Here is a 144,179-nt window from a genome sequence, read left to right as displayed (position 1 = left end):
CCATTGATCCATCCTTCCTCCATTAAAGCTCTTGTGTTGTGTCCTGCGCAAGTGGCCTGGGTCCTTGGACAAAGGATGAAAGACCCCAGCCACCTGGCCGTCCTTCGGAAGGGGAAAGAACATTTGAGACAGAAGAAAACATGGTAGCTTCAGTGTCACCATGTCTGGAGTGGCTCACAACTGAGCGTGCCAATCTCAGGTCAGACTATCAGAAAACAGGGCACACACCCCAGTCTGGTGGTATGTTCTAGTGTTAGATTTCACCAAGCCAGTAACAAATGTGTGCTTCTGGACTACTATATTAGTCTCACCATGGAGCCACAGACAGTCACCTTAGGGGACTCCAGCCAAGCTTGCCATCCAGACAAACTGGACTTAATGATATTGGTCACAGAAACCAAATATCACATTGTACCAGCCAGTCACTTATCCCAGGTCAAGGTATATTTCAGATCTCACCAAAAACAATGCTGCAGTCAATGCTTTAGTAAACTAAACTAAAGATTTATTAGATAAGAAAAGAGTTTTTAAAGCATGTAAAATACATTACAGGTGAATCAGAGTTTGTAAATCCAGTATAATGGCAAAGATGTAGTAATCTGTTAGTTTTCCATAAGTCTCTCAGGGCTTCCCAAATTGGCTCTGAGGATTGTGTTTGGTATGCCTCCTGACTACATCCAGATAGATCAGAGATGCAGAACTTCTTCCAAGATTCCTTCTTATCGTTGAAAACAGTCTGACATGTTTTTGGCACAGCGTGGCTCCGTAGACTTCACAATGTTGATCACTCGATGACCCTTGCTTTGAAGTTAACATTCTACTTCCTATGCATACACAAGTAATTCAGTTACAGTGATTTACGTAATGCAATTGCCAGCCATTCAGATGATTGTATATATTAAACAAATTCTCATCCAAATGCTAGCACAGCTTTTGATCTAGGGTTATCTAATCATAGGGCATACATAATACATACAGAATCAACAAGTTACAGACAATAGCACCACCATTAGCTTTTCACTAGTTTTCAAGAATTTAGGGCAAATGCCATGTACATGTAATGTGATAACATCGGCTCTTTGTTCTATTCTGACAGGTGAATGGGCCTGTGCCTTTGATTTGAGATGGCTCCTGGGTAGGCAGAGTCATATTCTGGAATTAATTTTTTTTAAAGAAATTTCTCAAGAACTTTTCCTCCCAGAAGGTAATTTTGCCTTTGGAATTCTCTGCTCCAGGTGGCTGACAGATTCCACCATACTGGAATCCAACAAGAAAAGGACTGACAGTTACTTGGATCTCAGTGGGAACGTAAATGGTATTTGATCCCTCCCTGTAGGATACAGATGGATGAATCAGGTTGGGTTAAACGAGAACAACCACTACACCCCATTCCCAGCCAGAATTTAGTTCATCCCTTGAGTTGGACACTTTAAGCTTTGGACAGTGCTCGCGTGATGCTGCAGCACCCTTTTCCCCACGGCTCCTGGAAGGGAGAAAATCTGAAGATGCTTCTCCTACAGCCTCTTACCAGTTTACTTCTCCAATTTCTTACCTGCCATGGCAGGTCTGCTTCAGATAAAGGGAGACAGTGGGACTCCTATCTGCCCCCGGCACTGGGGATGTGAAAGGTCTGTTGTCCCCATCTGCTGATTCCAGGGTGCTGATAGCCAGACACACTCTTTGCCCTCTTCTGACAGCTATTCCACTCTGGGGACAATGCCTGCAGGCAACTTGGCACCTTGACAAAGCCTCTTCTGCAAGAGCCCCCTGCTCTGCTTCCTTCATACGTAACAGGCAACTGCTCCTCCGGACTGAGGACACCACCAAGAACTCCTTGCTCCCCATTCATGCCACCACTTTGTCTTGCACAGACCTGATCCTACGTGAGCAGGGGGGCCTAGAAATTTGGCAGCATTGGTAGCTGTGGCAAGTTCCCCCAATCCATGTCCTAGAGGTGGTTGAAATATGGAGTGTGGGCTTCAGGCAGGAGTGGGAATTTCATGCAAACTTTGTTGATTTTTTTCTCATTTTTGAGAGAAAGTTTGAAATTTTGATAAATTTTAATTAAAAAAAAAGAATCAAGATTTGAAAAATGTCATCCAGTTCTACCTTGGCTTCAGAGACTCTGCCACGTAAAGCCTCACGGGTATTCAGCACCGTCCTTCAGGAGGGACCCTACTCACTCACATATAGGAAGACAACAATGAACAAACCTTTTCCCCAGCTTCCAGCAGTGCTCAGGTGCAAGGTAATGCAGTTCAATAGACGTCTCAGCATTCAATACTTCAGATAACACTATCATCAGCAAGAAACAGAGAGGCTTAGTGACAGGACACTAATACAAACATACTGCAAGGCCAAAAGCTTGGCAAGATAGAAACTCCATTTGCCAGTGCCAGTGACTTGGTGGAATTTAACTAAATGGATACAGATGACCCAGAAAACAACTTGGATGACCCAGAATAGGGGCTGCAAAAAAAAACAAACAAAAAACGCCACACAACCTTTACTCATCGTGCATTAGCAAGATCTATAAATCATGAACTTCCAAGACCTCCAAATGGGGGAGTGGAGCAGTAAATACTAGGATCCCAGTATATGAAGTGCATTGGGAATCTATAGAATAAAAAGCATTATAAGATAATCATTTGTACTGCAGTAGGCCCTAAAGGCCCCAATTGAGACATGCTAGGCACTGGACATACACCTAGTAAGAGACTAAGTTCTTTGGGGCAGGCACGCTCTAACAAATGCAACAGACAAGGAAATAGATCAGGGGTTTGAGCATTGGCCTGCTAAACCCAGGATTGTGAGTTTGCTCCTTGAGGAGACCACTTAGGGATCTGGGCAGGGGCGGCTCCAGGCCCCAGCATGCCAAGTGCGTGCTTGGGGTGGCAAGCCGTGGGGGGTGCTCTGCTGGCGCTGCAAGGGCGGCAGGCAGGCTGTCTGCGGAGAGTCCGCTGGTCCCGCGGCTTCGGTGGACCTCCCGCAGGCGTGCCTGCAGGAGGTCCACTGAAGCCGCAGGACCAGCGGACTCTCCGAAGCCAGCCTGCCTGCCATGCTTGGGGTGGCAAAATGTCTAGAGCCGCCCCTGGATCTGGGGCAAAATCAGTACTTGGTCCTGCTAGTGAAGGCAGGGGGCTGGACTTGATAACCCTTTAGGGTTCCTTCCAGTTCTATGAGATAGGAAATACGTCCCACAGAATGGGAACAGAGGCACAGAAGGATTAAGTGGCATTCCAAGACATGCAGGTTGCTTTGTGGCAGAACCAATAATTGTATGCAGATCTTCCCAGGCCACTGATTCACCACAGCTAATGGATAAATTTTATTTTGCTTTTTATTGCTACCGTCAAACAAGTTGGACAGGCCTTCACCAAAAACCATGGTGGCCATTTAAAAAAATTAACCCAACGAACATGAATTGTATGTTCCTTGTCAGGCTTTATGACTTCAGTGAATCATAGGTAGCGTGCCCCTGGAAAGAGAACAGGTTAAGAACTTGAGGCAGGATTTAGACAGCTCTAAGAATATAGCATGTGACATCATTCTCCTGATTCCTGCCAGGAACACGAGAAGCTCTTGCGATGTGACCCAGGCTTGCCGGGGTCAGCTGACTTGGGCTTGTGGGGCTCAGACTACATGGCTATCAAACTGCAGTGTAAATGTTCAGGCCCAAGCCCAGGCCCATGGGCGTTTTATTGCAGTGTAGACATAACTTTATACGCACACTAATCTATGGAAACAATTTGGAGCCATATAATTTCTCTGAACAGTAATCTAAATTTATTGTCAATAAGAAAAAACCGTATCAAGAAATATAAGAAAGAAAGCAGAGAAATAAATAAATGTCTAAATCTAAAACAGTTTATATGGGCCCTATTACTGAGCATCTCCCAGCCTTTAACATATGTGTTCTCACCACCACCCCTGTGATATAGGGATTATCCTTATTTTACAGATGGAAAACTGAGGGAGAGAGCGAGTCCAAGTGATTTCCTGATGGTCACAGAAGTCTGTGGCAGAACAGAACTGAACCAAAGCTAGACTAGTACCCCAACCACTGGCCCAGCTTTCCTGGAAAGTCACAAGAATCCCAGTATGTCAGGTCAGTACAAGTTGTCTTCAAGCTCCGAAGTATTGTCTTCAGTCTTTGGGGAGGGCATGGGTTGTGACACAAAAACCTTTTAACCACATACGTTTTCTCCCACTCACCCCCAAGGCAGTAAGTGTGCAGTTATGTACCTATCACATTTCCCAAATCTAGATTGTTACTTTGTATTCAATTAAAATATATATTTAAATGATCTAAGACACAGATAAAACTATAAAAAGCTGCAACATTTGGAAGGAAGAGGAAGCTGCAGAAAGGTAACAGTGAGCCCCAAGATAGAGCAAGAGGTTTGTGTGAGCGGTGTAGCATGGGGTGACGGGGCAGAGATGCCTGTAAGTGGCCTTTCTGTTTAGGAAAAGGGGACTTTGCAGTGATTAACGAGGCATGTCTAAGGCCTATCCAGCAGCTATGAGAGTAATGTAACTATTAGCCAGAGCCATCTGAACTGCTAAACAGCTTTCACTGCCTGAACTAGCTTGACCTGTGGTGAATCAGCATGAACTGATAAACACCAGGAGGGAGAGCCCTCAACCAAAGGTTTGCAGGAAACAAATACAGACTGATTAAAAAGAGATAATGACTGAAAATAGAGAACAGACTTTAGTGAACTAAACACAACGGTCACATGATTAATAAGAGCTGTCTAAATCAGTCACCTAGTTATAAAGTTATATAAATTAAGCTGAGTGGAATCAGACAGTTTTCTGTTTTATACGTATATTGATTTATAAAGGCAGGCAGTCACTCTGCAGGGGCCCATCCTCCACTCTGGATGCTCTTAAATCTGTTGTCCCAATCTAATATAAATGTAATTGTAGCTTATAACCCCATGATGTTCCCAATAGAACTCTGAAAAAATGATACAAATTACTCCTTTCCACCATCCCCAAACAGTCTTCTCCTCAAATTCCTGCTAGAAAAACTGGGCCTTGCAGCATGTCTTGAAAGTTAAAGAAAGGCTCTGGGGGGGTCCAAATCCCAGGGCTAATGGGGCCTCAGAGATGCCAGCCACGCTGTCCCATAGAATCACAGAAATGCAAGGCTGGAAGGGCCGTGGAGGGGTCTTCAAGTCCAGCGCTGTGCACTGAGGCAGGCCAGGTGACCTGTCAGGGATGGTCTAGGTGTTTGTCTAACTCATTCTTAAAATACTCTGGGGATGGGGATTCCACAACCTCCCTCAGAAGCCAATTCCAGATCTTAACTATCCTTGTAGTTACAAAGATTTTCCTAATACCTGAGCTAAATCGCCCTTGCTGCATATTTAGCCCATTATTTCTTGTCCTACCTTCAGTGGACATAGGAACAATTGGTGCCTGTCCTCTTTATAACAGCCCTTAACATATTTGAAGACAGTTGTCAGATCCCCAGTTAGTCTCCAAAGCTATATGTAAGCGGGGCAATGGTCCCGCTATTGTGGGGAACTTTCCTGGCTACTTTACCCCAGTGAAGTGGGCTAGCGAAAGGATCCGAGTCCTCGCTCCCACTTCTTTTACCCAGAGGCCTCCCGGCCCTTGAGAACTCCCCTTCCACTCTCCTGTTGTTGGGGACTTTAACCCCGACAGCGAAATTCGTTGTCTGTTCAGCTAGAGAGACAGTCAACACCAGCAAGGTCCGTTCAAAAGCCTTTTTTTTGCAGCAACGCATCATCAAAAAAAGGCCGCCTGCCTCAGAAGTGAGAACTTTTTTTTTTAGCCAGCAGCTAGCTAGATAGTATTATTTTTCATACATCACTCACTCACACAAAACCCACCCCCCCCCTTTGTTTAACAACTTAAAACACTTTTAACATACACACATGCACACATATGTTTTACTTTATAATTATATTATATTATTTAATAAACTCCTAAAAACACCCAAAAAACACAATAGTTTTTTTTTTTAAACAAACCTCAACAAAAAGTTAGAATCTGAAGTTGTGAACCGATGCTTATCTTCCTCTCCTGTCTTGCAGAGTCCTCGTAACCCCAACAAGGCTGGGCCCAGGATTCCTGGGGGGCTCGACCTCCCAACCCTGCTGTGGTCACCCAGGACAGGGGCTAGGGTGTCCCCACTCTGGGGTACTCTCTCTGCACTGGGCACCTCCCTGACCCACTGATCATTTCATACAATTTAAAGCAAATACAAGTTGTTTAATTAACAATTAATTTAAAAAAAAGAATAAGGAAAAATGGGAAAGGTTAAAGGAAAACACATCACCCCGCTCTGTGGCAGGGAACATCACAAACAGTGTCTCTGGGATGTCAGGGCTGTTCACAGTCTGTTCCTTGTAGGTCCCAGGCCTCCTTCTCAGGCCCTGGCTGTGCTGCAGGGATGCTGCGGGTTGGACACTTGCTCTGGCGGTGGTCACAGGCTCTCAGGCTCTAGGTGGCAGGACCCTTCTTCCCCGCGTTGCCCCCACCCTGTCAGGGTTACGATCCCCCTCCAGGTCCGGCCTGCAGAGCCTCTTAGTTGAGGCGTCTCACTGTGCTGGGTCCACTGCTCTCCCCAGCTGTTCACCATACCCGGCTCCGGACTGCTCCAGCTCCAGCTCCACACTGCCTCAGCACAGCTGCTGCTGCTGCTCTGCCATCAGCTCCCTGGGTTTCTTCTCTGGCTCTGGTTGCTGCAGCTCTGCTCCCAGGGCAGGTCTGCTTTGCAGGCTGCTTCTGTGACTCTGCTCCCAGCTCTGACCTGCTTCCTGGGCTGTTTGTCTGGCCCCTTTGACTCTGGTTGCTGCCGATCTGCTTCCAGCAGCTCAGCTTGGGCCCCTGCTCTCTCCTTAGCTCGGCCCCACTCCATCTGACTCAGGCAATTCTGGCTCACACGGTGGATGGGACCCCCCTGGCCTCCTGACTCCCTGATTAGCCTGCCTTCCCTGTCAATCAGACTGATCTGGAGCATTGGCCTCTCCGCATTGTTCCTGGGGGCTGTTAGTCTCAGGCCCCTGATTTCCCATCGACCCTTCCTCATTTAGTGCTGGGAGCTAGCCAACCAAAACACCCCCGTTGAATGTTAGTAAGGGGGCGACAGTCCCCTTACATATACATGCCCAGTTTTCCTAACCTGTCCTCACAGGTCAGGTTTCAAAAGCGTTTTTGCAGCACTTCTCTGGACTCTCTCATTCATGCAGAGTACTGAAGTACTGGGTGCCACATTTTAAGAAGGATGTGGACAAATCAGAAAGTGTTTCAGCTCAAGAGCCTCCACTGATCTCAACTAGGAAGTGTGGCTCCCAGATAACTAGGCCTTAAACCATCCAGGGCTTTGATGAGCAAAACCAGCACCTTGATTTCCATTTAGCCCAGATTCTGAAGCACTGGTGTAATATCCTTTTGGGGCTGGTTTGGAAAGGGAATACATAAAGGAATAAAGACAGGAAAGGCAAACACAGTAAATATACAAATAAAGGTTCACAGGAGTTCATTCCTAGCTTGATAATGTCAGGTAACCTTTGCTTCTCAGGAGTTAATCTTGTTTATCTCAATGAACTGAGAACTGCTATTTGCCATTTGCCTGTGCCCCTTTTTTGCACTGTATTCTGGATTCTGAACCACAAAATAAATTCTGTGCCAGAACCCAGAATATAACCTCTGGGTTCTAACAACTGTTTTCCTGGTGGTTTGTCTCTCTGCCTTCTTTTCTTTTCAGCATGGAGAAAGATGTTTGGAAATGGGAAGCTGCCACCAGGCCCTGTCACTCTTCCCATCCTAGGGAACCTGCTGCACCTGACTACTAAGAACTTGCCCCCAAAGTATAGAGAAGATAAGCCGTAAGAGTCCTTCTTAGTTATTTTGTCGTAGGTGGGCATAAAATTGAGTCTGATGCAAGTAGAACTGAGACATTTCCAGTGTTCGCACAGTGGCAATCCCGGATAGTCCAGCTCATCGTATTTCAGGCTTTAAAAAAAACAAAACGGTTTTCACAAACATCCTTCATCTTGACTAAATAAACTGTTAATGCTAATATAATATTTGTATTACAAAAACAAATGAGGAGTCCGGTGGCACCTTAAAGACTAACAGATTATTTTGGGCATAAGCTTTCATGGGTAAAAAACCCACGTCTTCAGATGCATAGAGTGAAAATTACAGATACAGGCATAAATATACTGGCACATGAAGAGAAGGGAGTTACTAACATGGCTACCCCCTGATATTTTATATTTTATTCATGTTTAGCCCAGAATACACCCTCTTAGCTTTGCTCCAGAGTCTAAGACCTTATCTACACACAAAGTTACACTGATTTACCTAGAAGTGGACTTTTCTTTTTAAACTGATTTAAGCTGGTGGAAAACCTGGAAGATAGAGCTCTATGGAGGGCCTGGGCCCAATTCCCTGTTGCATTCAAGCTGCTTTACACCCCCCGGAGTAGCATCAAGGGGGCCATAAAGGCAGCATGAACCCTTTGCATTGCCACAAGGCTGTTAAGCACCCTTAGTAGTGAGTCAGGCACCTAATGTCTGTGTGCACCCAGCAGTCCTCAGTAAAGGATCCCTTTTGTGTTTATTAGCCATCAACAGGTTTAGGCTTGAAATTAGATGAAAGTTTCTAGCCATCAGAGGAGTGAAGTTCTGGAACAGCCTCCCAAGGGGACCAGTGGGGGCAAAAAAACACCTAACTGGCTTCAAGACTGAGCTTGATAAGTTTATGGAGGAGATGGTACGATTGGACTGCTACAGTGGCATGTAGCCAATCTGTGACTGCTAGCAGCAAATATCTCCAATGGGGAGGACTCTGAAGTATTACAGAGAATTCTTTCCCCGGCTGGTGAGTCTTGCCTACATGCTTAGGGTTTAACTGATCATCATATTTGGGGTCAGGAAGGAATTTTCCCCCTGGTGAGATTGGCAGAGACCCTGGGTTTTTTTTGCCTTCATCTGCAGTGTGGGGCACAGGTCACTTGCAGGTTTAAACTAGTGTAAATGGTGGATTCTCTGTAACTTGAAGTCTTTAAACCATGATGTGAGGCCTTCAGTAACTCAGCCAGAGGCCAGGGGTCTATTACAGAATTAGGTGGGTGAGGTTCTGTGGTCTGCGATGTGCAGGAGGTCAAACTAGATGATCATAATGGTCCCTTCTGGCCTTAAAGTCTATGGCCTGGTCTACACTAAGGCGGGGGGGTCGAACTAAGGTACGCGACTTCAGCTACGCAAATAGCGTAGCTGAAGTCGAAGTACCTTAGTTCGGGCTACTCACCCGTCCAGACGCCACGGGAACGAAGTCCACGGCTCCCCCGTTGACTTCGCCACCGCCGTTCGCGGTGGTGGAGTTCCGGAGTCGACGGGAGCGCGTCCGGAGTTCGAATTATCACGTCTAGATTAGATGCGATAGTTCGAACTCCGAGAAGTCGAACACCGCCCGTCGACCCGGCAGGTAAGTGTAGACCTACCCTATGAGTCTTATTACACTTGAGCCTTGTCTTTTCTTCACAGCAAGGAACACTGCACTTCCTAGCTTCTACATCAATAACAATAGTAACAGTTCTGCCAACCCTAGTGGGTCCTCAGCAACACCTGTACGAATTCCTTCTTCTTCTAGTTGTGCCTTGTGCAACCCCAGTGCTGTCCATGGAAAAGCACAAGTCACTCCATGTAGCTCAGTAGACAACTCTTGCTCATAATGTTATTTGGAACAGACTGTCACTTAGGGTACATCTACACTACAGACCCTACAACTGCAGCTAAGTTGCTGTAGCAGAGACCCTGGGTATGTCTTAATTGCTTTGTAAACCTAGGTCTGTGGGACCCAGACATGTGGACCTGGTGTTTCTACACCCACACTTGAGTGTCCACATTAAATGTAAACCTGGGCTTCCACCACTAGGCTCAGGGTCTCTCAGCCATGCTAACATGTCCCTACTGAGCTCCGCAGACCTTACAACTCAAGACTTATGGCTTGACCTGTGTCAGCAACTCCAGTCAGAGTAACTGAGAACCTTCTGGTGTTCAGTCCTTTTGCAAATCAGGTCTCTTATTTATGTGCCTGAATGATGCACCAGTACTGGGGCTCCCCTACTACAAGCTGAAATCACTAAAAGAGCTAAATTTACTGAGCTGAGTGCTGTGTTAACTAGTGGGGGAGCCTGAAGATATATCACTAAGCGACTGGCAGAGCAGAGCAGTTTGCAGGATGGTGGGAGTGGCCCACGGAACAGGGAGTGGAGCTGAGCGGAGTGGAGCTGAGCAGTTTGCAGGATGGTTGGAGCGGCCCACAGAACAGTGAGTGGAGCGGAGCTGAGCAGGTTGTGGGATGGCTGGAGAAGCCCACGGAAGAGCAAGCGGAGCAGAGCGGTTTGCGGGTAAGGCTGGAGGAGCAGAGCGGCTGGTGGAGTTGAGCCATTCATGGTGAAGGCTGCAGCAGAACTCCACGGAGAGGCAGGGCAGTCAGCCTCGGACCGTGTAAGGTGCCCCTTAACACCCTGTGTGCCCCCCCATTGCCACCCAGGCTGGGGGGGTAAAACTCTGCAGATAAACTTTTGAACTCTGGGGTGGCACTGACCAGGGACAGAGACTTTTGGGTTGTTGGACTTTGGGGTGATTGGACTTAAGACCCTAAGGGGAAAAGGACACTGCCAAAACTTACTTGGTGGGTCTTTTGCTCATGGTTTATGTTATGAATCCTGTTTGTGGTGTTTCCCCAATATGATGCCACATTGTTTCCCTCCTTTATTAAAAGGATTTTGCTACACTCAGACTCTGTGCTTGCGAGAGGGGTGCATCCTAGATGCATCTGGGGTGGGGGTGGTATGTAATTGTCCCAGGTCATTGGGTGGGGGCTCGAGCCGGTTTTGCATTGCGTCATTGAAACGGAACCCCTGGATACTGAACCCGGCCCTTGTTGCTGCCAACTCAGAAGGGCAGAAGGGTTACACTTGGACAGAGAGAGGAGCTATTGTGGGGTGCAGAACCACTTCAAACTGGCTGGTTGGTTGATTTTTTTTGGGAGATCTGAAATTGTTTTGGGTGCATGTCAGACTTTTTTTGGAGGGCTACTGGAGATATATTTCTGGATTCTATATATATCTAATTGCTAGCTCCAGCCCCATCATTTATTCTAAAAGCAGCAAAGAGTCCTTTGGCACCTTATAGACTAACAGACGTATTGTAGCATGAGCTTTCGTGGGTGAATACCCACTTCGTCGGATGCATGAGACAAAGTGGGTATTCACCCTCGAAAGCTCATGCTCCAATACATCTGTTAGGGCTTGGCTACACTTACAAGTTGCAGTGCTGGGAGTTACAGCGCTGGTCATGCAGCTGTGTAGGGCCAGCGCTGGAGTGTGGCCACACTGACAGCTACCAGCGCTGCAGTGTGGCCACACTTGCAGCACTTTCCAGCGCTGTATTGAGAGGTGCATTGTGGGCAGCTATCCCACAGAGCACCTCGTCCCATTTTGGCGCTGAGTATTGTGGGAAGGGGAAGGAAGTGTGTGGGTCATTCCGCTTCCTGTGCCAATGCCCCGTGGTGCATCGCTTCACATCCCAGCATTCACTCTTTCCGGCAATGTTTGGCGCCATTGTGAGTGTCTTTCTGTTTTACTCTCTGTGTGTGAATCACGATTTCTGTGGGAAATGGAGCCCGAGCTGCTGAGGACTGTGCTGATGAGTGTCGCCAGCACAACACGTTTGGCAGTCGAGCTATTCCTTCAGCTCCAAAGTGACAGTGAGGAGTCCGACGATGATATCGATATGGATTTGCCTGCCGCGTGTGACACTACAGTGCTTGTGGCATTCACGGAAATGCTCAGCACCGTTGAACGCCGCTTTTGGGCTCGGGAAACAAGCACTGACTGGTGGGATCACATCGTCATGGAAGTCTGGGATGATGAGCAGTGGCTACAGAACTTTCGTATGAGAAAAGCCACTTTCATGGGACTGTGTGCTGAGCTCGCCCCCACTCTGCGGCGCAAGGACACAAGATTGAGAGCTGCCCTGACGGTGGAAAAGCGGGTGGCTATTGCAATCTGGAAGCTGGCAACTCCAGACAGCTACCGGTCGGTCGGGAACCAGTTTGGAGTGGGAAAGTCGACCGTTGGAATCGTGTTGATGCAAGTTTGCAAGGCAATTAATCGCATCCTGCTAAGAAAGACCGTGACTCTGGGGAACGTGCAGGACATTGTGGATGGCTTTGCACAAATGGGTTTCCCTAACTGTGGAGGGGCGCTAGATGGGACGCATATTCCTATTCTGCCCCCCCCCACCTGGCATCAGAGTACGTTAATCGTAAGGGGCATTTCTCTATGGTTCTCCAGGCGCTTGTGGATCACCGTGGGCGTTTCATTGACATTTACACAGGCTGGCCTGGAAAGGTGCATGATGTACGCATCTTTCGGAACAGTGGCCTGTTCAGGAAGCTGCAGGCAGGGACTTTTTTCCCAGACAGGAAGATCACAGTAGGAGACATCGAAATGCCCATTGTGATCCTTGGAGACCCCGCTTACCCGTTACTGCCTTGGCTCATGAAACCCTATACAGGGAAGCTTGACAGGAGCAAGGACCGGTTCAACTACAGGCTGAGCCGGTGCCAAATGACTGTGGAGTGTGCTTTTGGCCGTTTAAAAGCGCGCTGGAGATCCTTGTATGGGAAGCTAGACTTGGGGGAAAGCAGCATCCCCGCGGTTATATCCGCTTGCTGTACCCTCCATAATATTTGTGAAGGGAAGGGTGAAACATTCAGTCAGGCATGGACCACCGAGGTTCAAGTCCTGGAGGCTGAATATGCACAGCCAGAGAGCAGGGCTAATAGAGAGGCCCAGCACAAGGCTTCAAGGATTAGGGATGCCTTGAGGGAAGAATTTGAGGCTGAAAGCCAACAGTAATGTTTGCTGCCTTGCATGGGAGTGAAGTGGAGTTTTTACACTGTTATTCTATTATCCCTAAAATGATTTGCAGTGCCTGTTTCTTTACTGGGCTAAGGTATCTTTCACTATCTGCTATAATAAAGACTGTTTTCAAAGCCAAGAATTGTTTTATTGAAAAGAAAAAAACTTCCTTGACAGACAGACAGACACACACAACATTTCATGAACACAAGAGGGCAGGGGTGTGGGTTGGTGAACTGCACAGTCACAAGTTTGCATATGTCCTGTCTGGAGTGCTGTGCAATGAATCCTGCACTTCAGGGTGCATAAACTGCATGGTGATGGGGGTTGAGTGCAGAGGGTAAGGGTTGTAGTTATCAGGGCTGGTTGGTGAACGTACAGGTGTTGGAGGCAGCTGGTGGTGGTAAGAACCTGGATGCTGGGGAAGGGGGGTTTGAGCTGACATTGGGGCACAAGGCAAAAAGCTTTGGGACGGGGGTGGTGGTGGAGTAGCACGGTAGTGCTCTGCTTGCATGGCAACGAGTGACTCGATAGAGTCCGCTTGGCGCGACAGGATGCTTAGCAGCTGCTCTGTGCTTTTCCTCTTGGCCACTGCATTTCTCTTGCGGATCCTGCTTTCCTTTTCTCTCCACTCCTGCAAGTTTTTACTCTCTCTAGCAGAGTGAGCAATAACAGTTTTTAGCATGTCCTCCTTGCTCTTTCGTGGATTTTTCCTCAAATTCTGCAGCTTCTGTGCTGTGGTACATCTGGTCAGTCCAGCAGTCAAGGTCACTTTAGAAAGGCAGAAATGACAACATTTAACAGGGTAGCATTGTTTTCATTATCTCATCCAGACAGTAATTCCCACACACTGAAGGAGTTCTTAGTCCTCACTTTAGCATTCTTTTACCACATACATAACACAACAGAAGACACGAAATGGTGAGTGAGGGGTGCTGCATAGAGGGAGAAGTGGGGCTTGAGCGATAGAGGGGTGCTGGTTGCTTCGGGGAAGTGCACCGAACAGCTGCAGTGATAGAGGGGTTGAGTGAAGATGCAGCTGCAGGGGTGATCTTCACTATCTCCCTATCTCTATCACTATCTTCACTAAAGAGTCTCCCAACATTTTTCACAGGAGTTACTCCTGGAAGATATCTCCCTGCTGCGGGTCACTAGGGAAGAGCGGGAGGCTCTTCTACAGCAATGTGGATTCCGCCCTGGACCCTATGCAGCTTGCCTGTGTTCAGCAATGGTCCCCCCACCCCTCGCGGCACAGTGGCGCGGACGCGTTAGCCTGACTGGGACAAGGACCACAGTGGCTCTGCCTATAAACCTGCGCAGGCATATTGCCCACGCTCTGGCTGAAACTTTTGAGGAGATTACTGCAGCCGATTACCGCAACGTGATAGACCACATCAATGGGCTATTCCACATCTAGGCTGGCATGCATGCAGCCCTAACCCCCCTTCCTCTCCAGAAACATTTCCACCCAGAAAATAAAAGCTGCTTACCGGTAACCCGCTGCTCTGCTTGTCCTTCTGCAACTGCTGGCTGCTGCGATTGGGTACTTTCATCCTGGCTTGAGAAGAGCTCCTGGCTGCATGCCTCCTGGGAGTCTGGGGTGTCTTCTCCCATCCCAGTAGCTTCACTCGCGTTTTCCTCCCCACCCTGCCGCCTCCGCCTCCGCCTCCACCTCCTCCTCCTCCTGTCCACCACCCTGCTCAGAAGTGTCCATCGTGGTCCTGGGATTGGCAGTGGGGTCACCCCCAAGTATCGCGTCCATCTCCCTGTAAAAACGGCAGGTCGTGGGGGCAGCTCCGGATCGGCGATTGCCCTCGCGGGCTTTGTAATAGGCACTCCGCAGCTCTTTAACTTTAACCCTGCATTGTAGTGCATCCTGATCATGGCCCCTATCCAGCATGGACCTTGATACCTGCTCAAAGATATCGTAATTCCTACAGCTGGAGCGCAGCTGGGACTGCACAGCTTCCTCCCCCCAAACACTAATGAGGTCCTGCAATTCGCCAGTGCTCCATGCTGGGGCTCGTTTGCCGCATGGAGGCATGGTCACCTGTAAAGATTAACTGATTGCACTCCACACACACCTGGCTGCAGCAAACAGGAAGGAGATTTTTAAATTTCCCGGGGCATTTAAAGGGCGGGTCACCTGAGGCCAGAGCAGTAGAGTGCAAACTGATGAGCAGAGTGGCTGAACAGGAATTCTGGGATAACTCCTTATTCCCTGGAGGACAATTAAAGCGCTGGTGAGTGTCCACACCTGATGAGCAGCGCTGGATCACCAGCGCTGCATTCCTTATACCCCAACCCGAACGAGGTCCTTGCATGGACACCATGGTACATGAGATTGAGGTTCATCTCTGTTGCCCCCCTGAACGTTCCACGTGCTGCAGTGAGAAACACCCAGTTCAGACAATACGTTATCCCCAAGGTCAGCTCTTCTTATTCTGGTAGTACCTAGGCACCTGTCATGGGTCAGGGCCCCATTGTGCTAGGTGCTGTACAATCATATAACAAAGAGAAGCAGCTGGCTGAGAAGGATTTACAATCTGAATGTCTACACTAGAGAGTCAATGTGGGCATAGCTATATTAGCAGAGTTCCTGATGGAGACACAGCGTATACTGACTGAAGGAATTCTTCTGCCACCAGAGTTGTATCTACACTGCATGAGATTAGCTAAACCAGCATAGTTGCATCTGCACAGGAAGTTTTGCCGACATCACTGTGCCAACTAGGTGTCGGAGAAAAACTCAGTTCTCGCTTTTTGTTTGGGTGCAGCAAAATCAAATACTTTATTATTTCTCCAGTAATTACAATGGAGGGAGAGAGTGCCATAGGACACAGGGTCGCCCCAGTCCTGGACAGGTCTCTCAACTGGTAAACAATTACAGCAAGCCTTTATACCTTTGTTACAGACAATTTCTAGCAATAATACAGACGGTAAAAAGCAACAAATACATTTTGTTTATACATAAGCCTTTCTGCTATCTTATTTGTCTCACTACTAGAAAAAGACGCCAGCCTGCATATTTGCAAAGTCATAATAACTTTTTACACAGTTCGTTCATCTGTCCCACACTATCTTTGCTTCTACAAGTCTCACGTCATTAGGGTTACAGCTAGGCTAACTCTTGCTAACTGACTGACATGCATTAAAATCCCCTTCAAATCCTTATTAATTCTTTCCCTGCTTCCACATAGGGCATGTGATTTTTTCACATCTGGCCGACATAGCTATACCAGCAAAATTTTGTAGCGTAGACAAGTCTCAATCTCACTGGGTGGGAAGGGGACCTACCCCCCACACTCACACACAGCAGCCCAGCCACGGCAGGTAGCATGGGAGGGCAGGGGGACTCCCCCACAGCAGCCCAGCCATGGTGGGTGGCAAAGGACCCTGCAACAGCCCAGCCATGGCAGGGCGGGGACAGAGGGATCCCCCCCCACAGCAGCCCAGTCATGGCATGTGGCAGGAGCCCCCCACCAACAGCCCAGCCATGGTGGGCAGTGGGGGAGGGCAGAGGGATCCCCCCGCAATAACCCAGCCACAGCTAGTGATCCCATCCAGCAGCCCAGCCATGGCAGGTGGCAGGGGGACCCCCTGCAGCAGCTCTGTCACAGTGGGTGGTGGGGGAGGGCAGGGGCACCCCACAGCAGCCTAGCTGCTGGACCCTCCTCCCTCCCCATTCTGTCAAGGATATTTTTAGTGAAAATCACGGACAGGTCATGGACTTCTGTGAATTTTTGTTGATTGCCCATGACCTGTCCGTGATTTTTATTAAAAATATCTGAGCTTTAGTTATCAGTGGTTCACATTCAAACTGGAAGGGCATATCCAGTGGGGTCCAATTCTGTTCAATATCTTCATCAATGATTTAGATAATGGCATAGAGAGTACACTTATAAAGTTTGCTGATGATGCCAAGCTGGGAGGGGTTGCGAGTGCTTTGGAGGATAGGATTATAATTCAAAATGACCCGGTGTGACGCAGTAGGGAGTGGGGTGGATTGACCTGGCAATGTTGTTTAGTTTTACTGGAACTGTCTGCATGGGGGATGGGAGAGCAGGGGATGACTTTAGGTGAGGGACAATACCTGAGCCTGTAACCTGAGCCAGAAGGAGGTGTAGTAAGAGGAGGCCCTAAGATATAAACCTTGGTATCAGAGGCCCGATATGAGGCCTGAGGCCTGAACTAAAGTAATGGTCAAGACTTTGCTAACATAAAACAAAGTTAAGCTGTGAGCCAGAGGCAGGCCCTGCTCACAGAAGCTGGCAAGGAAAGGGCTGATGCTGCAAGAAGATACGTACCTAAAAGGTAATGAACACTAGATATCAGAACATTCACATACTTGCACATTCCACACAGATAACAAAGAACAGGCTGGCCCATCCCAATGACAGGGGCAAAAGGGTAAAATGATGGATAGAGTTGTTTTGATCGAACCAACATGTACAAGGTGAGAGGCGGCACCTTACTACGTAGAGAGGTTGAACCTTGCTGTGTAGAGGGGTTGCACCTCAATACGTCAGGTGTGATGTGTAACTTGTTTGTATCTGTGTATAAGAATGCATCCCTGGGAGGGTGTCTTTGTCCGGCCAAGGGGGCAGTGGAAAGTCCCGCCACTGACTGAGCCAGGTCCATTGCCAAGAGGCACTCTGTCGTAGTATGCCCGGTAGACTAAGTAATCTACGGGGACCCTGCAAGGGTGTCCAAGATCACAATAAACCTGATCGACGTGCCTTCGTACCTTACTAGACTCTGTGGTTATTGGGGGTTCTCTTAGGGTCTGCTGTGTCAGCTATCTGCGCAGAGCTGGGGCAGCACACAGAGGGAACACACGCACGCAGCCGAGTAATATCAACATTGAAGAAAGCAGAGCACCATACCAGTAGCACTCTGACAACACACTTCTGGCAACAGGAGGGTGGGGCCAGGTGACACCTTGGCCTGGGAAACTGGACAAAGGGAGAGGAGGAGCCGGGGGGAGGGGAGTGAGTCAGCTGGAGGGGGTTTTGTTTTCAGTTTAAGCTGGCTGGGAAGAAGCAAGGAACTCCACGTCTAGGGTCTAAGCTCCCTGCCCCAGAGGTACCTGGCTGAGTGGTCCTGGCTGTACCTACAAGCCCTGCTTGGGACCGTGTTCCTGTCATCTAATAAAACTTCTGCTTTACTGGGTGGCTGAGAGTCACAGTGAATCACAGGAAGCTGGGGGTGCAGGGCCTGGTCTCCCCCACACTCCATGACACCTGGACAAACTGGTGAAATGGTCTGAAGCAAACATGATGAAATTCAATAAGGACAAATGCAAAGTAATCCACTTAGGAAGGAACAATCTGCACACATACAAAATGGGAAATGACTGCCTAGGAAAGAGTACAGTGGAAAAGGATGTGGGGATCATAGTGGATCACAAGCTAAATATGAGCCAACAGTGTAACAGTGCAAAAAAAGCAAACAACATTCTGGGATGTATTAGCAGGAGTGTCGTAAGCAAGACACGAGAAGTAATTCTTCTGCTCTACGCTGCGCTGATTAGGCCGCAACTGGAGTTTTGTGTCCAGTTCTGGGCGCCACATTTCAGGAAAGTTGTGGACAAACTGAAGTAAGTCCAGAGATGGGCCAGAGAAAAGCAACAACAATGATTAAAGGTCTAGAAAACATGATTTATGAGGAAAGATTGAAAAAAATTGGGTTTGTTTAGCCTGGAGAAGAGAAGACTAAGGGGGGACATGATAATAGTTTTCAAGTACAAGGAGGAGGGAGAAAAATTGTTCTCTTTAACCTCTGAGGATAGGACAAGAAGCAATGGGGTCCTGCAAAGGTAAGTTGCTCAGGTTTTGGCTTCAGCCCCAGATGGCAGGACTTCAGATTTCTGCCCTGGGTCCCAGCGAGTCTAACACTGGCCCTGCTTGGTGGCCACCTTGATGCCTGCTCATGGCCCCCTAGAGGGCCACGGACCTCTGTTTGAGAACCACTAACCTATCAGAAAATAGCCTGTGCATACAGAAATAGATAGAGAGATGTTTTTTATTTAGAGGGTTATATTTAGTTAAGTATAGTTAGTAGTAAGTTATAGTGTGTGTATTTGAATCTTTTTTTTTTTTTTAGTATATATATTCTTCATATATTTAATGTGTAAGCAGGGTCTGAATGAATTCTTCCCTGACAGCGAGCTGGAAGGGGGAGAGACTTAAGGAGTAAACTGTATTTACATGACCATATCTACTCTGCTCAGATATTCAGTAGATAGAGTGGTGTTGTTCAAAGTAATCAACTTTGGCTGGCATTGGTTTACAAATTACTTTGGTACTGAATGCAATGGAAGTGAAATGCTGTTACAAATGTTATTATTGTATGAATAAAGGGGAGCAGAATTGTGCTTAACCTGTCCCAAATGAGTGGGTCACCCTCAGCTGAAAGAACCTCGTTAAGCCAAGGGTTAAAGTAAAAGGGTGGGGATAGGTGCCCCGGCCAGCAAATGTGGACTCTCCCCAAGGGTCTGTGGTCTAGGTTTAACTTGTTTCTCCTCATTGTTCAAAGACAGAGCTAAATAGGCTTCATTTAGGAGCCACTTTGTTATTTTAAAAGCAGCAAAGAGTCTTGTGGCATCTTATAGACTAACAGACATATTGGAGCATGAGCTTTCATGGGTGAATACCCACTTTGTCAGAGGCATGTTATTTTAAATGCTCAATTAGAGCTGAAATCAGCTGCAGTGGGACTATGTGTCTGCCCAGCCTGCTAAGAGCTAAAAATCATGAACAGACTGACCTGCAAAGGTCACAGCCAAGATGAAAGTGACTGACAGGTCAGTGGGAGCAGCAGGCAGCCAACAGGAGCAGCAAGCCAGCAGAGTGACAAGCTGGCAGCCTGGGCAAACACTCAGATAGCAGAGCAAGCAAGGTGGCTTCTTCCCTGGGTGGGAGGTGAACTCACAGAGATGTACCTCTGAACCCTGGGTCCTCACTGACCAAGGACAACCCACTGTGAGTGGGGTCTATTGAGGGAGCAGAAATGGGTACAGTAAAGGAACTTTTGGTTGTAGGATTCAAGAACATGAGGCAGAAGGCACTGCTCCACACACTCTGGGATGAGTGTCCTGCTTACAGTTTTATGTTTATGAATCCTGCTTGTGACACTTTCCCTAATTAATGTTGGGTGACTTCTCTCCTTTCATTAAAAGTTTCTTTTCTACACCCAGACTCTGTGCTTATGAGTAGGGAAGTATTGCCTCTCAGAGGCACCCAGGAATGATGTGTAATTTTTCTAGGTTACTGGGTGGGGACTCAAACCAATTTTGTGTTGTATTGTTGAAAAGAAACCCCTAGATATTGAACTTGGCCCTGGTTACTGCTGGCTCCACCTGGCAGAAGGATTAAAACATTATTCTAAGTAGGTGGAATTCAGTTCTCTTTGTTCCGGTTTAAAAAGAATCCCTGTTATATTATTCTTTTTTACAACCAGTTCTACTATCTTGCCTATCATTAAACAACCTTTTATCACAGTGTAACCCCCTCCTCCCAGTTCTCGCCTGCTGAGTAAATTATACCACCTCTGTGATGGACCATTGCTAAATCTTAGTCAGTGGTCTGGGGATAGGGTGCCCCTTGGATGTATTTCAAACTATAACGAGAAACCTACTCAGAGGTCAGTTTACACAAGGTGGGGGTGTTGGTGTCAGCACCCCCTGTACTGGGAGGAGCAGGCACAAGCTAAGGGGCATGAGCTGTTGAGTGGGGGCAGCAGGGGCTCTTGGGGAGAGAATGAGGGGTTAATTGAGGCAGGAGGGGCTCTTGGGAAAGCAGAAGTTGAAATGTGGAGTTAGGCTTGGGCCAGGGACTGAATTTAGAGGGTTGAGGTGCTGGAGGGGGCAGGCCCAGGCTATAGGGGTTGATTGGGGGAGGCTAACAGGAAGCAGAACAATAGGGGAGACTCCCCCAGACCCCACTCACCTCCAGGCTTCCCTGGGCCAGTTTTAGGGCAGGTGAACAAAGTGGTTGCCCTGGGCACCAATTTATGGGGGTGGCAGCATCATACCTCTGTGCTGTTCATCTGTTTTTCCCCCCCAACTACCACAGCTGCTCTGAGTAGGGTTACCAGACATCCCGATTTCATCGGGACTGTCCTGATATTAGTCCCATCTTCCCACACCCTCTGTGTGTATGTAAGAGGGGTTCTTTCCTTGCATTAATCTTGTCAAAAGGGGTCCACTTTATGAATCATCTCCCTCCAAGGTGCTCTGTTCAGTGCCATATCCTCTATTACACCACATGCTAACATGCCTTCCTTTAGGACATCCCATTACTTCTTCTTGGGTCAGCTTCCTCTCTTTTCCCTTCAATCGTGATCTCTTGGACTGTCTTACCCACATAGTTGTCAGGACAAACCCATCTGAGCCTGAACTCTCTCATTTTTTTCATTCATAGATGTTACTTTGAGCATGTCTAACATGCACATTCCTCAGGTGGTCTTTCTCACTTAGACCACTCGTCCAGCTCAACATTTACATTTCGGGGGAATGGATCTTTTGCTCATGTTTTGTCTTTGTTGCCCAACAGTCACTGCCATACAGTAAAAGTCGACGAACCAGTTTTATAGACCTTCTCTTTTAATCTTGCTGGTATCTTCCAATTGCATATGATGCCCCTTATCTCTCTCCATTTGAGTTCTATATGTCGTAAAACTGGGTTAAATAGTGACATTAATTAAATACTAGCAGCTGAAAGTCTGTGCTGTCGCACAGGTATAATTTCTAATGTCAAGTGTGCAAAAAAGCCAAAAAAGTCTGAGAACTTAAAAACTGCACTGAAAGTAGAGATACTCTAATCATCAAGAGCTCTCAGCCATGCTTGTAGCTGTTTCCTTCGCTTCACACTGACTCTACAGACATTCTTGGCTTGGATGTGATGTTTGGGGTTATTGTGTATGCTGGTTGTGCTGCTGTGTTGATTTGTGTGTGGTTGTGTTGTGTTGGGAGAGCTGTGTGGATTTGCACAGGGGGCATCTGGGCCTATGGGTGTGGCAGCTGGTCCAAGTAATCCACCCTCTATGCAGTCTTCCTCATACAACCAATGAATTTGTTGCATGCAAGTTAGCTGTAGAATAAAGGTGGGGACTGCTTGAGTTTCCCTGGACATCACAATGGTCTAGGACTCTTGGCAGGGCCTAAATACATGCCTTACTGTACCTGTGGGAGTAATTCATCAATTCAAAATGGCTGAGAACTTAAAAACTGGATAGTAACAAACTACAAAACCTAATGATTATTCCACTGGGTGATATTCTGAACAAAAGGAGCTCAGCCATGCTTGTAGTCACTTCCCTCCCTTCCCACTGACTCAGCAGACATTTTAGGTTTCAGAGTGACACACAGAATGACATTCTTGGAATCTTATTTTATAGAAAGAATCTGTATGAAGAGTAAAAGATTAATCCTACTGAATTTATCTGAATCTGCCTGGGTAAAGTGGGGAGTGGGAATGCCAGTTCAGTCCCCTGCCACATAAACTCTCCCCACCAAAGCAGAAGGTCATTGTCGCAATTCACTATCATTGGCTGAACAGACCTAAAATGCTGGACATTGTTACTAGCTCCTTGTGAACAGAGCAGCCTTTACAGCTGTCAAGGAAGCTTTCACGTTTGTCAACTACACCACAAATGAACTGAAAACAAACCCAGCTTATGCTGAGAATAGATTCATACCTGAGCCCATTTGAGAACACTGCAGGATTATTGTACATGCCATATAGTTATTTAACTGTACAGTTAAATAACCAATACAGTTATTTTATGGTATAACACTTAATTTTGTTAAATCCTATTTACTTAAAAAGTTGACTAATTTTTCTGCATTTCATGGCAATTAGTTAATTTCTGTCACTGTATTAAGGAGTTCAAGATCACAGACAATCAAATTAATCACCTCAGGAAATGGAGGTGACTTTTCAAGGTATTTACCGAGGAATAACAATGAGCTGGTAGGACATTGGGGCATTTGGGGTTAAAGTCATTGGAGTTATATCAATATCCTTGTGGTCAATAAGAGGCTTCAAGGTAAAGTTCTGCAAAATCGTTGTCAGTAGCAAAAATAGCTGCATCCGAGCCAGAGCCTCTCCCACGCAACTCCGTTTCCCTGCAATGAAAAAGGAATATTGAAGAGATGCTGGAGATCTTTCTTTGCAGCATTTTACATGCTGTTTCTATGGATGGAGGATAATGGAAGTCACTCCGAGTTCAGGATGGTAGGAAAGCATTTGAGGCTTAAGAAGACATTCAAAAAAATTTTAAGGTTTGAGTTCCATAACTAAAGTGGTCTTTTAAAATCCAGTTTGGGGAAAGAGTTGGGAATATGTGGGTTTTGAGGAATAGCTTATGCGCTTCCCAAGTTAGCTAATAAGTGTTAAGGGGGAAGTAATGTGGTGGCCAGGGGCGGCTCTAGGCACCAGCGGCTAGCGGCATCCTGGGAGGGCGGCATTTGGCCCGGTGGAGCTCCGCGGCATGCCTGCGGCAGGTCCACGACCTGCCGCGGTCATGCCTGCGGCGGGTCCCGTCTTCCCGGCTCGGTTGAGCTCCCGCAGGCATGACTGCGACAGGTCCGACCTGCCGCAGGCATGCCGCGGAGCCAAATGCCGCCCTCCCCAGGATGCCGGAGCCGCGGGAAGAGGGGACCCGCCGCGGGACTGGGGAAGGGCGGCGCAGCGCTCCGCGCTGCTTGGGGCAGCCTACTTTGTAGAGCCGCCCCTGGTGGTGGCTATTGAGTAACAAGTAAGGAAGTGCAGGCAGGATCATGAATAGGTGGATGAAGGAATAATTGATCACAGATTCATTTACACCAGACAGACACCAGAAAAGCATGAAGTTGCCAAGCAGAGCAAAGAGAGGAGTATGTGGAGTGCATCCGAAAAGTCACTTCAGACAGCAAGTAGGAAGTAACACGGTTTAAAGACTAATAGATGTTTTACTAGAGTGAGAGATTCTGCTTCATGGACCACCTGAAAACCCTCTGCAGACAGCGTGAGCCAGCAGAATCATCGAGGCAAAGCTAGAAGACAGTCTGGGATCTGAAATAAACATGGATAACTTTACCTATAGAAAAAGGCATGAAGAAGTCACTCTTCTTGAAGGCACCATTTTCATCCAAGAAATGCCCGGGGTTAAATTGCTCTGGGTTTGGAAATTCCTTGCTGTCATATAGGACTGACTGCAGTACAGGGAATATAGTGGTGCCCTAAATTAGTAAACATATAAACAGAGTTAAAGTGGATACTATCCAAAGCAGAGAAACCTTCAAAATTCAGAGCTGGACAGTGGGACCCATCTTGATTTTTCTTTATTTCCTTGCAGTTCCTGAACTTCATGTTTTCAACCAGAAGTAGAAATACTAAAATTCCATGAGAAGAGCTAATCCCACTGAAGTCCCATCCACAGGGAAATCCTCTTCAGAGAGGTTGTTCCTATCTGATCACTATTCTGAATTCAACATCTAATAGTTTGGGGAGAGTTTGGCTAAGATCCAGAAGTTTCACTTGCACTTTTGAGCTGATGCTCTGAAGCATTTGAGGTTTCCTGGTCAAGATACTGTATTCATCACACCAACAGTTTCCCCATAATTCATAATTAAGCTAAAAGCCCCATGCAATTTTACAGTGAAACTCAGTCAGCAGCCCCTGAGTATGGTGAGTTCTGGTACATTTTAAGAGCTCAACAGGTGCAGAGTTTGGTGGAGATTAGAACTGGGAAAAATTTATCCACCAGAAATGCCGTTTCAGATGATCCAAAACTATTTTCAAATTTGACCCAATTAGTTTTATCTGGGAAAAAGTTATTCACTTCAGAAAACACATATGAGCTGGGGTGTGTGTCTCCTTATTACTTCTAGGCCAGAGGCTAAGGTACTTGGCATGTGAGAGATGTAAGTTGGAATCCCCAATTTGGAGCAGCAATTTGAACTCAGATCTTCCTCGCATCCAAAATGAGAATTTTAACTGCCAAGCTCTCAGATATTCCAGGACAGGCTCCTTTCAATCTGTCCTTATGAAGCTGTTCCACTTTTTATTAACATTTAAATATCCACTGAGCCAGTGAGAATGACTCTATAGCCTGGTGAGAAAGACACTAATCTGGAAGGCAGGAGCTGTGGATTCAAATCCCTTCTCTGAATCACGCAGAGGGAAGATTTCAATCCATATTTCTTACCTCCCAGGTTTTTGGCCTAATGAAAATACAAAGTGGAACAGCTTGACCAGGAGGACTTGAGAATAGAATAACCTAAATGCTGGTGATTAGGGCACTCAGCTGGGAGGGGGAAGAACTGAGCTTGAGTCCCTCCTTCACTGAATATTTAAGTATTGATACAAAACAGAATAGCTTCAGCAAGAGAGATTGAGGACTCACCCCAGCATAGTCTATAGCCTGGTGCTTAGGCTATTCACTGGGGAAATCTGAGTTCAAGTCCTGGCTCCAGAGTGGAGGTACAAATCCCTAACCTGCAGACTATGAAAGTCAGCTTCATACAGGGGCTTGGAATGTTTCAATATAATTGGTACATTCCTGGCAATTATTTAAAACTCCCACCACACAAAAACTGGCCAAACTATTTCTATTGTGAACAACTCAAAATTAAAAAGAGAAACAGGCAGAAGAACTGGCCCTTTCACAGAAACACCGAGAACTGACCTCGGGGATAATGTATTCTCTGAAACAAGTGTCTCTAGTCACAGCACGTGGGATACCAAGAGGGGCAAGAGAGATGAATCTCTGCGTCTCATGGACCACAGCATCTGTGTAGGGCATCTGGATTCGGTCTGCCATACAGGGTCTTCGGCTTCGGCCGATCACACGGTCAATCTCTTCATGAACCTTCTCTGTCATCAAATTAATGAGATTTAACAACAAGACTAAAAACAGAATTCCCATAGATTTGCCCAAAAGTCTGTCGCTTTGCCCGCAAAACAAGTCTTAGCAGATGGACATTGGGAATATAACAAAACAGGTGAGATTTTGTGTTACAGAAACTACTGTACTTCGCAGCTATGACAAAGGGCCAACAATGTAATTACAGGGCAGTGATATTGTTCATACCTGGTTCTGTTACTAACTAGAGCACAATGTAAAATTATCACCAATGCATCTAAATATCTACCAAGCAAGAGACTCCCAAAGCATCTCCCCCCTTCCCCGCCCTCTGGCCATTTGCTAATATGAAGTTGGAATTAGCACTGTATACAGCTGTTTTTTTAGCACTGGCAGAGCTTTGATTTAAGCCCTTACATGATCCTGTCCTCTACAGGCCATTAACTCCAAAGGCAAAACAACTTTGCCTTCATTCAGGGGGAAAGGGCCCATTTGACAGCCCCGGAATGTGAAAGCATCTGTTACCCACAGAACAGACACAGCCTGGTCAGTGGCAGGGCAGGCTTCTCTTTTACAAACACTGCAATTAAACACCCATGGCTGGCCATGTCAGCTGACTCAGGCTCGCAGGACTCAGGCTACGGGGCTGTTTAGAGGTTGGGGCTCAGGCTGGAGCCAAGGCTCAGGGACCCCAGGAAGAGGGAGGGTCCCAGAGCCCAGGCTCCAGTCCAAGCCAAAACACCTACACAGCAGTTAAACAGTCCCGTAGCCCAACCTCTATGAGCCAGACCCAGCTGACCTGGGCCAGCCACGGATGTTTAATTGTAGTGTAGACATACACATGTACTTCCCTTATCAGAGAACCTGAACACTGATCCGGATTTGAGAGAGGAATTCAATCACAACAGCCCCATTTAGCCTTTGGATCCTTTCCTCAGATGGCCAATATGGGGACAAGTAATGCCCACTGTACTGGTGCTTTTTGGATGAGAACTTCAGCCTGCAGGGAACTGAAGTAAGAAAGTCCCCCAACACATCTTCAACTCACTTCACATGAACCAAAGAACATCCACCACATGGCAGTCATGCAGGTCACTGACAACCCAGGCCAGATGTGATCTGGTGATTTAACGGGGGAGGCTCTGCTTACATTCACTGATCTATAGAGCCAGGCACTCCTCACATCTCCCCAAGACTTAACATTTTGTGTGTGTGTGTCACCGTTACCTTCGATTTCTGGGTATTTCATAAGAAGCTTGAGTCCATGTTTCAGGGTGTCACTGGTTGTCCCTGTTCCAGCAAAGAATAAGTCTAATGTTCTTCTTAACAAGCTCTCAGTGGTAAATTCTGACTGGCTGTTATGTTGCTCCTGCAAAAAGGTTTGGTACAGATGGTTGATGATTGATTGTAAAAGCATCGGATCTATTGTCACAAGCCAAAGAAGTCTCATTTTCTACCCAAAATGTGACCCACCTGGCACCGCTTTACAAATCCTACAGAAATGGGCTATAGTCCTGGAGATTACAGCAGAATTATTGCAGTGCTTTGGGCCATTTCTGTTCACTAAGGTGCTTTTACATGAGTGAGGTGAATATTATATATTATATTATAATTTCCTTGTCTCCCTTTAGGAGCTTCTGAAAGGCCACATACTCTGTTGTTCCTTTACAAATAAATAGCACTGATATGTATAACCCACTCCCCAGTAAAGGGGAAGGGCTGCGGCTATCACCTACCTGTTTTACTTTGATGAGGAAAGCATCGATGAAGCCTCGAGGGCAGCTGGGCTCCAGGGACTCTCTGTGCATCTCCACTCTCTCCAGAACAAACTTTCTGAACTCCTCAAAGTGTTTAAAGATTCTCTGGTGAGGCCCAGGGATGTAATGCATGAGAGTCGGGAAAAAATTGTACAGCTGTAAAGATTGAAAGAAAAACACATCTTGGTTTTCCTGGGCAGAGAAGCTTCCTTCATAATATTTATTCAAATGACTTAACTACAGCAGCACAGACTCTTCTGTGACATCTTATTTTCTAAATGGATTCTGAAGAACTTTGAAAACTTTACCAACTCATATTACCCAATGCATATATATTCCACACAAAAACTTCAGGGACATTAAGTTACATTAGCTAAAAGACTCTATTATTTTCAAAATAAAACCATCCACAATAGACATATCCTGTTCTTGACTCTGAACACAGATTTTCTTGGCAAGTGGTAGCACATTATAGATTTTCAAAAGGAAATTTACTTTAGTCGTGCTGAGGTTGAATTTAAGAGACTCACATACTCTGCCAATGTAACACCATTGATTTTGAATGAGTTATGCCAGCAGACAGTTTGGCCCTTCATTTGGTACATTTAGTGAGGTTTTCAGGAAGGGGGCATGGAGGTAAGTGGCTGTGAGTTGGAAGTGAAAAGGAGTTTATTATGGAGGTGAGGAATATGATCACATTCACTATCATGTTGCTTATGTGATAAGGCATGTGACATGTGATTGGTGTGGATGTTAACATTTTAACTTGGCAACTTCCTTGATTTTTACCGATAATGTTGACAGTGAATATCCTTTAAGCAAATTTAATTCTGAGCTAATGACGTGTTTTGTGTGGGAATTTAAACAATACTTAGAAACAAGTTTGAGACTGGGTTTAATAGTAGCTGCAGCCTAACGAGGAGACCATTATGGGAATGTGAAATAATGCTTGTTTATGGAAAATTAATAGTTAAAGAAAGAAATTACTGTCCCCTCCCCCAATAGAAAGGAGAAGAATAGACTAAACCCCTGAACATGCCTCTGTCCAGGGAGAGCGCTGGATCTTTCTACTTTCCATTATGAGATTTATTAAAGTCACAAATTTCTCACCTTCATAGTCAAACCGGTCCCCAAAGACAATGGACAAGATGACATTGGAGACGGCATGGGTGAGGAAGAGGGTGGGGTCAAAGGGCCGTCCTGGAGCAAAACAAAACGATAAAGAGTCCGTTTGAATTCAGTGTCTTGACCCTCAGCATCAAAGTCACTGGCAGCACGGGGATGTTGTGGATCTCCAACCACAGGGAAAGACTCAAGGTAGGGCTGACAGCAGTATTTCCTGGGGAGGGTGGGTAAGGGTTGGCCCAATCCCCCACTCTTACTTCTCAAATGCTAAATTAAACACTTGCCACTTTTTTTCTTGGCAATCAGTTTTCACTCTGTCTGCTCTGCTGCTCTCTGCCTGGCACACTCTGATCTGAGTGATACCTGCCTGTCTGACTTGGGGCCTATTTCACAGTACGGATCCCAATGCTTTCACAACAGGATCCTGCTCAGAGGGCTCTGCAAGATGTTTCCTGCATGTCTGCAAGAATGGCATCCATATAGTCCCCTGCTTAGCAGATCCATCACACTTCCTTCCTCCATTTTTTATTTTTCATGTCTATTTCAGATGTATGCTGCTTGCAGTACAGAACAGTCCTTCCTATCTGTTACTATTAGCATACACACAATACAGCCCCAATCTTGTACTCACTACTGGAATATAAATAGCAATAATTAGTGGGTCACTTATAAAGCATTGTCCATTTACATGGTGGTTTCCAATAATTCCTGTGGGAGCCCATCATTATAGAATGTAGGTGCCAAATTTGTATCAGACGTGTAGCACAGATGAAAATGAGAATAAGCAACTCTAGGCATGGGTGTCTCATTAACGCAGCAGACTGAAGATAAATGGATCCACTCTTACCTGGTTCACTGTCTTAGCTTCTGCCAACTCTAGACAAACCTTTTCCATTTGCTCACTGGCCATAGATCAGTGAGTAGAAAACATGGGTGTGAGCAGAGTCAGGATGAGCTCTACTCTGACATCTGGTGGTGAATTATGGAAAAGAATTTCAGGGGCTGGTCTTGTTTGCATAGGCACACCCACACCACCTAGCCAGAGTCCACAGCAGCCCAAAATGGTCACTTTGACAGCTGTGGAATCCCCAATTTCTCTGTTATTAGGGCAGGAGGAATAACGTGTTGTTACCCTGATTATGTGAATGAAGGACTATGAAACTGTTTTATGACAGAGGATCTCACCATCAACTATGTAGCACTTGCGAGACAAGGGACATGGGTTCCAAAACCCAGTGAACTGAGAGAGGTGGGGGACTGGTATGTGTGCCTGATGAGATGCACCCCAACCCCGGGAACACCAATTGCACCTCTTCCTCCTCTCTCCACTGTTGAAGAACAGATCTAATTTTGATTCCATTAGGAGTCCATCTAGAGGCTGCTGAGCTGAATTCACTTTGGGCCAATGGTGCACCAGCACTGGGGCTCCCCTACTACAAGCTGAAATCACTAAAAGAGCTAAACTTACTGAGCTGAGTGCTGTGTTAACTAGTGGGGGAGCCTGAAGCTCTATTGCTAAGCAGCTGGCAGAGCAGTTTTCAGCACGGCCGGAGCACCACGCAGAACAGAGAGTGGAGCTGAGCAGCTTGTGGGATGGTTGGAATGGCCCACGGAACAGTGAGCAGAGCGGAGCTGAGTGGTTTGTGGGACAGTTGGAGAGGTCCACAGAACAGCGAGCGGAGTAGTTTGTGGGGACGGCTGGAGGGTCTTTTGCTCCTGGTTTATGTTATGAATCCTGTTTGTGGTGTTTCCCCAATATGATGCCACATTGTTTCCCTCCTTTATTAAAAGGATTTTGCTACACTCAGACTCTGTGCTTGCGAGCGGGGAAGTATTGCCTCCTAGAGGCACCCGGGGTGGTGGTATGTAGTTGTCCCAGGTCACTGGGTCGGGGCTCCAGCTGGTTTTGTATTGCGTCATTGAAACAGAACCCCTGGATACTGAACCTGGCCCTTGTTGCTGCCAACTCAGAGGGGCAGAAGGGTTACATGGGGAACAATAGCCAGAAAAGGTCATCTTTAGACCTTTGCCTACAAACATTTATATTATATTAACATAATTAGTTATATCTGCAGCTAAAGGTTTTAGTTAGATGTTTGAACCAATATCATTATCTGAGCCACTGCTCAATATTTAATATCATGTAAAGCAGAAAGACTTTAACTGACTCTTCAATTCTAATTTCCAACCAAGATAAAGTTGATCCTCACTGTGAGTGTTTTTGAACCTTTCCACCAGGAAATGGGCTTCCTCCAGGATTCGCTCTTCAGAGCTCTTTTTCCCCATCCCAAAATCCCTCAAGGTGGTGAGGGTAAATTGGCGTAGCTGCTTCCACGGCTTCCCGCTGCCCATAGAAACACCTGAAAAAGGGAAGAGAAGGGGAAAAAAGGAGGGAGGGGCCAGACTTTCAAACCCACCCAAACATTGTTTATTCAAAGTTTCATAGGAACATAAGATTGGAAAGGACCTTCTAGGTCACTGAGTCCCGTCCCCTGCTATAGCAGTCAACCCTGTCATATAATCCTGTTCATAAACTTTTAAGTTTATGACCTTGAACTCAAATTTTATTTGTATCTGTTTTCTGCTTGGGAGACTGTTACACGGTCATCACTCAGTACTTTATCTGTTTGATATGTTTATTTACCACAATATCCTACACATTAAACTCATTGCAGTTTCAGAGCAATTCTGAGGAAGAAAAATAATTCAATTCATTACTTTAATGAGGTGCAGCTGGGCCCCTCTAGCTTCTGCTCCTGCTGCACCCACAAACCAGCCAGAGACCTCTGCCTTGGTGTAATCACGGGTGCTCTTTATTTACAGTTTACTTTCCCACCACCTTGTAGCTACAAACAGCTTCAGTCTTGCAGCCAGCAGCGATGAGTTCCCCTTCCCTCTATTCTCTGGCTCCTCCCCTTCTCTTCTCCCTTTGGCTTCCTTCCTGCCAGCCTTTATGTAGCCCCTAGCTAACGAGGCCAGCCAGGCCTGGGCTTACTCAGCCAGTTCCACTTCCCCTTTCTTGACTGGAGTGGATATGACAGAGGCCTGGCTCAGAGTTTCTTAGCCAGCACCCTGCCACAATTAACATGTCCAATACCTGTAGTTTGTTCTCTAACAGAGCTTGGCCCACCACAGCAATGAGAATTCTTCCAGTCACAGTAATTAGAGCAAAGTATATGTACTGGCACAAACTAAAAATTAGAAGTAAACTGGGAAACACATTAGTTTGCCAAATTGTAACCATTTGGGCTAAAAAATTTCTGTCTGTGTGCCTCAGGTTGAACATTTTTTGAATATTTCAGCCAGAGTGTTCATTTCCACGAACAAGGTTAGGGAAAAATATGTTGTTCTGCCCATGTTAAAAAATGCTGGGACCTTTTCTTTGAGAAACTCTAACTACCATTTGTCAGAGCTGGGATTTGAAATTTGGCTGGGGCTGGCTTGTGTGTCAATGTGTGATTTTGCCATCCCCATGAAAATCTACCCAAATGTCACTAAGTTATAAGCCCTTGAAAAATCACATTTCACACATTGTCAGTAGAGACTTAGGGTATGTCTACACTATGAAATTAGTGTAACCCCCAAGTAGATGACAGATTCTTGGGACTATGTCTGCTGACAGCTCAGGGAGAGGCACTGTCCCTGGTAGGGAGAGTCTGCCCGGCAACCAATAGGGAGTGACAGGCCCTCCCAGGGAGAAGCCATTTTGTAGTGAGTCTGGGGCCAGCCAGGGGAAGGGCAGGACTGGCTGTGTGGGGAGCTGGTGAGTCCCAGGCCTGCAGGCAGGGTTCCCCCTGAGAACAGGCCTCTAGGGACCTGAGAGCAGATCCATCAGCTGGGTTTTTCCTTCTTCACTGATGATTCCCAATTGGTAGCGTTTGCTGGGAAATTTCCCCAGCCAGGCTGGGTTCGCCCTCCAGCTCCCTAGGGGAGCCCAGTCCCCACATGGTCAGCTCTGCTCTGGCTGCTAGTCCAGGGAAGCTGCCTGCAGAGTGTGTGACTGGAGGATGGGCTAGGAGGCTACAGTTGGATGTTAGTGTAGATGTATATCCTGCACCTTGAGCCCTGCACCCCTTTGGGGTGAGGGGAAATCCTGGGACCTGAGCGGTCACGATGGTGCACTCTGGGATAGCTCACGGAGGCCAATACTGTCGAATTGCATCAACACTACCCTGAATTCGACATGGCAATGTCAATTTCAGCGCTAATCCCCTCGTCGGGGAGGAGTACAGAAATTGATTTTAAGAGCCCTTTAAATCGAAAAAAGGGCTTAGTCGTGTGGACGGGTGCAGGGTTAAATCGATCTAACGCTGCTAAATTTGACCTAAATTCGTAGTGTAGACCAGGGCTTAGTGTTTAGCGGCTAAAATCTCCAAAGATACTGTCATCACTGGACATACACCAGCACCACTCAGCTCCTAGTGCTTGTCCACAAATAAAGATGACAACCTACCAGGGGCGGCTCTAGACACCAGCGCGCCAAGCAGGCGCTTGGGGCGGCCGTTTCCCGGGGGGCGGCATTTGGCTCCGGTGGAGCTCCCGCCGGCATGCCTGCGGCAGGTCCACCGGAGCCCGGGACGAGCGGACCTGCCGCAGGCATGACTGCGGCGGGTCCCGTCTTCCCGCGGCTCCGGTTGAGCTCCCGCAGGCATGACGCGCGGCAGGTCGCCGGTCCCGGCTCGTCCGACCTGCCTGCATGTGTATGGCAGGAGCTCAACCCGAGCCGCGGGAAGAGGGGACCCGCCGCAGGACCGGGGAAGGGCGGCGCAGCGCTCCGCGCTGCTTGGGGCAGCCGGATTTCTAGAGCCGCCCCTGCAACCTACTACTGTTAATGGTTACTCTATTAGCTCAAGTGGCAGAGGTCTGTGCAATGGATCTAAAGGTTCCAGCGGCATCAGCGTAACATATTATAAAAGTGGCATCCCAGCCTAGGGGTGGTAGGAGAGAGAGATGTAGCCCTTGGGAGGTGCCAGAATGATGGTTACTGGTGATGATGAGGGAGGGGATAGTGATGAGGAAGATGATGGCTAACATTTCAGGTTATTCTGCAAGGGATGGTGTGAATTCCATAGTATCTATATCTCCGTTACTGAGTTGGGGTGTTTGTGACAGGGCTAAATGTATTAATAAACAATATTTGTAAATATAAAAGAGTTCCTATTGTGTGAGTGTTGTAACTGTGCACATCAGGGTTCCCGACTGTATAATAAGTTTTATAATTCTGGGCCTGATCTTGGGGGCAAGAACCTGGCAACAGGGCCGGCTTTAGACCTGTTCCACCAATTCCCCCAAATCGGGCCCCACGCCTAAGAGGGCCCCACGCCCAGTGAGAATCCCTTCCCTGGCTAGAGGCGCCTTGTTAATTTTTACTCACCTGGCAGCGCTCCGGGTCTTCGGTGGCACTTTGGCGGCGGGTCCTTCAGTGCCGCCGAAGACCTGGAGCGAGTGAAGGACCTGCCACCGAAGTGCAACCGAAGACTCGGAGCACCGCCAGGTGAGTACAAGCCCCATGCGTTTTTTTACATGTGTTTTTTTTTTTAGTCATCCCTGCTGGGGCCCCATCGAAACTGTTCGAATTGGGCCCCGCACTTCCTAAAGCCAGCCCTGCCTGGCAACCCTCAAAATGATAACTGGGAATTCTGAAGTAATCTATATAATTAATACATAATCTAAAACTCAGGCAACAAACTGAAACAATAACAAAAATAATCCTCCACCCCTCCTGGGACGTACCTAGTCTAGTGGTGCAGTTGCCAATGCCCAGAAGTTTATGGGGGCTCAATCAGATGGAGCAGTGCTCCAGCACATCACCTAGAGCATGGGGTCGGATGGAGGAGCAGCTGGGCCAGCTCTGAGTGGCACTGCGACTGGGCATTCAGGTTTGGACTGGCTGCCCTTTGTCATGACAGAGGAGTAGCCAGCCGAAATCTAAGGGGTGATGCAACCGCACTCATCACTCCAGTTGGACTCAGGCCACATAAGTGTGGAGTGGGAGATGGGCACCACTGGGCAGCCAGGATTGGGAGGAGCAGCCCTAGCCTGGGATGGCAGTGGAGCACTGAACTGCGGGGGCACCGGTGAGTGGCCAGGAAGATCTCCAGGGCAGTAGGTGAAGGGCTGGAGGGCCAGTTGTTGAGGTGTTATAGGGCGAGTGGGGAGCAACAGTGAGCTGCAGGGTGAGGGATTGAGGGCAAGTGGGGTGAGTTGTGAGAGGTGTGGGGGGAAATAGGGGATTTGGAGGGTGATGAGGTGAGTTGTAGGCTGGGATGTTGCCGGGGAGGGAGGAAGATTGTGGGCTATGGCCTGTGATTGGAAAAAGGGGCCTCCTAATCTATTCTTGGACCAGGGCCCTCTGGGGCCATGTTACACCACTGAGCAGCGGAAGAAGGGGGTTGGCCTCTCCAGCTCCGGTCTCCTGGCTGTATTCTGGCCCTTCTGTTGTGCGATGGCCTAGTCACTGCCTCTCACTCACCTGCAGTGAGATGTTATGACCCATTCATGTCAGGGAGCAAGTGGAGTAACAGGGAATGGAACCAATCTTTGCTACTGTTCTAAATGAAACTCCAGCTGCTTCCCCTTTTATTGTCTCAGTTGTGCTCCCCACATACAGAGAATATCAGCGCTATATGCTGATGTTACTGGAAATTTACCTTTTTTGTCGGGCAACCTTTCAAATACTGGCATACGTCCTCTGTCACTGAACTCGTCCCCTTGATCAATCAGTGCTTCCTTCACAGCCTCCTGGCCATACAGCACCACAACCCGCTCTGAGCCCAAATATATTGTGAAAATCGGGCCGTACTTTTCACTGAGCTGTCAAAGTTAACACACAAAACCAGCACGTTTTAACATAAATCCACTTAATTAAGAATAAGAATGTGAGTAGATCAAATTACAAATTAATGAAAGAGCTCATATGTGGCTAAGATAATACTACTCAGAGTTAACTATTCTGACTTGGGAACTGCCTGACTTATGCTTCAGTTTCTAATCTTGATGTTTTGTTAACGCTGTGTTTTTCCTAGAGGGAAAGAGTGAGTGTGAAAGAAGGATCATTCTATCTGTGTTATATAATTATCTCATCCTGCTAGCAGTTGGAATTAATGCAGGACCTTTCATTTGTGAGCTCTAGCAATTTGCATTATTTAAGTAATGACGATTCAGTTCTACTCTCAAAAATAACTGTGTACAAATGACACTTCTAACACCACAGAACTCCTGCCTCCATTTATTCATAGTAACATCTGCTGACTTTATAATGACAAGACAGTTTTTCCTTATTCTTGTCAGCCCTGCAGAGGCAGAAAGAGAGTGGAGTGAGGGTCTGTTTCCCCTTTTACATTACCAATAGACTTACTGCCTAATTTCCAATCCATTTACACCTGTGCAAATCAACCACAATGGGGTTACATATCTCTAACTCTTTATGGTAGGATTTGATGAGAATGAGGGTGAACAGATGTAACTGGGGGCAGAGTTTCTCCTGTTTAACTTTTATTATTTGTGATGGTGAGCCAGAAGGAAAGAAACCAACTTGGCAGTCAGATCCCAGGCTGTGGATTGCCATTCGCATGTGAGATGATGGTATTTGAGATGATAATTATAGTGAAACAATAGCATGGAGCAGAACAAAGCCATTTTTTCAAAGCTGACCTGCAGTTGACACCTTACCATCCCCTTGTGAAGCAGGCAAATATCATTACAGCAATTTTACAGATGGGGAAATTGAGGCAGAGAGCGCTTAGGTGACTTACTTGGATGCACCCATGGGCTACATCTGCACTTGGGGCTACGGGTTTGATTCCCAACTTGAGCAGACCTACTCATGCCAGCTCTCATTGAGCTAGCCCACTAAGAACTGTAGCATAGCCCCAGTAGCACAGAGAGTGGCATGGCTAGCTGCCCCGAGTACATACCCAAGGGGTACAAGTTGGTTTATGCTTAGGGTGGCTAGCCCATGCTTCCTCAGCTATTACTATTTTTAGCACACTAGCTTGACAGCATAAGTCTGTCCATGTGAGCTGGGAATCAGTCCCCAAGCTCCAAGTGTAGCCGAGCCAGAGTCCGTTGCAGAGGTAGGAATAAAACCAGGTCTGACTGCCCTTTCTCAACAGAACCCACTAGACCACTCCCCCCACAGTGTGATTGTCTGTACAGCTTGCCGTGAAGCTGGGCAGATATATTCTGGATTACCTGTGATTTAGACACCTATATTAAAAGGCATAGGTTAACATGAACAGTTTATATCTAGCATTCAAGATTAATTATTTTTGTGGGTGGAAATTAAGACGGAACTATGAGGAGTTGAGTGACATGGGATTGGCACTGTATAAACGCCAGACATTTCATGGAGTTCTGCTTGAGCTAGGCTCTGCTTAACCTCCACCTACAACCAAACAATAGATGAGAAACAAATACTTTTACCTCACGCACTGATTGGGGCAAGTTCTTCATATTCAGCTGCAGTGCATTTCCTATGATGGGAAAAGCAACAGGGCCAGGTGGCAGCTTCCCACTTCCAGACATCTTTTTCCATGCTGAAAGGAAAAGAAGGCAAGAGATGCACACTGCCAGGAAAATAGTTGTTGCTCCCAGAGGCTCCATTACAGAGTGTAGCAATTATTCTGGGTTCTAGCAGGGAGTTTACTGGTATTTCAGAATCCACATTTTATATATTGTGTGGTGGAACAAAGCATGCAAGCCAATAGCCTCTCTGTTCCGCTTGGTAAACTAGATTAGTCATTGTCCAGCAAAAGAAACCTGATATCAAACTAGGAATGAGCTCCTTTGAACCTTTATTTGTATATCATGTGTGTTTGCCCGTCCAGCCTTTGTTCCCCATGTATTTGTCCAGAGAGGATAAAAGTTAATCATAAAGTGAATCTCTCTAAAGCTGTCCAGACTTCCATGGACTTCTCCAGTTTTGATAAATATTGCATGGAGGCATGCTGTTAGCTGAAATATTACATACTTAAACTGACAAAAAACTTGGTTAACACATAGTTAAGGCTGTCCCAAAGTATATTGTTGTAGGCTATGTAATATGTAGCATGTATATTTTAGATGTCGGAAAGTATGAAAAGATACCAACTTGTCTGGCAAGTAAAGAGAACAGCCAGGTGAAAAGCTGAGCTAGCAACCTGATCAGGTGACCATCTGCATCAGAAAAAAACTGAGTTAGCAAACTAATCATAGTGTTAGGCAAGAAAGTGGTTACAAATATATAATGAATAGCTTTGTAGCAATGTATGTAAGAGTAGCACCTGGAAATGGGGATGCACTTGCGTTTAATCCTCTGCTATACCCTATTTCATGGACTGGTCACTCACTGAAGCAGCAAATAAATGACATACTTTCTTCAGCTCAAGAGTTGGTCTACACACCTGTGCGGGCTGGATAGTGGGGAAAAAAACCAATGAATAATTGTGTCCTTCTAGAACACTGAGTTCAGTGAAACTTAAACTTCTCGAAAACCAGGCACTGAAGGGTTAAGGTATTTTAAATGCAAACTTGTGAAAACCAGGCAATTTAGAGTTAAGGTATCATCCACACAATGGTAACTCCCTCCCTGGGGCTGGGAATCATCTGTATTCACTCCAGCTGCATTCACTGAGGTGAGGCTAACTTTATAGAATGGTGGAAGAGTTAGTTGGAGCAGCTAGCCAGAGCAGTGATTGTGGTATGAAGTGAATGGAGGGGGGCGTGCAAGTCCCACATGGGTGTGATCAAAGCAAAGCAGTGCATGTGTACCTTGAGAGTGGCAATATGCCTCATGTTAGCACTGCCTTGTGTAGACTGTGGCCATGTCTCCACTACAAAGTTTTGCCAATGTGAGTTACATTGGTGTACAGCTGCGGGATTTAGTACATTGATTATGCATGTGCGTACTTGGCTTCCTGTGTCAGCACCGTGCATACTAGCCAAGAGTGCTTGTGCCAATGCACAGGGTGATGAACTATAGGTAGGTCTCCCACTAAGCAACCTGCCACTGTTCAGTGCACTGTTGTTTGGGTAGTTTTGGCAATGCATGGTGGGGCATAAACAAGAGGTAAGGCTGCCATCCCTAGAAAAGTACCTCCAGGGAAGTGTCATCAAGATCTCTCATGAAGATTCAAGGGACATCCCTGTGTACGTAAAGAAACTGCTCCACGTGCCCCCCCTCCCACCTCCACATAGGGAAATGAAACACAGATAACTCTACTGCTATTTGTTGTTTGTCTGCCTCTTCTAGTATGAATCAATTAATGAAAATTTGATAGCTGTGTCCTGATAAATTGGGGGAGTCATAACTGCCATGGGAAATTTATTTACAAACTTACCCAGGGTTCCTTCCCCTGCTTTGAGCTTGTCCTTGCTCGACTGCTGGGATTGGCTGGACTACGGTGAAGTAAAAAACAGATCTTGGCTCGCAGCACAGCTGGATCCCCTCCCAGGTTGCCTGTCCCCATTCCTTGTAGGCTTTCTGCTTTCTTTTAATCGCCTGTTTGAGATGCTTCCTCATCCAGCTTGTTCTGGAGCCCTTCACTCCGAATTTTTTCCCCTTGCTTGGGTTGCAGGCTTCAGATAGTTTCTGTAACGTTTACTTAAAGTAACTCCAAACCTTCTCCACATTCAAATCCTTGAGTTCTTCAGTCCAATCCACTTCCCTAACTAATTTTCTTAAGTTTTTAAAGTTAGCTCTTTTGAAATCCAGGGCCCTAGTTGCAGATCAATTTTTGTTTTTCCATCCATTTGGTTTAAGCTGAATTAGTTCATGATCACTAGAACCAAGGTTGTCCCCTACAAACAGTTGTTCCATGAGGTCCTCACTACCCCATAATACCAAATCTAAATTGGCATCATGTCTTGTTGGTTCAGTGACTATTTGGTGAATGAATCTGCACCTACCAGCTTGGTCCCAGCCCTGGAACATATATTACAAAACTACATAAATATGTAAATATATAGAAGTGTTGAGGTGAGTTGGAAAATTAATGAGGAGCAACTTTATTAACATTGTGCTTAGTTCAAATTCCATGAACAAGCAGGGGAGGGAGAACTCTAGTTCAGTCTGAAGCCACAGAAACTCTGCCTATCAAAGTAGGATATCAAGCCAAAAGCATTACATCATCACAATTTATTCTCATTGGCTGGTCAGAGAACAAGGGCTGGACACTGTTACTAACTCACTGTCAATAAAGCCTTACAGCTGCCTAAAGAAGTTTCCACAATTGTCAGCTACACCACAAATGAACTGAAAACATACCCAGCTTCTCTTCACACCTGAGCCTGTCTGAGAACAGTACACAATTATTGTACATGGCTTTTTAAGTCAACTGTATGGTTATTTTTTGATATGACACATAATTTTGTTAAATCCAAGTTACATAAAAAACTAGTAATTGATCTGTCATTTTGAAGACAATGAGTTCATTTTCTGTCACTGTGGCAATGCGTTCAGTATCAAAGACAATCAGATTAACGCACAGCACAGGTCTAAGGTATTGAGGTGATTTTTCATTGTCTTTATCGAGGAAGAACACAGAGCTGATATGATTTTGGTGCATTTGACATGAAGCTTGACTTGGGAGTTATATCAATGTCTTTGGGGTCAACAACAGGTTTCAAGGTAAAGTTCTGCAAAATCATTGTCAGTACCAAAAAGACCTCCAACAATCAATTGGTAAGTACCTAGAAGATAATAGGGTTATGAGGAATAGCCAGCATGGATTTGTCAAGAGCAAATCATGCCAAACCAACCAGATTTCCTTCTTTAACAGGGTTACTGACCTAGAGAACAGAAGGGAAGCAGTAGATGTGATATATCTTTGTTTTAATATGACTTTTGACACAGACCCACATGACATTCTCATTAGCGAACTAGGGAAATGTGGTCAAGATTAAATTACTATAAGGTGGTGTAGTGGGGCAGCCACCCCACTCCCTGAGAGAAGGGCTGGAACAGGCCTTTGAGGCTGCACAGACTAGCAGCCAATCAACAAAGGCCTGTGGAGAGCCAATCGGGGAGAGAAGGGAGCCAGCCAATCATGGCCGGGAAGGGCCCTATATAAAGGCTGCCTATCAAAGAACAGGGAAGTCTCTCCCTGACAAGCAAGGGAGGAGGACTGGCCCCTGAGCTAGGGAGCTAGCACCTTGGACAGAGCAGTGCTGGGCAGGCGTGAAGGGAGCAGAGGAGAGCTCCTGCCCAGTTACCTGCCAGGATACAGCCCCCACTAAGAAGGGCCCAGAAGGTGCAAAGGGCCAAAGGGGGAGTGGGCTAGGGATGATAGTCTAACAAGGGGAGAGAAGGAGGGCAGGGAGGCTGCTGCTAGAGGTTCCCTGGGTTGGGACCCAAAGTAGCGGGTGGGCCTGGGCCCCCCCTTCCCCTGTGTACTGCACGTGGCTGCGGAGGAGCGTGGCCTGATACAGGCTGTAGCTGGCCCCTGAGGCAAAGGGGCTAGACTTTGAGGCTGCAGTCAGCCACTAGAGCAGGTGCAGATGGAAGACTGCTGATAACTCCCCCTCCCCCCCAAAGGGGGTGAGACTTGAGTAGTGGGCACTGCCGGAGGGCAGTGTCCTGAAGCAGATGCCGCCTAGCGGGGAGCAACATGGGTCCCAAAGCAGCAGAGCAGACAATGGGCAAGATATCACGTGCAGAGGGTGCTCCATGACTGGACAGATCTAATTCCTGGACCAACCAGCGAGAGGCGCCAGCGATGGTGAGTCTTGACCCCATCACAGGTGGGTTCAGAACTGGTTGAAAAGAATGTACTCAGAGAGTAACTATCAATGGTTTGCTTTCAGACTGTGAGGGTGTGTATATAATGGAAGGGCCTTTCTTGTGTCCAGTAGTAGTCAATATTTTCATTAATGACATGGATAATGGACTGAAGAATATGCTTATAATATATGGACATTTATAATGCACAACTATAAAATGGGGAATAGCTAGCTAAGCAGTAGTACTGCTGAAAAGCATCCTGGGAGTTATAGTGGTTCACAAATTGAATATCAGTCAACCATGTGATGCAGCTGCAAAAAAGGCTAATAATATTCTGGGTTGTACTAACAGGAGTGTTCTATGTAAGACACGGAGGTAATTATCCCACTCTGCTCAGCACTGGTGAGGTCTCAGCTGAAGTACCCTGTCCAGTTCTGGGCCCCACGCTTTAGGAAAGATGTGGATAAATTAGAGAGAATGCTGAAGAGAGCAACAAAAATGATCAAAGGTTTAGAAAACCTGACTGCTGAGCAGGGCCGGCTCCAAGCACCAGCTGAGCAAGCTGGTGCTTGGGGCAGCAGATTCCAAGGGGCCGCATTCCCGCAGGTTTTTTTTCCCGCCTTTGCCACTCCAGTCGCCCTGTAGGGGGCAGCAGCACGGAGGAGGGGAGCGCCCTGCTGGGAGCGGTGACAGGTCTGTAGCAAGCCCTTCCCTTCGCCGCTCCGGCTGGTCCACAAGTTTATTTTTTGTTTGTTTTTTGCTTGGGGCAACAAAAAAGCCAGAGCCGGCCCTGCCGCTGAGGAAAAGTTAACAAAACTGGGCATGTTTAGTCTTGATAAAAGAAGATTGAGGGGGGACCTGATAACAGTCTTCAAATATGTGAAGGGCTGTTATAAAAAGAATGGGGAACAATTGTTTTCCTTGTCCACTGAAGGTAGGACAAGAAGTAATGGGCTTAATTTGGAGCAATGGAGATTTAGATTATATATTAGGAAAACTTTTTTAACAATATGGATAGTCAAACTGTGGAACAGGCTTCCAAGGGAGGTTGTGGAATCCCCATCACTGGAGGGTTTTAAGAACATGCTGGACAAATTTCTGTCATGGATGGTCTAGATTTACGTGGTCCTGCATCAGTGGAGGGGGTGGGGTGGGGCTGGATATGATGACCTGTCAAGGTCCTTCCAACCCTGCTTTTCTAGGATATCTCTCCAGATGTCTATGCAGTTGGTTTTGTCTTACTGTATGTTTGGTATTCCCTTCAATTTTAGTGTTGTCTGCACATTTGATGATGGATTAATTTATACCCAACAGACACCACATAAAGCAAGACACAAAGTTGCCAGGCAGAGCGAAGAGAAGGGAGTGTGTAGTTAGTCAAAAAACTCACTTCAGACGAGCAGGAAGTGACACTCTTTAAAGACTGGTAGATGCTTTGCTAGCACGAGAGATTCTGCTTCATAGGCCACCTGAAAACAATATGCACTAAACAGTCTGATTACCACTAGGAAGTTCAAGGCAAAGCCAGAAGACAGTCTAGGATCTGAAATAAAAACGGCTTATTTTACCTGCAGAAAAAGGCATGAAGAAATCACTCTTCTTAAAGGCATCATTTTTGTCCAAGAACTGTCCCGGGTTAAATTGCTCTGGGTTTGGAAATTCCCTGCCACCATATAGAACTGACTTCAGTGCAGGGAATATCGTGGTGCCCTGAATTAGCGAATGCAGAAGAAAAGAGTTAAAGTGGATACTATCCAAAAGAGAGAAGCCTTCAAAATTCACTGAGCTGGACAGTGGAATCCATCTTTGTTTTTCTTCATTTCCATGCATCCCTTGTGATAGACCCAGGGGCGGCTCTAGAAAATAGGCTGCCCCAGGCAGCGCGGTGTGCTGCGCCGCCCTTCCTCGGTCCCGCGGCGGGTCCCCTCTTCCCGCGGCTCCGGTTGAGCTCCCGCGGCAGGTCCACCGGAGCCCCGGGACGAGCGGACCTGCCGCAGGCAGGACTGCGGGAGCTCCACCGGAGCCGCGGGAACAGCGGACCTCCCGCGGGCACGGCTGCGGACGGTTCGCGGGTCCGGCGGCTCCGCTTGAGCTGCCGCAATCATGCCTGCGGGAGGTCCAGCCGAGCCGCGGGACAAGCGCCCCCTCCGCAGTCATGCCTGCGGCAGGTCCGGTCGTCCGCGGCTCCGGTGGACCTCCCGCAGGCATGACTGCGGCAGGTCTCACCGGCCCAGCCTGCCGCCCCCTAGATTTGGCTGCCCTAGGCAACAGCTTGGTTTGCTGGTGCCTAGAGCCGCCCCTGGATAGACCCAGGCCAGTTGGGGACAGCAGAATAGCAGAAGGCAGATATACTGGCCACTGGATTAACAGTTTTCTGTTCCCTGACTGACCAGAGCAGGGGCTGCTCCAGGCTAATGCGATCACCTGATTCTAACCTGCAAAGAGTCAAGTTAGGCCATTAAGTTAATGTGACCACCTGACTCTAATTAAGGCCCTGCTGATACTATAAAAAGGGCTCACTCCGGTCAGGCAGAGGAAAGCCAGGGAGCCAGAGGAAAGGAAGTGCGGCTGAAGGGCTGGTTACTGAAGACACCCTCAAACCATCGTTAAGGGAGCCCTAAGGTAAGGGTGAAGAAGGGAGGAGTAGGAGATCTGTGGGGAAGTGGCTCAGGGAAATGTAGCAACTCTGGCAGTGAAAGGTTGGCTGCCAACAGCTGCTACCATTAGGGTCCCTGGGCTGGAACCCGGAGTAGAGGGCGGGCCCGGGTTCCCCCCAACCCACCACTACAGGAACATCTCCTGGGAGGGGAAGTCAGGCCCCTGTCATTACAGGAGGCTAAACAGAGACTGTGGGAGTTCTCTCACCAACCTCCTTGCTGGCCTATGATGAAAAGGGCTCAGTAGACTGTAACCCTGGCCTTGAGGGAGAAGGGCTACGTGGAGGGTCACAGTGAGCCACTGAGGCTAGCATAAACTGCCTAGAAGTGCAGGACCCACGGGAACAAGGTCAGAGCTCCACCACAACTGGTGTTAAGAGTGGGATTTTGATTGTTCACAGCATGGCGGAACAAAGAGGTTTTTACTATAAAAAAAATAAATAAACCAAAACAAAACAAAACAAAGAAACTGCACTGGGGTTTTTGGTTGTGGGGGGGGGGGGGTTGTTTGTTTTTTTTGTACCACATGGAGGAGGTGGTGAGAGCTCTGGTGCAAGCCACAGCGGCCCAGCAGGAGGCAACCCGGGCTCAGGCGATGGCACAACAGGAGTCCATGAGGTTACAGCAGGAAACCAACCAATTATTAATGAGCCAGGCGACCCAAGATCGAGCCCTCCTGCGCAAGGTTGTGGACCACCTGAAGATCCTGACCACCCAGGCCTGGGGGTCCAATGAGACGTGAACCCTGAGGCCACCGGTTGTCTGCCAAAGATGATAGCAGATGATGATATAGAGGCGTATCTCCTCTCATTTGAAAGGACTGCACAGCGTGAGGTGTGGCCCATGGAGCAGTGGGCCAGCATCCTCACCCCTTTCTTGTGCGGAGAGGCCCAGAAGGCCTACTTTGATCTGCCCACTAAGGATGCTGCTGACTATTCCCAGCTGAGGGCAGAGATCCTAGCATGATCTGGGGTGACGGCAGCGGTTCGGGCCCAGAGGTTCCAGGAGTGGAAATATAGGGAGAACAAACCTCCAAGGTCCCAACTATTTGACCTCATACACCTTGCTCAGAAGTGGTTACGGCCTGAGGCATGCAGCCTGGAGGAGATTTTAGAGACTTTGGTCATGGACCATTATATGCGGGGGCTGCCGCCAGATCTCCGCAAATGGGTCTGCCAGAACAATCCGTCCACCTACGACGAAATGATCACATTGGTGGAAAGACAGATGACAGCCAGGGAATTAACCCAACTACCCAAGGAGGGCCCCTCACGAAGCAAACACTTGACCCCGACCATGGAGGGTCGGGTGGCCAAACCCCCAGGAAGTCCTAGGTGGAAGAAGAGGGAGGTTGAAAACCAGTCGGGAACCCAGAAGGAAGGGGAAGGCCTGAGTGGGGGGAACCCTGGGACTAAACCCCCTAACCCACGTGATAGGGGAGTGACTAGAAGCAATAGGTGTTATGGGTGCAGGGAGTTGGGGCACATAGCTGCCCAGTGCCCCAATGTCATAGAGCCAAGGCAGTGTAACCTGGGGAACGGGGCAGACCCATGCAGCCTACTCTATATTGTAGGGGTCACAGTCACTCCACATAAATATACAAGGCAGGTAAAGTTGAATGGGGTAGAAACCATGGCACTCGTAGACTCGGGGAGTGCTATCACCCTGATTTCGGTAAATTAGTGAAGTGCAGCCAGTTAATGCAGGCCAAGCGTACGGGGATAACCTGTGTCCATGGGACTGTTAGCTACTACCCCATCATACCAGTGAAAATTGAAATTCAGGGAAATGTCACCGGTGTGAAAGCAGGGGTAGTCCCAAACCTCCCATACCCCGTGTTCATAGGTAGAGATTTCCCTGGGTTTGGAAACTTGCTCCCACCGGAGGAATTGGAGGGAGAGGAGCTCCCTGAACTTCAGGGAGCTTCCGCGGCAGAATGTCACCTCCCATTTTTCGCAGAAATGTCCCAGGAGCTATTCCCTGTCCCAGAGAAAGGCAGGAAGACCAAAAGATAAAGAAGGGCGGCCAAGGCCTTGGGTACCCGAATACTGATACAAGGACAGAGGGTCGCCTGTGTAGGCAGACGTACACGGGCAACTGAAGAGGAGGGCCCTGAGACAGAGGAGGGGTCAGAGACCACTTCTAACCCCAACCTCACGGAGCCAGCCGAGAGGCAGAGACAGATCCCTCAGAGTTCAGGCTTTTAAGCCCAGAGGGAGAGACTTTTGGACGGGACCAGGTGGAAGACCCAAGGTACGAGAACGCCAGGAAGGAGGTGGCTGAGATAGATGGGGTACCCATAGAGGGAAAGGCCCGAGGGCCAGGACCTTATTTTGTGATCAAGAGGAATCTCCTATACCAGGTCGTGCAAAAGCAGGAGCAAGAGGTACACCAGCTCCTAGTCCCCCGGAAACACCAGAAGGCAATATTAAGCCTCGCTCACAGTCACCTTTTTGGAGGACACTTGGGAATGGAGAAAACCCAGGCACGAATCTTACGCAGGTTCTTCTGGCCGGGGGTACATGAAGACGTCCAGCGGTACTGTGCCTCTTGTCCTGAATGTCAACTGCACAGCCCTCGTCCACATCTAAGAGCTCCTCTGGTACCCCTGCTGATCATCGAAGTTCCAAGATCATCGCCATGGATCTTGTGGGGCCACTAGAGAAAATGACCCGAGGCCACCAGTATGTGCTTGTCATCCTAGACTATGCAACCAGGTACCAGAAGCTGTCCCCTTACGAAATACAGCTTCCAAGTGCATTGCCAAAGAATTAGTGACATCTTTGCCTGGGTAGGGCTACCAAAAGAAATCCTCACAGACCAGGGAACACCATTCATGTCCAAGTTGATGAAGGACTTGTGTTCCCTGCAACTGTGGACCTCGTTTACCATCCACAAACCGATGGTCTGGTGGAAAGATTTAACCAAACCCTCAAGGCCATGATAAGAAAGGTGGTAAGCAAGGATGGGAAAGATTGGGACAACCTACTACCGTACCTCATGTTCACCATCCGTGAGGTCCCCCAAGCTTCCACTGGATTCTCCCCCTTTGAGCTGTTGTATGGACACAACCCCCGAGGCATCCTGGACATAGCCAAAGAAATTTGGGAGGAAGAACCCAGTGAGGGGAAGAACGAATAGAACATGTAGTACGGATGAGGGACCGATAGCCCGGGTCACTCCCATAGTGAGGGAGCACCTAGAGAAGGCCCAAGAGGCCCAGAGAACCTACTACGACCGTCAAGCCAAGCTTCATCAGTTTCAAACCGGTGACCGAGTAATGGTACTGGTACCCATGGCCGAAAGTAAGCTGTTGGCCCAGTGGCAAAGGCCCTACGAAATAGTTGAACACGTAGGGAAAGTAAATTACAAGGTGCGACAACCAGGACGTTGAAAATTAGAGCAGATATATCATGTCAACCTTCTGAAACCATGGCATGTGTGAGAGGCATGTACAGTGATTCGAGAAGAGCTGCACACAGGGAACAAAAATCCTGAACAGGTGAGGGTGTCTCCTGATTTAACGACAGCCCAGAAGAAAGAGGTAACTGAGATGATTGCCCAATATCAAGATGTATTCTCAACAAAGCCGGGTCACACAACTGGGACATATTACCACATCATCACAAACCCTGGGGCCAGAGTAACTATGAGGTCCTACCGGGTGCCAGCATCCAAAAGGGAGGAAATAAAAGCAGAAGTCAGGAAAATGCTGGAGATGGGGGTCATCGAAGAATCCCACAGTCAGTGGTCCAGCCCAATAGTGTTGGTGCCCAAACCTGATGGCACCACAAGGTTCTGCAATGACTTCCGTCGACTAAATGAGATATCCCAGTTTGATGCCTACCCTATACCCCACATAGAAGAACTAGTGGACCGTCTGGGGAATGCCCGGTACTTGACAATCTTAGGGCATGTCCATACTCACCGCGCAGGTCAACGCAGTGAGTTCGACTTCTCCGAGTTCGAACTATCGCGTCTAATCAAGACGCGATAGTTCGAACTCCCCGCGCGCTCCGGTCGACTCCAGAACTCCACCACCGCGAACGGCGGTGGCGGAGTCGACCTTGGAGCCGCGGAGTTCGACCCCGCCGCGTCTTGACGGGTAAGTCAGTCGAACTAAGGTAGTTCGACTTCAACTACGCTATTCGCGTAGCTGAAGTCGCGTACCTTAGTTCGACCCCCCCCCCCCCGTAATGTAGATCAGGCCTTAGACTTGACAAAGGGGTACTGGCAGATTCCCCTAGCCGAAGATGCAAAGGAAAAGACAGCGTTTTCTACACCAGAGGGTCTCTTCCAATATACGGTCCTTCCTTTTGGACTACATGGGGCTCAAGCTACCTTTCAGCGCCTATGGACAAGTTATTACGCCCCCATACCACTTGGAAAAAGTGGGGATGGTCCTTGATACCTTCCGGCGAGCTGGCCTTGCGGCAAACCCTGTTAAGTGCACTGTAGGGTTCATGGAGGCCAAATATCTTGGCTACGTGGTAGGAAAAGGTCTGGTAAAACCCCAACTGAATAAGTTAGAGGCCATCCAAAATTGGCCTCGGCCAAGTTGTAAGAAGCAGGTCCGAGCATTTCTAGTAGTGGTGGGGTATTACTGGTGTTTCACCCCCCATTTTGCTACAAGGGCAAGTCCCCTAACAGACTTAGTGAAGGCCCGTGGTCCTGATCCAGTCAGATGGTCCGATGCAGCAGAGAGGGCATTCGCAGACCTACGGACTGCCCTCTGCAGTAACCCCGTATTGATAGCCCCAGATTTCAACAAGGACGTTATCCTACAGACAGATGCATCCGAGGTAGGGTTAGAGGTCGTCCTGTCGCAGATGGTTGGGGAGGAGGAACACCCAGTTCTCTACCTCAGTAGGAAACTCCTTCTGAGGGAACAAAAATATGCAGTAGTAGAGTGAGAGTGCCTCGCCATAAAATGGGCCATGGAAGCATTGCGCTACTACTTGCTCAGGCGCAGATTTGTCCTCGTGACCGACCATGCCCCTCTTCAATGGATGCAACGGAACAAGGAAAAGAACACAAGGGTAACCCGGTGGTTCTTATCCCTCCAACCTTTCCAGTTCCACATAGAGCACAGAGCAGGGAGTCATCATGGCAATGCCGATGGCTTATCACGCATACACTGTCTGGTGTCCCAAGCTGCCCAACCCCTTGGTGCTGAGCAGGGGGGAGGGCTATGTGATAGACTCAGGCCAGTTGGGTACAGCAGAATAGCAGAAGGCAGATATACTGGCCACTGGATTAACAGTTTTCTGTTCCCTGACTGACCAGAGCAGGGGCTGCTCCAGACTAATGAGAACACCTGACTCTAACCTGCAAAGAGTCAGGTGAGGCCATTAAGTTAATGTGACCACCTGACTCTAATTAAGGCCCTGCTGATACTATAAAAAGGGCTCACTCCAGTCAGGTAGAGGAAAGCCAGGGAGCCAGAGGAGAGGAAGTGCGGCTGAAAGGCTGGTTACTGAAGACACCCTCAAACCATCGTTAAGGGAGCCCTAAGGTAAGGGTGAAGAAGGGAGAAGCAGGAGATCTGTGGTGAAGTGGCCCAGGGAAATGTAGCAACTCTGGCAGTGAAAGGTTGGCTGCCAACAGCTGCTACCATTAGGGTCCCTGGGCCAGAACCTGGAGTAGAGGGCGGGCCTGGGTTCCCCCCAACCCACCACTACAGGAACATCACCTGGGAGGGGAAGTCAGGCCCCTGTCAGGACAGAGGCTTAGCAGAGACTATGGAGTTCTCTCACCAACCTCCTTGCTGGCCTATGATGAAAAGGGCTCAGTAGACTGTAACCCTGGCCCTAGAGAGAGAAGGGCTACGTGGAGAGTCACAGTGAGCTACTGAGGCTAGCATAAACCGCCTAGAAGCGCAGGACCCACAGGAACAAGGTCAGAGCTCCACCACACCCTTAAACGTCATACTTTCAACCAGAAGCAGAAATATTAAAATTTTATGAGCACAGTTATGCCCACTGAACTACAGCCCACCCTTTGTACTACTCACTGGCAGAGCTAGGATACATTGAGTGACTTTGGGCTAGCAATGGGGATAGCAATACTACCTCCTCTTGGTAAAGTGCTTTGAGATATAGGAGGTAAGTAGTATTATTCAGCATCTCAGACCCAGCAAAATACCCCTGCCAGTGAGAGAGAAGCTACATCAAAGAAATTAATTTGGGGAAATCCTATGGCCTATGTTATACAGGTCAGACTAGATGATCACAATTGTCCTTTCTGGCCTTGTAGCGCTGTCCACTAGTATCTTCGGAGGATGTTAAGCAGAAGCTACTAAAGTTAGATATTTTGAAATCAGCAGGTCCAGGTAACTTGCATTCGAGAGTTTTAAAAGAGCTGGCCAAGGCACTTGGTGGACCATTAATGTTGATTTTCAATAAGTCTTGGAGCAGTGGGGAAGTTCCAGAAGACTGGAAGAAAGCTAATGCTGTGCCAATTTTTAAAAAGGGTCAATGGGATGAGCTGGTTAATCACTGGCTTATCAGCCTGACAGCGATCCCAGGCAAGATAATGGAGTGGATATTATGGGACTAGATTAATAAAGAACTAAAGGAAGATAATGTAATTAATACAAATCAACATGGGGTTATGGAAAATAGATTCTGTCAAACTAACTTGATATCCTTTTTTGATGAGATTACAAGGTTGCTTGATAAGGGTAGTACTGACGACATAATATACTTAGGCTTCTGTAAGGCATGACTTGGTATTGCATGACGTTTTGATTAAAAACAGAACAATATAAAGTTAATATGGCACATATTAAATGGATAAAAAACTCGCTAACTCATCACAAAATTTATTTGTAAATAGGAAATAATCATTCAGCGGGACTTTTATCACTGGGGTCCTTCAGGGACTAGTTCTTGGCCCTATGCTGTCAGAGAACAGAGTTCTCACTCTCAGGTTGGGTGCAGCAAGTCAGATACTTTATTATCTCTAGCAATTGCATGGAGGGACAGAGCTAAACAGGTCTCTCTCTCTAGGTAAACAATTACAGCAAGCATTTACACCTTTTGTTACAGACAATAATGGGCAACAGCTGCATTTTGCTTATACATAAGTCATCCTGATATCTTAATTTTCTCACCTCTATTTGAACTACAGTCTACATTCCATACTTATCTAACACAAGGTCAGAACAACTTCGCACACAGTTCTTTCCCACTCGCCTCACACAATCTTTGCTTCTACAAATCTCGCGTTATTAGGGTTACAGCTAGCCTGACTCTTGCTCACATGAGGGGACTGTTTGAATATGAAATCCCCTTCAAATCCCTGTCAGTTCTTTCTCTACTTCCACACACCCCTCTTTTGTACTTCTAGCACAACTAACATTCCTAAACCTCCATTTGCATCAAGTCTTGACTGGCAGATTCTACATCAAATACTTCAGTCTAAGGGGTTGTTGATTGGATGCAATGACAATGCATGGTTAGCATGGACATGAAAGGTATTACTATTATTATGTCCTTTACAACAACAATAACATAATCCTAGACTAAACAACAGTAATAAAAGCAGTAACATTCCCATAGTAATAATATCATGGGGTTGTTGTACAATTTTAGTCACAAAGCACAATACATCATACTTAGTACATAAAGTAGACACTGTATAAGCTGTATGAAAGGCATAGTTTTCAACTTGATATATATTTTGAAGCATGTGAATTTGCCCTTGTAATTCAGAGATTCTTTGAACCTCTGGTAACAGTGAAAGCAAATTTTGAAATCAATCAGGTACTAAACTAGTTCAGTTAAAGGGTATCTGAAATCTAAGGGCTACTTGTAAAATTCTATCCGCAGGCCAGTAAATAATATGTCTGCCTGCAGCAGTAGTGAGATTAAAATGTATACCTTGCAATGTGGTGGTTTTAACATACACACAGTTATAACTAGCTTAAAAAAGTAGGTGTCCTGTCAGGGTAGTTCTTTGTCCTCTACCCTCCCAGCAAACATTGTCATGAACAGTGACAACTTCCCCTGGCTTCAGTTTACATATACACTGAAGCTGTGGGGGTTCTAACGGCCAAAATGTCCATTGACTCCCTATCCACATCCAAATGTCGGGGAGCCTTCCAGGAGCATTAACAACAAATCAGCTAGGCATTACCAGATGGTCTAATCTCCCAGATAGCATGGTGAATAATCCAGTCCCACATGCATCCTCCCCATGGACCTGGCAGGATTTGTTATGTGGGTATGTGGGAGACCACACCCCTCCAACTGGTGCGTATGCTTGGGAGGAGCACTGCAAGTATATACAACTCCCCTGAAAATCTTCAATATGTCTCCATGGCCACAAATCAGATGGCATTCCTGAAGTATCTGTAAGGGCAGTAGGCTATGCCTCATGCTTGAGATCACTCTGAATGGCCATCAGCTGATCATTCAGGAAATCTTGAATTTCTGAACATGCCAATTTCTGCAATACCTTTCCAGCCTCAGTGATATTCAATACCATCTCTGTCCACAAATCCTGGTTATTGAACTAAGGGCAGAAATAACATGTAATTCACCAACTCCAGCTTGCACCTGGGTCAGCTGTGCTCCAGTAAGAAGACCAGTGGCCTTTTCTAGTTGCCCTAATTTCTCATGTTGTTGGCCTTTAAGAATATTCCAAATTGCTGCTGCACTATTTGCACCAGCCCATAGATGTCCAGCTAAGCCTCTTTTCTTCCTAGAGGAGACCTGTACCCTTTGCTCTGCTAGCCAAATAGCAGCTCCCTTGGAGCAATTTGAATACATGAAAGTGATTTGAAAGCTGGATAGGGGCAGGGTAAATTTTATAGTCCCTAATGGGGCATTAGTTTTTGTTATTTGATGTTCTAGTACGTGTTTCTCGGGGATAACATTATACCACATCTATTATTTTAAATATTTTCAGGTACTTTAGAGAGGCATTAACATTAATAGCATTGGAAGGGGTGTATTGTAATATGGTACCGGTTAAATTATTAGTTACTGGGATCATTTCAGTACAAGTAAACTTTCCAGGGGCAGAACACACTCTTTGAGTATAAGTCTGATTATTTACTAATTGGGTAACCAAAACATTAAGGACCCTGTGGAAGCCAGTAAATAATTAACAAGGATTTGAAGAGATCTTAATGAATGTTAGTTAGCAAGAGTCAGGCCATACTGTAACCTTAATGACGTAAGACTTGTAGGAGCAAAGATAGTGCGAGGCGACAGGACAGGAACTGTGTACAAAGTTATTATGACCTTGCAATCACTAACCAAAATGCAGGCTTGCTTTTCTTAGGATTGAGACAAATAAGATAAGCCTTTTTGCTATGTATAAACAAAATGTAGTTGTTGTTTTTTACTGTCTGTATTATTGCTAGAAATTGTCTGTAAAAGGTATAAAGGCTTGCTGTGATTGTTTTACCAGTTGAGAGACCTGTCCAGGACCCTGTGTCCTATGGCACTCTCTCCCTCCATGGTAATTACTGGAGAAATAATAAAGTATTTGATTTTGCTGCATCCAAACAAAAAGTGAGAACTGAGTTTTTCTTCGACAATTTGGGGGCTCGTCCGGGATGGCAACGCCCACGGACCCACAGACAACTACTACGGATCATTCCCCTTCGAACCCCATGGCGCCACATGAGAGGTATGAGACCTTTTGAAATCTCTATTGGGGTATCGGAGGAGGATTTTCCCTGAGGACGTCTGTCTCTCTGTTGGGCTCACGCCATCTGAACTTATTGACTGTGCAGCAGGATCAGATGCAAAGTGGTATTGGGGAGAGGCCCCAATAAGGTTAGTTTATTGCAGTACTGGGAACTGCTGAGTTGGCCAAGGAAATGCATAAGGTAATGCATAAGGTAATGCATAGGTAAATGCATTAGAATGCACCGGTGCTGAGGGGTTTTTACCGCCTCAAGAGGGGTTGTCATACCGCCTCATGGTATTGGTCCGGACCAGGTAAAGATGCATCATGGTTTAAAAAAAAAAAAAAATAAAAAAAAATAAAAAAAATAAAAAAGGTTGAAAAAGGGTTAAAAAAAAAGACAGAAAAAGAAAAAGGAAGAAAAAGAGGCCTTGGTGTGTGTGTGTGTACACCAGTGTGAGTGGCTGTTACCGGGCTAGCCCAGTAACTACTGGATCTTTCGGAGATCCGACCCACGGTGGGCTGACTCAGCCTGGCATAGTCCGGCGAGGAAGCTGCCTGGGTCTAGGAGTGTGTGAACCCATCTTCCCTCCCCTTTCCTTGTGAGTCTCTCCTGTGTGAGTGGAAAATGGGTAAGGGACTGTCTAAATATTCCACCTTACCCCCTAAGGGTACCCCAGCATATTACATGTACGTACATTATGGTCCTAAAACCTGCAGGTATTTAAATGATTGGAATCTGTATACGCGTGAAAATTCATTTAAACAATGCCCATTAGAAGGTACCTTCAATCTAGATAAGATCATATATCTCAGTGGAGCTTTATTCACAAAGAAAAACCTCTGTTACAGTGTGAGCAATTTGTCTAGGAACGGGTTAATTTGAAATTCGGCTTAGCCCTGAGATAAGGGAGAAGTTGTTTTGTCTTCAAGGTCATGAATTAGTGTGGACTATGCTAAGTGCTAAGTAAAAATGCTTCAGCTCCAACTGGTTGAGGAAAAAAAAAAAAAAGGCAAACCAAAAAAGCAGTATAAGTTACAAAACTGAGATTGCATTTGCAAAGCTTAACGGTTCAGTGAGATCCAACAGTTTTTGCAACCCTGAAGCCGGACAGGCAGCTGACCTGAACTGAAAGAGACGCCGCAGGAGATTCCAGGGTGTAAAAGAACAGCCATCCCAAGAGTGGCAGCATGTTGGAAATGCTGGACAAGCTGTATACAGGATAATCTCCCGTCCACCTATTTCCCTTCTCTGAACATTATACACAGACATGCCAGTCTGGATATGTGTAAGTATTAAAGTGGTTTAAGGCTTGGGGCATTCATATTTTTCCCAAGTGATGTGGGAGCATTCCCAACACTCTCCATTGTTGTTTTATTATTTTAATGAAGCTTTAAAATTTGATTATATGCTCTGTCAGTTTGATCACCTGACATAAGGGATAATTGGTAACAGAAATTTGTCACAGTTTGGTGAGCAATAGAGAATTGGAAAGCACTGTAGAATTTACACCATCTATCTGTTTTACCCTTGTTAGTTTATGTTTGCTTTGTTTGGTACTGTTGGTGTTTTGTGTTAAGAATAGCATGATTATAGGTGAGCTCTAATAGAATAAGGAAACACTGTTTGGTTTTGGTGCACTATTTAGCTTTGGCTCTGTTTTGTTTAACCGGTTACTGATGTTTTTCTGCTCTGTTCATTTGGGCGTTAGGTGTGTGAGCGGAACTGAACTTCTCGTTCGTAATTCCTCAGAGTGGAAGCCATGTGTGCGATGAAGCTCTGAGGTTGTCCTGAAATTTTACAGTCCCGCCCCCCCCATAGCGGACAATATAATAGAAGTAGAAAAATTTGGCTTAGACTGTAATTTTCTTTGTTTTTTGTGTAATTTTCTTTTCTGTTTAAGTGTCAGCACACAAATGGGTGGGTCTCTGGGTATGCCCCCAAAGGGGTTTGGATTATGTGTTAAGTGAATGGCCATGTATTTTTGCCCAGGTGGCAAGCCTTACTAGGAAGGACTCAGGTAGTCTTGTGAGTAAAAATGTTTTGGGGACAAGACCAGAAGGGTGGGGGCTAGTTGAGTAGCCCATCCTCCTAGCTAAGAACTGGTTGTGGAACAAGCTAGTGTCCATGGACGGGACGATTCAGTGAGGAAAAAAAAAGGATCGGGCCCAGGCAGGCGGGCAACAGACAGAGAGATTTGGAAACTTTTGAGGGTGTAGTGGAAAGAAGGAGTAAGTGAATATAAGCATGAGGATTTCAAATACTCAGAAGGATATTTGGAATGGTGATTTGCATTGGTAAAGTGGCTGTTGGAAGGAGAAAGCAATTGATTTTTCAGGGAAAATGAAAAATTGACTCTGTGTTTGCTGGGGGGAACAGCACTTGAACTTTGTGAAAAAGCTGAAGAGAACAGTTTTTTGGTGTCTTTGACATGTTTGTGAATGAATTCAGGCAAAGAAATTATTAGATTGCACTCATTTGGCTATGAACAATTTTGTTAAATCAGTTGAAGAATGTATACAGTGCTATGTAATGACATTGTATTAGGCCCTACAGGCACTATAAGTGGTGATGTTTTCTTTCAGTGTTTAAAAGCAGGAGTTAAAAGAAATAAAAAGCAAGCCGGAGAGCATCTGTGTTAATGCAAATTAACTAACTGATAAGGTAGAGGCCGCTGAACCAGGGCTGTCTAAGAAGCACATACGAGAAAATATGGGGTAATTCCTCTGTTTTGCCTAGAATCAACAAGAGTATTTGTATATTTTAAGTATTTAACTGCCCCGAAGGGGTGAAACTCTGTTTTTGTCTTTCAGATAATCAAAGAACATTAATGCCAGCTACACAGCATTCAACATACTATGATTTACTGGCAGTCACAATTATGTTCTGTGTTCTGTTTTGTGGTGTTTTGCCAAAAAAATTGTTGTGTTTAATATTTTCATGAGATGGTCTGATTTGACATCAAGCGAAAATGTTGCATTGCAATGCAGATACTTGTTTTGTTCAACTTAGAGTACAAAGTGTTTAGTTATATCAGAAAAATGTGATATACTACAGTCTAATACATTTTCTTAAGTAAGAGAAAGAAACTACATTGGCCAAATCTTTTAATTGAGAATTGTTGTTAAAATTTGCATACTGACAGTCTTTGGAAGCAAGGACATGAAAAGTTAACCCACTCCCCATATTGTACAAGGGATCCTTCTGGCTACCTCAGACTTTTAGCCAGAGGGCTGGGGATGGTGGATAGCTATTGGACTAGAAGTTATATTAAGTGAACTTCTCAAAGTGGGTGTGCTTGTCCTGGCTTGTTCTTCCAAAGTTCTGTAATAAGATTATTTTAGTGAAAGGGTATATGTGGCATACATTGAATGATAATACTTCTGTACTGTATAACAGTACTGTTTATGTGTTCATGGTATGAAAAAGGTGTATAATTGAAGAGTAAAAGTTTCCTTTGTAGGTTAAATGAAGAAAAAAAAAAGCCAATTAGAGAATGTCTAACATGCGCTGGCCCCAGTGAAGGGCACCGCTTGGCGGCCTACCAAGGAAGGGGAAAACTGGTTGTTGCAGTTACACGAGATTGGTGTGCAGCGGCCAGCCCACTCTCCTCCTTGGGGAATTTTTGTGAATATTCAGATTGATTTTATTTCGATGTCTACATGTTGTGGTTCTGGATATGTATTTGTTTTAGTTGATGTATTTACCAATTGGGTTAAAGATTTTCCTGCAGGAAAGCAGGTGTCAGGACTGTTGTGACATTTTGCTTAAAGATTTTGTGCCACGTTTTGGCATCCCTGTGACTATCAACAGTGATCGTGGAATTCATTTTTACTGGACAGATTGTACAGGAGTTATGTGCAACTCACTGCCCTCACCACCCAGAATCTGCTGGGACAGTGGAACGCCAGACCGGGATTTTAAAGAATAAACTGGCCCAGATTTGTGCTGAAACGAACTTAAGGTGGCCGGATGCCCTTCTTTTGGCACTGAGGTGTATGAGAACCATTCCCAATCGAACGACTGGACTCAGCCCTCATGAAATTTGACAGGACACCCAATGCTGACTACCAACTGCACCCCACTAACCCCAGCTCAGATGGACATTCATTTGCTGGATAACATAATGCTTAAATATTGTCAGGCACTAATGAAATGTGTTAAGTCTTTTTATACACAGGTGATGGAAGCACTACCAAAGGATCCTGTGCAACCTTGCCACTCGTTGGAACCAGGAGCCTGGGTCTACATAAAGATCCATCAGCGAAAGACTGCCTTGGCTCCATGCTGCAAAGGCCCTTTCCCAGTCCTGCTGACTACCGACACCGCTGTGAAGTGCCACAAACTGACTGCTTGGACCCAGGATTCTCACTGCAAAAAGACCCCTCCACATCAGAAGAATTTTCCTATTGATGATTAGCCTATTCTTTCTTCTAGTTCTACTGTGCTTCTGGACAGCAGGGAAAGAGCTCCCTTGACCACTGACAGACCAACTGTGCCTTTAGACTTTTCTAGAAAAGAGCACAGCTATTACAGGGTGATATGTGCTGGAAACCTCTCCCCTGTAGGATGCTAAACCTCGATTGTTTTGGGAAAGAAGAAGACACACTCACTCCACTGACATTGCCAAAGTCCAGGAATTCCTGACTGACAAGGACACTGAGAACTGACCCTGGTGAAGAAACAAAGAATTACATACTGGCAGGAAGAAATTTGTGGGACCCATGCTTGGGACTGTGGTATTATTTGGATTTCGGGGTTTATTCTACAGGCTGTGCCCTGTGTTTTGGATAAATCCTTCAGTATGTATTTCCCTCCCTAATTGGATTTTACCTGACATTGCCCTTATCCAGTTTTCTACATACCCAGATTGCTCACAAGGGGCTACCATTAGATTAGCACAACAAAAAGGCCTGGGTTATTTCCTCTGGACAAAAAGGGAATTGACCAGATCCCTGTGGGCTGGGTTATTTCATCTGGCCAATAGTGTAGTAGCCATTTGGACTATTCTTCCAGGCCAAGAACGTGATAAGAAATTGGGGCAACTACAAAAGGCCACTAGTCTTATTTTTGAAGCTCAGCTATCTTCAGTACAGGCTGGAGTTGCTGAGTTCCATGTAATTTCCACCCTTAGTTCTATGACCCAGAAGTTACTGACAGAGATGGTATTGAATATCACTGAGGCTGGGAAGGCATTGCAGTGGGATCTGGACTAGACTTGGCCCACTGCCCTTACAGACGTCAGGAGTACCATCTGATCTGTGGTCATGAAGACATACTTGGACACTTTCTGGATGGAAGTGTGGACATTCACAGTGCTCCTTCCAAGCATATGGACCGGTTAGGGTGGGTGTGGGCTCCCACATACCGAATCCTGCTGGGTCCATGGGGAGGATGCCTGTGGGACTGTAATTGTTTACCGAGACATCTGGGGAAATTAGACCACCTGGTATCTCCAACTGATTTCTAGACAGTACCCCTAGAATGACACCTGACATTTTGGATGAGAATAGAGAGTCAATGGACATTTTGGCCGTTAGAACCACCACAGCTCAGTGTATCTATAAACTGAAGCTAGGGGAAGTTGTCACTGTTTATGACAATATTTGTTGAGAGGGTGGAGGTCAAGGAACTACCCTGACGGGACACCCATTTTTTTTCAACCTAATGATAGCTGTGTATGCGTTAATGCCACCACTTTACAAGATATACATATTGATCTTACCACTGCTGCAGGCAATTATATCATTTATATCATCATGTTGTTGGCCTTTAAGAATATTCCAAATTGCTGCTGCACTATTTGCACCAGCCCATAGATGTCCAGCTAAGCCTCTTTTCTTCCTAGAGGAGACCTGTACCCTTTGCTCTGCTAGCCAAATAGCAGCTCCCTTGGAGCAATTTGAATACATGAAAGTGATTTGAAAGCTGGATAGGGGCAGGGTAAATTTTATAGTCCCTAATGGGGCATTAGTTTTTGTTATTTGATGTTCTAGTACGTGTTTCTCGGGGATAACATTATACCACATCTATTATTTTAAATATTTTCAGGTACTTTAGAGAGGCATTAACATTAATAGCATTGGAAGGGGTGTATTGTAATATGGTACCGGTTAAATTATTAGTTACTGGGATCATTTCAGTACAAGTAAACTTTCCAGGGGCAGAACACACTCTTTGAGTATAAGTCTGATTATTTACTAATTGGGTAACCAAAACATTAAGGACCCTTTCCCCCTGATATACTACTGACCCCTGGAATGGCCATTTATCATAGAATCATAGAATCTCAGGGTTGGAAGGGCCCTCAGGAGGTCATCTAATCCAACCCCCTGCTCAAAGCAGGACCAACCCAACTAAATTTGTCAAGCCTGACCTTAAAAACCTCTAAGGAAGGAGATTCCACCACCTCCCTAGGTAACCCATTCCAGTTCTTCACCACCCTACTAGTGAAAAAGTTTTTCCTAATGTCCAACCTAAACCTCCCCCTCTGCAACTTGAGACCATTACTCCTTGTTCTGTCATCTTCTACCACTGAGAACAGTCTGGATCCATCCTCCTTGGAACCCCCTTTCAGGTAGTTGAAAGCAGCTATCAAATCCCCCCTCATGCTTCTCTTCTGCAGGCTAAACAATCTCAGTTCCCTCAGCCTCTCCTCATAAGTCATGTGCTCCAGCCCCCTAATCATTTTTGTTGCCCTCCGCTGGACTCTCTCCAATTTATCCACATCCTTCTTGTAGTGTGGGGCCCAAAACTGGACACAGTACTCCAAATTAGGCCTCACCAGTGCTGAATAGAGGGGAATGATCACATCCCTCGATCTGCTGGAAATGCCCCTACTTATACAACCCAAAATGCCATTAGCCTTCTTGGCAACAAGGGCACACTATTGACTCATATTCAGCTTTTCGTCCACCATAACCCCTAGGTCCTTTTCTGCAGAACTGCTGCCCAGCCATTCGGTCCCTAGTCTGTAGCAGTGCATGGGATTCTTCCGTCCTAAGTGCAGGACTCTGCACTTGTCCTTGTTGAACCTCATCATATTTCTTTTGGCCCAATCCTCTAATGTGTCTAGGTCCCTCTGTATCCTATCCCTACCCTCCAGCGTATCAACCACTCCTCCCAGTTTAGTGTCATCTGCAAACTTGCTAAGGGTGCAGTCCACACCATCCTCCAGATCGTTAATGAAGATATTGAACAAAACCGGCCCCAGCACCGACCCTTGGGGCACTCCACTTGATACTGGCTGCCAACTAGACATGGAACCATTGATCACTACCCGTTGAGCCCGACCATCTAGCCAGTTTTCTATCCACCTTACCATCCATTCATCCAGCCCACACTTCTTTAACTTGCTGGCAAGAATACTGTGGGAGACTGTATCAAAAGCTTTGCTAAAGTCCAGAAATAGCACATCCACTGCTTTCCCCTCATCCACACAGCCGGTTATCTCATCATAGAAGGCAATTAGGTTAGTCAGGCATGACTTGCCCTTGGTGAATCCATGCTGACTGTTCCTGATCACTTTCCCCTCCTTTAAGTGGTTCAGAATTGATTCCTTGAGGACCTGTTCCATGATTTTTCCAGGGACTGAGGTGAGACTGACTGGCCTGTAGTTCCCTGGATCTTCCTTCTTCCCTTTTTTAAAGATGGGCACTACATTAGCTTTTTTCCAGTCATCCGGGACCTCCCCCGATCGCCATGATTTTATTTATATTAACTCCATTATAAAACCTTAATTTCAAAGTCTTGAAGCTCATTTGTAGTGATATTATATACTTTTATCTCCTCTGACCAGTCTTTTTTCACTCAATTGTTCGCTTATATGGGATATCTTGAACCTTAAAAATAATTTTTTTCAAACAATATTTAAATAAATCATTAAAGTGTAAAGGCCTTGGCCATTGGTTTTATCAGATATATGGCATTGTCTGTATTTGGATGTATTACAGGGGTAATAGTGTAATAGAGGAGATGGCAGGGGCAGTGGCAGCAGGGTGCCTTTGGTATTTATCATTTAAAATCCAATTAGGGAGGGCAATACAAGCTGAAGGACTTATCCAAAACCACAGGGCACAGACTGTAGAATAAACCCCAAAATCCAATCAATACCACAACATCCCCAAGCATGGGTCCCACAAGTTTCTTCCTGACTGTATAATTCTTTGTTTCTTCACCAGGGTCAGTTCTTAATGTCTTTTGTAGTCAGGAATCCCTGGACTTTGGTGGGTTTAGTGGAACGAGTGTTCCTTCTTCTCTTTTCCTGAAACAGTCATGGTTCAGCATGGTACAGGGGAAAGGTTACTAGCGCATCACCCTATAATGGTTTGATTCTTCTAGAAAAATCCAAAGGCACAGTAGGTCTGTCAGTGGACAAGGGAGAGGTTACTAGCACTGAGGGCCAGCTCCAGGCACCAGCCTACCAAGCACGTGCTTGGGGCGGCACCTTGGGAGGGGGCGGCGATCGGGGGTTGTTTTTGTTGTTTTTGGTTTGGCCAGGCGGTGCTGGGGAGGGAGGGGACTTGGGCGGCCCCACACGATGCTTGGGGGGGGCGGGGACTTTGGCGGAGCGACGCAGCGCTGGGGGGGCAGGGACTTGGGCATTGCAACGTGGCACTGGGGGCAGGGACTTGGGCAGCCCCACACGACGCTTGGGGCGGGGATTGGGTGGCCCCACACGATGCTCGAGGGGCGGGGACTTGGGCGGTGCGACGCGGCGCTGGGGGAGTGGGGACTTGGGCAGTGTGACATGGCGCGGGGGGGCAGGGACTTGGGCGGCGTGATGCGACGCTCAGGGAGGGGTTGGGCAGCGCTCACGGGGGCAGGGCGGTGCTCTTTTTTTTTTTTTTTTTGCTTGGGGCGGCAAAAATGTTAGAGCCGGCCTGCTAGCACTTCACCTTGTCCTTTTTCTCTGCTGTCCAGAAGGCACAGCAGAGCTAGAAGGAGAAATAGGCTGATCATCAGTCGGAGAGTCATCTCCAGATGGAAGGGTCTTTTTTTGCAGTGAGAAGCATGGGTCCAGGTAGGTAGGCCTTGGCACTTCATAGTGGTGGTGGTGGTGGTTAACAGGACTTGGAAAGGGCCTTTCCAGCGTGGAGCCAAAGCAGTCTTTCGTTGGTGGACCTTTACATAGGGTATGTCTACACTACGGAATTAGGTCGAATTTATAGAAGTCAGTTTTTTAGAAATCGTTTTTATATAGGCAATTGTGTGTGTCCTCACAGAAAATGCTCTAAGTGCATTAAGTCGCCAGACTGCATCCACAGTACCAAGGCTAGTGGTGACTTCCGGAGCGTTGCACTGTGGGTAGTTATCCCACAGTCTCCACCGCCCATTGGAATTCTGGGTTGAGATCCCAATGCCTGATGGGGCAAAAACAGTGTCGCAGGTGGCTCTGGGTACATCATCAGCCCCCCCTCCCCCACTCGGTGAAAGCAACGGCAGACAATCGTTTCACGCTTTTTTTCCTGGGTTACCTGTGCAGACGCCATACCACAGTAAGCATGGATCCCACTCAGCTCACCATCACCGTACAACTCCTGGGTGCTGGCAGACGTGGGACTGCATTGCTACATAGCAGCAGCTCATTGCCTTTTGGCAGTAGATGGTGCATTATGATTGGTATCCATCATTGTCATACTCCTAGATGCTCTTTTAGCCGACCTCGGTGAGGTCAGTCAGGGGCACCTGGGCAGACATGGGAGTGACTCAGCCAGGTCATTCCCATCTTCTGCCAAGCACCCAGGAGATGACGATGGCTAGCTCTCTTACTGCACCATCTGCTGGCAGCCTAAGATGTAAAGGATAGATGGAGTGGATCAAAACAAGAAATAGACCCGATTTGTTTTGTATTCATTTGCTTCCCCCCTCCCTCCGTTAAACCAACAGCCTGCTAAACCCAGGGTTTTGAGTTCAATCCTTCAGGGGGCCATTCTGTGTGACAGTTGTTTGGGTTTCTCCTTGATGCAAAGCCACCCCCCTTTGTTGATTTTAATTCCCTGTAAGCCGTGTCATCAGTTGCCCCTCCCTCCATCAGAGCAATGGCAGACAATCGTCTCACGCCTTTTTTCAGTGCAGATGCCATAGCACTGGGATCATGGAGCCCGCAATGGGATCACTCCAGCAATTATGAGCACTGTAAACATTACGCACATTAACCTGGAGTATATGAAGAACCAGAACATGCAAAAGCAAAACCAGGCAAGGAGGTGATGGCAGCATGGCTATGAGAGTGATGAGGTCATAGACATGGACACAGACTTCTCACAAAGTACAGACCCTGGCAGTGTGCACATCATAATGTTAATGGGGAGGTTCATGCCGTGGACTGCCTATTCTGGGCCTGGGAAACAAGCACAGACTGCTGGGACTGCATAGTGTTGCAGGTCTGGGACTATTCCCAGTGGCTGCGAAACTTCCGCATGCGTAAGGGCACTTTCATAGAACTTTGTGACTTGCTTTCCCCTGCCCTGAAGTGCCAGAATACCAAGATGAGAGCAGCCCTCACAGTAGAGAAGCGAGTGGCGATAGCCCTGTGGAAGCTTGCAACGCCAGACAGCTACCGGTCAGGCATCACTCTGGGAAAAGTGCAGGTCATAGTGGATGGCTTTGTTGCAATGGGATTCCCTAACTGTGATAGGGCGATAGATGGAACCTATGTCCCTATCTTGGCACCGGAGCACCAAGCCAGCGAGTACATAAACCGAAAGGGGTACTTTTCAATGGTGCTGCAAGTACTGGTGGATCACAAGGGACATTTCACAAACATCAACGTGGGATGGCCAGGAAAAGTACATGATGCTCACATCTTCAGGAACTCTGGTCTGTTTCAAAAGCTGCGGGAAGGGACTTTCTTCCCAGACCAGAAAATAACCACTGGGGATGTTGAAATGCCTATAGTTATCCTTAGGGACCCAGCCTATTCCTTAATGCCATGGCTCATGAAGCCATACACAGGCAGCCTGGACAGTAGTCAGGAGCTGTTCAACTATAAGCTGAGCAAGTGCAGAATGGTGGTAGAATGTGTGTTTGGACACTTAAAAGCTCGCTGGCTCAGTTTACTGACTTAGATAGACCTCAGCGAAACCAATACTCCCATTGTTATTACTGCTTGCTGTGTGTGCCACAATATCTGTGAGAGTAAGGGGAAAGACGTTTATGGCGGGGTGGGAAGTTGAGGCAAATCGCCTGGCTGCTGATTACACACAGCCAGACACCAGGGCGGTTAGAAGAGTACAGGAGGGTGCGGTGCGCATCAGAGAAGCTTCGAAAACCAGTTTCATGACTGGCCAGGCTACGGTGCGAAAGTTCTGTTTGTTTCTCCTTGATGACCCCCGCCCCTTAATTCACTCTACTTCCCTGTAAGCCAGCCACCCTCCCCTCCCCACTTCGATCACCACTTGCAGAGGCAATAAAGTAATTGTTGCTTCACATTCATGCATTCTTTATTAATTCATCACACAAATAGGGGGATAACTGCCAAGGTAGCCTGAGAGGGGTGGGGGAGGAGGGAAGGACAAGGCCACACGGTACTCTAAAACTTATTGAATACCAGCCTTCTGTTGCTTGGGCAATCTTCTGAGGTGGAGTGGCTGGGTGGCCAGAGGCCCTTCCCCCCCCCCCCATGTTCTTGGGCATCTGGGTGAGGAGGCTATGAAACTTGGGGAGGAGGGTGGTTGGTTACACAGGGGCTGTAGCGGCGGTCTGTGCTCCTGCTTCCTTTCCTGCAGCTCAATCGTACACTGGAGCATATGAGTTTGATCTTCCATCAGCCTGAGCATCGACTCTTGCCTTCTGTTAGCAAGCTGACGCCACCTATCATCTTCAGCCCGCCACTTACTTTCTTCAGCCCACCACCTCTCCTCACGTTCATATTGTGCTTTCCTGCACTCTGACATTATCTGCCTCCACGCATTCTGCTGTGCTCTGTCAGTGTGGGAGGACAGCATGAGCTCAGAGAACATTTCATCCCGAGTGTGTTTTTTTCGCCTTCTAATCTTCACTAGCCTCTGGGAAGGAGAAACATATGTAGCTGGTCGTGGAAAAAAAAAGGGAGAGTGGTCGTTAAAAAGACACATTTCAGAGAACAATGGGTACACTCTTTCACGGTAAACCTTGCTGTTAACATTACATAGCACATGTGCTTTCGTTACAAGGTCACATTTTGCCTCTTACTGAGGGACAGCCTGCCGGTTTGAGAGATCACTCACGCTTCACCCCTCCCCCCACCATGTGGCTAACAGCGGGGAACATTTCTGTTCAGCCACAGCCAAACAGCTGAGCAGGAACAGGCACCTCTGAATAACCCCTTAATAAAAGCACCCTATTTCAACCAGGTGACCATGAATGATATCACTGTCCTGAGGATAACACAGTGAGAAAGAACAGATGTTGTTTGAATGCCAGCAAACACCGGGACCATACACTGCCATGCTTTGTTATGCAATTATTTCCGACTACGTGCTACTGGCCTGGCGTGGTAAAGTGTCCTACCATGGTGGATGGAATAAGGCTGCCCTCCCCAGAAACCTTTTTGCAAAGGCTTTGGGAGTACATCCAGGAGAGCTTCATGGAGATGTCCCTGGAGGATTTCCACTCCATCCCCATACACGTTAACAGACTTTTCCAGTAGCTGTACTGGCCGAGAATGCCAGGGCAAATTAATCATTAAACATGCTTGCTTTTAAACCATGTTTAATATTTACAAAGGTACACTCACCAGAGGTCCCTTCTCCATCTTCAGGGTCCGGGAGCACGCCTTGGGTAGATTTGGGGGTTACTGGCGCCAGGTCTAGGGTGAAAAGCATATCTTGGCTGTTGGGGAAACTGGTTTCTCCGCTTCCTTGCTGTGAGCTATCTTCTTCATCCCCAAAACCCGCTTCTGTGTTGCATGATTCTCCATTGATGGAGTCAAAACACAGGGTTGGGGTAGTGGTGGCTGCACCCCCTAGCATGGCATGCAGCTCATCGTAGAAATGGCATGTTCGGGGCTCTGATCCAGAGCGGCTGTTTACCTCTCTGGTTTTTACATAGGCTTGCCTTAGCTCCTTAATTTTCACGCGGCACTGCTGTGCGTCCCTGTTATGGCCTCTGTCTTTCATGCCCTCTGAGACTTTTTCTAACGTTTTGGCATTTTGTTTACTGGAACGGAGTTCAGCTAGCACAGATTCTCTCCCCATATGGTGAGCAGATCCTGTACCTCCCGTTTGGTCCATGCTGGGGCTCTTTTGCGATCCTGGGACTCCATGGTCACCTCTGCTGATGAGATCTGCACTCACCTGCACCTTGCCACGCTGGCCAAACAGCAAATGAGATTCAAAAGTTTGTGGGCCTTTTCTTGTCTACCTGGGCCAGTGCATCTGAGTTGAGAGTGCTGTCAGGGAGCAGTCACAATGGAGCACTCTGGGATAGCTCCCGAAGGCCAATACCGTCGAATTGCATCCACACTACCCCAAATTCAACCCGGCAAGGCCAATTTCAGCACTAATCCCCTTGTCAGATATGGAGTAAAGAAATCGATTTAAAGAGCCCTTTAAGTCGAAAAAAAGGGCTTTGTCGTGTGGATGGGTCCAGGCTTAAATCGAGGTAATGCTGCTAAATTCGACCTAAAATTGTAGTGTAGATCAGGCCTTAGTGGCACAAACCTGCCATACATTTGGCTAACCTCATCACTGGCTAGCATGGGGAAAAGGAGGAGAATAATCCCCCGCAGTCTCTGCTGGCCCACCTAATGGGTTGGGGGACAGGCCAGAGACCTTCCCCTGTGATGAGACCCACAGTCCAGATCAACTCCTCTTATATCAAATAGGGAGTTGGAGGGATGGGGGGAACCCGGGCCCGCCCTCTACTCCAGGTTTCAGCCCAGTGCCCTGTGGATTGCAGCTGTCTTTAGTGTCTCATGTAACACCTGCATGACAGCTACAACTCCCTGGGTTACTTCCCCATGGCCTCCTCCCAACACCTTCTTTGTCCTCACCACTGGACCTTCCTCCTGATGTCTGATAACACTTGTACTTCTCAGTCCTCCAGCAGTACACCTACTCACGCTCAGCTTCTTGCACACCTCTTGCTCCCAGCTCCTCGTCCTCCCCTCACTGCTGGCAGTGAGGTCCTTTTTAAAACCAGATGCCCTGATTATCTTGCCTGTCTTAATGGATTCTAGCAGTTTCTTAATTGGCTCCAGGTGTCCTAATTAGCCTGCCTGCCTTAATTGGTTCCAGCAAGTTCCTGATTGTTCTGGAACCACCCCTGTTACCTTACCCAGGAAAAAGGGACCTGCTTAATCTGAGGCTAATATATCTGCCTTCTATCACTCTCCTGTAGCCATCTGGCCTGACACTGTCACATGCCTAGGAAGGAGTACTGCGGAAAGGGATCTGGGGGTCATAGTGGATCACAAGCTAAATATGAGTCAACAGTGTAACACTGTTGCAAAAAAAGCAAACAACATTCTGGGATGTATTAGCAGGAGTGCTGTAAGCAAGACATGAGAAGTAATTCTTCCACTCTACTCTGCGCTGATTAGACCACAACTGGAGTATTGTGTCCAGTCAGGGCCAGTGCAAGAATGTTTCGCGCCCTAGGTGAAACTTCCACCTTGTGCCCTCTACCATCCCCGAGCCCTGCAGCAGCTCCCTGCCCCCCACTGCCCTGAGGCGCTCCCCCCCCCGCAGCAGCTCCCCCCTTCCGCCCTGAGGCACCCCCCCACAGCAGCTCTCCTCCCAGGGAGCCATGCTGCAGCTCCCCGCCCCAGCTCACCCCAGCGCTGCCACCGCCCCAAGCCTGCTGCCACGGCTTCACTTCTCTCACCTCCCAGGCGTGCGGTGCCGAACATGCAGCAGGCGGTCCTCCCTGCCCCCCTGCCCCAGCTCCTCCGCCTAAATGCCGGCCGCAACCGGGGCAAACGGAGAACCTGATGCCACAGAAGAAAATGCCGCCCCCCCAAATCCTAGCGCCCTGTGTCCAGTTCTGGGTGTCACATTTCAGGAAAGTTGTGGACAAATTGAAGAAAGTCCAGAGATGGTCCAGAGAAAAACAACAAAAATGATTAAATGTCTAGAAAACATGATTTATGAGGGAAGACTGAAAAAAAATGGGTTTGTTTAGTCTGGAGAAGACTGGGGGGTGGGGGGGACATGATCATAGTTTTCAAGTACATAAAAGGTTTTTATATTGAGGAGGGAGAAAAATTGTTCTCCTTAACCTCTGAGGATAGGACAAGAAGCAATGGGGTCCCTGCAAAGGTAAGTTGCTCAGGTTTTGGCTTCAGCCCCAGATGGCAGGACTTCAGATTTCTGTCCTGGGCCTTGGCGAGTTTAACACTGGCCCTGCTTGATGGCTCCCCTGAAACCTGCTCACTGCTCCCTAGAGAGGCCACAGACCTCTGTTTGAGAACCACTGACCTATCATAAAATAGCCTGTGCATACAGAGATAGAGGGGTTTTTTTATTTAGAGACATATATTTAGTTAAGTATAGTTAGTAGTAAGTTATAGTGTGTGTGTGTGCATTTTTTTTTTAATATATATATTCTTCATATGTTCAAAGGGTCTGAATGAATTCTTCCCTGACAGCTCACTGGAAGAGACTTCAGGAGCAAACTGTGTTTACATGAACACATGTACTCTGCTTAGATATCCAGTAGATAGAGTGGTGTTGCTCAAAGTAATCAACTTTGGCTGATGTTGGGTTACAAATTACTTCGGTACTGAATGCAAGGGTGGTGAAATGCTGTTAGCAATGTTGTTGTCATTATTGTATGAATAAAGGGGAGCAGAATTGTGCTTAACCTGTACCAAATGAGGGGTCACCCTCAGCTGTAAAGACCTGATTATGCCAGGGGCTCAAGTAACCAGGGTAAGGACAAGTGTTCTAGCCAGGAGATGTAGACTCTCCCCAAGGGTTCTCAGTCTGGTTTAACCTGTTCCTCCCCACTGTTCAAGGATAATGCTAAATAGGCTTCATTATGATCCTCTTTGTTATTTTAAATGCTCAATCAGAGCTGAAATCACTTGTGGTGGGACTATGTTTCTGCCCAGCCTGCTAAAAGCTAAAAATCACAAACCAACTGATCTTCAGAGGTCACAGCAGATAAGAAGGTGACTGACAGGTCAGTGGGAGCAGTGAGCTGGCAGCAGCAGTTGGTGGGAGCCTGGCCAATGGAGCAACAAGCCAGCAGAAGCAGCTAGCTAGGGCAAGCACTCAGATAGCAGAGCAAGCAAGGTGCCTTCTTCCCTGGGTGGGAGATGAACTCACAGAGATGTACCTCTGAACTCTGGGTCCTCACTGACCAAGGACAGCCCACTGTGAGTGGGGTCTGTGAGGGAGCAGAAATGGGTACAGTAAAGGAACTTTTGGTTGTAGGATTCAAGAACATGAGGCAGAAGGCACTGTATCAAGCACTCTAGAATGGGTGTCCTGCTCACAGTTTTATGTTTATGAATCCTGCTTGTGGCACTTCCCCTAATTAATGTTGGGTGACTCCTCTCCTTTAATTAAAAGTTTCTTTTCTATACTCAGAGTCTGTGCTTACGAGTGGGGAAGTATTGCCTCTCAGAGGCACCCGGGGTGGTGTGCATTTTCCCAGGTTACTGGGTGGGGACTCAAACCAATTTTGTGTTGTATTATTGAAAAGGACCCCCTAGATATTGAACCTGGCCCTGGTTACTGCTGGCTCCACCTGGCAAAAGGGTTAAAATGTTACTCTAGGTAGGTGGAATCCAGTTCTCTTTGTTCCTGTTTAAATAGAATCCCTGTTATATTATTCTTTTTTTTACAACCAGTTCTACTATCTTGCCTACCATTAAACAACCTTTCATCACCATGTAACCCCCACCCCTCCCAGTTCTCACCTGCTGAGTAAATTATACCACCGCTGTGATGGACCATTGCTAAATCTTAGTCAGTGGTTTGGGGATAGGGTGCCCCTTGGATGTATTTCAAACTATAACACAATAAACCTCAGAAGTCAGTTTACTCAAGGTGGGGGTGTTGGTGTCAGCGACCCCTGTACTGGGAGGAGCAGGCACAAGCTAAGGGGGATGAGCTGTTGAGCAGGGGCAGGAGGGGCTCTTGGGAAAGCAGAAGTTGAAATGTGGGGTTAGGCTTGGGCCAGGAACTGAATTTAGAGGGTTGAAGTGCTGGACGGGGCAGGTCCAGGATATAGGGGGTGATTGGGGGAGGCTAAAAGGAAGCAGAACAATGAGGGAAACTCCACCAAACCCTACTCACCTCCAAGCTTTCCTGGGCCAGTTTTAGGGCAGGTGAACAAAGTGGTTGCCCTGGGCACCAATTTCTGGGGAGGTGGTGGCACCATACCTCTGTGCTGCTCAGCTGTTGTTTTTTTTTTCCCCCACCACAGCTGCTCTGAGTAGGGTTACCAGACATCCTGATTTCATCAGGACTGTCCCGATTTTAGGGGCTTTGTCTTCTATAGGACTCTATTAACCTCCACACCTATGCTATCTGGTTACCCCAGCTCCAAGGGGAGCAATGAAAAATCTTTTTTCTGCCTTGATTAGCAAAACACCCAGGCCCAGTCCTGAGCAACCTCCCAGCATTCCTCCAAACCCATAGCCACACCCACCCCCAAACACCACAGGGGTCCAATAATCCTCAGGCCCCCTTCTGCCCAGACACCACATCCGCAGTTACATCTGGCTCCCCACAAGATCCCCTTCCTCCCCACACACCCTTTCTGAGGAAAACAAGGAGTCAGGTCCTGCCTCCCACTGTTTGAAGGGATCCTGTGAGAGAAATCTGTACACGCATGGAGCTGCATAAATCCTGATAGCTGTGCAGGGGTGGGGGATGACTGGTGAGGAAAAGCAAAGAGAAGGGATTCCTCAAAGGGAGGGGTAACAATAAGAGATTGGAAGAGGACGAGAGAGGGCACTTGATGAACAAGGGTGCAGGGAATGTTCCTCCAGGGATAGATTAGAAGGCATGAAGCTGACAGCTGCGGAAGGAGGAGTGATGGGAGAGGACAGAGAAGCTAGTAGGAAGGGAGGTTCTAACCTATCTCCTAAGGGTGATGTATGTACGAGGTTCCATGGTGTAAGAGTCTTTAAATGCAGGGTAACACATCATGCTCATCATCCACCTTTCCATCTTCCCATACCCTCTATGTGTAATGTAAGCAGGAGTGGCTCCAGGTCCCAGCACGCCAAGCGCGTGCGGCGAAGGCAAGCCGCTGGGGGCACTCTACCGGTCGCCGTGAGGGCAGCAGCCTGCCTGTCGTGCTTGGGGCGCAAAATAACTAGAGCCGCCCCTGAATGTAAGTGGGGTTCTTTCCTTGCATTAATCCTGTCAGAAGGGTCCACTTTATGAGTCATCTCCCTCCAAAGTGATCTGTTCAGTGCCATATCCTCTATTACACCACATGCTAACATGTCTTCCTTTAGGACATCCCATTACTTCTTCTTGGGTCAACTTCCTCTCTTTTCCCTTCAATTTTGATCTCTTGGACTCTCTTACCCATGTAGTTGTCAGGACCAACCCATCTGAGCCTGAACTCCCTCATTTTTTCATTCATGGACGTTACTTTGAGCATGTCTAACATACACATTCCTCAGGTGGTCTTTCTCACTTAGACAACTCATCCAGCTCAACATTTACATTTTTCTGGACTGGATCATTAGCTCATGTTTCTTCTTTGTTGCCCAACACTCAATGCCGTACAGTAAAAGTTGATGACCCAGTTTTATAGACCTTCTCTTTTAATCTCACTGGTATCTTCCAATTGCATACGATGCCCCTTATCTCTCTCCAATTGAGTTCTATATGTCAGAAACTGGGTTAAATAGTGACATTAAAAAATACTAGTAGCTGAAAGTCTGTGCTGTCGCACAGGTATAATTCCTAGTGTCATGTGTGCAAATAAGCCAAAAGTCTGAGAACTTAAAAACTGCACTGTATCAGGCTGCACATCCAAATGATGACTGAAAGTAGAGATACTCTAATCATCAAGAGCTCTCAGCCAGGCTTGTAGCTGTTTCCTTCACTTCACACTGACTCTACAGACATTCTTGGCTTGGATGTGATGTTTGGGGTTATTGTGTATGCTGGTTGTGCTGCTGTGTTGATTTGTGTGTGGTTGTGTTGTGTTGGGAGAGCTGTGTGGATTTTCACAGGGGGCATCTGGGCCTACGAGTGTGGCAGCTGGTCCAAGTAATCCACCCTCTATGCAGTCTTCCTCATACAACCAATGAATTTGTTGCATGCAAGTTAGCTGTAGAAAAAAGGTGGCAACTGGTTGTGTTTCCCGGGATATTACAATGCTCTAGGATTCTGGGCAGGGCCTAAATACATGCCTTACTGTACCTGTGGGAGTAATTCATCAATTTAAAATGGCTGAGAACTTAAAAACTGGATGGTAACAAACCACAAAGCCTAATGATTATTCCATCGGGTGATATTTTGAACAAAAGGAGCTCAACCATGCTTGTTGTCACTTCCCTCCCTTCCCACTGAGTGACACACAGACGGACATTCCTGGAATCTTATTTTATAGATTTAAGATGCCAGAGGTGAGTTACAAAAATAATAGAAAGAATCTGTATGAAGAAGCAGCAAAGAATTTGTGGCACCTTATAGACTAACAGACACTTTGCGGCATGAGCTTCGTGGGTGAATACCCACTTGCATCCGACAGTGGGTATCCACCCACGAAAGCTCATGCTGCAAAATGTCTGTTAGTCTATAAGGTGCCACAAGATTCTTTGCTACTTTTACAGATCCAGACTAACACAGCTACCCCTCTGATACTCTGTATGAAGAGTAAAGGATTAATCCTACTGAATTTATCTGAACCTGAATGGATAAAGTGGGGAGTGAGAATGCCAGTTCAGTCACCCTACCACAGAAACTCTCCCCACCGAAGCAGAACGTCATCGTCATAATTCATTATCATTGGCTGAACAGACCTAAAATGCTGGACATTGTTACTAGCTCCTTGTGAACAGAGCAGCCTTTACAGCTGTCAAAGAAGCTTTCACGTTTGTCAACTACACCACAAATGAACTGAAAACAAACCCAGCTTATGTTGAGAATAGATTCACACCTGAGCCCATTTGAGAACACTGCAGGATTACTGTACATGCCATTAGCATCACTGATACAGTTATTTTATGGTATAACAATTTTGTTAAATCATATTTACTTAAAAAGTTGACTAATTTGTCTGTGCATTTCATGGCAATTAGTTAAATTCTGTCACTGTATTAAAGAATTCAAGATCACAGACAATCAAATTAATCACCTCAGGAAATGGAGGTGACTTTTCAAGGTATTTACCGAGGAATAACAATGACCTGGTAGGACACTGGGGCATTTGAAGTGAAACTCATCGGAGTTATATCAATATCTTTGGGGTCAATGAGAGACTTCAAGGTAAAGTTCTGCAAAATCGTTGTCAGTAGCAAAAATAGCTCCATCCGAGCCAAAGCCTCTCCCACGCAACTCCGTTTCCCTGCAATGAAAAAGGAATATTGAAGAGATATTGGAGATCTTTCTTTGCGGAACTTTACATGCTGTTTCTATGGATGGAGGATAATGGAAGTCACCTGAGTTCAGGATGTTAGAAAGCATTTGGGGCTTAAGAAGCCATTCAAAGATTGTTTTAAGGTTTGAGTTCCATATATAAAGCGGTCTTTTTAAATCCAGTTTGGGGAGAGGGTTGGGAATGTGTGGGATTTGAGGAATAGCTTATGCGCTTCCCAAGTTAGCTAATAAGTGTTAAAGGGACAGTAATGTGGTGGTTATTGGGTAACAAGTAAGGAGGTGCAGGCAGGATCATGAGAAGGTGGATGAAGGAATAATTGATCATGGATTCATTTATACCAGACAGACACCATAAAAGCAAGAAGTTGCCAAGCAGAGCAAAGAGAGGAGTATGTGGAGTGCATCCGAAAAGTCACTTCAGACAGCTAGCAGGAAGTAACATGGTTTAACGACTGATAGATGTTTTACTAGCGTGAGAGACTCTGCTTCATGGACCACCTGAAAACCCTCTGCAGACAGTGTGAGCCAGCAGAATCATCGAGGCAAAGCTAGAAGACAGTCTGGGATCTGAAATAAACATGGATAACTTTACCTATAGAAAAAGGCATGAAGAAGTCACTCTTCTTGAAGGCACCATTTTCATCCAAGAAATGCCCGGGGTTAAATTGCTCTGGGTTTGGAAATTCCTTGCTGTCATATAGGACTGACTGCAGTACAGGGAATATAGTGGTGCCCTAAATTAGTAAACATATAAACAGAGTTAAAGTGGATACTATCCAAAGCAGAGAAACCTTCAAAATTCAGAGCTGGACAGTGGGACCCATATTGATTTTTCTTTATTTCCTTGCAGTTCCTGAACTTCATGTTTTCAACCAGAAGTAGAAATATTAAAATTCCATGAGAAGAGCTAATCCCACTGAAGTCCCATCCACAGGGAAATCCTCTTCAGAGAGGTTGTTCCTATCTGATCATTATCCTGAATTCAATATCTAAAAGTCTGGGGAGAGTTTGGCTAAGATCCAGAAGTTTCACTTGCACTTTTGAGCTGATGCTCTGAAGCATTTGAGGTTTCCTGGTCAAGATACTGTATTCATCACACCAACAGTTTCCCTATAATTCATAATTAAACTAAGAGCCCCATGCAATTTTACAGTCAAACTCACAGTCAGCAAGTCCGCCCCTGAGTATGGTGAGTTCTGGTGCATTTTAACAGCTCAACTGGTTCAGAGTTTGGTGGAGATTAGAACTGGGTAAATTTTATCAGACAAATACAGTTTATCCACCAGAAATGCAGTTTCAGCTGATCTGAAACTATTTGCAAATTTGACCCAATCAGTTTTGTCTGGGAAAAAGTTCAGAAAACGCATATAAGGAGGGGTGTGTGTCTTCCTATAACTTTTAGGCCAGAGGCTAAGGTACTTGGGATGTGAGAGATGCAAGTTCGAATCCCCAATTTGGAGCAACAATTTGAACTCAGATCTTCCCCCAATCCAAAATGAGGATTCTAACCTCCAAGCTCTCAGATATTCCAGGATAGGCTCTTTTCAATCTGTCCTTATGAAGCTGTTCCACTTTTTATTAATATTTAAATATCCACTGAGCAAGCGAGAATGAGAAAGGCATTCACCTGGGAGGCAGGAGATGTGGATTCAAATCTCTCCTCTGAATCAAGCAGAGGGAAGAATTCAATCCACATTTTTTAACTCCCAGGTTTTTGACCTAATGAAAATACAAAGTGGAACAGCTTGACCCGGAGGACTTGAGAACAGAATAACCAAAATGCTGGTGATTAGGGCACTCAGCTGGGAGAGGGAAGAACTGCGCTTGAGTCTCTGCTTCACTGAATATTTTAGTATTGATACGAAACTGAATAGCTTCTACAAGAGAGATTGAGGCGTCACCCCAGCATAGGCTATAGCCTGGTGCTTAGGATACTCACTGGGGAAATCTGAGTTCAAGACCTGGCTCCAGAGGGGAGGTACAAATCTAGGTCTCCCACATCCCAGGAAAGTGCCCTATCCACTGTTAAAGCGTTAAAGAAGGGGGATAAAACCCACACCAAGATTTTCGAAGTAGATCAGATTTTTCCAACTTGCTGACAAATTGCAAAGATTTTCAGAAGCTAAATGAATATTTTTTCTGATTTTTTTGGCTTGCTGGCTGAACTGAGCTCAGTAACTGGCATCATCCGACTAACAGTAAGAGCCCGACTCAATTTTACAGAAACCTCAGCCTTGAAGCGTGGTTTGTTTTGTGGTGTGTATTTATCTGTACTGGTTTGCATTTAATTCCAGAAATGGGCAAACGTGCGGGGAGCTCTGATCCTTTTAAAACGTATTTATTCATTACTCATTTGCATGCACTATTTTGTTTTGATTTGACCGAACAGTGTCAAGACGTTTCCCCAGAAACACCTCCCTTTGGCCTCAAAAAAGAGGGGAATGATGGCACGCATTGGTGTGATACCAAAATCTTAGTTGCACATCATTGCTAAAATTATTCTCTATTCCATATCTTACTGCTACGCAACTAGGCTCTCAAACTTCTTCTGGATGGAAACCAAAACCTGCAGACTATGAAAGTCTGTTCAGCTGCATAGAGAGGCTTGGAAAGTTTCAATATAATTGGTACGTTCCTGGCAATTATTTAAAACTCCCACCACATAAAAGCCGGCCAAACTATTTCTATTGCGAACGCAGAACTGGCCCTTTCACCGAGAACTGACCTTGGGGATAATGTATTGTCTGAAATGAGTGTCTCTATTCACAGCACGTGGGACACCAAGAGGGGCAAGAGAGACGAATCTCTGGATCTCATGTACAACAGCATCTGTGTAGGGCATCTGGCTTCGGTACGCCATGCAGGGGCTTCGGCTTCGGCCAATCACACGGTCAATCTCTACGTGAACCTTCTCTGTCATCAAATTAATGAGATTTAACACCAAGACTAAAGAACAGGATTCCCATAGATTTGCCCAACAGTCTGTTGCTCTGCCCCCAAAACACAAGTCTCAGCAGATGGACATTGGGAATATAATAAAACAGGTCAAATTTTCTGTTACAGAAACTACTGTACTTCGTATCTATGAAAAAGGGCCAACAATGTAATTAGACGGCAGTGATATTGTTCATACCTGGTACTGTTACTAACTAGAGCACAATGTAAAATTATCACCAGTGCATCTAAATATCTACTAAGCAAGAGAGTCCCAAAGCATCTCCCACCGCAAGGCCATTTGTTAATGTGCAGGGCCGTCCTTACCCATACACAAAGTATGCAGCTGTGTAGGGCACCAGAAAATTTGGGGCGTGTTGCTCCAGCCCCTGCTCTGTCTCTTCCCCAGGGCCCCGCCTCTGCTTCGCCCCACCTCTTCCTGCCCCAGCCCCGCCCACACTCCCTGAGGACTCCAAAACTGGTCGGGCCTGCACTCACCGGTAAGTGGAGCGACCCGGACCAACCTGCTCTGCTCCTCTGGCTCCCAGCCGTGCCACCGGCGAGTGCTGGGGGGCAGTTCCCCCCTCCCTCCAAGCCTGGGAACCAGGGGAGCAGAGCAGGCTGGGGCCAGGTCACTCCACTTCCTGCAGGAAGTGGCCAGTCCCCCTATCCCCCGTCCCCCATGGAGGCCTGGGGCCAACCCCCTCCCTCCCGTGGAGGCCTGTGGCAGGGCCACATACAGCGCCCCCCTCCCCCGCCCCCGCGGAGTCCTGGGGCCCCACACAGCCCCCCCCAGAGGGGCTGCGTGAGGCATGAAAATAGCTAGGGACGGCCCTGCTAATATGAAGTTGGAATTAGCACTGGATACAGATTTTTTTTAGCACTGGCAGAGCTTTGATTTAAGCCCTTACATGATCCCGTCCTCTACAAGCCCATTAAATCCAAAGGCAAAACAACTTTGCCTTCATTCAGGGGGAAAGGGCCCATTTGACAGCCCCGGAATGTGAAAGCATCTGTTACCCACAGAATAGTCACAGCCTGGTCAGTGGCAGGGCAGGCTTCTCTTTTACAAACACTGCAATTAAACACCCATGGCTGGCCATGTCAGCTGACTCAGGCTCGCAGGACTCAGGCTACGGGGCTGTTTAGAGGTTGAGGCTCAGGCTGGAGCCAAGGCTCAGGGACCCCAGGAAGAGGGAGGGTCCCAGAGCCCGGGCTCCAGCCCAAGCCAAAACATCTACACAGCAGTTAAACAGTCCCGTAGCCCAACCTCTATGAGCCAGACCCAGCTGACCTGGGCCAGCCACGGATGTTTAATTGTAGTGTAGACATACACATGTACTTCCCTTATCAGAGAACCTGAACACTGATCCGGATTTGAGAGAGGAATTCAATCACAACAGCCCCATTCAGCCTTTGGATCCTCTCCTCAGATGGCCAATATGGGGACAAGTAATGCCCACTGTACTGCTGTTTTTTGGATGAGAACTTCAGCCTGCAGGGAACTGGAGTAAGAAAGTCCCCCAACACATCTTCAACTCACTTGACATGAACCAAAGAACATCCACCACATGGCAGTCATGCAGCTCACTGCCAACCCAGGCCAGATGTGATCTGGTGATTTAACGGGGGAGGCTCTGCTTACATTTACTGATCTATAGAGCCAGGCACTCCTCACATCTCCCCAAGACTTAACATTTTGTGTGTGTGTGTCACCGTTACCTTCGATTTCTGGGTATTTCATAAGAAGCTTGAGTCCATGTTTCAGGGTGTCACTAGTTGTCCCTGTTCCAGCAAAGAATAAGCCTAATGTTCTTCTTAACAAGCTCTCAGTGGTAAATTCCGACTGGCTGTTATGTTGCTCCTGCAGAAAGGTTTGGTACAGATGGTTGATAATTGATTGATTGTAAAAGTATCGGATCTATTGTCACAGGCCAAAGAAGTCTCATTTTCTACCCAAAATGTGACCCACCTGGCACCGCTTTACAAATCCTACAGAAATGGGCCAGAGTACAGCAGCATTATTGCACTGCTTTGGGCCATTTCTGTTCACTAAGGTGGTTTTACATGAGTGAGGTGAATAGGGCTTTCCCCTTTATATTACAATTTCCTTGTCTCCCATTAGGGGCTTCTGAAAAGCCACGTACTCTATTGTTCCTTAACAAATAAATAGCACTGATATGTATAACCCACTCCCCAGTAAAGGGGAAGGGCTGCGGCTATCACCTACCTGTTTTACTTTGATGAGGAAAGCATCGATGAAGTCTCGAGGGCAGCTGGGCTCCAGGGACTCTCTGTGCATCTCCACTCTCTCCAGAACAAACTTTCTCAACTCCTCAAAATGTTTAAAGATTCTCTGGTGAGACCCAGGGATGTAATGCATGAGAGTCGGAAAAAAATTGTACAGCTGTAAAGATTGAAAGAAAAAAACATCTTGGTTTTCCTGGGCAGAGAAGCTTCCTTCATAATATTTACTCAAATGACTTAACTATAGCAGCACAGACTCTTCTGTGACATCTTATTTTCTAAATGGATTCTGAAGAACTTTGAAAACTTTACCAACTCCCATTACCCAATGCGTATATATTCCACACAAAAACTTCAGTGACATTCAGTTACATTAGCTAAAAGACTCTCCCTTATTTTCAAAATAAAACCATCTTCAGTAGACACATCTTGTTTTTGAAAAATCACACTGAAGTGCACTATCTTAACTCTGAACACAGATTTTCTCGGCAGGTGGTAGCACATTATAGATTTTCAAAGGGAAATTTACTTTAGTCGTGCTGAGGTTGAATTTAAAAGACTCACATTCTCTGCCAATGTAACACCATTGATTTCAAATGAGTTATGCCAGCAGACAGTTTGGCCCTTCATTTGGTACATTTAGTGAGGTTTTCAGGAAGGGGGCATGGAGGTAAGTGGCTGTGAGCTGGAAGTGAAAAGGAGTTTATTATGGAGGTGAGGAATATGATCACATTCACTATCATGTTGCTTATGTGATAAGGCATGTGACATGTGATTGGTGTGGACATTAACATCTTAACTGGCATCTTCCTTGATTTTTACCGATAATGTTGACAGTGAATATCCTTAAGCAAATTAAATTCTAAGCTAATGACGTGTTTTGTGTGGGAATTTCAACAATACTTAGAAACAAGTTTGAGGCTGGGTTTGGTAGTAGCTGCAGCCTAGCAAGAAGGAGACCATTATGGGAATCTGAAATAACACTTGTTTATGGAAAATTAATAGTTAAAGAAAGAAATTTCTGTCCCCTCCCACAATAGAAAGGAGAAGAATAGAATAACCCCCTGAACATACCGCTGTCCAGGGAGAGCGCTGGAGCTTGTTAATTTCATCTATGAGATTTATTAAAGTCACAAACTTCTTATCTTCATAGTCAAACCGGTCCCCAAAGACGATTGAGCAGATGACATTGGAGACGGCATGGTTGAGGAAGAGGGTGGGGTCAAAGGGCCACCCTGGAGCAAAACAAAACTAAAAAGAGTCAGTTTTAATTCAGTGTCTTCACCCTCCGCATCAGAGTCACTGGCAGCATGGAGATGTTGTGGATCCCCAACCACAGGGAAAGACTCAAGGTGGGGCTGACAGCAATATTCCCTGGGGAGGGTGGGTTAGGGCTGCCCCAATCCCCCACTCTTACCTCTCACATGCTAAATTAAACACTTGCCACTTTTTTTCTTGGCAATCAGTTTAACTCTGTCTGCTCTACTGCTTTCTGCCTGGCACACTCTGGTCTGACCAGGGGCCATCAGTGCCTCTCTGAGTGACACCTGCCTGTCTGACTTGGATCCCATTTCACAGAAAAGATCCCAACCCTTTCACAACAGGATCCTGCTTAGAGGGCTCTGCCTGAGCCACTGCTTGTGTTGTTGTAGCATCATCACTAACTCCCAGAGCGCAGCAATCTCCCCTTGGCACTGCCAGCCCGGGCCGTGCAGTGCAAATACACAGTTGTTGTGCTAGGGAAGGAATGAAGGCTCCCAGCACAACAGCAGGGGGATGGGTCTGCTTTCCGCCTTCAGAGTGCACTAAGCAGGCCCCACAGCTCAGCTAACACAGCTGGAGAGGCTGAATTTCCCACTGGCTCACCAGTGACATCTTAGCTTCCGTTTCAGGTTCTTCCTTCCTCATAAGCACAAGGAACACACAGGGCTGGTAACTGAGAGCTAACCTGAGGCTGCAGCATCAGAGGGAGCAGCATAACATTCCTGGGAATTATCGGCAAGAGTTCACCCCTCTGACCTGAGACCACAGTGCTCATGGGGAACATCCAGAAGCAGCATTTTCTTTATGCACCAGACCCCTGCTCGTGTTCCTCACCGTCGATTCTCTTTGACTCATTTCCAACAGCAATAGCTGCCCCTTGGCTCAGGGTGCACAAGTAGCAGCAGCAGCAGCACTAATGTAGTACTAATGGTGGGGAAGGGTCTCAGTGCATTCTCCTCTTCCACTTACAATTCACCAGACGGGAAGAGCCAACTTCAGTTTAGCCCTTATTGTTGCATTAAATATTGCAAGAGGCAGGATGGTTTGCTGCTATGGCCTGGGTCTCAGGAAATCTGGGAATAATTCCCAGCTCTGCTGCAGACATCCCAGATGTGACCTCGAGCAAGTCACTTCATCTCTCTGTCTCAGCTTTCTATTTCTTAAATAAGAGAAACAATCCTGTAATTATTTGGGCTCCTCGGAACTGGAGTACACCAAAGCCCCAAGGTACCAATAGTGCCCCAGGCATACTAGGATTCGGAGGCAAGCACTTTAGGTCTTGTAGGCGCTAGCCCTAGTGGGGCTCAATAGCTCTGGTTGGGTTGCGGGCTCTGGGGTGGGGCCAGGGATGAGCGGTTTGGGCTGCAGGAGGGGGATCAGGGCTGGGGCAGGGATGTGGGAGGAGGTTTGGGGTGCGGGGTCCCGGCAGCACTTACTGTGGCTCCCAGGAAGTGGCCACCAGGTCCTTGTGACCCCTAGGTGCATGGGTGGCCAGGGAGGCTCTGTGCACTGCCCTTGCCCTAGTGCCATCTCCTACTTTTAATGGCCCAGTCAGCACCAGCTGCCAGGGTCCCTTTTCAACTGGGAATTCTGGTTGAAAACTGGACGCGTGGCAACCCTACCAGTGACCTGCCCCCAGCTGCAATGTCTGGCAGCTTGTTCCACATGGAACTCTGTCCACAGTTCCTGGGGGTTCCTCTCTGCATACAACCTCTCCACAGCTCCTTGCTTTCCATGTGGCTGCTGCTTTCCAACATAGCCTGGCCACTTCCTGGTTCAGGATCTTTCCCCTGACCTGACCAGGGGAAAGGGAAGTGTCAAGTGCAGTTGGGAGGTGGCCAATGGGACTTGTAGTTCTCTGCTTAGCAGACCCATCATACTGCCCTCCTCTCTGAGGAAGGATGCATCCTCACACATAGTGCTAGTCCATGTGGCAGTCTTGGTGCCAGCAGAGGGCTGTGCTCTTCCTGTGGCCTCAGGTCCTCCTGTATGGCTGGGTCGTTTGTGTTTTGCTCACTCATTGGCTCGCCTCAGCCCAGACTACAGACTTCCTTCCCCGGTACTGGTTCTACCATCTCTGTTATAGGTTCACCTCCCACTGTTGGTGGTTCTCTTTGTTGTCCATTTCGGTTCCTTCTGATAAGGCCACACCTGGCTATGCCATATGATGGTTTGCCACTACTCAGTGAGACACATGCTAATGTTCGTCCTGGCCTGGTCCTCTCCAGTGCTCTGGGAGTCAACCTCTTAGCTGACTGTGGCTCTCTCAATTATTGTCTTGGCCCTGCTGCAGCAAGTTGATCATATCTTCAGCTGGGTAAGGACCCAAGTAGGTTTTAGCCTGTTGTAATGGAGGACAAAACTGTTTCCATTGAGGACAGTGGATTGTGCACAAAATACCTCTGACGCCTGGCTGACCACCCTGTATGAACCCATGTACTTTTGCTGCAACTTAGCACTCAAACTCCTTTCCCTTCTGTGGACCCAAACCAGTTCACCCTCCTGGTATATCTGGGCAGTCCCCCTTAAATCTCAAGGCTCCTTCTGTCTCTAGGTGGCCCTGGTGAGGCTTTACTGCTTGGGCAGCAGTGCTGAAGATGCCTGTCAAGTGCTAGGTACTCTGTGGGACTAGTATACTCATCTATCTTGGCTACCCCATCCAGCAATTCTACTAGAGGGTGGTACATCACATTATATGGTGTGTACCCCAGGGACGACTGCACATTAGTCTTGTAGGCCATCATGACCTAGGGAAGAAAACTGTCCCAATTCTGTTGACTGGCATCTACAACATAGCTGCAAATGTACAGTTCAGACGCTCCACCTGGCAGAAACCTGGGTGTGGCTGGTCATGCCTACTGCTCAGAGCAGGAGTTGGTAACCAGGATTAGGAGAGTAGGAGACCAGGGTCAGACCCAGAGGCCAGGTGCCAGAGCCAAAGTCAAAAGTCAAGAATTGGAGCCAAAGGTCAGAGCCAGGTTACTTGGAATGAGGCAAGGCAGGAGCAGGAGCTATCACAACCATGGGCAAATGCTTTGAGCAGCCGCCAAACTGTTGCTGCAGCTGGGCTTAAGAGCTGGTCCGCTGTCTCTTCCCACCAGTCAGGTGGTGTAGCTAATCAGGCAGCCTATCACAGACCAGCTGCCCTTGTTAGGTTTCCCAGAGACTGACTCTGCTGCAGCCCCTGATTCCTGACACCAACAGCCTGTCTGACCATTGGGTAGTAAGGTGTAGTACAGGTCTTATTTATCTCAAGGAGGTCACATACCCCTTAGAATAAGCATGATTCAAAATTTTCACCATTGGTCGGTATGCAAGGAGTGAGGTTAGCAACCATTTGTGCTTATCGATCAGGCAGTTGATGAGCCTCTACCCACTCAGAGAAGTAGCCTGCTCTCACAAGGGTGTGCTGACTGACTCTCCCAGAATAACCATAGTTACCATTTGCAGAGGGTGGCTTGTCTGGGTGGTAACTCTAGGTGTAGGATGATCTGTCTTATGGCCTCATAGGTATAACAAGACGTCCATGGTCCCTAAGCGACCTGCACTATCCAGGCCAGTAGCATCAACTTCAAACCCTTTGGCTAAGCTTCTCCATCCCCAAATGTCCCTGTAATGGGGTCAGCACCTGCCTCTCAGGAGTGCCCCCTTTTCTCTGGCCAATATGCCTCCGATCACAATCTTTTTTTGGGGCAGCACCCTCCTCTTGCAGGGGGCCCCCTTTGGTTAGTTGGTTGGTTTGTTGGGTGTGAGCCTGCTTTTGGCTTTTGTTCTTATCTCAGGCTGGCACCCGCCTCTCAACTGCCCTCTAGGCTCAGTCTCCTGGACAGAGCATCAGCATTCATGTACTGTTACCCTGGACGGTGTCTTGTCTGGTACTGGAACTGAGCCAGCTGTCCCAGCCACCAGCACAATTGTCCTTGGGCATAATGGAAATTATGAAGCCCCCTGAGGGAACCATGATCTGTTCTTCACAGGAATCCTTTCCACAGCAGGAAGTGGCAAACATATTTTGTGAAGGTCACCACTGCCAGCAACTCTGCATTAGCCATGGAGTAGGTCTGCTCTGCTTTGTTCAGCATCTTGCTGACATATGCAACTACTCTTTCCTTGTCTCCATATGGCTGAGTCAAGACAGCACCAATACCAGCTTCACTGGCATCTGTATCTAGAATGAATGGTAGCTGGGGATCTCAGTAGGCCCGTATTGTTACAGACATGAGCCTCCACTTTAGTTCCAGAAAGGCTTCTTGGCAGGGCTAGTCCACTCAGACATCCACCTCGTCTCTGCCAGCTTGAACAGTGGCTGTGCAATTGTGGCAAAACAAATAATGACTCTCCAATAGTATGAAACCGGACCAATGAAACGCTGCTCCTCAGTGACAGGACTCGGCACTGACCAGGACTGGACGGCTTCACCATCAACATCCCTTGGGATCATATGCCGCAGGTAATTTACATTGTCACACAAAAAAATTGCATTTTGCTGAATTCACCTTTAAGTTGGTTTGGAGTAGCCTCTCCAGCACAGCTCCCAAGTTCTGCTCGTGCTTCTCAAATGACCTCCCAGTGATGATGCCATCAAAATACACCAGGCAAGATGTTTCCTGCATGTCTGCCAGGATGGCATCCAGATAGTCCCCTGCTTAGCAGATCCATCACACTTCCTTCCTCCACTTTTTATTTTTCATGTCTATTTCAGATGTATGCTGCTTGCAGTACAGAACAGTCCTTCCTATCTGTTACTATTAGCATACACACAATAAAGCCCCAATCCTGGGATCTGTACTCACTACTGGAATATAAATAGTAATAATTAGTGGGTCACTTATAAAGCATTGTCCATTTACACGGTGGTTTCCAATCATTCCTGTGGGAGCCCATCATTATAGAATGTAGGTGCCAAATTTGTATCAGATGTGTAGCAGAGATGAAAATGAGAATAAGCAACTCTAGGCTTGGGTGTCTCATTAACGCAGCAGACTGAAGATAAATGGATCCACTCTTACCTGGTTCACTGTCTTTGCTTCTGCCAGCTCTAGACAAACCTTTTGCATTTGCTCACTGGCCATATATCAGTGGGTAGGGAACAACAGCCAGAAAAGGTCATCTTTAGACCTTTGCCCACATACTTTTATATTATATTAACACAGTTAGTTATATGTGCAGCTAAAGGCTTTAGTTAGAAGATGTTTGAACCAATATCAGTGTCTGAGCCACTGCTCAATATTTTTAATATCATGAAAAACAGAAAGACTTTAACTGACTCTTCAGTTCTAATTTCCAACAGAGATAAAGTTGATCCTCACCGTGAGTGTTTTTGAGCCTTTCCACCAGGAAATGGGCTTCCTCCAGGATTCGCTCTTCAGTGCTCTTCTTCCCCATCCCAAAATCCCTCAAGGTGGTGAGGGTAAATCGGCGTAGCTGCTTCCACGGCTCCCCACTGACCACAGCAATACCTGAAAAATGGAAGAGAATGGGAAAGAAAGGAGGGAGGGGCCAGACTTTCAAACCCACCCACATGTTGTTTATTCGAAGTTTCATAGGAACATAAGATTGGGAGGGACTGAGTCCAGTCCCCTGCTATAGCAGTCCACCCTGTCATATAATCCGGTTCTCAAATTTTATTTGTATCTGTGTTCTGCTTGGGAGACTGTTACACGGTCATCACTCCGTACTTTATCTGTTTGATATGTTTATTTACCACAATATCCTACACATTAAACTCATTGCAGTTTCAGAGCAATTCTGAGGAAGAAAAATAATTCAATTCATTACTGTAATGAGGTGCAGCTGGGCCCCTCTAGCTTCTGCTCCTGCTGCACCCACAAACCAGCCAGAGACCTCTGCCTTGGTGTAATCACGGGTGCTCTTTATTTACAGTTTACTTTCCCACCACCTTGTAGCTACAAACAGCTTCAGTCTTGCAGCCAGCAGCAATGAGTTCCCCCTCCCTCTATTCTCTGGCTCCTCCCCTTTCCTTCTCCCTTTGGCTTCCTTCCTGCCAGCCTTTACATAGCCCCTAGCTAACGAGGCCAGCCAGGCCTGGGCTTACTCAGCCAGTTCCAATTCCCCTTTCTTGACTGGAGTGGATATGACAGAGGCCTGGCTCAGAGTTTCTTAGCCAGCACCCTGCCACAATTAACATGTCCAATACCTGTAGTTTGTTCTCTAACAGAGCTTGGCCCACCACAGCAATGAGAATTCTTCCAGTCACAGTAATTAGAGCAAAGTATATGTACTGGCACAAACTAAAAATTAGAAGTAAACTGGGAAAAACATTAGTTTGCCAAATTGTAACCATTTGGGCTAAAAAATTTCTGTCTGTGTGCCTCAGGTTGAACGTTTTTTGAATATTTCAGCCAAAGTGTTCATTTCCACGAACAAGGTTAGGGAAAAATATGTTGTTCTGCCCATGTTAAAAAATGCTGGGACCTTTTCTTTGAGAAACTCTAGCACTCCCATTTGTCAGAGCTGGGATTGAAATTTGGCTAGGAGCTGGCCTGTGTGTCAATGTGTGACTTTCCCATCCCATGAAAATCTACCCAAATGTCACTAAGTTATAAGCCCTTGAAAAACCACATTTCACACATTGTCTGTGGAGACTTAGAGTTTAGTGGCTAAAGTCTCCAAAGATACTGTCATCACTGCACATACACCAGCACCACTCAGCTCCTAGTGCTGGGCCGCATATAAATATGACAACCTACTGCTGTTATCAGTTACTCCATTAGCTCAAGTGGCAGAGGTCTTTGCAGTGGATCTAAAGGTTCCAGCCCTGGTGGTGACCCATGTAGGTGTCAATATGATGCCACATGAAGGAATTTCTGGTTTTTCAGTTTGCTATTTTAAAAACCGAGAGAATTACACACCCAAAACTATGTTAAAAGAACATTAAGGTTTGCATATACTCAGTAGAGACCTTAGGGTTTAGTGCAGGGGAGATCAAACTAGGGCCCACAGGCCAGATCCGGCCTGTCAAGGCTTTCAATCTGGTTTTTGTCTTCTCAGCTCCTTGTGTTGACTATTCTATGCATGCACCATGTTCACAGAGCAACTGAGCATGCTCTATTCCAGGACTAGAGGGGAAAGCCAGACTGTCCCTCTAATTGCAGCTGGGGGGGTGGGGTAAAGGAGACTGTAACTAAGAGCTGGGGAAGGGAGAGGAGCCTGGATCTGATTGGGCCAGGAGACTGGGACAGGGAGCTGGGAGGAGTGACTGGGACTGGGAAATGGCCAGGGAAACAGGAGGGATTGGGACCCAGTTGGCAGGGATGGAAGGAGAACTCACTCAGATCAGATGGGGAACTGGGGGATGAGCAGGTGCTGTGCAAGGAGACTGGGACCATGAATCAGTGTGAGGGGGAAAAGGGGAGATGGGCAACCTATCTAAGAAGGAGGCAGGGTGCAGGGGGAGAACTGGGACTGGCTTGGCAAAGAAACTGGGAAAAGAGTCAGCGAAGGGGGAGACTAGGAGAAGGAACCTGGATGGATGGGAATGACAAGAAGCCAGAGGGGGAAATTGGGACTGACTGGGCAAGGAGATGGGCTCTGGGGGTAGGGAGAAAGAGGCAGAGTTAGAATGAGGGCAGGGGGGAGACTGGGCCTTGGACAGGGAGCCCAGAGGGGAGAAATAGGATTATCTGGGCAAGGAGACTGGGGCTGGGCTGAGAAATCTAAGGAAGGCAAGGAGAATGGGACTGGGAAGAGGAGCCAGGGATGGGACGAGAAGGGACTGGGGACAGGGATATAGACTGGAGGGGACAGGGCAAAAGTGGTCAAGCTTGGGAGGAACAAGCAGAAGGGTCTGTAACTATTACAGAACACGCCCCTTAGAGACTGTAATGGAACCCGACATTCCTGAGAATGCAAGTAATGCAAAAAACCTACAGGCCTATATCCTGTACGACATTAGCTTCAGCAAGTTAACATAAGGTTTGAGGCCTATGAACTTTGCACAGATAAACGGCCCAACAGAAAACCCGGAGTATTTGGGGAGTTGAAAATACAGTTTAAAGGGAAGTTCTGACCTCAGGTAAATAATTCAACCACAGAAGTGTCCTGGCAATGAACTGACATACATAACAGGTACACGAGATACATCTGAGGCTAGCCTGCTTGCTTGCCTAGATATCTTTTCTTATACATTTCTCATTTTCTTATGGGTTTGATTATTTGTTTTATTATAATAGGTTTATATTAGAGTATATTTTAGCTGTAACACAAGGGACCTGCAGGCCACATCCTGTATGTTGAGCTAAGGCAAAGTTATCGTACATATGTTTGGGATCTTTCACCTAGATAGACGGTGATGAGCCAAAGCATAAGGTCCATGTATGGCTGTGACCTTTAACATAGAGGATGCATTAAAGCAGGTTGGCAAAGGGGCTTTCCTAAGCCCAGAGTCTTTTAAACTTAAGCGGTACACCACAACTTGGAACTTGGAAAGAACCAAAATAACCAGTTAGGACAAAAATAACAAATGTGATACCTAACCACAAGAGACCATGGTAACGAATGGACATATATGATAATAAGTTGAGATCATTGATGTACCAAGCTATATGAAAAAGTCACCCCAACATTAGTAAGGTGAGGAAATACAAATAAGGAAAAGGGAAGAAATCCCCTACTGAATATGCATCAAACATAGCGGCATCAGCGTAACATATTATAAAAGTGGCATCCCAGCCTAGGGGTGGTAGGAGAGAGAGAGAGATGTAGCCCTTGAGAGGTGCCAGAATGATGGTCACTGGTAATGATGAGGAAGGTGATGGTGAGGAGGAAGATGATGGCTAACATTTCAGGTTATTCTACAAGGGATGGTGTGAGTATATGGATGTGCAGATGTACATTCTGTAGTATCTATATCTACCTTACTGAGTTGGGGTGTTTGTGACAGGACTAAATGTATTAATAAACAATATTTGTAAATATAAAAGAGTTCCTATACTGTGAGCGTTGCAACTGTGCACATCAGGGTTCCCAACTGTATAATCTGGAGGATGGCATGGACTGCAGCCTCAGCAAGTTTGCAGATAACACTAAACTGGGAGGAGTGGTAGATACGCTGGAGGGTAGGGATAGGATGCAGAGGGACCTTGACAAATTAGAGGATTGGGCCAAAAGAAATGTGATGAGGTGAAGGTGAAGTAGGTGATGGGCTGGAGGGCCAGTTGTTGAGGTGTTATAAGGCGAGTGGGGAGCAACAGTGAGCTGCAAGGTGAGGGATTGAGGGCAAGTGGGGTGAGTTGTGAGAGGTGTGGGGGGAAATAGGGGATTTGGAGGGTGATGAGGTGAGTTTTAGGCTGGGATGTTGCCGGGGAGGGAGGAAGGTTGTGGGCTATGGCCTGTGATTGGAAAAAGGGGCCTCCTAATCTATTCTTGGACCAGGGCCCTCTGGGGCCATGTTACACCACTGAGCAGGGGAAGAATGGGGTTGGCATCTCCAGCTCAGGTCTCCTGGCTGTATTCTGGCCATTCTACTGTGCAATGGCCTAGTCACTGCCTCTCACTCACCTGCAGTGAGATGTTATGACCCATTCATGTCAGGAAGTTAGTGGAGTAACAGGGAATGGAACCAATCTTTGCTACTGTTCTAAATGAAACTTCAGCTACTTCCCCTTTTGTCATCTCAGTTGTGTTCCCCACATACAGAGAATATCAGCGCTATATGCTGATGTTACTGGAAATTTACCTTTTTTGTCGGGCAACCTTTCAAATACTGGCATACGACCTCTGTCACTGAACTCGTCTCCTTGATCAATCAGTGCTTCCTTCACAGCCTCCTGTCCATACAGCACCACAACCCGCTCTGAGCCCAAATATATTGTGAAAATCGGGCCGTACTTTTCACTGAGCTGTCAAAGTTAACACACAAAACCAGCACATTTTAACATAAATCCACTTAATTAAGAATAAGAATGTGAGCAGATCAAATTACAAATTAATGAAAGAGCTCATATGTGGCTAAGATAATACTTATCAGAGTTTACTATTCTGACTTGGGAACTGCCTGACTTAAGCTTCAGTTTCTAATCTTGATGTTTTGTTAACACTGTGTTTTTCCTAGAGGGAAAGAGTGAGTGTGAAAGAAGGATCATTCTATCTGTGTTATATAATTATCTCATCCTGCTAGCAGTTGCAATTAATACAGGTCCTTTCATTTGTGAGCTCTAGCAATTTGCATTATTTAAGTAATGACGATTCAGTTCTACTCTGAAAAATGACTGTGTACAAACGACACTTCTAACACCACAGAACTCCTGCCTCTATTTATTCATAGTAACATCTGCTGACTTTATAATGACAAGACAGTTTTTTCCTTATTCCTGTCAGCCCTGCAGAGGCAGAGAGAGAGAGTGGAGTGAGAGTCTGTTTCCCCTTTTACATTACCAATAGACTTACTGCCTAATTTCCAATCCATTACACCTGTGCAAATCAACCACAATGGGGTTACATATCTCTAACTCTTTATGGTAGGATTTGATGAGAATGAGGGTGAACAGATGTAGCTGGGGGCAGAGTTTCTCCTGTTTAACTTTTATTATTTGCGATGGTGAGCCAGAAGGAAAGAAACCAACTTGGCTGTCAGATCCCAGGCTGTGGATTGCCATTCGCATGTGAGATGATGGTATTTGAGATGATAATTATAGGAAACAATAGCATGGAGCAGAACAAAGCCATTTTTTCAAAACTGACCTGCAGTTGACACCTTGTGAAGCAGGCAAATATCATTACAGGAATTTTACAGGTGGGGAAATTGAGGCAGAGAGCACTTAGGTGACTTACTTGGATGCACTCATGGGCTACATCTTCACTTGGGCTATAGGTTTGATTCCCAACTTGAGCAGACCTAGGGTAGGTCTACGCTATGGGATTATTCCGATTTTACATAAACCGGTTTAGTAAAACAGATTGTATAAAGTCGAGTGCACGCGGCCACACTAAGCACATTAATTCAGTGGTGTGCAGCCACGGTCCGAGGCTAGCATCGATTTCTGGAGTGTTGCACTGTGGGTAGCTATTGGGTAGCTATCCCATAGTTCCCACAGTCTCCCCCTCCCCTTGGAATTCTGGGTTGAGATCCCAGTGCCTGATGGGGCAAAAATCATTGTCGTGGGTGGTTCTGGGTAAATGTCGTCAGTCATTCCTTCCTCTGGGAAAGCAACGGCAGACAATCATTTCACGCCCTTTTTCCCTGGATTGCCCTGGCAGACGCCATAGCATGGCAACCATGGAGCCTGTTTTGCCTTTTGTCATTGTCACCGGATGTGTACTGGATGCCGCTGACAGAGGCAATACAGCAGCGCTACACAGCAGCATTCATTTGCTTTTGCATGATAGCAGAGATGGTTATCAGTTGTTCTGTACTATCTGCTGCCATTGTAAATTGGCAATGAGATGACAGTTATCAGTCCTTCTGTACTGTACTGTCTGCTGCTGCCATAGGTGCCTCTGGCTGAGGTCAGCCAGGGGTGCAAGAGACAAAAATGGGAATGACTCCCCGAGTCAATTCCTCCTTTATGGTATCTAAAAATAGAATCAGTCCTGCCTAGAATATGGGGCAAGTGTACTAGAGAACCAGTGTATCAGAGAACCAGAGAGCACAGCCACTCCGTGTCAGATCCCGCAGAAATGATGTGCTGCATGCCATTTACAGGGGGTGCCCCTACAACAACCCCACCTGTTGCTTCCCTCCTCCCCCAGCCTTCCTGGGCTACCGTTGCAGTGTCCCCCCATTTGTGTGATGAAGTAATAAAGAATGCAGGAATAAGAAACAGTGACTTGTTAGTGAGATAAAATGAGGGGAAGGCAGCCTCCAGCTGCTATGATAGTCCAGACAGAACAGAATCTTTTCTTTACACATGAAGGGCGGGGGCTGATGGAGCTCAGCCCCCAGTTGCTATGATGAAGATGGTTACCAGCTGTTCTGTACCATCTACTGGGAATGACCAGGAGTCATTCCTATTTTTACCCAGGTGCCCCCAGCCAACCTCACCTGAGGCCAGCCAGGAGCACTCACGGGCTGATGATGAGAACGGATACCAATCCTTCTGCACTGTACCGTGTGCCACCAAGCTGCTGATGACAATGGATAGCAGTCATATTGTACTATCTGCCACGAGGGAGGGAGGAAGAGGATGCTGCAGTTCACTGCTGCAGCATCGCATTTACTAGCAGCATTCAGTAGACATAGGGTGACATTTAAAAAAGTCAAGAGACGATTTTTTTCCCTTTTACTTCTGGGGGTGGGGGTGGGGGTAAATTGACGAGCTATGCCCTGAACCACCCTGGACAATGTGTTTGACCATACAGGCATTGGGAGCTCAGCCAAGAATGCAAATGCTTTTTGGAGACTGCAGGAACTGTGGGATAGCTTGAGTCCTCAGTCCCCCCTCCCTCCCTCCATGAGCGTCCATTTGATTCTTTGGCTTTCCGTTATGCTTGTCACGCAGCAGTGTGCTGAGTTCCTGCTGTGGCCTCTGTCTGGAGATTTTTTTAAAATGCTTTGGAATTTCGTCGTCTGTAACGGAGCTCTGATAGAACAGATTTGTCTGCCCATACAGCGATCACATCCGTACGGTCCATTCTGGAGCTCTTTTTGGATTTGGGACTGCATAGCCACCCGTGCTGATCGGAGCTCCACGCTGGGCAAACAGGAAATGATATTCAAAAGTTTGCGGGGCTTTTCCTGTCTACCTGGCCACTGCATCTGAGTTCAGATTGCTGTCCAGAGCAGTCACAGTGGTGCACTGTGGGATACCGCCCGGAGGCCAATACCATCGATTTGCGGTCACACTAACCCTAATCCGATATGGTAATACCGATATTAGCGCTACTCCTCTCATTGGGGAGGAGTACAGAAACCGGTTTAAAGAGCCCTTTATATCGATACAAAAGGCCTCTTAGTGCGGACGGGTGCAGCGTTAAATCGGTTTAACGCTCTTAAAATCGGTTTAAAGGTGTAGTGTAGACCAGACTCTAGTCATGCCAGCTCTCATTGAGCTAGCCCACTAAGAACTGTAGCATAGCCCCAGTAGCACAGAGAGTGGCATGGCTAGCTGCCCCAAGTACATACCCAAGGGGTACAAGTAGGTTTATGCTTAGGGTGGCTAGCCCATGCTTCCGCAGCTATTACTATTTGTAGCACACTAGCTTGATGGCATGAGTCTGTCCATGTGAGCTGGGAATTAGACCCCAAGCTCCAAGTGTAGATGGAACCAGAGTCTGTTGCAGAGGTAGGAATAAAAACCAGGTCTGACTGCCCTTTCTCGACAGAACCCATTAGACCACTCCCCCCACAGTGTGATTGTCTGTACAGCTTGCCGTGAAGCTGGGCAGGTATATTCTGGATTACCTGTGACTTAGACACCTATATTAAAAGGCATAAGTTAACATGAACAGTTTATATCTAGCATTCAAGATTGATTATTTTTGTGGGGGAAAAATTAAGACGGAACTATGAGGAGTTGAGTGACATGGGATTGCCACTCTGTAAATGCCAGACATTTCATGGAGTTCTGCTTGAGCTAGGCTCTGCTTAACCTCCACCTACAACCAAACAATAGATGAGAAACAAATACTTTTACCTCACGCATTGATTGGGGCAAGTTCTTCGTATTCAGCTGCAGTGCATTTCCTATGATGGGAAAAGCAACAGGGCCAGGTGGCAGCTTCCCACTTCCAGACATCTTTTTCCATGTTGAAAGGAAAAGAAGGCAAGAGATGCACACTGCCAGGAAAACAGTTGTTGCTCCCAGAGGCTCCATTACAGAGTGTAGCAATTATTCTGGGTTCTAGCAGGGAGTTCACTGGTATTTCAGATTCCACACTTTATATATTGTGTGGTGGAACAGAGCATGCAAGCAATAGCCTCTCAGTTCTGCTTGGTAAACAGATTAGTCATTGTCCAGCAAAAGAGACCTGATATCAAACTAGGAATGAGCTCCTTTGAACCTTTATTTGTATATCATGTGTGTTTGCCCATCCAGCCTTTGTTCCCCATGTATTTGTCCAGAGAGGATAAAAGTTAATCACTGATGGGGGCAAGTTCTTCATACTCAGCTGCAGTGCATTTCCTATGATAGGAAAAGCAACAGGGCCAGGTGGCAGCTTCCCACTTCCAGACATCTTTTTCCATGTTGAAAGGAAAAGAAGGCAAGAGATGCACACTGCCAGGAAAATAGTTATTGCTCCCAGAGGCTCCATTACAGAGTGTAGCAATTATTCTGGGTTCTAGCAGGGAGTTCACTGGTATTTCAGATTCCACACTTTATATATTGTGTGGTGGAACATAGCATGAGAGCCAACAGCCTCTCATGCTCCAAAACGTCTGTTAGTCTATAAGGTGCCACAGGATTCTTTGCTGCTTTTACAGATCCAGATTAACACGGCTACCCCTCTGATACTTGACAGCCTCTCTCAGTTCCATTTGGTAAACTAGATTAGTCATTGTCCAGCAAAAGAGACCTGATATCAAACTAGGAATGAGCTCCTTTGAACCTTTATTTGTATATCATGTGTGTTTGCCCGTCCAACCTTTGTTCCCCACGTATTTGTCCAGAGAGGATAAAAGTTAATCATAAAGTGAATCTCTCTAAAGCTGTCCAGATTTCCATGGACTTCTCCAGTTTTGATAAATATTGCATGGAGGCATGCTGTTAGCTGAAATATTACATACTTAAACTGACAAAAAAACTTGGTTAACACATAGTTAAGGCTGTCCCAAAGTATATTGTTGTAGGCTATGTAATATGTAGCATTTATACTTCAGATGTCAGAACGTATGAAAAGATACCAGCTTGTCTGGCAAGTAAAGAGAACGGCCAGGTGAAAAGCTGAGCTAGCACCCTGATCAGGTGACCATCTGCATCAGAAAAAAACTGAGTTAGCAAACTAATCATAGTGTTAGGCAAGAAAGTGATTACAAATATATAATGAATAGCTTTGTAGCAATGTATGTAAGGGTAGCACCTGGAAATGGGGGTGCACTTGCATTTAATCCTCTGCTATGCCCTATTTCATGGACTGGTCACTCACTGAAGCAGCAAATAAATGAAGCAGCACAGGCCTTGGGTGGCAGGCCAGTACTTGCCCACAGACAACCTGCCAACCTGAAGCACAGGCCTTGGGTGGCAGGCCAGTCCTCGCCCACAGACAACCTGCCAACCTGAAGCACAGGCCTTGGGTGGCAGGCCAGTCCTCGCCCACAGACAACCTGCCAACCTGAAGCATATTCTCACCAGCAACTGCACACCGCACCATAGTAACTCTAGCTCAGGAACCAATCCATGCAACAAACCTCGATGCCAACTCTGCTCACATATCTACACCAGCAACACCATCACAGGACCTAACCAGATCAGCCACACCATCACCGGTTCATTCACCTGCACGTCCACCAATGTAATATATGCCATCATATGCCAGCAATGCCCCTCTGCTATGTACATCGGCCAAACTGGACAGTCTCTAAGGAAAAGGATAAATGGACACAAATCAGACATTAGGAATGGCAATATACAAAAACCTGTAGGAGAACACTTCAACCTCCCTGGCCACACAATAGCAGATCTTAAGGTGGCCATCCTGCAGCAAAAAAACTTTAGGACCAGACTTCAAAGAGAAACTGCTGAGCTCCAGTTCATCTGCAAATTTGACACCATCAGCTCAGGATTAAACAAAGACTGTGAATGGCTTGCCAATTACAGAACCAGTTTCTCCTCCCTTGGTTTTCACACCTCAACTGCTAGAACAGGGCCTCATCCTCCCTGATTGATCTAACCTCGTTATCTCTAGCTTGCTTCTTGCTTGCTTATATATACCTGCCCCTGGAAATTTCCACCACTTGCATCCGAAGAAGTGGGTATTCACCCACGAAAGCTCATGCTGCAAAACGTCTGTTAGTCTATAAGGTGCCACAGGATTCTTTGCTGCTTCAAATAAATGACATACTTTCTTCAGCTCAAGAGTCGGTCTACGCACCTGTGCGGGCTGGATAGTGAGGAAAAGAACCAATGAACAATTGTGTCCTTCTAGAACACTGAGTTCAGCGAAACTTAAACTTCTCAAAAACCAGGCACTGGAGGGTTAAGGTATTTTAAATGCAAACTTGTGAAAACCAGGTGTGATGGGCCAGGTGCCCCAGCGCCCCCTCGCGGCAGGGGCGGGCTGGGGCCTAGCACTGCACCACTCGCTTGTCTTCCGGCCTGCCTCTGGTAGCCGGCGTATCACGGCCTAGTGGCCAGAGTCTATGGACACCCCCTCCGGGGTAGAGTAGCACGGCCTAGCGGCCGGAGTCCGTAACCGCCCCCTCTCGGGGCGGGGTAGCGCGGCCTAGCGGCCGGAGTCCGCAAGCGCCCCCTTCGGGGCGAGGTAGCACGGCCTAGCGGCCGGAGTCCATACACACCCCTTCGGGGTGGGGTAGCGCGGCCTAGCGGCCGGAGTCCATACACACCCTTCGGGTGGGGTAGCGCGGCCTAGCGGCCGGAGTCCATACACACCCCTTCGGGGTGGGGTAGCGCGGCCTAGCGGCCGGAGTCCATAAGCGCCCCCTTCGGGGCGGGGTAGCGCGGCCTAGCGGCCGGAGTCCATAAGCGCCCCCTTCGGGGCGGGGTAGTGCGGCCTAGCGGCCGGAGTCCATAAGCGCGCCTTCGGGCGGGGTAGCGCGCCTGCGGCCGAGTCCATAAGCGCCCCCTTCGGGGCGGGGCAGCGCGGCCTAGCGGCCGGAGTCCATAAGCGCCCCCTTCGGGGCGGGGTAGTGTGGCCTAGAGGCCGGAGTCCATAAACCCCCCCCTCTTTGGGGCGGGGTAGTGTGGCCTGGCGGCCGGAGTCCATCAGCGCCCCCTTCGGGCGGGCGGGTAGCGGCCTAGAGGCCGGAGTCCATAAATCCCCCCCCTCGGGGTGGGGTATCACGGGGTGGGGTAGGGGGACTCGGGCCCGCCCTCTCCTCCGAGTCCCGACCCAGGGCCCTGATTGTGGCAAGCTCTCCTTGCCACCCGCTCGGCGGGGATCCGCCCGCAACACGCCGAGCGGTACTGCAGCTTTAAGGCTGTCAGTTTCTAAAGTCCCCTGGGTCACTTCCTACCCCGTCTAGTCGGACGTTGGCGTTGTGGGAGCGGTTCCCCCGTAGGTCCCCTCCGGCCGGCGTCCCTCTCCGGGGTCTCCGGTATGGCCTCTGCCCGGCTGACGTCCCGGTCCAGGCTCCCTGGCTCTCCTCCCGCAGGAACTGACGGTCTGCGTCCTTCTCCCCCGGTGGTCAGCCCAGACTGAGCAGACCTGCAGGCTTTTATACTGGTCTGCCAGTTGGAGCATGCCCAGCAGAACTTCCTGGGCGTGGCTTCCTCTGCTAGTAGAGAAGGGTTAACCCCTGCTGTACCAGTGCGGGGCTGCCCTGCCCCGTCACACACCCTCCCCCTTAAGACAGCCGCCGGGGCCGGCCGACCCTGGACTCCTGCCTCCCCTTCCTCCTCCCCGATGCGGGAGAAGAAGTCCGCGTTCCCATGAGCCCTGCCTGGCCGATGTGACACACGGAAGGCGTAGGGTTGGAGGGACAGGTACCACCGCATGATCCGGTTATTTGTCTCCTTCATACTATTAATCCATCGGAGGGGCGCGTGATCAGTCACCAAGGAAAAGGGGTTCCCCAATAGGTAGTACCGTAGTGCCTCAACCGCCCACTTTACTGCCAGGGCCTCGCGTTCTATGGTGGAGTACCGGGTTTCGCGGGGGAACAGCTTGCGGCTGAGGTACAAGACCGGGTGTTCTTCGTCCCCTACCTCCTGTGACAGTACGGCCCCCAGTCCCACCTCCGAGGCGTCTGTCTGTAGGATAAAGGGTTTTGAAAAATCCGGTTGGACTAGTACCGGCTCCCGGGTTAATTGTTCTTTCAGGGCGCGAAAGGCCTTTTCGCAGCCCTCCGTCCAACGTACTTTCGGGGGTTGTGAACTGCGTGTCAATTCCGTTAGCGGGGCCGCGAGTGTGGCGAAGTTAGGCACAAACCGCCGATAGTACCCGGCCAGCCCCAAGAACTGTCGGACTTGCCGCTTGGTTGTGGGCGTGGGGTACGTCCTCAACGCTTCCACCTTATCTACGAGGGGACGGATCTGACCCCGACCTACCGTGTAGCCCAGGTAAGTCACCTCCTTCTGGCCCAGGTGACATTTCGCAGGGTTCGCGGTGAGGCCGGCTTCGCCCAATGCCTGCAGAACTTCAGTCAGGTGTTGTAGATGTTCCTCCCAAGTGTTACTGTAGATGACAATGTCATCGATGTACGCTGCGGCGTATTCGTTGTGGGCGTTCAGCACCTGGTTCATGAGTCGCTGGAAGGTCGCCGCGGCCCCGTGTAATCCGAACGGCATCATCGTAAACTGGTAGAGTCCGAACGGCGTTGGAAATGCTGTCTTTTCTCGTGAGGCCGGTGTCAACGGATCTGCCAATATCCCTTCGTCAAGTCCAGGGTGGAGATGAACTCGGCTTTTCCTAGCCGCTCTAGCAGCTCGTCCACCCGGGGCATGGGATAGGCATCAAACCGTGAAATTGCATTTACCTTGCGGAAGTCGATGCAAAACCTGACTGTTCCGTCTGGCTTGGGGACCAATACTATGGGACTCCTCCATTCACTCCGCGACTCTTCCACCACCCCTAAGGCTAACATCAGCCCGAGTTCCTCCTTCACTGTCTCCCACATCTTCCTGGGGAGCGGGCGGTGTGTGTCCCGCACTTTGTGTCCTGGAATGGTAGCGATGTGGTGGTTTGCTAACGTGGTTCGCCCGGGTCGCGTTGACAAAACCACGGGGAACGCCGCCACCAGTCGTTCTACCTGGTCCCGCTGGGCTGGGGTAAGCTCGCGGCCTATGTCTGCCGTCCCGGCTGCCTCGGGCTCTCCCACCAGCGGCCCCAATTCTGGTTCTGGCGGGTATGGGGCTATCAGCAGGCCCTCTCGGTCCCTCCAGGCCTTAAGGAGGTTCACGTGGTAGATCTGGGTATCCCTCCTCCGCCCGGACAACCGTACCTCATAATCGACCGGCCCCCTCCGCCTGACCACTTCAAAGGGGCCCTGCCACTTGGCTAGCAGCTTGGACTCAGAGGAAGGAAGTAGCAAGAGGACCCGATCCCCTGGCTCGAAAGTTCGTACCTTGGCCCCCTTGTTATACTGAGCCTCCTGAGTCTGCTGAGCTCTTACCAGATTTTCGCGGGCCAAGGCCCCTAGCTCCCGGAGACGTTCCCGCAGCTGGAGGATATACTGCACCGATCCCCGAACACGGGTCTCCTGCTCTTCCCAGGTTTCCCTTAGGAGATCAAGGATACCCCTAGGCTTCCTCCCGTAGAGGAGTTCAAAGGGGGAGAACCCCGTGGACGCCTGGGGTACCTCTCGCACCGCGAAGAGGAGTGCGGGGAGTAGTCTATCCCAGTGTCGGGGGTCGTCTTCTACAAACTTCCTCAGCATGGCCTTCAAAGTGCCGTTGAATCGCTCGACCAAGCCATCCGTCTGGGGATGGTAGACGGAGGTCTTTAGTGCCCGGATGTTCAGCAGCCTACACAGCTCTGCCATCAACCTAGAGGTAACGTTCGTCCCTTGATCCGTTAATATCTCCCTCGGGATACCTACCCGAGCGAAGATTTGTAATAGTTCGTTAGCAATGACCAGTGCCGTGGTGGACCTTAGTGGCACCGCTTCGGGATAGCGTGTGGCATAATCGACCACCACCATGATGTACTTATGACCCGTGCCGCTCTTTTCCAGGGGTCCCACGAGATCTAGGCCTATCCGGTCAAAGGGCGTCCCCACCACGGGCAAGGGTACGAGGGGGGCCTTTGGTACACCTTTTGGGCCGGCTCTCTGGCATTCTGGGCAGGAGGCGCAATAGTCTCGTACCTCTGCATGGATGCCCGGCCAAAAGAACCTCTGGGCCACCCTTTGTAGCGTCTTCTCTCTGCCTAGGTGTCCGGCCCACGGCACCGAGTGTGCCAGACGGAGCAAGTCCCGACGGAACCGCCGCGGGACCAATAGCTGGCGTAGTTCTTCTTTTGTCTGGGGTTCGGGCACCACCCGATAGAGTAAGTCCCGATGGATCTCAAATCGGGGCCCTTGTGGCTGGCGGTGGGGCGGGTCGTCCTCCCCTGGTGGACTAGTCGCCTGTTCCCAAGCCCGGCTGAGAGTGGTATCCCCTCGTTGCTCCTCGAGGAAGTCGGTGTCCACATCTAGCCAGCCCGGGCCCTCTGTTGCCGGAGCTTCGGTAGGGCCTTGGCTCCTTACCCCTCTCCCGGAGCTCCCCGAGGGTCCCTCTAGGGGGTCCTCTGCCGTTGGCTGGCCTAGAAATCCCGGCCGTCTAGCCCGTTCCCAGTTCTCCTGGCTGGCGGCGTAGCCCTTCCTCAAGAGGCTTGTGAAACCCGGCCAGTCACGCCCTAGGACCACGGGGTACGCCAATTTGGGAGCCACCCCCACTAGACACCGCGCCCGGTGTTGGGCCGCCTCCAGCTGTACCCAGACAGTGGGGTAAGGCTTCACATCCCCATGGATGCACTGTAGCTGGATGGGGGCCCCGGCAGGGCCGGTGAGCTTGATCAGCCCCTCCCGAATAACCGTCTGGCTACACCCGAGTCCACTAAGGCCCAGGCAGACGTCCCATCCACCTTCACCGGCAGAACAATTTTCCCCGGCTCCCAAGCCCGGGCCCGGTGACCCGCCGTCAACACTTGCCCATAATTGCAATCCATGTACGGGCACTCCCTCCTGAAGTGCCCTACCTGACCGCACTCGTAGCAGCGGTCCCGTCTCCCTTCTTCGGTGGGGTTGTGGCGGGGGCTGCCAGGCCTTGCGGGGGCCTCCTCCGAGCGTCGTGGGATATCGTCCCGGGGTGTTGCCCTAGGGCCCCGGGTCACTGGTATTACGGGGGGCTGGGGAAGCCGACGAGGGTCCCCCCCGTCCCCCTTACGTGGGCCCTGGGCCTGTCCTGGGCTCCGTCTGCTGGGCTCACCCCCCCTGGGGTTGGCCTTCACGTCCCCATCTGCCGCCTGGTAGTCCTCCATCAGGGAAATCGCGTCCGCGAGGGTCTTGGGCGGTGTCGCTGTACCCATTCCTTCTCCCGGGGCAGGGCTTGAAGGAACTGTTCTAAGGCTACCATCTCAGCCACCTGAGCGCCCGTCCGCCCTTCCGGTTCCAGCCACCGCCAACAGAGGTCCCGGATTCGCTGGGCCACGGCCCGCGCCGGCCCCGGCGTGTATCGTTCCCGGCGGAGTCGCTGGCGGTAGGTCTCAGGGCTGACGCCAACCGTCTAAGATGGCGGCCTTAACCTTCGGGTAGTCCAGTGCAACCTGGGAGCCTAAGATCCGGTACGCCGCTTGGGCTGCGCCCGTCAGGTAGGGTGCCAGTATCGTGGCCCAATGAGCGAGGGGCCACTGCATGGCGGTCGCGACCCTTTCAAAGGTCACAAGGAAGGCCTCGGATCATCCCCGCCCCATCTTAGTTAGGCGCACGGGTAATTTCCGAGACCTCGCCGGGTTGCCCCCGACGGCCCCTAGAGGCGTACCCGGTGCCGGTCCGATTAGCGCCGCCATCTGTTGAACCAGCCGCTCCTGGTTCGTCTGTTGCTGGGCCGTCAGCTCCCGGACCAACTGCTGCTGCTGTTCCTGTTGCTGGACGGCTTGTGCCTGCTGTTGGGCCGCCAGCTGCTGGAGCAGCTGCGCTTGCTGCTGCTGCTGTTGTGTCATCTGCTGCTGCTGATTCTCCAGCAGCCACTGCAAAAGTTTCTCGGGGTCCATCTTGGGCCCTGTGGCCTTATCTCAGGCCCGTTCAGTCCCTGGTCAGGTGCCAATTGTGATGGGCCAGGTGCCCCAGCGCCCCCTCGCGGCAGGGGCGGGCTGGGGCCTAGCACTGCACCACTCGCTTGTCTTCCGGCCTGCCTCTGGTAGCCGGCGTATCACGGCCTAGTGGCCAGAGTCTATGGACACCTCCGGGTAGAGTAGCACGCCTAGCGGCCGAGTCCGTAACCGCCTCTCGGGCGGGTAGCGCGACCTAGCGGCCGGAGTCCGCAAGCGCCTTCGGGCGAGGTAGCACGCCTAGCGGCCGAGTTCATACACACCCTTCGGGTGGGGAGCGCCCAGCGGCCGAGTTCATACACCCTTCGGGTGGGGAGCGCCCAGCGGCCGGAGTTCATACACACCTTCGGGTGGGGTAGCGCCTAGCGGCCGGAGTCCATAAGCGCCTTCGGGCGGGGGAGCGCCTAGCGGCCGAGTCCATAAGCGCCCCTTCGGGCGGGGGAGGTGCCCAGCGGCCGGAGTCCATAAGCGCCTTCGGGCGGGGTAGCGCCCAGCGGCCGGAGTCCATAAGCGCCTTCGGGCGGCAGCGCTCAGCGCCGGAGTCCATAAGCGCCTTCGGGCGGGGCAGCGCCTAGCGGCCGGGTTCATAAACCCCCTCTTGGGGCGGGTAGCGTGGCCTGGCGGCCGGAGTCCATAAGCGCCTTCGGGCGGGGTAGCGCCTAGAGGCCGAGTCCATAAATCCCCCTCGGGGTGGGGTATCACGGGTGGGGTAGGGGACTCGGGCCCGCCTCTCCGAGTCCCGACCCAGGGCCCTGATTGTGGCAAGCTCTCCTTGCCACCCGCTCGGCAGGGATCCGCCCGCAACACGCCGAGCGGTACTGCAGCTTTAAGGCTGTCAGTTTCTAAAGTCCCCTGGGTCACTTCCTACCCCGTCTAGTCGGACGTTGGCGTTGTGGGAGCGGTTCCCCCGTAGGTCCCCTCCGGCCGGCGTCCCTCTCCGGGGTCTCCGGTACGGCCTCTGCCCGGCTGACGTCCCGGTCCAGGCTCCTGGCTCTCCCGCAGGAGCTGACGGCCCGCGCCTTCTCCCCCGGTGGTCAGCCCAGACTGAGCAGACCTGCAGGCTTTTATACTGGTCTGCCAGTTGGAGCATGCCCAGCAGAACTTCCTGGGCGTGGCTTCCTCTGCTAGTAGAGAAGGGTTAACCCCTGCTGTACCAGTGCGGGGCTGCCCTGCCCCGTCACACCAGGCAATATAGAGTTAAGATATCACCCACAAAATGGTAACTCCCTCCCTGGGGCTGGGAATCATCTGCTGTTGCCGAAGGCTGGGTGGAGAGCTGGTCTCTGGGTCGGGGGTGCCCAGTTCACAGGGGCTGGGTAGAGGACTGAGGGTCAGGGCTGCAGGGGGATGGGGTCAGGGGGTGTCTGGCTCAGAGGGACTGGGCTCAGAGCTGGGGGTCAGGGCTGTGGGGGAATGGGGTCGGGTGATGCTCGGCTCAGAGGGGCTGGGCTTGGAGCTGGGGGTCAGGGCTGGGGGAGGGAGAGGTCAGGGAGGTATCCGGCTCAGAGGGGCTTACCATGCTGCTTACTCCCGCCTCCCCACTCTCATGGAGCCTCAGTGTGCTGCATCCAGGAGTGGCCCTGGACAGCGCTTCAGCGGCCTGCTTCCATGGGACCTGAGATCTCAGCCCTGCCCCCTTACTACGTGGCTCCAAGCGGGAGGAGCTCAGGCCCTGCCCCCTTACCACGAGGCTCCAAGCGGGAGGAGCTCAGGCCCTGCCCCCTTACCATGAGGCTCTGAGTGGAAGGTGCTCAGGCCCTGCCTGAGCCAGGCCGCTTTAGCTCTGTCCAGGGCTGCTCCTGGATGTGGCGCACTGAGGCACCGGGGATGGGGGAAGGCGGAGGTGAGCCTCGGACATTCTCGTGGGGGCCCCTGAGGGGCCTGGGGCAAATTGCTCCATTTGACCCCCCGGGCGGTCCTGACTACAGTGGAGTAATAGACGGCATGCATATCCCTATTTTGGCCCCAGAGCACCTTGCCACAGATACATCAACAGAAAGGGCTACTTTTCCATTATCATGCAAGTGCTGGTGGATCACTAGGATGCTTCATTCACATCTGTGTTGGCTAGTCAGGGAAGATGAGTGATGCTCACATCTTTAAGATCACAGGACTATTCAGAAAGCTACAAGCAGGGACACTCTGTCCTGACCAGCTGATAACCATTGACGATCTTGAAGTTGCAATAATGATCCTGGGGATCCAGTCTACGTCTTACTCCCTCGGTTCATGAAGACATACACTGGCCGCCGTGAGAGCCTCAACAAGCAGCTCATCAGGTGCAGAATGACAGCTGAATGTGTGTTTGGTAGATTGAAAGGGCGCTGGTGTTGTTTACTTATCGGATTGGATCTCAGCGCAAAAAATATCCCAATGGTTATAGCTGCCTGTTGTGTCCTGCATAACATCTCTGAAGCAAAGGGGGAGAACTTGCCTCGGGGTGGAGGTGGAGCAGCTGTTTGCTGAGTTTGAACAGCCGGACACAGGAGCTATCAGACAAGCTCAATGCAGTGTTACACGACATAGGGAGGCTTTGAAAGGGCACTTTAACAGCGAACCAGAGTAAAGTGCTGTGGTGCAGCACAACCTGACACTGCAGTCTGGGAGCCTGTTAGCCTGCCGGCTGGGAGCTTCCACCTCATCCTCAGTGCTTAGCAGTCCCACTTCTTTTTTCCTTGTTTTCTAATTATTATTATTATGGCCAAAAAAACCTTTTACTATTGGTTTTAATTCCCTTTGCAAGGTACAACTCTGCTTAACTTTTGGCAGTTCTCACTTTATCCCTACAATTTCTGACCTCCAAGAGGTAGTTTTCCTTGCTGATCCATCCTATCTTCCATTCCTTTTAGGCTTTCTGCTTTCTCTTAATCACTTGTTTGAGATGCTTCCTCATCCAGCTTCGTCTGGAGCCCTTCCCAGCAATTTTTTCGCCCCTTGCTTGGGATGCAGCCTTCAGATAGTTTCTGCAACGTTGTCTTCTCCACATTCAAATCCTTGAGTTCTTCAGTCCAGTCCACTTCCCTAACTAATTCTCTTAAGTTTTTAAAGTTAGCACTTTTGAAATCCAGGGCCCTAGTTGAAGATCAATTTTTGTTTTTCCATTCATTTAGTTTAAACTGAATTATCTTATGATCACTAGGGCCAAGGTTGTCCCCTACAAACAGTTGTTCCATGAGGTCCTCACTACCCCCCAATCCCAAATCTAAATTGGCATCATGTCTTGTTGGTTCAGTGACTATTTGGTGAATGAATCTGCACCTCCCAGCTTGGTCCTAGCCGTGGAACGTGTATCACAAAACTACATGTAACCCTTCTGCCCCTCTGAGTTGGCAGCAACAAGGGCCGGGTTCAGTATCCAGGGGTTCCGTTTCAATAACACAAAGCAAAACCGGCTCAATCCCCCACCCAGTGACCTGGGACAATTACATACCACCCCACCCCCTCGGGTGCCTCTAGGAGGCAATACTTCCCCACTCGCAAGCACAGAGTCTGAGTGTAGCAAAATCCTTTTAATAAAGGAGGGAAACAATGCGGCATCATGTTGGAGAGACACCACAAACAGGATTATACACAAACCATAAGCAAAACAAAACCCACCTCCAAGTACATTTGGCAATGTCCTTTCCCCCTTAGGGTCTTAAGTCCAATCACCCCAAAGTCCAACAACCCAAAAGTCTCTGTCTCTGGTCAGTGCCACCCCAGAGTTCAAAAGTTTATCTGCAGAGTTTTACCCCACCCCAGTCTGGGTGGAAATGGGGGGGGCACACACAGGGTGTTAAGGGGCACCTTACATGATCCAAGACTGACTGCCCTGCCTCTCCATGGAGTTCTGCTGCAGCCTTCACCATGACTGGCTCCACTCCACCAGCTGTGCCATTCCTCCAGCCGAACTGTGAACCGCTTCAGCCGTCCCCACAAACCGCTCCGCTCACTGTTCTGTGGGCTGCTCAAATGTACTGCAACAGCTCCACTCTGCCAGCCACTTAGCGATAGATTTTCAGGCTCCCCCACTAGTTAACACCGCACTCAGTGATCTCAGCTCAGTAAGCTTAGCGCTTTTAGTGATTTCAGCTCTTAGTGATTTCAGCTTGTAGTAGGGGAACCCCAGTGCTGGTGCACCATTGGCCCAACATGAATTCAGGTCAGCAGCCTCTAGATGGACTCCTAAAGGATTTAAAATTAGCTCTGCTCTTCAACAGTGGAGAGAGGAGAATGTGCAATTGGTGTTCCACACCCTCAAAAGGGGCCCATACCATCAGGTACACACACCAGTCCCCAACCCCTCTCAATTCACTGGGTTTTGGCACCCATGTCCCTTGTCTAGCGAGTGCTATTTACTTGATGGTGAGATTCTCTGTCATAAGGCAGTTTCATAGTTCCTCATTCACATAATCAGGGTGACAACACTTTATTCCTCCTGCCCCAATAACAAAGAAATTGGGGGGCCCACAGCTGTGAAAATAACCATCCCAGGCTGCTGTGAACTATGCTAAGTGGAGTGGGTTTGCCAAGGCAAATGCCTGAAATTCCTTTCCCCACTCCAATGCAAATTCCTGAAATTCCTTTCCCCACTCCTAGTAATTTACCACCAGATGTCAGGGTAGAGCTCATCCTGACTCTGCTTACATCCATAAATATGAAAATATATAGAAGTGTTGAGATGAGTTGGAAAATTAATGAGGAGCAACTTTATTAACACTGTGCTTAGTTTAACTTGCATGAACTGCCAAGAATGACCTTGAGCGTATCACTGCAGACTACGTGGCTCTGGGAAGAAGGATAAAGGAGTTTGAGGCGCAAGTGGTGTTCTCGTCTATCCTCCCTGTGGCAGGAAAAGGCCAGGGTAGAGACCGTCGAATCGCGGAAATCAACGAATGGCTACGCAGATGGTGTCGGAGAGAAGGGTTTGGATTCTTTGACAATGGGATGGTCTTCCAAGAAGAAGGATTGCTAGGCAGAGACGGGCTCCACCTCACGAAGAGAGGGAAGAGCATCTTTGCAAGCAGGCTGGCTAACCTAGTGAGGAGGGCTTTAAACTAGGTTCACCGGGGGAAGGAGACCAAAGCCCCGAGGTAAGTGGGGAAGTGGGATACCGGGAGGAAGCACAAGCAGGAGACTGCAAGAGGGGAGGACTCCTGTCTCAGACCGAGAAAGCGGGACAATCAGCGAGTTATCTTAAGTGCCTATACACAAATGCAAGAAGCCTGGGGAACAAGCAGGGAGAACTAGAAGTCCTGGCACAGTCAGGGAATTATGATGTAATTGGAATAACAGAGACTTGGTGGGATAACTCACATGATTGGAGTACTGTCATGGATGGATATAAACTGTTCAGGAAGGACAGGCAGGGCAGAAAAGTTGGGGAGTTATGCTTGTATGTAAGAGAGCAGTATGACTGCTCAGAGCTCCAGTATGAAACTGCAGAAAAACCTGAGAGTCTCTGGATTAAATTTAGAAGTATGAACAACAAGGGTAATGTCGTGGTGGGAGTCTGCTACAGACCACCGGACCAGGGGGATGAGGTGGACGAGGCTTTCTTCCAGCAACTAACAGAAGTTGCTAGATCACAGGCCCTGGTTCTCATGGGTGACTTTAATCACCCTGATATCTGCTGGGAGAGCAATACAGCGGTGCACAGACAATCCAGGAAGTTTCTGGAAAGTGTAGGGGACAATTTCCTGGTGCAAGTGCTGGAGGAACCAACTAGGGGAAAAGCTCTTCTTGACCTGCTGCTCACAAACAGGGAAGAAATAGTAGAGGAAGCAATAGTGGATGGGAACCTGGGAGGCAGTGACCATGAGATGGTCGAGTTCAGGATCCTGACACAAGGAAAAAAGGAAAGCCGTAGAACAGAGACCCTGGACTTCAGAAAAGCAGACTTTGACTCCCTCAGGGAACTGATGGGCAAGGTCCCCTGGGAGAATAACATGACGGGGAAAGGAGTCGAGGAAAGCTGGCTGTATTTTAAAGAAACCTTATTGAGGTTGCAGGAACAAACCATCCCGATGTGTAGGAAGAAAAGTAAATATGGCAGGCGACCAGCTTGGCTTAACAGTGAAATCCTTGCTCGTCTTAAACACAAAAAAACAGCTTACAAGAAGTGGAAGGTTGGACAAATAACCAGGGAGGAGTATAAAAGTATTGCTCAGGCATGCAGGAGTGAAATTAGGAAGGCCAAATCACACTTGGAGTTGCAGCTAGCCGGAGATGTTAGGAGTAACAAGAAGGGTTTCTTTAGGTATGTTAGCAACAAGAAGAAAGTCAAGGAAAGTGTGGGCCCCTTGCTGAATGAGAGAGGGAACCTAGTGACGGAGGATGTGGAGAAAGCTAGTGTACTCAATGCTTTTTTTGCCTCTGTCTTCACAGACAAGGTCAGCTCCCAGACAGCTGCACTCTGCAGCACGGTATGGGGAGGAGGTGACCAGCTCTCTGTGGAGAAAGAAGTAGTTCGGGACTATTTAGGAAAGCTGGACGAGCACAAGTCCATGGGGCCGGATGCGCTGCATCCGAGGGTGCTAAAGGAGTTGGCCAATGAGATTGCAGAGCCATTGGCCATTATCTTTGAAAAATCATGGCGATCGGGGGAGGTCCTGGACGACTGGAAAAAAGCTAATGTAGTGCCCATCTTTAAAAAAGGGAAGATGGAAGATCCAGGGAACTACAGGCCAGTCAGTCTCACCTCAGTCCCTGGAAAAATCATGGAACAGGTCCTCAAGGAATCAATCCTGAACCACTTAAAGGAGGGGAAAGTGATCAGGAACAGTCAGCATGGATTCACCAAGGGCAAGTCATGCCTGACTAACCTAATTGCCTTCTATGATGAGATAACCGGCTGTGTGGATGAGGGGAAAGCAGTGGATGTGCTATTTCTGGACTTTAGCAAAGCTTTTGATACAGTCTCCCACAGTATTCTTGCCAGCAAGTTAAAGAAGTATGGGCTGGATGAATGGACGGTAAGATGGATAGAAAACTGGCTAGATGGTCGGGCTCAGCGGGTAGTGATCAATGGTTCCATGTCTAGTTGGCAGCCGGTATCAAGTGGAGTGCCCCAAGGGTCAGTGCTGGGGCCGGTTTTATTCAATATCTTCATTAACGATCTGGAGGATGGTGTGGACTGCACCCTTAGCAAGTTTGCAGATGACACTAAACTGGGAGGAGTGGTTGATACGCTGGAGGGTAGGGATAGGATACAGAGGGACCTAGACAAATTAGAGGATTGGGCCAAAAGAAATATGATGAGGTTCAACAAGGACAAGTGCAGAGTCCTGCACTTAGGACGGAAGAATCCCATGCACTGCTATAGACTAGGGACCGAATGGCTGGGCAGCAGTTCTGCAGGAAGGGACCTAGGGGTTACGGTGGACGAAAAGCTGAATATGAGTCAACAGTGTGCCCTTGTTGCCAAGAAGGCTAATGGCATTTTGGGTTGTATAAGTAGGGGCATTTCCAGCAGATCGAGGGATGTGATCATTCCCCTCTATTCAGCACTGGTGAGGCCTCATTTGGAGTACTGTGTCCAGTTTTGGGCCCCACACTACAAGAAGGATGTGGATAAATTGGAGAGAGTCCAGCAGAGGGCAACAAAAATGATTAGGGGGCTGGAGCACATGACTTATGAGGAGAGGCTGAGGGAACTGGGATTGTTTAGTCTGCAGAAGAGAAGAATGAGGGGGGATTTGATAGCTGCTTTCAACTACCTTAAAGGGGGTTCCAAAGAGGCTGGATCTAGACTGTTCTCAGTGGTAGAAGATGACAGAACAAGGAGTAATGGTCTCAAGTTGCAGAGGGGGAGGTTTAGGTTAGACATTAGGAAAAACTATTTCACTCTTGGGTGGTGAAGAACTGGAATGGGTTACCTAGGGAGGTAGTGGAATCTCCTTCCTTAGAGGTTTTTAAGGTCAGGCTTGACAAAGCCCTGGCTGGGATGATTTAGTTGGGTTTGGTCCTGCTTTGAGCAGGGGGTTGGACTAGATGATCTCCTGAGGTCCCTTCCAACCCTGAGATTCTATGATTCTATGATTCTATGAACGAGCAGGGGAGGGAGAACTTTATTTCAGTCCAATGCCACAGAAACTCTGCCTATCATAGTAGGATATTGAGCCAAAAGCATTACATCATCACAATTTATTCTCATTGGCTCTTGTTAGAGAGCTTATTCCTTCACTTTCCCACTTTTCTGGTCCTTCTCTCATGAACAGAGAGCAACAATACCCGAAGTCCAAAGGTGCAAACAATTCAATGTTTATTGGGGTGAACTTCCAGCAAGCTTAAATTCAAGTTCCTTTTTCCTTATTTTCAAATCCCAACTTACTTCCAGTTTGTCCCTAATTTATATAGTAATATTTTTAGCTATATCTTAACCAATCATTCTACTAAAATTTACCTAACCAATCCTAACATACTGTAACATGATTAGCTAACCAATTATATTGCACCACCTTAATTAGTTTACACGCAGCAAAATTAATTATACAGCAGACAGAAATAATCACAGAACCAGACAGAAATCATTCAAAAAAAACATAGCAAAGTGAGAACTACAATGACCAAACAATACAGAAGTGAGGATTTCACAACCACATCTATACCGACATAAGGGTTTCCCAACTGTGTCTATTAAAAAGTGAGTTCTTACCAGACAGAAAACTATCAAACTAAATTTCCTTTTACATCTTCTAGGCTCTTCCCTTTCTCTGGAGGTGATAGATCGGATCACCTTCCTAACAGCCCCAGATTGCCTTATTTCAATATAACTATAAAATGTAAGGATGTGACTGCACGCTTCCAAGCTTATGGCTGCCTCTGCTGTTTAGCCAAAGGCATTGGCCTAAGAACAGGGCCTCAGACTGTCACAGTGAGAGAAGGCCCTTACACAGATTCTCTCTTTTATACCTCTATAACTAGCTAAATAATAAACATATACATAAATTCTTAAAGTATAGGCCTTTACAGCCAGGCTTAAATATCTATATCCTAACAGCTGGACACAGTTACCAACTCTCTGTCAATAAAGAAGCCTTAGCGCTTCCTAACAAAGTTTCCATAGTTGTCAACTAACCCACAAATAAACTAAAACATACCCAACTTCTGTTCCAACCTGAGCCTGTCTAGGAACTCTGCATGATTATTCTACGTGGCTTTTTGAGTCAATTGTACAGTTATTTTTTGATATTACACATAATTTTGTTAAATCCAAGTTACATTAAAAAACTAGTAATTGATCTGTCTCTTTGAAGACAATGAGTTCATTTCTCTCACTGTGTAAATGAGTTCAGAATCAAAGACAATCAGATTAATGCACAAGTCTAAGGTACTGAGGTGACTTTTCATTGTCTTTATCGAGGAAGAACTCAGAGCTGGAATGATTTTGGTGCATTTGACATGAAGCTCGACTTGGGAGTTATATCAATGTCTTTGGGGTCAATGACAGGTTTCAAGGTAAAGTTCTGCAAAATCGTTGTCAGTACCAAAAAGAGCTCCACCCGAGCCAGACCCTCTTCCATGCAAATTCGCTTCCCTGCAATGAAAAAGGAATTTTGAGTTGATGCTAGAGATCTTTCTTTGCAGCACATTTTAAATATGGTTATTATAGGAGCAAAATCTCAGGATTAAAGTTAGATGCACAGAGTGATTCAGGGCAAGTGCATGGAGGAAAATGGCTGTTTCTCAGAGTTCAGTAAGGTATGAAAGTGTATGGGGGTTTAAGAAGCCGCTCACAGATAATTTGAAGAACTGAGTTCCTATATTGCCGTTTTAGAGGCAATTTGGGGTGAAGGGTGGGAAGATGTGGGGGGCAGGAAGATGTGGGGTTTGAGGAATACGTTATCCACATTCCAAATGAGCTAAACAGTTTTCTGGGGCAGTGACATGGTGGTGATTGAGTAGAAGGGGAGAAGTAACAAGTAGAGAGGTGTAGGTGTCCTGAGTAGCAGGATGGAGGAAGAAGGCTGAAAGGCACTGTTAACAGAGTGACAGGGAGGCTCGGTAGCTTACATTCAAGTAGAGAAGTTATGTAGCCCCTTCATGAGATCAAGAAGGCTGAGGTATTTAATGCCCCTTCTGCTTCAGTCTTCACTGGGAAGGTGAATGGTGACCACATATTCAACACAATTAATATTAACAACGAGAGGAAAGAAATGCACTCCAAAATAGGGGGAGAACCGGTTAAAGAATATTTAGATAAGTTAGACATATTCAAGTCAGCAGAGGCCAATGAACATAAGGGACTAGCTGAAGCAATCTCAGGACTGTTAGCAATTATCTTTGAGAACCCATGGAAGATGAGTGAGGTCCCAGAAGTCTGGAAATGGAAAAACATAGTACCTATCTCTAACAAGTGGAAGAAAGAGGACTTGGGGAATTGTCGACCAGTCAGCCTGGAAAGATACTGGAACAAAGTATTAAATAATCAATTGGTAAGTACCTAGAAGATAATAGGGATATAAGGAATAGCCAGCATGGATTTGTCAAGAGCAAATCATGCCAAACCAACCAGATTTCCTTCTTTAACAGGGATACTGACCTAGAGAACAGAGGGGAAGCAGTAGATGTAATATATCTTTGTTTTAATATGGCTTTTGACTCAGATCCTCATGACATTCTCATTAGCGAACTAGGGAAATGTGGTTAAGATGAAATTACTATAAGGTGGGTTCAGAACTGATTGAAAAAAAATGTACTCAGAGAAAAGCTATCAATGGTTTGCTTTCAGACTGCGAGGGTGTGTATATAATGGGGTCCAGGAAGGGCCTTTCTTGTGTCCAGTACTAGTTAATATTTTCATTAATGACTTGGATAATGGACTGGAGAATATGCTTATAATATATGGACATTTATACTGCACAACTATAAAATGGGAAATAGCTAGCTAAGCAGTAGTACTGCTGAAAAGGATCCGGGTGGCGGAAGGGTTATAGTGGTTCACAAACTGAATATCAGTCAACCATGTGATGCAGCTGCAAAAAACGCTAATAACATTCTGGGGTGGATTAACAGGAGTGTTGTATGTAAGACATGTAGGTAATTATCCCACTCTGCTCAGCACTGGTGAGGTCTCAGCTTAAGTACCCTGTCCAGTTCTGGGCACCACACTTTAGGAAAGATGTGGATAAATTAGAGAGAGTCCTGAAGAGAGCAACAAAAATGATCAAAGGTTTAGAAAACCTGACCACTAAGGAAAGATTAACAAAACTGGGCATGTTTATTCTTGATAAAAGAAGATTGAGGAGGGACCTGATAACAGTCTTCAAATATGTGAAGGACTGTTAGAAAAAGAACAGGGATCAATTGTTTTCCATGTCCACTGAAGGTAGGACAAGTAGTAATGGGCTTAATCTGCAACAAGGGAGATTTAGGTTAGATATTAGGAAAACTTTTTTTAACTATACAGAGAGTCAAACTGTGGAACAGGCTTCCAAGTGAGGTTATGCAATCCCCATCACTGGAGGGTTTTAAGAACAGGCTGGACAAATATCTGTCATGGATGGTCTAGATTTACATGGTCCTGTTGAGGTCCCTTCCAACCCTGCATTTCTAGGATCTCTCTCCAGCTGTCTATGCAGTTGGCTTTGTCTTACTGTATGTTTGGTACTCCCTTCAATTTTAGTGTTATCTGCACGTTTGATCATGATTAATTTATACCCAATAGACACCACACAAAGCAAGACACAAAGTTGCCAGGCAGAGCGAAGAGAAGGGAGTGTGTAGTTAGTCAAAAAACTCATTTCAGACCAAGGAACAGAAAGTGACACTCTTTAAAGACGGATAGATGCATTGCTAGCAGGAGAGACTCTGCTTCATAGGCCACCGGAAAAAGTATGCACTAAATAGTCTGAGAGACACTAGGAAATTCAAGGCAAAGCCAGAAGACAGTCTAGGATTTGAAATAAAACAGCTTATTTTACCTACAGAAAAAGGCATGAAGAAGTCACTCTTCTTAAAGGCATCATTTTCGTCCAAGAAATGTCCCAGGTTAAATTGCTCTGGGTTTGGAAATTCCCTGCTGTCATATAGAACTGACTTCAGTGCAGGGAATATCATGGTGCCCTGAATTAGCAACTGCAGAAAAAAAGAGTTAAAGTGGATACTATCCAAAAGAGAGAAGCCTCCAAAATTCACTGAGCTGGACTGCAGAATCCATCTTTGTTTTTCTTCATTTCCTTGTGTAAGCAGAGACAGGATGAGCTCTACCCTGACATCTTGTGGTGAATTATGGCGAGTGTGGAAAAGAATTTCAGGGGCTGATCGTGTTTGCATAGGCACACCCACCCCGCCTGGCATAGCCCACAGCAGCCTGGGATGGTTGCTTTGGCAGCTTTGGGATTCCCAGTTTCTTTGTTGTTGGGGCGGGAGAGGTGGAGTGTTGTCACCCTGATTGTGTGGATGAGGAACTGTGAAACTGCTTTGTGACAGGGAGTCTCACCATCAATTGAGTGGCACTCTCTAGACAAAGGAGTGGGCTCCTTGTGTGAGACAGAAGCATCAATTGTACTTCCTCCTCTACTCTCCACTGTTTAATAGCAGAGCTGATTTTTTATTCTCTTAAGAATCTAAGTTACAGGTTCCTGAGCTGAACTCACTAAGAGCTGAAATCACTAAAGAGCTGTGCTAACTAGTGGGGGAGCCTGAAGCTATATTGCGGAGCAGAGCAGCTGGCAAAGCACAGCAGTTTGTGAGACAGTTGGAATGCCCATGGAGTGAGCAGAGCTGAGCAGTTTGCGGGAACGGCTGGAGTGGATCACAGGATGGCTGGTGGAGCAGAGCAGCTGGCAGAGCGGAGTAGTTTGTGGGACGGTTAGAGTAGCCCATAGAGCGAGTGGAGCCGAGCAGTTTGTGGGGACGGCTGGAGCAGATCACGGGACGGCTGGTGGAGCAGAGCTGAGCAGTTTGTGGGGAAGACGGAAGCAGAATCCCACAGAGAGGCAGGGCAGTTGGCCCCGGACCATGTAAGGTGCCCCTTTCTACCCAGGCCGGCAGGGGGGAAACCCCTGCAGATAGACTCTTGAACTCTTGGGCTGCACTGACCTGGGACAGAGACTTTTGGGTTGTGGGACTTTTGGGACTGTGGGTGATCTTTGGGTTGCTGGGCTCTAGGGACATTTGGGGTATTGGACTTTGGAGTCTTGGGGTGATTTTGGGGTTGCTGGACTCAAGAGCCCAGGGAAGAGGACACGGCCCAATTTCCTGGGGTGGGTCTTTGCTCATGGTTTGGTCTATGAACTCTAGTTGAGGTGTTTTCCCAATTTAATGCTATGTTGTTTATCTCATGTTATTAAACATTTTCTGCTACACCAAGACTCTGTGCTTGCGAGAGGGGAAGTATTGCCTCTTTGAGGCACCCAGGGGTGTGTGTAAGATTTTCCCAGGTCACTGGGTGGGGGCTCGAGCTGGTTTTGCATTACATTGTAGGGAAGGGACCTCTATGTATTGAACCTGGCCCTTGCTGCTATCAATTTGGCCTGGCAGAAGGGTTACACTTGCATCCCCTGAACATCATGCTTTCAACAGAGGCAGAAATATTAAAATTTCATGAGCCCAGTTATACCCACTGCACATCAGTTCACACCTTTGTACTACTCACTGGCAGATCTAAGATACATTGAGTGACTTTGGGCAAGTCACTTTTGGTGTCAGAGCCCTTGTTGCCCCCCTCTGTAAAATGGGGATAGCGATACTACCTCCTCTTGGTAAAGTGCTTTGAGATTCAGCAGATAAGTAGTATTATTCAGCATATCAGACCCAGCAAAATACCCCTGCCAGTGAGAGAGAAGCTACATCAAAGAAATTATTTTTGGGAAGTCCTATGGCCTATGTTATACAGGTCAGACTAGATGATCACAATCATCCTTGCTGGCCTTGTATATCTGTCCACTAGTATCTTTGGAGGATGTTAAGCAGAAGCTACTAAAGTTAGATATTTTGAAATCAGCAGGTCCAGGTAACTTGCATTCGATAGTTTTAAAAGAGCTGGCCGAGGCACTTGGTGGACCATGTAGATTTTCAATAAGTCTTGGAGCAGTGGGGAAGTTCCAGAAGACTGGAAGAAAGCTAATGCTGTGCCAATTTTTAAAAAGGGTCAATGGGATCAGCTGGTTAATCACTGCTCTATCAGCCTGACATCAATCCCAGACAAGATAATGAAGCAGATATTATGGGACTAGATTAATAAATAACTAAAGGAGGATAATGTAATTAATGCAAATCAACATGGGGTTATGGAAAATAGATTCTGTCAAACTAACTTGATATCCTTTTCTGATGAGATTACAAGGCTGCTTGATAATGGTAGTAGTGACGACATACTTAGGCTTCTGTAAGGCATGACTTGGTATCATATGACATTTTGATTAAAAAAACAGAACAATATAATTTTAATATGGCACATATTAAATGGATTAAAAACTGGCTAATTGATAGATCTCAAAATTTAATTGTAAATAGGAAATTGTTATTGAGCAGGTCTGTTTTCAGTGGGATCCTGCAGGGACTGGTTCTTGGCCCTATGCTATTTAACATTTTTAACAATGACATAGAAGAAAACAGAAAATCATCACTAAAAAAGTTTGCAGATGACACAAAACTTGCGGGAGTGGCAAATAGTGAAGACAGGTCACTGATTCAGAGCAATCTAGCTTGCTTGGTAAAATGGGCGCAAGCAAACAATACGCATTTCGATACAGCTAAATGTAAATATAGACATCTGGGAACAAAGAAGGCAGGCCAGATTTACAGGATGGGGCCTTTATCCTAGTAGAATAATGACTTTTCAAAAGATTTGGGGGTTGTGGTGCATAATCTGCTGAACATGAGCTCCTACTGTGATGCTGTGGCCAAATAAGCTAGTGCTATCCTGGGATGCAAAACAGGGGAATCTCGAGTACGTATTTGGCAGTGGTGAGACGCCTGCCGGAATACTGTGTCCAATTCTGGCGCCCACAACTCAAATGATTAAAGGATTAGAAAACATGCCTTATCAGGATACATTCAAGGAGCTTAATCTGTTTAGTTTAACAAAGAGAAGGTCAAGGGGTGACTTGATAACAGTCCATAAGTATCTATAAGTGCATGGTGAACAAATATTTAATAATGGACTCCCCAATCTATCAGAGAGAGGTGTAACATGATCTAGTCACTGGAAGCTGAAGCTAGACAATTTCAGAATAGAAATAAGGTGGAAGTTTTTAACAGTTAGAGTAATTACCCATCGGAACAATTTCTCAAGGGACGTGGTGGATTCTCCATCACTGATAAGTTCTTAAAATCAAGATTGGAAGTTTTTCTAAAAGATCTGCTCTTGGACAAGTCCCATGGCCCGTGATATATAGGATGTCAAACTAAAGAATCACAATGGTCCTTAGAATCTATTAGTCTATTTAATATAAATCTAAGTCTATTTTTCATTATTTAGTAAACAAAAAACAAGAATTAACTGTGTAAGCTTGGCTCACTATTAAAAATATCTTAACCTTGAAGTGTAGTTTTTAGTTTTTAGTTTTTTGTATTTGTATTGATTGGCTTGCATTCAGTTCCAGAAATAAGGTTGAGAGGGCTCTAATACTTTTTAAATGTATTCAGTCATTTCCATTTTCTGTGATGTTCTGCTTGTGAACTAATTGTGCCAAGAAATTTCCCCAGAAACAAAATCCCTTCGGCCTCAAAAGAAGAGAATGTTTCTGCATACTAGTTTGATATCAAAACCTTAGTGATTACCATTGCTAAATGCATTTTCTATTCCATATCGAAATGCCACAGCTAGAATCTGAAACCCTTTCCTGGACTGAAAGCCCAGTCTGCAGACTGCAAACTGCTGTTCTGATTCATGCAGAGGCTTGGAGGGATTCAATAATAATTGGTATAATATTGGTAAATCAGCAACAAAAAAACCACCACACAAAATCTATCTGAAGCATTTCTATTGCGAATAATTCACAATTAAGAAGAGAAAAAGGTAAAAGAACTCGACCCTTCACAGACACATTGAGAACTGACCTTGGGAATAACATACTGTTTGAGATGAACATCTCTAGTCGCAGCACGTGAGACACCTAATGGGACAAGAGCGATGAATCTCTGGATTTCATGTACCACAGCATCTGTGTAGGGCATCTGGCTTCGATCCACCATGCAGGGGCTTCGACTTTGGCCAATCACACGGTCAATGTCTTTGTGAATTTTCTCTGTCCTCAGATTAATGAGGTTTAATTATAATGGTAAAGAAGAGGATTCCCATAGATTTGCCCACCATTGTGTCACACTGTCTGCAATTTGGGATTATAACAAACCTGGTCAATTTGGTGTTACAAAAACTTCACTGATCTGGACTGAGAGAGGAATTCAATCACAACGGCCTATTTAGCCTTTGGACCCTTTGCTCAGTCTGTCAATACGGGGACAAGTAATACCCATTGTAATGGTGCTTTTTGGATGAGAACTCCTGCCTGCAGGGAACTGGAGTAGGAAACCACCCCCACCCCCCCAACACATCTTCAGCTCACTTCACATAAACTAATGAACCACCACCATGTTACAATAACAGGCCAGGCGTGGTGCATTTTGGTGGGAGATGTCTATATCCATTTACTGGTCCATGCATTCCTCACATCCCCCCAGGACCTAACATTTTGTGTGTTTGAGGAAGGGAGACTTCTACCTTCTATTTCTGGGTATTTCAGAAGAATAAGGAGTCCATATATCAGAGTGATGCTGGTTGTCCCTGTTCCATCGACAAATAACTCTATTGTGCTTCGTGCCAAACTTTCCACATTAAATTCTGACTGGACATTCTTTTGCTCCTGAAAAAAGATTTGGTGACGATCTTTGACTCTTGATGGTAAAACTGTAGGATATATTGAGATATTCAGATATATATTCTTCTACCCAGCAGGTGACCCACCTCTGATCATTATAAAAATCCCACAAAAATGGCCCATAGCACCTGACATTACAAATGTATTACCGTGGTGCATTGGGCCCTGTTCTGTGCATTAAGATGATTTTTTTTTTACATGAAAGAGGAGAGCAGAGTTTGACCATTATAATGTATGTTCCTTGGGCGGAGAGCATGTCTTCCCTTTGGGCCTTCTCCAAAGCCATGTCCTATGTTGTTGCTTAACAAATTAATCCCGATGATACGTATAACCCACTCCACAGGAAAGCGGAAGGGCTGCTGCCTTCACATACCTCTCCCATTTTGACGAGGAAAACATCAATAAAGTCTTGAGGGTAGTTGGGATCCAGAGACTCTTTGTGCATCTTCACTCTTTCCAGATCTTCTGAACTCCTGAGCATTTTTTAAATATCCTCCGGTAAGGCCCAGGGATGTAATCCATGAGAGTCGGGAAAAAAGAGTGCAGCTATAAAGGATGAAAGAAAAACACAGCTTGATATATCTGGACACAACAGTCATAGTGTTCACTCAAATGAGTCAAGTACAGCAGAACAATACAATGTTTCTTTGGCACCTTCTTATGAAAATGGATTCAACAGATCATTGCAAACTCCACTAAGTAATACTATCGAACATACATAAATTCCTCACAAAAACAGCAGTGACATTCAGTTATATCAGCTAAGGTATGCTCCATTTTTTCCCCACATAAAACCAACCCCAGTACACACATCCTTTTCTTGAAAAACAAAACAAAACACTCAAGTGCCCAATCTTAGCTCTGACCACAAATTTTCTTAAGCAGCAATAAACCATTGTAGCCTTTAAAAGGAAAATATATGTTAGACTTCCTGAGGTGGCAGTAAAAGGGTCAAATTCTCTATTGTGGTGTAACTCCCTTTATTTTGACTGAGTTATGCCAACAAAGAGTTTGGCCCTTCATTGTGCAATTAGCAAGGTTTTCAGGAATAAGGGTGTGTCTGGTGGCTGGCTGTGAGCTGGAAATGAAAGGAAGTTTGCTTTGGAGGTGAGAAATATCTTCAGATTCACTATCATGTTGCTTATATGATAAGGCATGTGACATGTCACTGGTGTGGATGTTAATATTTTAACTGGCAACTTGCTTGATTTTTACCAATAATGTTGACAGTGAATGTCCATAAGCCAACTTAATTCTGGGCTAATGAAGTGTTGTGTGGGAATTTAAACAAGACTTAGAAACAAGTTTGAGGCTGGGTTTGGTAGTAGCTTCATCCTAATGAAGAGAATAAGACCATGATGGGAATCTGAAATAACACTTGTTTAAGGAAAATTAATAGTTAAAGAAAGAAATTTCTGTCCTCTCCCCCAGTACAAATGAGGAGAATGGAATAAACCCCTGAACATTCCACTGTCCAGGGAGAGCGCTGGAGCTTGTCATTTTCCTGTATGAGACTAATTAAAGTAACAAAATTTCTTATCTTCATGGTCAAACCGGTCCCCAAAGACAGATGACATTGGAGAGTGCGTGGGTAAGGAAGAGGGTGGGGTCAAAGGGCTGCCCTGGAGCAAAACAAAACTACAAAGAGTCAGTTTTAATTCAGTGTCTTCACCCCCGGCATCAGAGTCACTGGCAGCACGGGGACATTGTGGATCTCCCACCCCAGGGCAAGGTGGGGCTGACAGTAATATTCCCTGGGGAGGGTGGGTTAGGGCTGCCCCAATCACCACTCTTACCTCTCACATGCTAAATTAAACAAACACCACTTTTTCTGCTGGCAATTAATTTTCACTCTGCTCTGCTGCTTGGCACACTGTGGTCTGACCAGGGGCCATCATTTTTTGGTATTGCCACCCTTACTTCTGCACTGCTACCTGCAGAGCTGGACCCTCAGTCAGCAGCTGCCACTCTCCGGCCACCCAGCTCTGAAGGCATCAACGCAGAAGCAAGGATGGCATGGTATAGTACTGCCACTCTTACTTCTGTGCTGCTGCTGGCAGGGCGCTGCCTTCAAAGCTGAGCTCCTGGCCAACAACTGCTGCTCTCCAGGCACCCAGTTAAGAAGGCAGTGCAGACGTAAGGGTGGCAATACAGTGACCCCCCTAAAATAACATTGCGCCCCCCCTGCAACTCCCTTTTTGGTCAGAGCCCCCAATTTGAGAAACACTGGCCACCCCTGTGAAATCTGTATAGTATAGAGTAAAAGCACACAAAAGGCCAGATTTCAGGAGGGAGACCAAATTTCATGGTCCGTGACGGGTTTTTCATGGCCATGAATTTGGTAGGGCCCTAATCATCACTAAATCCTAGAGCACAGCAATCTCCCCTTGGCACTGCCAGCCCTGGCCGTGCAGCATAAATACACTGTTGTTGTGCTAAGGAAGGAGTAAAGGCTCCCAGCACAACAGCAGGGGGGATGGGTCTGCTTTCTTCCTTCAGAATGTATTGAGCAGGCCCCACAGCTCAGCTAACACAGCTGGGGAGGCTGAATTTCCCGCTGGCTCACCAGTGACATCTTAGCTTCCGTTTCAGGTTCTTCCTTCCTCATAAGCACAAGGAACACACAGGGCTGGTAACTGAGAGCTAACCTGAGGCTGCAGCATCAGAGGGAGCAGCACAACATTCCTGGGGATTATCGGCAAGAGTTCACCCCTCTGACCTGAGAGTACAGTGCTCCTGGGGAACATCCAGAAGCAGCATTTTCTTCATGCACCAGACCCCTGCTCGTGTCCCTCACCCGTCGATTCTCTTTGACTCATTCCCAACAGCAATAGCTGCCCCTTGGCTCAGGGTGCACAAGTAGAAGTAGCAGCATTAATGTGATACCAGAGGTGGGGAAGGGTCTCACTGCATTCTCCTCTCCCACTTACAATTCACCAGATGGGCAGAGGCAACATCAGTGTATCCCTTAGTGTTGCATTAAATATTGCAAGAGGCAGGTGATCTTATGGCTCAGTTCCCCATCTCTAAAATAGCAGGGGAAATCATTCATTTCTTCCACTGTTTTCATTCATGTCTATTTAAGTTGTATGCTACTTGGGGCAGGGATTGTCTCAAACCATTTGTTCCAACAGTCTATATGCAAATGAGCCCCAACGTCAGCTGGGACTGTTAGATGTTACTGGAATATAAATAATAATTTAGGAGTGTAACTGGCACTGACATAGAAGAGCTCTGATATTTCACATATCTTGGCAGCATCCCACATACAACAGGTAGAACAGACAGAGACATTAAAGCCAGAATAGCAAAAGCCAGACATGCCCTTGTAACTCTAAATCTGATCTGGAGAAATACAAATCTTACCTTCCCAACCAAACTTCAAATATTTAGCATCATTGTAAAGTCAGTCTTACTACATCGTGCTGAAACTAGGAAACGTGTTGAGACCTTATATCTATACTCCAAGTTCTTATAAACAGCTGCCATAGACAAATCCACAATATCAGATGGGTAGAAAAAAAAACAAAGGAAGATAAAACAAAAACTGATGGGACAGGAAATTCTGGAACAAAAATAGAGATGTTAGAACATATATGGGCGAAAGACTTGAATCACATAATAAGACAGGAGTTGGACTGGAACTCTCATAGCAAGAGGCAATAAGGTAGACCTTGGGGAACATGAAATGCACAATAGAAGCAGAATTGTTAGTTATCAAATTGAAATTGGAAGAACCTAAGACTGCAGGAGGAAACCAGCAAAGATGGAAGACCCTGGGGAAGGCTCTATGTCCCACAAGGAACAGAGAGGAATAAGATAAGAGAGAATGAGAGTCATTTATGAAGTATTGTAAATTTACACCGTGATTTCAAACATTCCTATAGAGCCCGTCACTATAGAACAGTGGTTCTCAACTTGTTATCTGGGCTGCAGGGGCCAGGTGGCAGCAAAGCGGCATCAGGGACCTGACCCCGACCCTGGACCCCTGCCATGCAGGGCCAGCCGCCTGCCTGCCCCAGACCCTGGACCCTCGCTGTGAGGCTTCCCCAGACCCCAGAGCTTGCAGGGCCAGGCAGCTGCCCTGACCCTGCTGGGCTGGCCAGGAGCCCCAGACCCCCAAAACCCGTGCCAGCAGCCCTGATCCCAACGCGCTGACTGATGGGGTAGCCTGAACCCCTCCGCTGGGCAGCCAGGAACCTGGGGGACCCGGTATGTGGGCTGACCTTTAGCAGACAACTGAGCTGGGCTGCAGCTGTGTCCTAATTGGGCTGAATGCAGCCCGCGCTCCATGGGTTGAGAACCACTGCTATAGAAGGTAGGTGCCAAACATGTATCATATGTCTAGCAGAGAAAAAAAAATGAGAAGAAGCAAACTGTAGGCATAGGTGTCTTTTTAACCCAGAACACTGGAACTAACCCGCTCTAATATGGCTCACTGTATTAGCATCTACCCACTCTAAACAAATACCTTCCATTTGCTCATTGATCACAGATCACAGGGGAGAAAATGTGAGAAAGAAACAGCCAGAAACGGTCATCTCTGGAACATTTCACTCATCCTTTCCCATTACATTAACACAGGTTGTTATATGTGCAGTTAATGGCTTGAGTAATAAGACGTTTGAACCAAACAATTAATATAATGAAAAACAGAAAGACTACAGTCTTTGACTCCTCAATTTCCAACAGACATGAAACAATCCCCACCATGTGTGTTTCTGAGCCTTTCCATCAGAAAACAAGTTTCCTCCTGGATACGCTCCTCAATGCTTTTCTTCCCCATCCCACAATTTCTCAGATTAGTGAGGGCAAATCAATGGAGCTGCTTCCACTGCTCCCCATTGCTGAAAATAATACCTAGAAATGGGAAGAGAACAGGAATAAAAGGAGGGAGGACAAGACTCAGTTTGCCTATTTGAAAAAATACCCAAACACTGGTGAGTCAAAGGTTCAGCTTCAACATCATTGCCTGTTTTCTACTAGGGAGATGACATTACCGTTACATTGCAATTACTGTTCACAGTATTGCTGTTGCCATGTTGGACTCTGGATATGGCTGAGACAAGGTAGGTGAGGTAATATGTTGGATCAACTTATGTTGGTGGAAGGGACAAGCTTTTGAGCTGTACCAAGTTCTTACTCAGGTCTGCAGCAGTTAATTAGCACGTCCAAGCTAAAAACAAGGTGGGACAGACTGCAAAAAAGGTTCACTCTTAAAGAAAGACTGTTTTATGGCCCATTACAATATTTATTAGGCCTGGTCTACACTGAATGGGGGGGAATTGATCTAAGTTACGCAACTTCAACTAGACTAGATCCCCACTGGATCGCTCACTGCCCGCTGATCCGGACGGTAGTGAAGACATACCATAAGACACCCTGGTGACTACTAACCCTCCATTATTCCACCACTGCAGAGGTTTTAATTGGCCATTATAGGCCACTTAATTTTCAGTGGTTTCCTACAATGTGCCCAAGTTACAAGCCTTTGAAAAAAAATCACAGTTCACACATGCTCAGTAGAGACTTCTTAGAATTTAGCAGCTAAAATCTCCAAAGTTTCTGTCTTCACTAGGCATGCACCAGCACCTCACAGATCCTGGTGCCTGTCCACATGCAAGATGACAAGCTACTGCTGCTCTCGGTTACTCCATTAACTCAGATGTCTGTGCAGTTGCGTAGGGAATCTTAATTCTAGCATTTCCTAACTTCTGAGTGCTTGACTTTACAACCTCAGTAATGTTCAAGTGTTATTTTTCCAGTGTAATCAAGTAACTATACTGAAGGTTGTTTTCACAGTCACTGTGATTCTTATGTAACTACACTTCACTTAATGCAGAAATAAGATAAAAGACTTCCTGAAAAGGACTTCTTGGCACTTCCATATTTATTTTTTCCTCACTACTAAAGAATCTTAAAAACTGAGACACCTAAGTGAAACAATAATACAAATAATCCTTCACTGCTTATGGGATATACCTAGTTAGTGAGCTCAGGGGAAGAACAGGATAGAAATTCATGGTTTGTTCTGACCCTCTTGGCCTCTCCAGCCCTGCTTTCCTGGCTGTATTCTGGGCCTACTAAAGTAGATTGGCCTGGCTGTTACCTGTCATAAACTTGTACTGATGTGCTCGGAACCATTCATGTCGGTGAACCAGTGGTGTTACCCAGGGTTTTCAGAACCCAAAACTGTGGTAACTTAACTGTTTCACTCTAGGCAATGTCAGGAATAAATCAATGAGAACATAGCAATTCCATCTGATAAATTATTGATATAAGCATGCTCTTATCTAAATCTATGATGTATTAGATATTAAGCACACAGACATAAGCAATAGGTTTGGAACATCCAAGATATAGTTACCCACAATCTGAGATGATTTTGAGTAATCACTAGCCAGACTTCCAGGGGCCCTCTTTCCATTCAGATGATAGGGAGTTTAGATGTCAGCTCCTTTCCCAAAGAAAAGCTCCCACAAACTGATCTGAGGTATTTACTTTTACCAAATCTTTTATAGCTAACTTTAACAAAGCACATAACCTAGAGTAACTCCTAGTGGGTCAACATAAAAACCTCTGCTGGGTCCTCAATTCTTCTAATTTCAACAAACTCCTCATTAGCTCAAAACATTTCTGATATTTCTAGCCATAGCAACAATATGTCAGGGGCACCTAAAACCAAGGCACTCACTTTCCTCCATAACTTTCTATCCCATCCTCCCATTCTGATTAACAAACTGCAAGTATGCAGCTGTCCGCCCTTGTCTCACAGAGGCCTGAGATTATTCCTATCTATGTGATATTTGGTTTTCAACTAGCAGTGGCTGAACATACAAAATGGCTGACTGCTGTACTGTCAAGTTCTGGGGTACACACATGAATGTCAAATTCTGGGCAACAGTGGCACAATAGGGAACGGGCTCTTTCCTGAAACCAAGACTATTTATCCAATTTTTATTACTGTATGAATAAAACTCCAGCTGTTTCCCTTTTGTCTTTGCAACTGAGTTCTCCTCTATATGCTGAAGTTACTTGAAAGGTACCTCTTTCCTTGGCGGATTTTTGAAATATTGGCATACTTCCTCTTCCACTGAACTCGTCCCCGAGACCAATCAGAGCTTTCTTCACAATCTCATATCCATACAGCACCACAACCCGTTCTGAGCCTAAGTGTATTGTGAAAATTGGGCCATACTTTGCACTTAGCTGTAAAAGTTTAACACAAAAGACCAGTAAGTTTTAATTTAGATCCACTTAATTACAAATAAGAATGTTTGTAGATCAGATTACAAACTGATGAAAGTGCTCTCATGCCACTGAGCTAATATTAGGCAAGTTTTATTACTGATCATTGTCCAGACTTGGCTATTTCAGCCCAGATCCTCCAAGGTACAGTATTTAGGAGACTAACTCCATTGATTTCTATAAGAGTTAGAGGCCAACATATCTTGGAGGATCTGGGTCTGCCTGACTTTTCAGTTCTTCACTTTATCTGAACATTTTTAACATTTTCCCCTATAGATATGTTTATGCCTTCCCAAAATAATTATAAAACACAGATTGAATTATTTCATTATGAGAGGAGACTACATTAATATGGGGCCTTTCAATGGTGATCTTGAGCGCTATATAAAAATTACATTTCTAATTCCACAGAAATGCTGCCTGTGTTTATTCAGTCATGGCAGCTGATTTTATGATGACAAGACAGAGTTTCCCTTCGTTTTACTCTTGTCGGCCTTGCAAAGCCAAAGAGAGAAAAGTGAGATTCTGTTTCCCCTTTCACATCACCAGCAGAATTACTGTTCAATTTCCAATTGATTACACCTTTGCAAATCAACAGACAAACACATCTGTATCTCAGGGCATGATGAGAAGAGAATGAAGGGGAACAGCTGTGACTGGGGGCAACATTTGTCTTGTACAACCCTCATTATTTGTGATGATTTGCGAGAAGGAAAGAATCCAACCTGTCTGTCCAATCCCAGGCTGTGTTTGCAGAGCTCGCTAAAAGGCCAGAACATGCAGTACTACAATGTCATTTCTTCAAAGCTGAGCTGCAGTTTCTGCCTTACCATCATTTTGTAATGCAGGCAAATATCATTAGAGCAATTTTACAGATGGAAAAATTAAGGCACAAGGGGGTTAAGTGATATGGCCAAGAGCACACCTGGAGTCTGTAGCAGAGGTAGGAACAGAACCCAAGGCTCACCACTGCCATTTCCTTACATAACCCACTAGAGCGCTGTCCCCACCCTGTGATCACTTGTACCCACGGCAGTGCAGCTGCAGGGGGCACTCTGGATTAGAGGTGAATAAGATCCCCTTTAATATGAGCAGTACATTATCCCGAACAGTTTACATCTAGCACCCAAGATAGATTGTTTAATGAAAAAATAAGTTGAAATTTGAGTTGATGTGCAATTGCCAACAGGCTAGGCTTGAGCCAGGCTCTGCTTAATGTCCACCTACAACCCAACAACTGATACCGAGTGTAGCGAGGCAGTGGGATATCCCACAGCTCCGCCGAGGGATGGAACTCCCCTAACACCAATGTGGGCGGAGTCACTGGGTCCTGCGCCCGCCCCTCAGAGGTCACGGCGCAGACCCGGAAGTATAAAAGCTCACCAGCAGAGCTCAGTTGGGAACCAGCCACCGGAGAGGCCAGACATCTGTGACCGAGCTCCCTCTGGGGAGACAGCAGAAGGCCGCGGCCAGCCTGAGGTCGCACCGGGCCGGCCGAGCCTACCCCTCGCACGTTACCCTGGGGAGGACTGGCTGAGCCTACCCCGTGCTCATTACCCCGAGGAGGACTGGTCGAGACTACCCCACTCCAGCTACCCCGAGGAGGAGCCGAGCCTGCCTCCTGCCCGCTACCCCGAGGAGGAGCCGAGCCTGCCGCCTGCCCGCTACCCCGAGGAGGAGCCGAGCCTACTATCCGCTACTTACCCAGAGGAACCAATGGTGTTTGAGACCGTCAGCGACGCTACCACGACTCAGGTATCCTACGAGGGGGAGTGTGGAAGTAGCCCGGGGGCAGCCGACCCCAGTCTGGCTGCAACACTGCCAGAGCCTATGTCAGTGTTGCGGCCAGGATCCCCACTGACAGCAGCGAGTTTCTGCCGCTGCTAGGGCCCCGGGCTGGGACACAGTGGAGTGGGAGGGCCTGCGTCCCCCCTGCCACCCACTCCTTGGGTGGCAGACTCCCCCTTTTCCCTGGCCTGGAGAGGCTAGGACCTCCTGATATTGAACTACTGACTCAGCCCCTGCCTAAAGGCCTGAGTCCTTGACTATTTGTTTGCTGCCCCGCCCTGACCTAGGGCCTGGGCTATTAGTGAACTGCTGACTCAGCCCCTGCTTAAGGGCCTGAGTCCCTGACTGTGTGGCTGCGGCCCTGCCCCGACTTAGGGCCTGGGCTGCTCTAGAACTCTTGGCTCAGCCCCGGCTTAAAGGGCCTATGCCCCTGACCGCGTGTCCACAGTCCCCCACTAGCGCAGAGCCCAGACGGACAGCGAGCTAGAAGAGTTGGTGGGATACCCCACAGCCCCGCCAAGGGACGGACCTCAGCCGGACACCTTTACACCGAGAAAACAGCCTTACCTCCTCTACATGTTGGGATGCAGTTCACTCATATTCAGCTGCAGCGTGTTCTCTATGATGGGAAATGCAACAGGCCCAGGAGGCAGCTTCCCACTTCCAGACATCTTTCTCCATGCCGAAAGGAAAAGAAAGGAAGAGATACAAATCACCAGGAAAACCACCAGGCTCTGTTGCTCCCAGAGGTTCCATTGCAGAGTGTAGCAATTATTCTGGATTCTGGCAAGATAAAAGAAAGGAAAAGTGGATCCTCGCTTTTTATATTGTATACAGCAGAAGTGGGTACAAGCAATTAGCCAATAGGAGCTGTCAGTTCCTCTGAGTTAAGAAGATAAACTCTGGACTAACAAAGGTGACTGGAATCATCCCACTTGGAATGGACTCTTGTAGACGTGCAGACTCACCCCTGCAGCGCCTCCTGCTGGTGACTTCTAGGAATTAGCTCGTTCCAGCACCAGCGCGCCCTCTGCAGGCAGGTGAAATTTCCATCCAACACATTACTGGCATGAAATCCCCAATGATGAGAAAAAGCGGAGAGGCCATGGCTCATGTACTCAAAAACACGGAATGCTGCATACTGGTTTTGTTGCAAACTCTTCCAGTCTAGTGTTCCAGCCACATTGGCTTCTACAGGAACAAAGGACTGGAAAAATCTGGCTAGAAATCTGGCATGCCATGAGAAGGCAGCAAATCACCAGAGAGCATTCCATAGGTGGAAAGAGCTTGAGATGCGACTCAGGTTAAAGGCCACCATAGATGATCAGCATCAGGAGAAGATTGCATTAGAGTCTCTTTACTGGCAAAATGTTCTGAAAAGGCTCATTGCCATTGTGAGAATGCTTGCTACCGAAAACCTAGCACTGTGTGGCACTTCAGATCAGCTACATGTGCCAAACAATGGAAACTTTCTTAAAATTGTGGAGCTGATGGCTGTGTTTCATGCTGTACTCCAGGAGCATCTAAGAAGAGTCACCACCCAAGAAATGTACACACACCACTACCTTGGAAAAACAATTCAAAATGAGATCATACAGTTACTGGCAACAAAAGTCAGACAGAAGATTGTGGCAGATCTGAAGTCAGCAAGATGTTACTCTGCTATTCTGGACTGCACACCTGACATCAGCCATATGGAACAAATGACTTTAATGGTGTGTTTTGTAACAACAACAACAGAACCTAGTGAAAATGTCCCTGCAATGGTGACTGTCAGAGAGCATTTTCTAGAATTTATTGATATTGATATTACAGGATCTGGTATGACAAATGTGCTTCTTAAAAAACTGGAAGATACAGAAATTGCAATAGCTGACATGAGAGGTCAGGGCTATGATAATGGTGCCAACGTGAGAGGAAAGAACAGAGGAGTGCAGACATGGATCCAAGAGTTAAACCTGCAAGCTTTTTTTGTTCCATGCAGTTCTCATTCATTGAACTTGGGGGTCGGTGATACAGCATCAGCTTCCAGTGAGGCTGCTGAATTTTTTAAATGTAATTCAAAGCATCTATGTATTTTTCTCTGCATCAACTCATCAATGGCAAATTTTGAAGCAACATCTGGGAACATCCTCTCTGACCCTGAAACCACTGAGTGCCACATGCTCAGAAAGCTGAGTGGAGGTAATAAAGCCTATCAAAAACAAAATTGGGAAGATAGATGCCATTATGGAGGATAATGCTATGACAGGAATTGTTCATGGGAGAACAGTGGCAGACAGAAATGGAATCACAAGAAACATACATAACTTCAAATTTCTGTGTGACTTAGTGTTGTGGCATGACATACTGTTTGAAATAAATGTTGTAAGCAAGAGACTCCAAGGTGTTGACCTTGATATATCTGGAGCAATGGAACAACTGGACAAAGCAAAATCATACCGGTCAGATGAGGGATTTCAAAACATTCTGAAGAATGCACAGACATTGGCAGAGGAACTTCACACTGAAGCTATTTTCCAACCTATTCAAGAATACAAGAGTCACTGAAGAAGACGACATTTTGATTACGAGGCACAGGATAATCCCATAAGAGACCCCAAACAAAAATTCAAAGTTGAATTCTTTAACCAGGTGCTAGATTGTGCAATACAGTCAGTTGAAGAATGTTTCATGCAGCTCAAGGAACACAGCAGTATATTTGGGATGTTGTATGATATTCCAAAACTCATCACTATACATGAAGAAGACCTACACCAGCAATGCAGGGCACTAGAGACAGTGCTGACACATGATGACATGTGCAATATTGATGCTAGTGATTTACGTGATGAACTGAAAGCCCTTTCAAGATACATTTCAGCAGGATCAACTCCAAAGGCTATTCTGGAATATATGTGCACAAATAAGATGACCACTCTCTTTCCAAATGCTTTTGTTGCTCTGTGCATACTTCTAACACTTCCTGTAACAGTTGCCAGTGTAGGACACAGCTTCTCCAAGCTGAAGTTAATAAAAACACATCTACGCTCCACAATGACACAGGAGAGGCTGGTCGGCCTTGCAACCATCTCAATAGAGCATGAGCTGGCCCAGACTGTGGACCTTCAGCAGGAAGAAGTTCAAATATTTGCAACCAAGAAGTCACAGAAAGCACTACTTTGAAACAGATAAAAATGCCAATGTTTACTATGCAGACAAGAAAAGTTACATTTGCTGTTCAGGCGTTTGAAAGTTAAGCTTCAGAGTAGCAGCCGTGTTAGTCTGTATCCGCAAAAAGAACAGGAGTACCTGTGGCACCTTAGAGACTAACAAATTTATTTGAGCATAAGTTTTCGTGGGCCCACTTCTTCGGATGCATGGAATGGAACATATATTGAGGAGATATATATACACATACAGAGAGCATGAAAAGATGGGAGTTGCCTCACCAACTCTAAGAGGCCAATTAAGTAAGGAAAAAAAACAAAAACAAACAAACAAAAAACTTTTGACTGATAATCAAGATAGCCCAGTACAGACAGTTTGATAAGAAGTGTGAGAATACTTACAAGGGGAGATAGATTCAATGTTTGTAATGGCTCAGCCATTCCCAGTCCCTATTTAAACCTAAGGTGATTGTATCTAGTTTGCATATCAATTCCAGCTCAGCAGTTTCTTGTTGGAGTCTGTTTTTGAAGCTTTTCTGTTGCAAAATTGCCACCCGCAGGTCTGTCATTGAATGACCAGAAAGATTAAAGTGTTCTCCTACTGGTTTTTGAGTGTTATGATTCCTGATGTCAGACTTGTGTCCATTAATTCTTTTGCATAGAGACTGTCCGGTTTGGCCAATGTACATGGCAGAATGCATTGCTGGCACATGATGGCATATCTCACATTGGTAGATGTGCAGGTGAATGAGCCCCTGATGGTATGGCTGATGTGATTAGGTCCTATGATGATGTCACTTGAATAGATATGTGGACAGAGTTGGCATCGGGCTCAGTTGCAAGGGTAGGTTCCTGGGTTAGTGTTTTTGTTCAGTGATGTGTGGTTGCTGGTGAGTATTTGCTTCAGGTTGGGGGCTTGTCTGTAAGCGAGGACAGGTCTGTCCCCCAAGATCTGTGAGAGTGAGGGATCATCTTTCAGGATAGGTTGTAGATCTTTGATGATGTGCTGGAGAGGTTTTAGTTGGGGGCTGAAGGTGACAGCTAGTGGTGTTCTGTTATTTTCTTTGTTGGGCCTGTCTTGTAGGAGGTGACTTCTGGGTACTTGTTTGGCTCTGGCAATCTGTTTTTTCACTTCAGCAGGTGGGTATTGTAGTTTTAAGAATGCTTGATAGAGATCTTGTAGGTGCTTGTCTCTGTCTGAGGGATTGGAGCAAATGCGGTTGTATCTTACAGCTTGGCTGTAGACAATTGATTGTGTGGTGTGTCCTGGATGGAAGCTGGAGGCATGTAGGTAAGTATAGCGGTCAGTGGGTTTCCGGTATAGGGTGGTATTTATGTGACCATCGCTTATTAGCACAGTAGTGTCCAGGAAATGGACCGCTTGTGTGGATTGATCTAGGCTGAAGTTGATGGTGGGATGGAAATTATTGAAATCATGGTGGAATTCCTCAAGGGCTTCTTTTCCATGGGTCCAGATGATGAAGATGTCATCAATGTAATGCAAGTAGAGTAAGGGCGTTAGGGGACGAGAGCTAAGGAAGCGTTGTTCTAAGTTAGACATAAAACTGTTGGCATACTGTGGGGCCATGCGGGTACCCATAGCAGTGCCGCTGACTTGAAGGTATATATTGTCCCCAAATGTGAAATAGTTGTGGGTGAGGACAAAGTCACAAAGTTCAGCCACCAGGTTAGCTGTGACATTATCGGGGATAGTGTTCCTGATAGCTTGTAGTCCATCTTTGTGTGGAATATTGGTGTAGAGGGCTTCTACATCCATAGTGGCCAGGATGGTGTTTTCTAGAAGATCCCCGATGGATTGTAGTTTCCTCAGGAAGTCAGTGGTGTCTCAAAGATAGCTGGGAGTGCTGGTAGCATAGGGCCTGAGGAGAGAGTCCACATAGCCAGACAATCCTGATGTTAGGGTGCCAATGCCTGAGATGATGGGGCATCCAGGATTTCCAGGTTTATGGATCTTGGGTAGCAAATAGAATACCCCTGGTCGAGGTTCTAGGCATGTGTCTGTACAGATTTGTTCCTGTGCTTTGTCAGGGAGTTTTTTTAGCAGATGGTGTAGTTTCTTTAGGTAATCCTCAGTGGGATCAGAGGATAATGGCCTGTAGAATGTGGTGTTAGAGAGCTGTCTAGCAGCCTCTTGGTCATATTCCAATTTATTCATGATGACAACAGCACCGCCTTTGTCAGCCTTTTTGATTATGATGTCAGAGTTGTTTCTGAGGCTGTAGATGGCATTGTGTTCAGCATGGCTGAGGTTATGGGGCAAGTGATGTTGTTTTTCCACAATTTCAGCCTTTGCACGTTGATGGAAGCAGTCTATGTAGAAGTCCGGTCTGTTGTTTCGACCGTCCGGAGGAGTCCACACAGAATCCTTGTTTTTGTAGTACTGGTAGGGTGGATTCTGTGAGTTAGTATGCTGTTCAGAGGTATGTTGGAAATATTCTTTGAGTCGGAGACGTCGAAAGTAGGATTCTAGGTCACCACAGAATCCCTCAGACAGAGACAAGCACCTACAAGATCTCTATCAAGCATTCTTAAAACTACAATACCCACCTGCTGAAATGAAAAAACAGATTGCCAGAGCCAAACAAGTACCCAGAAGTCACCTCCTACAAGACAGGCCCAACAAAGAAAATAACAGAACACCACTAGCTGTCACCTTCAGCCCCCAACTAAAACCTCTCCAGCACATCATCAAAGATCTACAACCTATCCTGAAAGATGATCCCTCACTCTCACAGATCTTGGGGGACAGACCTGTCCTCGCTTACAGACAAGCCCCCAACCTGAAGCAAATACTCACCAGCAACCACACATCACTGAACAAATCACTAACCCAGGAACCTACCCTTGCAACTAAGCCCGATGCCAACTCTGTCCACATATCTATTCAAGTGACATCATCATAGGACCTAATCACATCAGCCATACCATCAGGGGCTCATTCACCTGCACATCTACCAATGTGAGATATGCCATCATGTGCCAGCAATGCATTCTGCCATGTACATTGGCCAAACCGGACAGTCTCTATGCAAAAGAATTAATGGACACAAGTCTGACATCAGGAATCATTACACTCAAAAACCAGTAGGAGAACACTTTAACCTTTCTGGTCATTCAATGACAGACCTGCAGGTGGCAATTTTGCAACAGAAAAGCTTCAAAAACAGACTCCAACAAGAAACTGCTGAGCTGGAATTGATATGCAAACTAGATACAATCACCTTAGGTGTGGGAACTTGGCAGATAAGTATGTGAGAGCTGAAGTGTTTAGACTTCAAGGTCGAGGCTAGTTTTTATCTGCTGGTAGGCAGTAAATAGGAGGATAAGTCAAACAGGTGTTAGGATGATAATTACCCTATGGGGTTACAGCTGCGGCTGTGTTAATTTTGTTAACCAATTAGCAACTGCTTGCTTGCCTGCTTCAAGAGTATAAAGATGTATGCTGGAGAGAAATAAAGGACCTTTGCTGCCAATCAAACTGACTGAAGAACTTTGTTCATATACGCCTGCGATGCAACAAATGGTGACCCCGACGTGATTGAATGAGGATAGTGTTGGTGGCCTGAACTGAAAGGAGGAAAAGGAGGCGCACCTGAGTCTCAGTGTCGAGCGGATAGGAGCCGCAGGGCGTCCGAAAGAGGCGCACCTGAGCTCAGTGTCGAGCGGCGGCTGCAGGGCGTCCGAAGAGAAGGGCGCACCTGAGTTCAGTGTCGAGCGGCTAGGAGCCGCAGGGTGTCCGAAAAGAGGGGCGCACCTGAGCTCAGTGTCGAGCGGCAAGCCGCAGGGCGTCTGAAAAGGGAGGCACACCCCAGCCCAGAGGTGAGCAGCTAACATGGGAACCGCTGCATCAGCGGAAGAAAGGACGGTGCATGAATATCTGATGCGCATCGCGGAGCGGCAGGGAGAGAAGCTCCCCTCTGATACGTTATCCCGTCTGCTGCGGTGGGGACGGAGAAGGGGACTTTCTGTTCAACCAAGTACAATTTTTGATAAAACTGTTTGGGAGCGGCTAGGCTCCGAGCTTTGGAAGTCGGTGGCTCAGGGCGATAAGGAGGCCTTCTCCCTGAGTCCAGTATGGAATAAGGCGAAGGAGATAGTAGAAACTCTCACGGCCGAGGCAGGAGTGCAGGCGGCCCTTTCTGAGCTTTGCCGCCCAACGCCCGGAATGCCTTCTGTGTTGCCGGTTGGAGCCAGAGAGTTTTTCGGTGGTGAGGACACGGTGATACCTTTGGCTTCCAACCCCTACCCTATGGATGATGTTGCCCCTGCTACAGCTCCACTACCCTCCAATGTGGCTATTGGCCCCGACATGATTGATCCTGCTACGGTCCCGTTACCCCCCGATACGCCCGAGCCTATGGAGACAGCCTTGCCGTATGCACCCCCTCCAAAGCCATGCCATGTCCACGGGGCCTGGGGGTGCCACGATTGCGGGGGGACAGAGGAGGCTCGGGTGGAACATGTGCCATCGAACCCATATCCCGATTTGACTACGTTTACTCAGTTTACTCAGTCTGATGCCTTCTATAAGGAGATGGAGCGCCAGGGTCGACAGCTGCAGCATATATGTGACAAGTTGGACCAATTGGAAGGTCTTCCACCTGGATCATCGCGATCGCATCTTCACAAGTGCTTTCATTCGACTCGCCCCCCCGCCCCGCCTGGCCCCGGGGACCCTCCAACTGGGGACCCTCCGGATCCGGTACAGCGCTGGCATGGGGTTTTAAGAGAAGCCATCCTTGAAGGTCTAACACCTGAGGCCTTTCCGGTGATTACGCCAGACCCTCAACACCCTAATCATAGACGGTGGGCCCCTTTGGACTGGAAGTTGATCCGTGAGGCACAGAAATCGATCATGGCTTATGGACTAGATAATCCGTATGTACAGTCTATCATTGAACAGGTATTTGCTGGCCAAGCAATGTGTCCGTACGATGCGATTAAGCTAGCTGACATGCTTCTTACACCTACACAGAAACTGTTGTGGAAAGATGATTGGGCTAAGAGAGTTGACTTGGCTCTTGTCCGCAATTTGGATTTACTGGATGATGATCCTCGGCGCGTGGCCACTGCTGATATGTTTTTGGGAGCCGGTCGCTTTGTTGACCCGCATTTGCAAGCCCGCCTCGATCCCCGGATCCTGCAGCAGTCGCAGGAACTGGCTTTGGCTGCCTTTAAAGTGGTGCCCCAGATGGGAAAGCCGAGCCCTCCCTACGCTAAAATTACACAAGGCCCATCGGAACCGTATTCCACCTTTTTGGATCGCCTTCGAGAGGCTATTGATAGATCTCCTAATTTGACGCCAGAGGCCAGAACTGCAGTTGGACTTGATCTTGCAACCCAGAATGCAAATCCCACTTGCCGCCGTATATTAGCCACCTTGCCCAAGACTGCAACCCTGATGGAAATGATTGAGGCATGTGGTAGGGCCGCTATGCTTGAGGAGACGGATAAGGCAGCAATTTATGCTAAGGCACAGGCCTCTGCACTGGCCGTGGCGTTACAACCCCTGCTCGGGCGACAGCGGGGGGCTAGAAAACCGACCCGGCCAGCCGGCCCCTGTTTTGGTTGCGGAAAACCCGGGCATTTCCGGCGGGACTGCCCTATGCAAAATGAGCAGCGGGCCTCTGATGTGTTACCTGAAGCTGCAACTGGCGCTTGCACACGATGTGATAAGTTTGGACATCACGCCGCCGACTGTTGGGCGTTACAAGAAGGATGGAACACCGCTGCCGGAACGGATCACAGAGCGCCTCGGAGGAGCGCGACGACACAAGTGCCTCCACCCGCCAACCCGGCTGCCTGGAACACCTCACCGGAGCAACCCGTGACAGTGCCGGAGTGGATTTGGCCACAGCGACAGATGTAGTTTTAGAGACTGACGAGGTTCAAGTTCTTCCTTCCAACACCGATGGTCCATTAGGATTTGGCCTGAGTGCCCTTTTGATTGGCCGCTCGTCAACATCAAAACAAGGTATTTTTGTTTTGCCTGGCCTTATTGATGCCGATTATACGGGGAATATTGGGATAATGGTACGTGCCCTTTGTCCCCCTGTGACTATAACTGCTGGTACACGTCTTGCTCAGTTAATACCTTTCGAGGGATGTGTGCCCCGATCGACCCCGATTGACCGCGGGTCTCGAGGGTTTGGATCCACTGGCCCTCCCCACACTGCCTTTGCTATGGACATCACTTTGCGCAAGCCCACCCGAACTGCTCGGCTTCAGGGATCCGATGAGCGGCAGATCACTCAGGGAGCTTTTATTGGGGATGCAATGCAGAGTGGGGTAACTGAGGCACCTGTGACGACAGAGGTAGAAGATCCTGTGTTTACCTTGGAATCAGAGCCCACTGAAGCGGTTGCAGCTGAGGCCCCCATGCAGAATGATGTAGGAGATGCGCCATCTAACCTAGTATCAGAATGCCCAGGGGCAGTTGTAAATGGGGCCCCTCTACAGAGCAACATGTGTCCTCAAGAACTGCCTGTGTGTGGAAAGGGAGACGAAGAGGAGCAAGAGAATTTAGCTGTGCAGCTGGCAGATACTGGCTCACCCATTTTTAGTACTGAAAGCTCTGGGGCTCAAAAAACATTTGTGCCTGTTACAGCTGCAGCAATTGAAGAACAAATCATTGCAGAAACTGTAACATCTATGGAAACCTCAGCTGAAACTTTAAAGCCTTTAGAAGCAGTGCCTGGAAAACTATTTCCTGAACTAGTCCAAGATATTACCACTGCTTATTCGGGATTTGAGGCTGCAAACAGTAGGACTGAAGAACCTGCAACAGTGTCAGTATCAGAGATGACTGCTGCAATGGTGGATGGAATGACTGAGAAAGCAACAAGATTTACACAACCTGAGCCCCTGGAGGACAACTGCTTGTTAGCTGTGCCAGGATCCCGTTTGTTTGATCCTCCCTGAATGATTTAATTGATTGAGATAATTTTTGCTTTGCCTGAATGTATAGGATGGTGTCCTGATAATTTCCCCTGTAGAACTTGAACCACGATGGTGGTGGAACAGAAGAAAAAACACTCACATCATTGATATTGCCAATGTCTAGAAATTCCTGACTAAAAGGGCATTGAGAACTGACCCTGGTAAAGAAGCAAAGAATTGCACACTGGCAGGAAAAAATTTTGGACTCCTGCTAAAAAATGTGGTATTGATTGGATTTTGGGGTTTATTTTACAGGCTGCGCCCTGTGTTGTGGAATTTTTTTTAGCATGTATTGCCCTCCCTAATTGGATTGTAAATGGTATTACCCCCCCCATTACTACCCCTGTTTTTTAGAGCCTAATTGTTTTTTGTTTTTAAAGTTTGAGAAAACTCAGCCAAAAGGTTTGTTGAGTATTCTCAAAGGGGGGGGGGAGTTTATGGTGTTATTTAGGCATAAATTTAGGTAATTTGGGAGAATGGCTTTGAATTTATGTGACCCAAAATACCTTTATGTAAAGTGCTTTGGATCGGGCCCAGGCAGGCACGCGATAGATAGAGAACTTGAAGAGGAAAAAAGGATCGGGCCCAGGCGGCGGGCAACAGACAAGAAGCTTCGAAAACTGGTTGATAACCTTGAGGGTGTAGTTGATAGAGAAGGTAATTAACTACAAGCGAGTAATGTTAGGCAGAGTAAAAGTTAACTCTGTGATTGCTAGAGGGAACAGCAGTTGAATTTTGCAAAGTTGCTAAAGAGTAAAGTTTTGGTGTTTTTTAAATGTTTGTAAATAAATTTAGGTAAAGAAATTAGTTTGCAATTGTTTGGTCATAAATAATTTTGTTGCATTAGTTGAAGATTGTATATTGTGTTATGTTATTGTAATTGTATTAGGCTAAGGGTATATAAGTGGTGATTTTTTGGGGGGGGGGGTTAAAGGTAGAAGTTAATAGTAAGAACCCTTAAGCTGTGAATAGCTTTGAATTTAGAAGTAAGCCAAGATGCAATTGTATTACTGTAAATGATTTAATTGATGAAGTGATTCCCCTGTTTTGTCTGAAATTAATAAGGGTATTTGTGTATTTTAAGTAATGATTGATTGCCCAGTAGGGGTATATTTGTTTTTGTATTTTAGATAATTGAGGAATATGGATGTTAGCTGCTTAGTACTTGATATACCATGCATTTGTTTACAGAGTTAAATTTATGTTATGTGTTGTATGTTTGTTTGTTTCTGGCCAGAATTGTTTTTTGCGTTTTATGTGGTTTATGTTGTGTTTCTCTAGGACCCCCCCCCCTCAGTGTCAGTTTGATCACCTGACATCTGAGGGATGATTTGGTAATAGAAGTTTGCCACAAGTTGGTGTGCTATAGAGAAGGGGGGAATCCTGTAGAATTTACACCATTTATTTGTTGTGCTTTGTTTTTGTTTGGTGTTGTTGGGGTTATGTTAAGAATTGCATGGTTATAGAGGTTGGCTTTATAAAGTTTTAATTTTGGTTTGTGATAGATTGTAGTGTTATGATGTTATGAGTTGGGAATGTTTTGCTTATGCCTTTTTTCTTTTTTTTTATTTTTTTATTTTGAGAAAAGGCGGGAGATGTGGGAACTTGGCAGATAAGTATGTGAGAGCTGAAGTGTTTAGACTTCAAGGTCGAGGCTAGTTTTTATCTGCTGGTAGGCAGTAAATAGGAGGATAAGTCAAACAGGTGTTAGGATGATAATTACCCTATGGGGTTACAGCTGCGGCTGTGTTAATTTTGTTAACCAATTAGCAACTGCTTGCTTGCCTGCTTCAAGAGTATAAAGATGTATGCTGGAGAGAAATAAAGGACCTTTGCTGCCAATCAAACTGACTGAAGAACTTTGTTCATATACGCCTGCGATGCAACACTTAGGTTTAAATAGGGACCGGGAATGGCTGAGCCATTACAAACATTGAATCTATCTCCCCTTGTAAGTATTCTCACACTTCTTATCAAACTGTCTGTACTGGGCTATCTTGATTATCACGTCAAAAGTTTTTTTTTGTTTTGTTTTTGTTTTGTTTTTGTTTTTTTCCTTACTTAATTGGCCTCTTAGAGTTGGTAAGGCAACTCCCACCTTTTCATGCTCTCTGTATGTGTATATATATATGCTCAATATATGTTCCATTCCATGCATCCGAAGAAATGGGCTGTAGCCCATGAAAGCTTATGCTCAAATAAATTTGTTAGGCCTGGTCTACACTAGGACTTTAATTCGAATTTAGCAGCGTTAATTCGAACTAACCGCTCAACCGTCCACACCAGGAAGCCATTTAATTCGAACTAGAGGGCTCTTCAGTTCGAATTTGGTACTCCACCCCGACAGGTGGAGTAACGCTAAATTCGACATGGCTAGCTCGAATTAGGCTAGGTGTGGATGCAAATCGAACTTAGTAGCTCCGGGAGCTATCCCACAGTGCACCACTCTGTTGACGCTCTGGACAGCAGTCCGAGCTTGGATTCTCTGACCAGCCACACAGGAAATGACCCGGGAAAATTTGAATTCATTTTCCTGTCTGGGCACTTTGAATCTGACGTCCTGGCTGGACATCGGGGCGAGCTCCGCAGCACCTGCAACGATGCAGAGCTCTCCAGCAGAGGAGTTCATGTTATCTGTGAATAGAAAGAGGGACCCAGCATAGACTGACTGGGAACTCTTGGATCTGATCGGTGTGTGGGGCGAGGAGTTCAGCTTTCGGAGCTGCGCTCCAAAACAGGGAATGCGAAGACCTACGAGAAGGTCTCCAAAGCCATGAGAGACAGAGGATACAGGCGGGATGCAACGCAGCGCCACGTGAAAATCAAGGACCCCAGACAAGGCTACCAAAAAATCAAAGCGGCAAACGGACGCTACGGAGCCTGCCACCACTGCCCCACCAGTGACCATGGACTCTGACTATGGGACAGTGTCGACGGCCAGTTCCTCGGTGATGTTCGCGGACGGGGAAGATGAGGAAGGGTTTGTGGAGGACGAGGCAGGCGAGAGCGCTTACAACGCTGGTTTCCCCGACAGCCAGGATCTATTCATCACCGTCACGGAGATCCCCCAACAACCCTCCCCGGCCATTAACCCGGACCCTGAATCAGGGGAAGGAGCAGTCGGTAAGTGCTTTAACCATGTTAACTTTTATTCTTAATATAACAGGAATCTTAACTGTGTGAAAAGGAGGTCTCTCTAGATATGGGGATAGAACAGAAATCATCCTTGGAGATCTCCACGAAGCTCTCCTTGCGTTAATCGAAAAGCATCAGCAGGAGGTTCCTGGGGAGAGCTGCCTTATTGGGTGCTCCGTGGTAGCACAGTTTTCCACGCAAGGCTTTCATGAGGTACTCAGGGAGCACTGCCTCCCCGAGCACGGCTGCATCGGGCCCTGGTTCGTGCTAGCTTTCACGCAGCATGCGCTCTCTATCTCCTTCAGTGACCCTCCTCAGGGTGATCTCGCTCAGAGACTCCTGCATCTAATTAGGGTAATTACTGTAATTTTACGCCTGGTCCAAAGTATTTTTAAAAAATCTACGGACAGACGGCATAGCACAGACTCAGCACGCAGCTGCGTGACGAGCGTAACGGAAAGCCAAAGAATATAATGGACGCTCATGGAGGGAGGGGGGAATGAGGATGCAAGGTATCCCACAGTTCCTGCAGTCTCCGAAAAGTATTTGCATTCTTGGATGAGCTCCAAATGCTTCTAGGGTCAAACACAGTGTCTGCGGTGGGTCAGGGCATAGTTCGGCAATTTGCGCACACACCCCACCCACCACCAGAAGTGAAAACAATCCTCTGTTGACTCTTTTACATGTCACCCTATCTTTACTGAATGCTGCAGATAGACGCGATGGTGCAGCACTCAACACCAACATCCTTGCTCCCCCCACGCTATGGATGGCTGATGGTACAAAAAGATGGGTATCGGTCCTCATCATCAGCCTATTGGCACATGGGGCAGTGCAAAAGGGCTGGTAACCATGCCGACTAGCATCAGTAAGGTCGATCAAGGGCGCCTGTCCCTAACTTTTGATGGCAGATGATGCAATATGGCTGGTAACCGTCCTCATCATTGCAACAGGGGGCTGAGCTCCATCAGCCCCCACCCTTCATTGTAAATAAAAGATTCAATTGCCCCTGGACTAGCAGAGGGATGATGGGCTCCTTCATCCACACTCCTTAATCTCCTGCCTGGACTATCATTGCAGCTGGAGGCTTCCTTCCAGTCATTTCTCACAAACAAGTCACTGTGTCTTATTCCTACATTCTTTATTACTTCATCACACAAGTGGGGGGACAATGGTATGGTAGCCCAGGAAGGCTGGGGTAATAACGGAATGAACAGGTGGTGTTGTTGCAGGAGCACCCCCTGTGAATAGCATACAGCTCATAATTTATGCAGGATCGGACACAGAGCAGCTGTGCTCTCTGGTTCTATGATACAGTGGTTCTCTAGTACACTTGCCCATAATCTAGGCAGGACTGATTCTATTTTAGATACCAAAAAGGAGAGATTGACTCAGGGAGTCATTCCCAATTTTTGCTTTTGCGCCCCTGGCTGCTCGGCCAGGGGCACTTATGACAGCAGCAAATGGTGCAGTGCAAAAGGACAGGTAACCATGCCCATCTTATTACCATCTTATTACCAATTTATGGTATGGTAGATGGTACAATATGGCTGGTAACCATCTCTGCTGTCATGCAAAAGCAAAAGCATGCTGCTGTGTAGCGCTGCTGGCCCGCCTCTGTCAGCGGCATCTAGTACACATACGGTGACATACACAAAAGGCAAAACAGTGTCCATGGTTGCCACGCTATGGTGTATGCCAGGGCAATTCTGGGAAAACAGGCTTGAAATGATTGTCTGCCATTGCTTTCCCGGAGGTAGGAATGACTGGCGACATTTACCCAGAATCCACTGCGAAAATGATTTGTGCCCCAGCAGGCACAGGGGTCTCAACCCAGAATTCACAGAGACAGCCTAGACTCAGTTAATTGTTCGCAAAAATGTATCTTTGCAAGGAATTCACTCCCTGTTTCCCATCTCACAGCTTCCACTGTCTCCAGACCTGCCACAGCATCCCCCTCGCAGAGGCTGGCAAAGATTAGGCGGCGAAAGAAAAAGACAAGGGACAAGATGTTCGAGGAACGTATGGGCTGCTACCTAGCAGAGGCGGACCAGCAGAGCCAGTGGAGGGAGACCGTCTCTCTGTGCCAGCGCTCACACAGCGAATGGGAGGAGAGGTGGCGTGAGGAAGACAAGCAGGCGACTGAAACGCTGCTTGGACTAGTGAGGGAGCAAACGGACATGCTCAGGCGCCTTGTGGATGTTCTGCAGGACCGCAGGAGGACAGAGACACCCTGCAGTGTATCTGCAACCACACTCCCCTGCCACAAAGTCCCATATCCCCCTCACCGAAAATAATCAGGAGGAGGGGCGGCCGGGGACGTGAATACTGTCACTGCACCACAGCACAGTGCTCAAGTACCCAAAAGCTCTCATACCCTACATTTGCCGAAGTCCTTCACTTCCACACTCACAGTAGTCCCAATCCCAGTCCCATCCCCTAACTGTCTACTTAATTAATAAAAATGCTTTGCTGTTAATTACTGTTTCCGTTCTGTTTTTTCAAAGAAGACTGTGTTTGAATGGGGGGCGTGGGGAAGGGGGTGGTTAATTGCATAGGACAGTCACCTTTCCCAGGGTACAGACACGGGGGCAGGATCAGCAGCGGGTCACACACACGGTGCAGTCAGTAGGCACCCTGGTCGGTTTTTGGAGGTGGTTTCCAGGATCTGTATGGGCGG

General features: G+C 47.3%; 2 protein-coding genes and 1 pseudogene across 2 annotated transcripts; all 3 read right to left on the bottom strand.

The window, feature by feature from the left end:
* Nucleotides 1-22,805: 22,805 nt before the first annotated feature.
* On the bottom strand, nt 22,806-37,363 carry LOC120369524 (cytochrome P450 2H2-like). The gene is made up of 9 exons (XM_039482953.1): nt 37,075-37,363; nt 35,301-35,463; nt 30,861-31,010; nt 28,565-28,725; nt 27,505-27,681; nt 26,996-27,137; nt 25,592-25,779; nt 24,002-24,143; nt 22,806-23,048 (listed from the first exon to the last, which is right to left on the bottom strand). Exons 1-9 carry the CDS (start codon nt 37,252-37,254, stop codon nt 22,870-22,872), a joined length of 1,482 nt encoding a protein of 493 aa, XP_039338887.1. The 5' UTR covers nt 37,255-37,363; the 3' UTR covers nt 22,806-22,869.
* A 29,010-nt stretch (nt 37,364-66,373) lies between these two features.
* Nucleotides 66,374-94,486, bottom strand: LOC120369523 (cytochrome P450 2H2-like). The gene is made up of 10 exons (XM_039482952.1): nt 94,185-94,486; nt 90,290-90,452; nt 85,902-86,051; nt 80,404-80,564; nt 79,313-79,489; nt 78,805-78,946; nt 76,874-77,061; nt 74,741-74,882; nt 73,942-74,116; nt 66,374-66,440 (listed from the first exon to the last, which is right to left on the bottom strand). Exons 1-10 carry the CDS (start codon nt 94,362-94,364, stop codon nt 66,389-66,391), a joined length of 1,530 nt encoding a protein of 509 aa, XP_039338886.1. The 5' UTR covers nt 94,365-94,486; the 3' UTR covers nt 66,374-66,388.
* A 17,031-nt stretch (nt 94,487-111,517) lies between these two features.
* Nucleotides 111,518-129,011, bottom strand: LOC120368855 (annotated as a pseudogene).
* Nucleotides 129,012-144,179: the final 15,168 nt, after the last annotated feature.

The sequence above is a fragment of the Mauremys reevesii genome, linkage group 7, assembly GCF_016161935.1.
Source record: "Mauremys reevesii isolate NIE-2019 linkage group 7, ASM1616193v1, whole genome shotgun sequence".
Lineage (NCBI taxonomy): Eukaryota > Metazoa > Chordata > Testudines > Geoemydidae > Mauremys > Mauremys reevesii.
Note: the sequence above shows the minus strand (reverse complement) of the source record. Positions and strands in the feature narration are given on the sequence as shown.

Excerpts from the sequence above, each read along its gene's own strand:
- LOC120369524 (XM_039482953.1), bottom strand. The coding sequence starts at position 37,254 with ATGGAGCCTCTGGGAGCAACAACTATTTTCCTGGCAGTGTGCATCTCT. Across the intron at positions 28,726-30,860 it reads AAGGTTCAAAAACACTCACA|GACGGCCCTTTGACCCCACC; the intron begins GTGAGGATCAAC and ends GTTTTGCTCCAG. Across the intron at positions 23,049-24,001 it reads CTTCATGCCTTTTTCTATAG|GGAAACGGAGTTGCGTGGGA; the intron begins GTAAAGTTATCC and ends TTTTCATTGCAG.
- LOC120369523 (XM_039482952.1), bottom strand. The coding sequence starts at position 94,364 with ATGGAGCCTCTGGGAGCAACAACTGTTTTCCTGGCAGTGTGCATCTCT. Across the intron at positions 86,052-90,289 it reads AAGGTTGCCCGACAAAAAAG|GTATTGCTGTGGTCAGTGGG; the intron begins GTAAATTTCCAG and ends TCCATTTTTCAG. Across the intron at positions 79,490-80,403 it reads AGCGCTCTCCCTGGACAGCG|CTGTACAATTTTTTTCCGAC; the intron begins GTATGTTCAGGG and ends CAATCTTTACAG.